The sequence below is a fragment of the Schistocerca gregaria genome, chromosome 2, assembly GCF_023897955.1.
Source record: "Schistocerca gregaria isolate iqSchGreg1 chromosome 2, iqSchGreg1.2, whole genome shotgun sequence".
Taxonomy (NCBI): domain Eukaryota; kingdom Metazoa; phylum Arthropoda; class Insecta; order Orthoptera; family Acrididae; genus Schistocerca; species Schistocerca gregaria.
In genome coordinates this window covers 954,453,326-954,597,504 of record NC_064921.1, presented here as the reverse complement: position 1 = coordinate 954,597,504, position 144,179 = coordinate 954,453,326, and the positions used below count along the sequence as shown (strand labels likewise).

The 144,179-nt window shown below is 43.3% G+C and overlaps 1 protein-coding gene across 1 annotated transcript; it reads right to left on the bottom strand.

Moving 5' to 3' along the window:
- Nucleotides 1-32,392: 32,392 nt before the first annotated feature.
- On the bottom strand, nt 32,393-91,792 carry LOC126336065 (uncharacterized). The gene is made up of 5 exons (XM_049999545.1): nt 91,755-91,792; nt 91,525-91,696; nt 54,133-54,294; nt 42,843-43,075; nt 32,393-32,810 (listed from the first exon to the last, which is right to left on the bottom strand). Exons 1-5 carry the CDS (start codon nt 91,790-91,792, stop codon nt 32,393-32,395), a joined length of 1,023 nt encoding a protein of 340 aa, XP_049855502.1.
- Nucleotides 91,793-144,179: the final 52,387 nt, after the last annotated feature.

Genomic DNA, 144,179 nt, shown 5'->3' with positions numbered 1-144,179 from the left:
TGGTGTGTGGTCTTGCATTGTCATGCAAAAGAAGAACATCTGCCATTGATTTTGTAGGGCGAACTCGCTGAAGACGTGCTTTAAGTTTTTTGAGGGTTGTGACGTATTGAACAGAATTTATTGTGCATCCCTGCTCCAAAAAATCAACCAGAATCACACCCTCTGTATCCCAGAAAACTGTTGCCATAACTTTCCCTGCCGATCGCACAGTTTTGAATTTTTTCTTCCTTGGCGAGCTTGTGTGACGCCACTCCATTGACTGCTTCTTTGATTCGGGTTCAAAAAAATGCACCCATGTTTCGTCCCCGGTCACAATTTTTTTCAGAAACTCATCTCCCTCCAAACGGAAGCGCTGCAAGTGTTGGGAGGCTATTGTTTTCCTTGCCTCTTTATTCTGATCGGTTAACATCCTTGGAACCCACCGAGCACAAACTTTTGAGTACCCCAATTGTTTAATAATCGTGATCACACTGCCTTTACTAAGAGAAATAATGCGACACACTTCATCTGCAGTCACCCAACGGTCACCACGAATGATGTCATCAACTTGCTGAATGTTGTGTGGAGTCACTGCACTCACCGGCCTGCCGCTCCGCTTTTCGTCAGTCAACGGTGTTTGCCCTTCAGCTTCCTTACAACGACGAACCCATCGTCTAACAGTGCTGACATCCACTGTCACAACACCATACACCTTCTTCAGTCTTTCATGAATGCGTATGGGCGTTTCACCTTCTGCATTCAAGAATTCAATCACACAACGCTGTCTCAAACGAACATCGATGTCGGCCATCTTACAAACTTCTGCTGTGCTGCCACCTGTTGACACAGAAAGTTACTATAGCAGTGGATTGCAGAAGGAGGTTTGAGGAATGGCGCCAAATTCAAATTTTTCACTTAACTTAATTTTTTTAAGTAGAAAAAAAAATGGGAGGCATTACTTTTTGACCGACCCTCGTAGAGGCCTCTCTCCCGCAATCTGACACGGAATGTCTACATGATGCTCCCACGCAGCCGAACGCTGCAGCGTCGGCACCGCGGAGCCGCAGTCGAATCCGTAAACAGCCACAGAGAGCCGCGTCACGGCCGAAGAAAAAGCAGTGGGAAGATGAGGGTTCTGTTTCGTAGTTTTTCTCTCTGTGGTTCAGCGCTTGTTTCTGGTATGATTACTTGTATGTTGCTCCGTCAGCTGACGGCTCTCTACCGATCTTTGTTCTTCTTTCTGGGTTGAAGTTCCATGCAAGCATATACATTTCTTATTCTGAATATTAACAGAATATGTTCTGAGCTTCGGCTCGCCGCTTTGCAACAGTTTATCTATCAGTCTGGGGCAGATGTTGTTTTTTTACAGGAAGTCCTATTCGACCAGTTTTCCATTCCTGGGTTCTCGACGTTTTTTAATGTCGCTTCCGAACTTTCTACGGGCACTGCCTTGTTTTATAGAGAAGGCATTCCGTTGATGAATTTCGAAGTACTCGACAGTGGAAGGGGGATCGGGTGCACGTTTTATGATCTCAGTTTACTCCTTCTTTATGCCCCTTCTGGTTCGGGTTGTACTACCGCACGTTCGAGTTTCTATAAAGAAGAAGTCATTTACCTGCTTCGTAAATCCCCGACAAAGATAATTTTAGGTGGGGACTTCAATTGTGTTCTACGGCCGGTAGATCAGTCTCCTAATTTTAATTTCAGTAAAGAACTCGACGACCTTGTGCGCTCCTTGCACCTGCGTGACGTGTAGGTTTCTCGCTATCCTACACTTGTGCGACATACCTACTTTACTCCCACGTCTAGCAGTCGCCTCGATCGCTTTTACCTTTCCGATTCCTTGTGTGGGCAACTTCTGGCTGTTGATGTGATACCAGCCTGTTTTACTGATCATTGCGCTGTAGCCGTTACGTTTAATTACGAGCGACAACCGGTAAAATTGTTTCGTCCTCCTTGGATGCTCAATATCGCGTATTTGCAAGATACCTCCCTTGGTATCGTCCTGGAGGACATTTGGACTCGTTGTTCTCGTACTATGGACCGGTACCCGTCTATCGTGGCATGGTGGACACTGTATGCGAAACCACACATCCGTAGGGCTCTCATGCGTTTTGGGGCTGCGAAGGTGGCAGAAGATCGACGAACGCAAGAATTTTACTATTCTGTCTTACGACAACTGTACGATAGTGCTACGCATGCTCCCCTACGGGTTACTGATATACAGCGCATCAAAGCCAGATTGCTGCAGCTCAAACGCATTCAAATGGAGGGCCTGCGGACGAGGTCTCAACCACGTTCCCTTCTACAAGAGGAACTGACGTCACTCTACCATCTAGTCCGTTTACGGTCGCGCCGGAAACGTGGGTGCCTTGCCTCCCTCACAACCGCTGACGGCCGCGCGTTCACCTCTCACCGTGACATTTCTGACTTCGTTTACACCTATTTTACTGATCTGTACGATACTCATGTCCCGGCGGAAACCTCTCTTGACGACTTTACCTCCTTGCTGCCTCGCGTCGTCACTCCTCAATTAAACGACGCCTTTCTGCGTCCCTTTCAGAAGGATGGCATATATGATGTTGTTGCAGGATCGCAGTCCCGCAAGTCGCCTGGATTAGATGGTATTCCTAAGGAGTTCTATGTTCAATTTTGGCTGCTCATTGGTGACACCTTAACGTCAATGGTAAATGAAGTGATGCGGGGAGCCTCACTTCCTGCTCCTTTTCAGGAAGGCAGAATGGTCCTCCTCCCGAAATCCACAGGTCGACCTGCAATTGATTCCCTCCGTCCTATTACTCTCCTTAACTTTGATTATAAACTTGTCGCTCGAGCAATTAATATCCGTCTCTCTAAGCTGCTCGATACCATTATTGCCGCCCACCAAAGCTGTGTGCCTGGACGCACGATACTGACTTCCGTTCTCGAATGTCGCGATGTAATCTCGGTGGCGGCTGCCGCTAATATCCCAGGGGCTTTGCTTTTTCTTGATTTCCAAAAAGCGTTCGATCGCGTCAGCCATGATTTTTTATCGAGAGTGCTCACCGCTGTCGGCTTTAATAATGATGCTCGACAAGTCTTAACTAATCTTTTTACCGGTATCAGTGTCTCGGTGATTGTGAACGGTCACCCTACCCCCCGGATATCGATCAGATGGGGGTTACCCCAGGGAAGCCCCTTATCCATGTCACTTTTTGTTCTATCCTTAGAGACCTTACTTTGCCATCTCACCATGCAATTACGTGGCTGGAATATATTGGGGGAAAATTTTGCAGTCCGTGCATACGCCGATGACGTCATGGTTTTAGTACGACATGCCGAGGACATACCGCGGCTTAAGGATACCTTGGATTCATTTTGTGGTCTTGCTGGTGCTCGCATTAATGATCGCAAATGCACGTTCCTGCCGTTGAGAGGCTTTGATCATGTCGTCATTCCTTGGGCGACGGTTGTCGATCGCCATAAGACCTTGGGGATCATAGTGGATCGTAATCCGATCAAAATGGCGGCACTAAATTGGCGTGAGGTTACGAGTCGTGTTCACGGGGCGATCCTTGAACATGACCGCCGCTCCCTTAGCCTCCTTCACAAGGCACGGGTTTTAGAGACCTATGTCTTCAGTAAAATATACTACGTTGCGCAGGTCTTCCCGCTTCCCGCGATGATGGCCCGCAGGCTGAAACAGCAGTCTAGTCGATTTCTGTGGCGCCGCCATGTCTTCCGTGTCCGGTATGAAGTTGTGGCCAGGCCTCGGAAGCTTGGAGGATTGGGTCTTTCAGATATCAAAGTGAAGACGTCCATCTTATTTGCCCGCCGCAATGTTTTAACCTGTACGCGGGCTCCGCATTCAGTCACCTCTCGTTTACTTTCCCGCCTCCGGCCGGCCAGTCTGACCCCTCCTGTTGATGTTGGACGGATTAATCCTAAATTGCGGCACATTCGTGAATACTTTGTACTTGTCGGTATTCTGGGTGCTGATATACTTTCTATGACGCATATTACTACCAACATGCTACAAATCCGTTGGGGTACAGCATGTTTCCCTTCTTCTGTTGAACTTGCTTCCCCGTCAACGTCATGGAAAACGGTCTGGTCTCATCTTAGTCTTCCCATTTTGCCGATGGAGATTGTTTCAACGTGGTATAAGGTCATTTACCGTCTGATACCTACTGGTGATCGTCTTTTTCGTATTGGCCTTCGTCCGACTGATCAGTGTGAGGAATGTCATCAAACTGACACCTTACTTCACAGGCTAGTTGCTTGCGGACGGGATCATTGGCTCTGGGTCCGCCGTCAATTAGCTTTTCTTACTAGAGGGCCTGAAACCGCATTCCCAGACGACATCTTCTTACATCCGGACATCTCTTATTTTCCTCAGACGAAAACGAACACGATTGTCTGGCTCTTGGGTTACTATGTCCACTACGTCATTGAAGGCGGTAATGACCCAGATCCCCGCGCTTTTCACCATTATTTGTCAACTGCGCATTGGAAATGGCAGCGGTTACCACAATACCGAACGCTTTTTGCGAATATGCTTTTTCTTGTGTTTAACCGTCAAGGTGTTGGTTAAGTTCCCCTGTGATTCCTGTTTCTTCCCTGAGCTTGAGTCTCCTCCCTTGTTGTATTTTTTCGTAATTTTTTTTCTCTTTTGCATGTATATATATACACCCAAAATTCATACGGGTGGGATAACGGGTTGGTCTTCCCCTTCAGAAGAAATGTTTTATTTGTGTTTCAACTAATTTGTTGATTTTCTTTTTGCAGCTAATATTAAATGATGATTTGACTATGGTTGTCTGAATTCTCGTGAAATATACCAAGTCAATCTGATAATAAAAAAAAAAGGCGCTGAAGTCATGGACTGTGCGGCTGGTCCCGGCGGAGGTTCGAGTTCTCCCTCGGGCATGGGTGTGTGTGTTTTTTCTTAAGGATAATTTAGGTTTAGTAGTGTGTAAGCTTGGGGACTGAAGACCTTAGCAGTTAAGTCCCATAACATTTCACGCACATTTTATTTGTGTTAAAATAAGCAGTCTTATAACGCAATCGATGACATGAAGAAGCATTAATAATGATATCAGTATTCGTCGGTGTCCTAAGTATGCTGAAGGCATGTCTAAATTTTTTTTTCTTAATGGTGGTATCCAAATAATTTATGGCATTATCTTTTTTCATGTGTAATATATACAGTACTTTCTAATGCATTCTGTTCAAAGTTATTATACTATTCCGAACATCAGCTTCACTATTCTTTATCAGGACTTTAATGTCATATACGCAGTGTATAAGGTTTTTCTTTGAGATTACTATTCCGACAAAAAAGTTATTTTCTAAGTTGTTGATAAAAATGTCTGCCGTGGTTCCATCCGGGCTGTTACCCAAAGCCAATCCCTCAATTTGGTGATGTTTACAACCTAAATTGTGGTCGGAGCACTGGCTTTTATGTAGGGAAGACGGGTAAGTCATTTTTCTGAGATTTAAGGAATACACTAGTACTGATAATAAAACCACTTTCAGACCATCTAAGGGACAGGAAGCATGACTTCACTGATATTCCTCGTAACATGACAGTCTTGCATAATGTTTCCAAAGGGAAAAGGTTAGATATCTCAAGAAATATAAAAATTTACAGTTATAATAAAAGATCTCCGATTAATTTATTGGATGGGCAATTAGAATATAATGAGAATTTTTTTTACTATTGTTGATGATCTTTTATGAAATTTCTCTTGCCACGATGATGTGATTCTATAATTTCACGGAAGTTGATGTCTCCTCGTTTTTTCGAAATTGATTTCCTTTTGCTCACACATTATAACTGTGGAAAGCCCACACTGGAAAGACATTGTTGTTCTGTTGTTCGTTTTGGTTTGACGATGTTCACCGCAATGCTTTGGCCTTTGTGACTATTCCATTCGTTCAGTTTGTCCCTGTCAGTTCCTATTTCTCACCAACACCTGAGCACAATGCTAGTACCTAAACATCGGATTACATCTTGATAGCGTAAATATTGTGACTGTATGAAGCCAGTTAAATGATTTCATTGTATGGTTTGTGTACTTGTAATGCCGCGATGTGGTAGTTGTGAATGAAACACTTGATGTTTCTTTGTAGTTCCTTCATGTTTGCTCAATCACACCGGGCTAGCGAACAGCAGTGTATAATTGTCGAGGATTTATCCTGCCTCCACATTACAACTTGTGTATTTTCATTGTATTTGTTTTAATAATACGAACATGCTAAATGACTGTCTTCATTACTTGTGTATTAAACGATACATTGAAGGTACAGTGCTTCCAGTTAGGCTTTATAAGGTGGTTTAAAATTTTATATGATATTAATTTATAATTATTAAAACAAAATATATGTAACGCTCTCTGATTTTGATTATTTATTTGTTTTACGTCTGCAGTGTAGCATTCTTGGATCGTTGGTTTGTTTTATACTTTGTACGACACGACGTATTTTTATTTGTAACTACTATTAATGGTTGGCTGTAGCGTCTATGATGTTTACTTGAGAATCTCTGTCTTCATTCTGCTAATATACGAACATAGGCCTGTATAATCATTGAGATATGTACGTTTCTACGTAATAGTTAGTCTATGCTTTACTTCCCGATATATTATTATTTTCATATTCATGAAATACTGTTCTGTGATATGATACAAAATAAGCTGTGTGTGGTCAAGATTCAGTGAAATGTACTGCAGAAAGCACTTTATATTCCAAGGCGTAGTCCACGTTTATGTTAAACTGTGTGACACCCCTTTACATGTGATCCCACTGTGCTTGAAGGTGATGATCTATGATTTACAGATCCGATGTTGGCAACCTAGTTTACAGAAACGCATCATCACAATAAATGCTGTACAACAGCGATCTTGGCAGTTTGTAGCTGTACTTCGGTTCCCAACAAAGAATGTTGTGATAACTGTAAATTTAAAGTCAGTACAATTTTAAGTCCCAGCAGGACAGTCTAGTTTCAAACGAAACACAGTCAAGTCTAGGGTAGCACTAATAAAACAAAGACCAGTTCATCACTGAATTGCAAATCGACATTGCCGTTGCAGCAATTTTGAAGTGAGTTCTTTATTGATGGAACGCTACTGAATTCTGCACCTGGCCCAGGAAGCCCACTCGCAGGGAACTTCTAGACGTGAATCCAGCACTGGTCTAAAAACAGCCCGGACACCAGCATACAATAAACACTACTTCCCGTCACATGGCCCGTGGATGGGAATATGTCAGTGGAGCCAGCGTCCTCTATTGGCGCTTGGGATTACGTCTAGTGGGTGGGTGGGTCGTGTCCCATTTCGTCCGTCTGCGGGAAGACTGGCGCCTGTGAGTTATGTGACCGCATTACTGTGATGTATTGTTGGTTGCCGACTAAGCAGGAGCTATGCCTACCACAGCAGTTCGTGTGTTGTGCCACACAGATCATTGATCAAACCACCATTATAGAAGCATGGAAAACGGCCAAAAAACCACGTTCAACCTGGCTGGTGTAGAAGACCACGATTTTTAGTTCGGCACGTAGATTAGGTTTGGTATGGCTCACCTACCTCTCTCGAAAGCTATCGTGCTATACGAGCAGTTCAGCAAATCTTAAGGAATTGAACAGCGGTAGAACAATGGTGGAGAAAGATCTTATTGTGGTTCTATCTTGACTGCACATAATGTTTTTTACGGTGTGCGACTCTCAGCAGCTCGGCACACTAAAAGGGGGTATCGAAGTTTAACAAAACATTTTTCACTCTGAAGTGTCCGCAATGGATGAATGATTGGACGAAGGATTTCATGAAACAAGCGAGAGCCTCTTTGTCTAGGACCGCACGCGTTAGGGTATACTCGCACATGGTATATGAAAGGAAACATATGATAATCGTATTAGGAGATCTGTGACAGCGTTACATAATTATTAGTGAGGCGAAGAGGTAATACACGAGAGCCTGCGATTGAAAGATGTCTGTTATTCCATTATAACATCTTTCCATTCAATGCTTGTTACAGTCGCTTGATGAAAGAGTGTCAGTGTCTCACGTGAGTCTCTATAAACATAAAAGCACGCGTGTCACCTTTGCTGGAATTTAACTTCCTCCACGTGCCTCTTGGGTCTACCCACATTCTTCTATGGAATGAGAAACGTGAGACGAGTTTTTCTTTGTGGTTCCCCTTGCACTACCGTCGAGTTGTTGGTTATGATTATTTTTTATTCGATCAGGCAGACATCAATTCTCGTATCTTCCGTATGACGTCAATTTTTATTGGTCAGATAAACCTATATGATCATTATCTGATAAGTCTATCGTCGTTCCGTTCGGTTTTGGTTTCCTGTTTCTGACCTGATGCTTCTTCTTCAGTTGCGAATACAATATGCTATTACGGACAGTTCTTTTTTTCTGGCAGTAATCTGGAGGAAGCATAGCCAACAATTCACTATCACAGCTGCATTATGGTGCTCTCTCCAGCAAAATGAGTGCTCGTTCAGGAATCAGTACTGAGAACTAAACTAATGGAAAAAATCGCAACATCTAAAAGTAATTAATGTATAGTAACAACTGAGCCGTGGTGCGCCTTTTGTGGCACACCAGCTCTTTGGCACGACTATCGATTACCCGGCTGTACTACGATCTTTGCCCATGTTGCGATCTGATGGCGGGTATTTGCGGTAGGCGAGTTGGTCGTCGGACACGCTACGAGGCACTAGGACGTGCTTCAGGGGACGAAGGAACAAACACGCGGGCTCGGGCAGCGGTGGCGCGGCCGGTCTACCTTGCAAGACGGTCGCGAGTTTGTGTTGGACCTGTCTGATGTCAACTTCTGGGGCTGCTCGTCGCTTTGCCTTGGGGCCTGTTCTCTCGGAGAGACCCATCCCTCGAGACCATCTCGAACAGCGCTCTCCATCGTACTTGTAAGTGGTTTCGGTGCCGTCTTTTCGTTAAACGATTTGCGTTACAACAAGTATATTTGTCGGTCGGTTGGTTCTAATGTACGTGTTGTCGAAGTAAGAGCAGCCGGCAGAGTTTGTGTAACTGTATGCAGACCAGCAGTTACTATTTGTTTTAAAATCCGCTGGTTGGATGACTATTAAATGGCAGATTAGCACGAAGGTGTGCGGGTGATTTAGGGTTATTGCCATCAAGCGACGTCCGTGGTATATTGCTGTAAAAAAATTTTGCAACCAGTCAATTTGTTATTAGGAAAACCTGTATTTGTAAAGTTAGTCATTTATATGTACTTCCTTATATACGTGCACATATAGAATGCACTCACTCAATAGTAATTGGTTTGTGTATTTTATCGGTTTATTAACGTACATTGATTGATGTTTGGTTGGTGTTCGCCGTGTCTTCTGCGATCTGTTTGTGTTCTAGGTTCAAATGGCTCTGAGCACTATGGGACTAAACAGCTATGGTCATAAGTCCCCTAGAACTTAGAACTACTTAAACCTCACTAACTTAAGGACAGCACACAACACCCAGTCATCACGAGGCAGAGAAAATCCCTGACCCCGCCGGGAATCGAACCCGGGGAACCAGGCGTTGGAAGCGAGAAGGCTACATCACGACCACAAGATGCGGACTGTGTTCCAGTTTTCTGCGAGTCGGGGTGTGTGGGAGCGGCGCCACGTCCCGCTTCGGTGCACAGAAGCTGTGACGTGTCGTCTAATGGGAAGTAACTCCTGGCTGGGCCCCGACGTTTAGGTGTTGTTTGGACGGCTGGTCGGCTGCTTCCGGCATTTAAGTTAGGTCACTTTTTTCCAGGGCAGCCTGGGGTCACTGCCCGTTTGATGAACGTAGCCAATTTCATGTAACTTTTTTTATTAAAAAGGTTTTAAATTTATTGAGTATGAATTGTAATTCTAGTCACGTGTTGTGCTGGTTGGGTTTTGGGGGGTTCTGAACGAACTGAGCCGGCCGCAGTGGTCTCGCGGTTCTAGGCGCGCAGTCCGGAACCGTGAGACTGCTACGGTCGCAGGTTCGAATCCTGCCTCGGGCATGGATGTGTGTGATGTCCTTAGGTTAGTTAGGTTTAATTAGTTCTAAGTTCTAGGGGACTGATGACCACAGCAGTTGAGTCCCATAGTGCTCAGAGCCATTTGAACCATTTTGAACGAACTGATGCCTTTCGAAAACCAGCTTCATATTGTAATTTTTTTTTAAAAAGAAAACATTTGTGCCCTTTCTTTAAATCAGCTTCAGACTGTAATTTATTTGAAATTTCTGTGGGTCATCTCTTTAAGTCTGTTGGTAATTGTTATCTGGTGTCTTGCATGAGAAGCAAGATGTGTAATATTTTATAAAAGATGCCCACGTTGATTTTGAATAAACAATGAATTTGGTAGTTGTTGTTTAAGGAGTGACATTACAGGAGCCTTGACCTTCCATCCTAAGTGTACCCTTCATCCCCACTTCCTAAGTTTCAACAACAATTCTGGAATACATTTGTCTAGGTAATATATGTAAGTGATTAACTTCGCAAGATCACAGGTTAATGCACGCGTGAAATAAGCCATTGTAAATGTGAAATTGTGGTACGTTGATAACCGGTGTAACTTCCAGAATGTCGAATGCAAGCATGCAGACGTCATTACATTGTCTTACAGACTTCCCGGATGACAGTTTGTGGGATGGAGTTCCATGCCTGTTGCACTTGATCGCTGAATACAGGAACGATTAATTCCGATTGCGGATGACGCTTAGCAGTATGTGGGCGAGTGTTATCCTGTTGGAAAACATCCCCTGGAATGCACTTCGTGAATGTCAGGACGATAGATCGAACACCAGATTGAGACACAAATTTGCAGTCAGGGTGCGTGAGCTGACCACAAGAGTGCTCCTGCTATCATACGAAATCTAAACCCATACCATAGCACAAGTTACAGGTTCAGTGTGTCTAGCACGCCGATAGGTTGTTTGCACGCCCTCAAATGGCCTCCTTCTAACAAACACACGGCCATCACTGGCACCGAAGCAGTACCAGCTTTCATCAGAAAACACAACACACCTCCGTTCTCTCCCTCGCTTGACACCACCGAAGTCGCAAATGGCGGAGGTTTGATGTCAGTGGAATACACGCTACAGAGCATCTGGCTCGGAGCTGCCCTTGAAATAAACGATTTTTAACACTTGGTTGTGTCGCTGTGGTATCAATTGCTGCTGCAACTGAGGCTGCAAATGCAGTGCGATGTGCCAGGGCCACACGCAGAATACAGTGGTCTCCCTCTCGGTATTGTCACGTGGCCGTCCGGAGCCCGGTCTTCTTACGACCGTACACTCTCGTGACCACCGCTGACAGCAATCACGTACAGCCGCTACTTTATTGCCAAGTCTTTCTGCAATATCTCAGAAGGAACATACAGCTTCTCGTAGCCCTATTACTTAAGCTCTTTCTAACCCTGTAAGGTATCGATAATGGTATCTTTGTCGCCTTAAATGCATTCTTTATTAACGTCAACTCATCACGTCCAATCTCAAAGGCAACTAACGCTCACGACCGTTACAGCGTGTATTTAAAGCAAAACTGATACACTCTCTCGTAATGGCGCTATGCGACTGGAGCGAAATATGGCTCAAGTGGCTCTGAGCACTATGCGACTTAACTTCTGAGGTCATCAGTCGCCTAGAACTTAGAACTAATTAAACCTAACTAGCCTAAGGACATCATACACACCCATGCCCGAGGCAGGATTCGAACCTGCGAGCGTAGCGGTCGCTCGGCTCCAGACTGTAGCACCCAGAACCGCACGGCCACTCCGGCCGGCAGCGAAATATGAATAGACATCATCTTGTAGGTGTATAAACAGGCCTACCAACTTTTGTTTATGTCGCGTAACTCCCCCTTGGTATTGGGATTTTTTTCCGTCAGTGTAGTAATCGTATTAGGGGCATATACTGCGACAGCAGCTACTTAATGATTACTGAGGCGAAGAAACCAACTTTCGTACCTTGTGTATGGTGTCATTCTTTTTTAGTGGTCAGATAAAATTAAAAAAATCATTATCTGATGGTTCTAACGTCGTTCCGTTCTGCTACCTGTTTTTGACCCGATGCTTCTTCTTCAGCTGTGAATACAAGGTGTTACTGTGATGTGATTTCCTTCTCTCTCAGTATTGTGGAGGAAGTAAGTCCCCTACTACAACTGCATTTCGTTATTATGTTCGTCAAAATGAGTACGACATCGAGAATTCCTTGTTTACTAATAGTTGCGAATAAAGAAGGGAAAAACTGGTGATTAATACTGCCTTCAATATCGTATCTGATTTCAGATGATACTTCTTTCGTGGCCTTAATTTCCGAGTCTTAGTTTCTTCCATTAAACCATGGATAGTTTCGACACCAAGTAGTATTAAAGATAGGGAAGATAACAAATATTATGGTGTTGAGAACGAATTACTGCTGCATATTAACTTGTCCAACAGGATGCAGTGATGCACGCGAAGACATGACATTTGAAGTATATTACTGCGTTTACTGTAGAACAGAGAACATATTTCCTCTTTGTGTTCATACTTGGTAAATCTGTGCAGTACCCTCGATGTAGGCCAGGTGTTGTTACTCTGATAATCATGTATTCTGAAGTAATATGACGTCACAGTTACGCAGTTTAGCGGAATACGCGTATCTTAGTAACTGATGTGTAATTCCTGCTTAGACATGACGGGTTGTTGACGTACCTACACAGATCTAAAGACATCTAATTTGATCGAAACCCGTCACATTATAAGAAAAGTGTGCGACTGAGACAAAACAACGATATATATTTATGTACACACGTTCGTGTTAAACCGTCTTTTGAAATAAACAAAAACTGATTTTTGTGCCATATTTGGTGTTCAAATTGTCTGTTTGTCAAACAAACACTTCACCACCTTTTTAAGTGGCAATACTTAACAATACAAAACGGAGGTCTGTTATTCAGGGTCGGTCTCAGAGACGCTACTCAAAACGATTACCCCACCGTGGGACACATCTTACTATTCACTGTATGAAACTTGGATTTAGTCTTAGAATAGCGACACGTAGATAACTAGTGTTCAGTAATATGGCCTCTTCACATTAACGGTGTCAAAAATAAACTTATTTGTCAGAAAGAGAATGCATTACTCCCTTCTCTAGCTGCCAATCTGACTGTGAGACGTCTCGTACACAAAAATTGGTTTTCAGTTTTACTGTGTTAGTCCCAGAGCAAAGTAAAGGTACGTGCTTTCTAACATCTTACGTGGACATCGTGCATCCAGATCTGGTGCCGAGAGAGACCTTTCAGACAGTGTGGGCAAAGAAACAGATTTTTGAAACTTCTTGGAAGATTAAAACTGTGTGCCCGACCGAGACTCAAACCGGGACCTTTGCCTTTCACGGGCAAGTGGTCTACCATCTGAGCTACCGAAGCACGACTCACGCCCGGTCCTCACAGCTTTACTTCTGCCAGTATCTCGTCTCCTACTTTCCGAACTTTACAGAAGTTCTCCTGCGAACCTTGCAGAACTAGCACTCCTCAAAGAAAGGATATTGCGGAGACATGGCTTAGCCACAGCCTGGGGGATGTTTCCAGAAAGGGATTTTCACTCTGCAGCGGAGTGTGCGCTCATATGAAACTTCCTGGCAGATTAAAACTGTGTGCCCGACCGAGACTCGAACTCGGGATCTTTGCCTTTTGCGGGCAAGTGCTCTACCATCTTTTTATTCTTTTTTTTGTAAGTGCTATCCCAACTTTTTTTGGCTCTGAGCACTATTTTTTTTTTTTTTACTAGACCTCTTCCATTTCAGGCGTTGGCCCCTATCAACCATATCACCCTCAAAATCCTATCTAACATAAAAAAAGAAAAATTCTGTTGCCACCGCCACTTTCACCCTAACTTAACCTACTTTCTTCTTATTTTTCTTTCATTTTAAAAAAAATAATATATAAAGAAACTGAATAAATCGTCTTTCCGTGACAAACCTTCCAATACCCGTAAAACAGAAGAACACGAAAGCAAGCAATCACTTCTGATTTGTTTTCTGTTACAGCTTCTGGCAAAATTAGTTTTTCTGAGACACTTTGATTGGCGTACTACAAAAATGAATAAATAAATAAATGCCAACTTAATTATAATGAAGCAAAATTAATATCGACTCGCTGTAGTGTTGTGCGTCAACCAAAAATTGCTGCTTCATTATGGCAAAGTGTGAAGTAAGAAATTTTGAAACAAAACTTTGTATTTTCGACTCGTTTTAAGGTTGTGGTGCTCTTCCATTATATACTGTATGTACTCGTCTATACTCGCAGGCGTATTCGTAACTGCAAAATATGCAAACTGGCCGATAATCCAAGTGTAGCTATTGTGCTTTGTTGCAGGAAAGAAATGCCATTCTGGTTGAAGTACATCTTTAAGTGTTATAGCAGAGTCTGTAATTCTACTAATTATTGCGAGTTTTTTTCTAGTCCAGTTCCATATGTAATATTGGTCTCTGCAAATGAGAACGTGTGTCAAGGTATCTACCGTATGGCAATGATCGCAGTATGGACTCTGCTTCATTTTGATATTGTGCAGCTTTTCACCTGTGGGAACCTTCTCGTTTACAATGTCATACCACGTGGACACTACTTTGGTGTGGAGGATGGGATTGTTAATGTTTTTCCAGACGTTACTCCAATTGACCGCTGGATATTTCGCTTCCATTGGGTTTTGCCTATGGTGTCTCGTGAGGTTGTAATAGGTCCTTCTGGTTTTAAGCAGCTGTGAAGTATCTTGAATGTAGCTCATTTCCAGGTAGTAAGTCCGGACGTGATCGAGTTGAGCGCTGATTCGACCAACATCGACTGGGGCCTTTGTGCTCGTTGGGGCTAACCTGGTGAATAACGTTTTTGTAATTGTCGGATGGGGTGTCTGCAGTATTTTGCGGATTCGGTCCATATATATGGCAGTACATTGGTTCTTGATGTCTTTGACGCCCAAACCACCACCGGTGCGGTTTAACACTATGGTTGGCATGGTGACTTTAAAGATGTTTCCGCTCCATATGAAGCAATACGCTGCAGCTAAAAGCTTTCGTACTGTATCCTGGGGTACTGGTAACACTGCTGCGATGTGATATATTTTGGTTAGCGCATAGCTGTTAATCAAGAGAGCTCTCTGTATCCGATTGAGCGTTCTGGTTTTGTGTTCACGGAGTGTAGCCCTGAAAATATTTAGTTTATGGTCCCAGTTAGCAACTGTCATCTCTCTTGGGTTGGCCATTAGAATCAGACCTAAGTGGTTCGTCTTCTCTGTCCTTGGTAGCCATGTTCTTTGAATTGTCTCCATATGGGGTCCGACAGGTAAAATTTTCGATTTGTGTTCATCGAGTTTGGCTCCGGAAGAAGTGGCGTAAGCATGAATTATTTGTTGAACGACTTCCATTTCTGAGTGCGTGTTAATTACTACACTGATGTCAGCAGCATAAGCGTGACACCTGTAGACCTTGTAACCTGTGATGTAGGGTTACCAGTAACGGTTCTACGGCGATTGCGTATAGTACCATAGAAAGGGGGCAGCCTTGTCTCACTGATTGCTTGATCGGGACTGGTGAACTTAGCTGACCATTAATTTTGATTCGAGAGGAAGTTCCGACTATACATTTGCGTATGATCTGAATAAAATGGGCACTAAATCCCATCCGTTGCATTACAGTTCGTAGAAAGTGGTGGCTGATGCGGTCAAAAGTCTTATCGAAGTCTAAAAACATGAGACCAACATTACATTTACATAGCCACGACAAATATATTATGTCCCTATACTCACATAATGCAGTCGACATTGATCTCCCTGGGACAGCACTCATTTGATAAGGGCCAAGTACTTTCGGCAGTACCGTCTTCAGTCTACAGTTGATGAGGCGGGTGAAGATTTTATAGTCGGAATTGAGCAGAGTTAGTGGTCGAAAATCCTTCAGCGTAGTACTACGTGGTTTTTTGGGAATCAGGACAATCAGTCCTTCGGTAAACTGAGATGGCATCTGCACGTCTCCCAATAATTCATTGCACATTTGGGTGAATTCCGGTCCTATGAGGTAACAAAAACAGGCATAAAATTCTATGAGTAGGCCATCTAAACCAGCAGATTTCTTTGTAGGCGAATCTTTGATTATGGCAAATACTTCTTCCTCAGTTATGTGGGCTACAAGGTCGGCGTTGTCAGTCGGATGGACCGTGGACTGAATGTCGGATAAAAGCGGCTCACTAGCCGTAACATCAGTCGCCGATGCGGAGTAAAACTCTGCATAGTGTTGCACCACGTAGTTTTTAACTGTGAATTGTTGATCGTATTCGTTCCCCTGTTCATCACTGAGAGTGTGGATCAACGTTTGTTTACCTCTCTTGGCTTCCCGTATCACGTGATATACGGACGTATTCTCCTGCGTCAGTTCAATAGGAGGACGCGATCGAACTTTTTTCCCCTCTAGTGATTGTCGTACCAACGCCGTTATTCTTGCTTTAGTGCGTTTTATTCTAGAGCTGTTTGCTACTAATCCCATGGGATCATCATATAGTTCTAGGAGGCAAAGAAAATGATACTCCGAGGTGCGTTTTCGCCAGTACGCTTTCATGCGACCATATAGTGCGTTGCATTTTGTTATCTGCGGTTTCGCAGACGGTAGCCACCTCATGAGGCCTGTTGGATATCTGGATTGCGTCCGAAGACAACGCTGCCATTTATCGTGGATCTCCTGTTGCAGTACTGCGTCTTCCAAAAGTGACTTCTGCCAGTATCTCGTCTCCTACCTTCCAAACTTTACAGAAGCTCTCCTGCGAACCTGGCAGAACTAGCACTCCTGAAAGAAAGGATATTGCGGAGACATGGCTTAGCCACAGCCTGCGGGATGTTTCCAGAATGAGATTTGCACTCTGCAGCGGAGTGTGCGCTGCTGTTTGAGCAGTCTTTTACTTGAGTGGTAGTTTTCATCATGTTAATTGTAATTAAACAAACGCTGGAATAACTACGCCTGCCAACATGGGACGAAAGATGATGCTTAGTGAAGGCCACGATAGTAACCTAACTCGCAGTTACCCTGTTTAGCAGGACCTTAATGTTCACGGTAGAATATACTGGAGTTTAGTGTCCAGAGCGAGCTCCCATTTTTCATCACGTTTGGAACAAAGAGAGAAAACATACTACTATCTGCGTGAGACTTGGTGACTTTGTGAGGGAATGTCGACAGTTTCTGAAGTGTAGGGCATACTACTTCTAGGACTCATTCTCCAGCTATAGTTTTCTTAATGCTAGGCTTGCATGTATGTGTTCAGCTACAGAGGGCCGTATTCAGCTTTAATTTACTTTCTGCACCTACACTCCTGGAAATTGAAATAAGAACACCGTGAATTCATTGTCCCAGGAAGGGGAAACTTTATTGACACATTCCTGGGGTCAGATACATCACATGATCACACTGACAGAACCACAGGCACATAGACACAGGCAACAGAGCATGCATAATGTCGGCACTAGTACAGTGTATATCCACCTTTCGCAGCAATGCAGGCTGCTATTCTCCCATGGAGACGATCGTAGAGATGCTGGATGTAGTCCTGTGGAACGGCTGGCCATGCCATTTCAACCTGGCGCCTCAGTTGGACCAGCGTTCGTGCTGGACGTGCAGACCGTGTGAGACGACGCTTCATCCAGTCCCAAACATGCTCAATGGGGCACAGATCCGGAGATCTTGCTGGCCAGGGTAGTTGACTTACACCTTCTAGAGCACGTTGGGTGGCACGGGATACATGCGGACGTGCATTGTCGTGTTGGAACAGCAAGTTCCCTTGCCGGTCTAGGAATGGTAGAACGATGGGTTCGATGACGGTTTGGATGTACCGTGTACTATTCAGTGTCCCCTCGACGATCACCAGATGTGTACGGCCAGTGTAGGAGATCGCTCCCCACATCATGATGCCGGGAGTTGGCCCTGTGTGCCTCGGTCATATGCAGTCCTGATTGTGGCGCTCACCTGCACGGCGCCAAACACGCATACGACCATCATTGGCACCAAGGCAGAAGCGACTCTCATCGCTGAAGACGACACGTCTCCATTCGTCCCTCCATTCACGCCTGTCGGGACACCACTGGAGGCGGGCTGCACGATGTTGGGGCGTGAGCAGAAGACGGCCTAACGGTGTGCGGGACCGTAGCCCAGCTTCATGGAGAGGTTTGCGAATGGTCCTCGCCGATACCCCAGGAGCAACAGTGTCCCTAATTTGCTGGGAAGTGGCGGTGCGGTCCCCTACGGCACTGTGTAGGATCCTACGGTCTTGGCGTGCATCCGTGCGTCGCTGCGGTCCGGTCCCAGTTCGACGGGCACGTGCACCTTCCGCCAACCACTGGCGACAACATCGATGTACTGTGGAGACCTCACGCCCCACGTGTTGAGCAATTCGGCGGTACGTACACCCGGCCTCCCGCATGCCCACTATATGCCCTCGCTCAAAGTCCGTCAACTGCACATACGGTTCACGTCCACGCTGTCGAGGCATGCTACCAGTGTTAAAGACTGCGATGGAGCTCCGTATGCCACGGCAAACTGGCTGACACTGACGGCGGCGGTGCACAAATGCTGCGCAGCTAACGTCATTCGACGGCCAACACCGCGGTTCCTGGTGTGTCCGCTGTGCCGTACGTGTGATCATTGCTTGTACAGCCCTCTCGCAGTGTCCGGAGCAAGTATGGTGGGTCTGACACACCGATGTCAATGTGTTCTTTTTTCTATTTCCAGGAGTGTATTTCTTCATTCGTCTGCCTGAAGCTAAATATTGGTATTTTGCAGTTCGTATCACTTTTCGTGTCACACTGAAGCTAATCGGGAAGGCACTTCAGTCAAACTACGTTAAATCGTTTTTAAGAGGTCATAACTCACCAGGGAAAACTATCGAACTTACACATGAACATGGAGCTGCAGCATCAAAATTATAGCCACGTCGTAAATATTTACCAATCGCCGTTCGCAACAAACAGCCAAAGAGTGAAACTACGGCCGCATTCCGAAGCTCTTACATTACTGACATAACAGAGGTTACTTCATGCTTAGTATAGTGGCGTAATACACGAGTAACGATAGGAACAAGTAACCACTTGTTTCATACAGTAATAAAAGTACATAGCACTAAATATCACTTGTTTGATGACTGGTCTGACCAATGTGAAAACTTCATTTTATAGCACAATCTCTGTTGCTTAACATAGTAGCAGACAGGATCTAGTGATAGCTGTCTAGGGCGATCAGCAGACCATAGGTATTCAACAGAGTAATGTGTAGAAAATTTATGTGATCTATTTCGGTTGATAACTATTTTATTTCCAATAGCAGGGTGCAACATTATTATGCTGTCTGCACTACCTGGTACAAATTATGTGGACACCTACGATTGGACACTGATGTGCGGTGTTCCAACCCTTTCACATTTACGACTGCTTGAACTCTGTTGGGGAAACTTTCAGTGAGGTGTGAATGTCTGTGGAGGAATGGCAACCCATTAATTGTCAAGAACCGGAACTGGAGAAGGTAGTTATACCGAGGTCTCAAGTGAAATCGTCGATCTTGGTCATTCTAAAGGCGTTGCGTTGGGCTGGGGTCGGGACTCTGGGCTAGTCTGTCTATTTCAGAAACCATGTTGTCCACAAATTCTTTCTTTACAGATATTGCGTTATTACGGGTGACGCTGTCATGATGATACAGACCACCATCGTCTCTGAACTGTTCCTCTGCCGTACGCAGCAGACAATGATTTAATATCATATCCTTCCGCATTTAGCGTCTTCATTCACCAATGCTTGAGAATGAGCTCACTAAATGACAAATCTCACAAAATAATGAAAAGAACAACTTTTAGCAACTTTTAGCTGTTCTTGCAATAAAACTTCAGAATCAGGTATTAAATTTTAATTTTTTAATTCTTTAGCGCTAAATCTACTTGCAAAAAATTTTTCTGAGAGTGTTAACGTAAACCATTGAATGTACTGGAGAATTATATCATTTTACGACACAAGTTTCAGGAGATAAGACGTCACAAATATTGAGATGTGTGAAAAACTAGGTTTCATTAAAACAGAGAACAAATTACTCAGTCTGTAATCCTCAAATATTAAGTCGTTTATAAAGTAATCAAATGAGATGTCTGTAGCTGTTTCATACGTTCGACCTCGATTCCTTACAGAAGAATGATCCGGTACAGGTACTATTTTATACGTCTTACGCATACTGATTTACTTACGAATGAAGACACCACTTCCTACGTTGCCTGCCAAGATAGCTAGATAGAGTCGAATAAAATCATCATAATAATTCTGCTGTATGAGACAAAATTTTCAGGTCGAACGTTACAGCGCCTCTTGAGGTGTAAAAGCTGACAATATGCAGGAATGTGCGTGCGTGCGTGCTTGTGTTGGTGTGTGTTAACTACCGAGTACGTTACTCGAGTATGTACAGGCTGGATACCAGTCTTCGGAAATCAGATGTTTGCAGTGAGAATTATAGCTGATGAGCTTATAAAAATGCATACTGCGTTGCCGTAGGAGCTACTCCAGCGTAGTAATGGTTGAAATGACTGACATTAATGCCAAGGTAAACGCTGTATCCTAGCACAGATCCATTACTATCTGGTGCTTGCATTGTAAGCTAATACTGGTGTCAAGGCAATCTTCAGGCAAATTAGCAACGTCCTGGTGTTAATCTACATGCGTAGCCTTGAGACTACAATGAACCCAACCTACATACTAATAATTCAGTAATAACGAAGCAACGAGTCTGTCTCTGTAAAAACACTGATGTCTGGATGATTCCACAGTTAGTCTTTAACACTACCTAACATATCCTAAATTTATTCTTGCCTCCATTCGAGTCTAAATGCGTATGCCTGAGTTTTAATTTTAGAGGTCCAGTATATTGCAGATGATCTTGGCTTATGACAACTTAGGTCTGAACAGACATCTCTGACCGTAATACAGCATGTTATCAGGAGCTCGAGCTTTGTAAAGAAGTCAGAATTTTACACAAATATCTCAGAAAGTAAGATTTTAACAGAAAAGTGAATTTGTGCATAATTAGAATTAAATTCTTAGTCGATTAAATACTAATTCATTTCAATTCGTTTAGGTAATGTTGTAGAAACACTATGTCAAAGAAAGATAATAGCGTTCAACTGCTTAGCTTACTGGTAGCTGCTAACCTCTAGCGTTGAAAGTTGATATTTTAGTTCTACAGGGGATCACACTTTACATTTCACAACCCACATTTTTTTTCAACTGTTGTTCACTTACTTTATAAATAGTTTGCGGGATTTAATTAGCTTATCATCAAACGGTGATATTTACAGGAATTGTAGCACAGCTTATCTCTAGAAGGTTGAAAAGCTGGCGATAATATAACGAGAGGATCCTTCTGCCCTGAACACCCTTCGGTTGTCCAGCGTGAACCCTTCTGGCTTTTTTGTTCCAAAGAGAACACTGAATTTTTCATAGCTCCATCGTTTATCTGTTTACAACGTTCAACATTAAATACAAAGTAAGATATTTATTTATTTCCTGTTTTCCATTAGTTTTCCATTAGTATCAACATACTAAAACACACCAACGTTGCACATAACTCTTACATACGAGTACAACATATACACATAAAAAAGAGTTTTGCATCACCCTGGTTCCCAGAACTCCTGCATCTTGCAAAGAAAATCAGTCTCATTACTTTATTGTCGCACCTCATACCTCTTCCGCTTATGATTCAAAAAAAGATAATAGCGTTCAACTGCTTAGAATACTGGTAGCTACCAACCTCTGGCGTTGAAAGTTGATATTTTAGTTCTAAAGGGGATCACTCTTAACATTTCACAACCCACATTTTTCGCTATCACTAACTGAAATTTATTACAGATCTCAATTAGTCTTTCTCCTCTCTCATTCCTTGTCCCAAGCCCATATTATCCTAGAAGCTGTCCTTATCCTACAACTGCATTCCAGTCCCCCATGACTATTAGATTTTCATACCCCTTTACATAATGTATTACCCTTTCCATATCCTCATATACTTTCTGTATCACTTCATCTTCAGCATGTATACTTAAATTATCGTTGTCGGTGGTGGATTACTGTCGATTCTAACAAGAACAAGCCTATGACTGAACTGTTCACAGTAACAAACTCTCTGCTCTACCTTCCTATTCATAATGAATCCTACTCCCGTTATACCATTTTCTGCTGCTGTGTATATTACCCTATACCCATTTGACCAGAGAACCTTGTGTAATTGAGGTGAAAGTATATCAGTGATACGATTCGCTGATGACATTGCTATCCTGAGTGAAAGTGAAAAAGAATTACATGATATGATGAATGGAATGAATTAGTACAGAATATGGATTGAGAGAAACTCGAAGAAAGACGAAAGTAATGAGAAGTAGCAGAAATGAGATCAGCGAGAAATTTAACATGAGGATTGATGATCACGACGGAGATGAAGTTAAATAATTCTGCTACCTGGGGACAAAATAACCCATGACAGACGGTGCAACGACATAGCAAGCAGACTGGCACTGCCAGAAAGGTGTTCTACTAAAGGTGTAAGATGTCAGGCAAATCCAACACCTTCCATGAAAACCCTGACATGATAAGCAAATCCAGTAGTATGTCACATAGCTCCGAATAAATCGTGACATTAAATTAACCAAAGTAATACAAGTAACGAGTGAGCAAATGGTATACCACAGACTAACACAAGAATGCCTAAATGCATGTCGTACCTTCCCACCGTGAGACCGACGCAGTTCGGAGGGGAGAAACGAGAACAGAAGCCGAGAGCAGAACCGTGTTAAGCTAGAAGGCCCTGCGATAAGGGACAGACTGGACACCCACATCGCAAGCCTACAGCTAAGACTACCACCCGCACTTTTAGCGTGAGACTTTTTCGCGTCTCTGTTACGTCAAGGACCACCGCCCAGCCCATGTTAAAAGCTAGAACCCTCCAGAAAAACAGTTTAGATCTTACGATAACACAAAAAGAACCACTACCACCCGCAAGTTTTAGCGTGAGACTTTTTCGGTTGTCTGTTACATTAGGACCACCCTCCAGCCCATGTTAAAAGGTAGAGCCCTCCAGAAGAACAGTATAGATCTCACGATAACGCTAAAAGGACCACACCAGCTGCAGGTTTTAGCGTGAGACTTTTTCGCGTCTCTGTTACGTTGCAAACTTTAAAAACATTGCCCCACCACGAAAAGTATAACGTTTCTCATTGGATAAACAGAATTTTTGTAGGCGGAGCTTAATGTTAACATTGAGACCCTGATTGGTCAGATGAAAACACAGACAGATAGTTTTTTTAAACCAACTTCGGTAAATTGTAGTAAGGAGAAGTTAGATAAAGAGTTGCTTCCGAGATGGCGAGGTGAGCGGAGCTGTGCTGCCCGCCGCCCTGACGCTGCGTAAACACCGACAAGGTAATAAACGCACGCGATGCCGCATTTTTGAGCGCATAAAGCTTCACTCAGAACTGCAGAAGTCTCATCTGTTACACCGCCTTTTTGCATAATACTAGTGTCGACCGTAAATTAAAGCTCATGGTGTTCACATTTGCCACTTGAAGTAAAAATCTGAAACGCGATGATTTCTCTGTTATATAGTTATTGAGAAGCCACATCAGCCACTGTAATTTATGACAAGTTAGATAAGTAATTAAAGATAATTGAGGGTCGCTGTCGACCATTTTGATAGTTTTTCTCTTTTGTGAAACTTAATTTAAACCTAGATTATAGATGTGATGTAGCATAGGTCATCCTTCGATCCATTGTAGAACTTGGAAACCCATTCAGGGAATATTCATCACATTTTTGTTGAACGCAGTAGGTTTTTACCATCCTGTATTAAAACAGTTCCTTTTATCAATAGTGCAATTTATAAACAATGTTTTGTGAGTAGAATAAAATTTCCAATGGTAAACGTAACTGCTTTTTCGACGTTATTTTACCAGCTAACTAAAAATAGGAAAGCCTTGAACCCCTTCCACTAAATTTAGTTAGTATTAAGAATCTTTTACAGGGAGTGCAGTGGAGCTGACGCTGAGATCATTTAGTATTTGGTTATATTATCGCTAGTCTCACTGAACTCTTCTGAATTCTACATGTCATGTGTGGCCTGGCGTCTCCTTACCAGCAACAGGTCCCAGGTTCAAACTAGTCAATTCCCTAAAAAAAAAAAAAAAAAAAAAAAAAAAAAAAAAAAAAAAAAAAAAAAAAAAAAAACGCTCAGAGCGTCGTTGCGCGAAAGTGGTAGGGAGACACGATATAGAACAATCAGACACCACCATGAATGTTTAGAAAATGGCGACCCTGCCAGGATGGTAAAATACCATAATTGAAGGTCGACCACATGCCTAACTAGGTCAGAAAAATACATGTTGAAAAAATTTTCGTAGTAAAAATTTTTTTCTGAAGTTATACATAGTCGAAAACAGTAGCTGCAGCGATAGATAGTAAGAAAGTATTCAATAAATAGAGACATTCTAGTAGAGAAAATAGAATAATTAAGTTATGAATTTTGAAAATTGTTAGAATTAAGTTTTCTCTTCAATGTAAGCGCACAGGTGGCGGATACATCGTTGACAAGTTGGTTCTGACCCAACAAGTAAGTGAATGGTTTGTCAAGTCGTGTGAACAAAAAGTTTAAGAAACGCGTGAGATCGTATGAGCGCATGTTGACGCGAAGTAGAGCGCGTGAATTGCTTTTAAAACAGAAAATAAGGGATTCGGAAAGATTAGTAATGGCAGATCGAGACCTTGACTGAATTGAGGTAGAGACCCAGCATGAAAATGGACAGAGTATAGAGGACAGTACAACAGACGATGCAGTATCGCGAGAAATAGGACATATAACGCACCATAACGAGGATAATGTACGTCAAGACACAGAAAACATAGGTCAGCATACGACAGAGGAGCAGGAAAGTATTGAGACAGGCGATGAGGATTATAACTTGCGTCTTGAATACGTAGAACCCATAGTACAAGTAATCAGAGCAACCTCACCACAGAGTACAAGGAAGGCGAGCAGAAACATGTCACAGCACAGTTTAATGCAATCGGTAGCGAACCAACACTTGGGCGAAAACACAGAGCGTAGGACGTCGGAAGAAAACGCAATAGGACCCACCAATCTGGCAGAATTAGTACTATTAATGACAGAAACCATGACAAGACGAAATAAATAAATTGCGAACGAAATTAAAATTCAGAATGCAGAAGTGCAATTTATAAACAATGTTTTGTGAGTAGAATAAAATTTCCAATGGTAAACGTAACTGCTTTTTCGACGTTATTTTACCAGCTAACTAAAAATAGGAATGCCTTGAACCCCTTCCACTAAATTTAGTTAGTATTAAGATTCTTTTACAGGTAGTGTAGCTGACGATGAGATCATTTAGTATTTGGTGATATCATCGCTAGTCTCACTGAACTCTTCTGAATTCTACATGTCATGTGTGGTCTGGCGTCTCCTTACCAGCAACAGGTCCCAGGTTCAAACTAGTCAATTCCCTTAAAAAAAAAAAAAAAAAAAAAAAGCTCAGAGCGTCGTTGCGCGAAAGTGGTAGGGAGACACGATATAGAACAATCAGACACCACCATGAATGTTTAAAAAGGCAGTCCAGTCTACTATTATCAAATATAGACCTTGTATTGCATTGTATTGTACTGAACCGGAGACCTAGAAATGACGGAGAGGCTTCGTTCGCCGTAGCCCTCAGTCGTTCACAATCCCACAACAGGCCACAGCACTCCATCCACCACACCGCCGCCTCACACTGAAACCTGGGTTATTGTGCGGTTTGTTTCCTGGTGGATCCGCCCACGGGGAAATTCTCATTTCAGACGAGTGTAACCCCAAATGTTTGCATGGTAGAGTAATTATGGTGTACGAGTACGTGGAAATGGTGTTTACGCAGCAATCGCCGAAACAGTGTAACTGAGGCAGAATAAGGGGAACCAGCCCGCATTCGCCGAGGCAGATGGAAAACCGCCTTAAAAACCATCCACAGACTGACCGGCACACCGGACCTCGACAATAAGCCGCCAGCGGATTCGTGCCGGGGGCCCGGCACGCTTTCCCTATCGGGAAGCAGCGTGTTAGACAGCGCGGCTAGCCGGGTGGGCTAATATAGACCTCACTTTGTGGAAGAAAATCTTGAGAATTTATGGCTTGAGCACAGCACCGTATGTCAGTGAAACATGGACTGTGGAAAAACCAGAACAGAAGAGAATTGAAGCATTTGAGATGCAGTGCTACTGATGAATGTTGAAAATTAGATGGACTGATAATATAAGGAGTGAGGCGGTTCTCCGCAGAGTCGGCGAGGAAACGAATCTATGGAAAACACTGACATAAATAGGGGACAGGTTGATAGGACATCCGTTAAGACATCAGGTAATAAGTTCCTTGGTGTTAGGGGTAACTGTAGAGGGTAAATACTGTAGGGGAAGATGGAGAGTGGAATACATACAGCACATAACTGAGGACGTAGGTTGCAATTGCTACTCTGAGATGATAAGGTTGTTAGAGGAGAGGAATTCGAGGTGAGTTGCAGCAAACGTCTGAAGACTGATGATTCGAGGTAGAAAAGGAAAGTAATGGTTGCCATTACATCTACATCTACGCGATTACTCTGCTATTCACAATAAAGTGCCTGCCTGAGGGTTCAATGAACCACCTTCAAACTCTCTCTCTACCGTTCTATCCCCGAACGGCACGCGGGAACAACGAGCACTTACATTTTTCTGTGCTAGCCTTGATTTCTCTTATTTTATCGTGATGATCATTTCTTCCTATGTAGGTAGATACCAACAGAATGTTTTAGCGATCGGAGGAGAAAACTGGTGATTGAAATTTCATGAGAAGATCCCGACGCAACGAAAAACGCCTTTGTTTTAATGATTGCCACTCCAATTCACGTATCATGTCTGTGACACAATCTCCCCTATTTCGCGATAATACAAAACAAACTGCCCTTCTTTGTACTTTTTCAGTGTCATCCGTCAGTCCCAGCTGATGCGGATCCCACACCGCACAGCAATACTACAGAATAGGTCGGACAAGCGTAGTGTAAGTAGTCTCTTTAGTAGATCTGTTACATTTTCTAAGTGTTCTGCCAATGAATCGCAGTCTTTGGTTTCCTCTACCCACAATATTATCCATGTGATCGTTCCAGGTTAGGTTATTTGTAATTGTAATCCCTAAGTATTTAGTTGAATTTACAGCCTTCAGATTTGTGTGACTTACCGCGTAAGTTATCTAAATTTAGCTGATTTCTTTTAACACTCATGTGAATAACTTCACACTTTTCCTTATTCAGGGTTAAATAATTACACATGAAACAATAGCTGTTTTCAAAAATATACAGTTCTTATGTTTGCAGATGGTAGATATTCATTCTTAACAGTTGAGTGCTTATAAACAAGCTGTAGACTGGAAGCTATGTATTTCGACTTCAGGAGTGAGAACAATAGCGCTCTCAAGAAAAACAAGTTTTATACAACTGATACATCATACTACCACAAAATATAAGGCGTATCCAGTGGTGATAAGATGTATTCCCATGACCGTAGAAAAAAATAAGTTTGTGGTAAGTATGCCTCTCGCAGTCCACAAAAAGAAATATTAATTTCCCAGTAAGTACACTTCTCGTAGAAATGTTACTTTGATGATAAGCATATTTCGCAATAATCGTTAAAACGACATAATTTGATTGTACGTTTACTTACCACGCTCGTTGAAAGATGCAAGAGACATATCACGATAAGTAAGTGCTTTAGTATATTTCACAACAAACAGCAAAATACCACTGGATGCAGGAACGTACAGAGGTGGTACAACGTATTTCCAAGAACACATTAAAAAAATTTAAAAATACGGTTAGTTATAAGTACACTTCACGTTGTCCACAAAAGACTTAAAAGTGCAGAGAGAACATCAGTTTGTGCATTGTGAAGCACAGTGCATTGCAAATGAATGAAACAGATACGGGGTGTTCGACTCGTCATGAGTAACAGTACGAACTGTTTTGCAGGGTACCACGAAAAGTGAACAGTCGCTTTGTTTCCCATTGGTTTCAGTCTGAAAGCACATACAATAAATATTATATCGTTAAACATACTTTTCTGGAAATACTAGTGTTTCTATTCATTTGAAATGAACTCGATTTATAAAAAACGGAAACTCCGCTCACAGACACTAGCGGGCCCAACTGTACCGACCGACCGCCATGTCAACCTTTGCCAACGACGTTATCGGATGTGGTGTGGAGGGACATTAGGTCAGCATAACGCTTTCGAAGCCGTTGACAGTTTTCGCGACCTGCCCCCACTTCTCGGTCAAATAGCTCCTCAGTTGGAATCATGAGGCTTAATGCAGCCCATTCCAGTTCACCCACCATGGAAAAATCTCTAGCAGTACCAAGAACCGAACACGGGTCCTCCGCATGATACTTAGCCACGCAGACCACTCAACTACGGGGGTGGACGTACTTGATTGTACCTGCCTCAGAAATAATAATTTGAACTAGTATGTATTACTGGTAAACCAACGATTAAAAGTGTAGTCTTTTAGAAATCATATATATCATTTCGCAGCACATACTAAACATACAGGGATGATTAAGGTATCGTTAGAAAGGTTTTTTTAACCCACGTATGACATTGCATACCGATTTTGCGCTAAGACTTATGTTTGTGGAAAATTTTAACTATAAAGTAACTTCTAATTATCATAAACAAAAGGGCATCAAGGATGCCCAGCTTCGTACCTATATTCTACAAAGCTAACTTATTAACAATGAATAGGAGACTCCCTTTTCATAGTATCATAGTATACATACCATTATATTTGTTTAAAAGTACTTATTAACAAGATATTTGTATACAGCATTGTTATTGAGAACAACCGCGAGCACTGTGCTACTCCATTGTCTCTTCCCGTAGTGCAAGCTGACTTTTGTAAATGAATATACTTTCCGAAACGAGAACCTATTTGTCATTGCGTCTTTATTTGTGGTTTGACTATTGCGACTACGGCCTCAAGAGCTTACATAAAGTAGGAAGTACAATTAAAGTCTCAAAATGAAGTTAGAGGTTGTTTTGGCTTAGTGGCATAATGTTAGGGGCCCTAATTCCGTCCATGCTAATTATATTGTCCCACTAGGAATTTCCGATTTCCACAGTTGGTAATTAATGTTCAGCTGCGTCCACATGCGTGTCTTCAATTTACTGTCTTGTTGAGAGAGTCTGTTATGTGTAGCACGTATAGCTTTCGTGTATGGGGGAAATCATCTTTTTACGCTGAGGTGAGTTAGTGCAGCAGTGAAATTAATAGTCTGTTACTCCTGGCCTGAGCACTAATTTGTGTTCAAATGTTGGGCTATATTTCAGTCGTGTATTATAGTTTCTGACTTATAATGACTATAGTCAAGGGTTTGGGGTATGTTAAGGCAGTGGCCACTATAATAAATATGGGGAGGTTCGTAATTTCGTCCCCCTTGCAGTTGCAAATTTTGTCCCCAGGAAAAAAATTGGAATTGTTATAAAAATTTCATTTTATGTGCCTTCAATAGAGATTATTTTCTATTCCCAGATGAGGAAACGCAAGCGGAGAGAAATGGATTCGTTGCAGGAGATCCTTGGTTTGGCATGAGGAAACATACTCTTCGACTACACAGACATACAAATTCATATGTGACACATGTTTATGAGACTGATAATAGCTTGAAAACATCGTTCATGCATGGACTGTAAGTGACTTATAACAGTTAAAGTGTTTGGTAATAAGAGAATAGAGAAATACATTTTAATTTTACTTCGGAGATTTTTTTATGGGTAATGAAATTACGAAGTCTGTTTTGGCAATTAATGTCTATGTCAACTACTGACTGCAATTTATTACAATAATTTAATTGTAACTTGCCTACAGGTGGAGAATAAATTCAAGAATATATGTACCAATTTTAGCCTTTTCGATAACCATTCCTGGCCTAGAGTCCCCAGCCTACTGCGGTGACGAAATTTGGGCTTCTTACCTTGGCGTGTAGCCATGTATGGAAGTGAAACATGGACGATAAATAGTTTGGAGAAGAAGAGATTAGAAACTTTCGAAATGTGGTGATACAGAAGAATGCTAAAGATTAGATGGGTAGATCATATAACTAATGAGGAGGTACTGAATAGGATTGGGGAGAAGAGAGGTTTGTGGCACACCTTGGCTAGAAGAAAGGATCGGTTGGTAGGACATGTTCTGAGGCATCAAGGGATCACCAATTTAGTATTGGAGGGCAGCGTGGAGGGTAAACATCGTAGAGGGAGACCAACAGATGAATACACTAAACAGATTCAGAAGGATAGAGTAGCATGGAGAGCAGCATCAAACCAGTCTCAGGACTGAATACCACAACAACAACTTTAGCAGGTAAGAATCAAACACTTCGTTATAACCTACACATTTCGCATTTATTTATTTATTTGTGTTTTACATTTGCATTCCAAATACTTTAACTATTTAAAATTATAAAAGTGCGAAAGTTTTACATGGATTATCTGATTAGACAGAAACTGGAAAAGTTCGAAAATTTTGGGTTTCTTCTAGATGGCGGTTGAAACTCCATTCGGGAGCAGGTTGAGATGAATTATTATAAAGGAGGCATGCTCGTGTAGGGCGGCCGCTGTGGCCGTGCGGTTCTAGGCGCTGCAGTCAGGAACCGCGGGACTGCTACAGTCGTAGGTTCAAATCCTGCCTCGAGCATGGGTGTGTGTGATGTCCTCAGGTTAGTTAGGTTTAAGTAGTTCTAAGTTCTAGGGGACGAATGACCCTAGATGTTAAGTTCCGTAGTGTTCAGAGCTATTTGAACCATTTTTTAGGTATGCTCGTGTAAAACAGTTTTCAGAATTCAACAATTTTTTGAACAGGTACCTTATTATGTATCTAGCAAGTGAAACTACCCAAGGGATAAATTTCGATTTGGATCGTCTTTGTAGTGCAGAGAAAAATTAGAGACAAATATCTTTTTATACCTGCCCATATGACCATTAAGAGGGTGAAGCACCCCCTTAAGAATACCTGAATGAATAATGCTGACACTGTAACAGCCAAAAAAAAAACCTTCAAATAAAATCTCTATGGTCTGTAAAGTACGTCACACACATTTCTGGAAAAACTCATTTTTTTCGAAATCCCCTCCCAACCATTATTTTGTTTCTCATTTCGACATTTGACTAATAGTAAAATATATAGCATCTTAAACACCAATTCATTGTTATATGATGAAATTTTCGAAAGATACGTTGGTCAGGAACAAGTTAAAAATATCATTACATCACTGTACGCGCACCCAATATGTGACTGCTTCAATGTCAAACGTAAGTCATGTTGGGTTGTTCAATAAATGTTGCCCAAATATATATATCCCAAATGTATATTCTTCATATATTGTTACCTATATTTTTTCTTTTAATTTTATGAAATATCAAATATCTTGTGCTGTATTTGTGTTTCCTTTTTATATTTGGTGTAATCCTTATTTTGTTTTTAATTTGTTACTTTTTCAGATTTAATTGTGTTATATTTGAAATTATTTGCACACTACTGTTGAAACATTATTGTAAATGGGTGCAATTATACACATTACAGAATTGTTCGGATGGGACAAGGATAGACATGCAGAAAGTGAACAAGTGTCTCACATTTGTCATGTATATTTAAAAAGGTTGACAAATCTTGGAGAAGGAAACTGATTGTGAATGAGGGACTGAATGTTTACAGTATTATTTCTTAAATGCATTCTAATATTGTAATTACGTAATATACTTACGTCTGAAAAATGTTTCAAGGATTTTTTCGATTACACAATTATACATGTATCTAAAGGATGAATCATACCAAGAGTTCGCCAGGAATCGTAGAAATAATCGCACTTTTTCCATGTTCATCAACGGTGTTAAACATTTTTCCGTTTTTCCCGTTGTTTCTATTAACGATGCTATATGTTTTGCTGTGAGTCAAATGAACAGATGAAAAACAAAACAGAGGGTGGAGGGAATTTCGAAAAACTATGACGTTTTCGACAAATCTAGGTGCACCATTGTAACGTAAACTAAGAACAACAGAACTTTTATTTGAAGCTTTCATTATATTTCTAACTGTTTCAATGGTATACTTTCAGAAATATTAAACATAGCTCTTTTCAAGGGGGTGTTTCATCAGTTTAATGGCCGTATAGGTACGTACAGAAAAAATGTGTCTCTTATTTTGCTCTACACTAGAACGTATTGAAACCAAATTTGAAGTGTATGAGTTGCGTATGTGTACTTGTAAGTTTACTGGCCTAGGGAGAAAGACACCGGTCTCGGACATAATTGTTAGGAAGCGTCTACTGCACGTCAGATTTTGAAGACTGCCGGTGTGAGGCGCCGCCTCTCGCGCCCGGCAGAGCGGCAGGCGGCGACTGCGAGTTCCCCGAGAAAGGCGACGGCGGCGGCGGCCCAGCCCATCGCGAGCAGGCCGAAGGCGACCTGGAGGTGCTGCGGCCGCAGCGGCGTGGGCGGCGGCTCCCTCACCGGCGCCACGGCCTCGCCGCGCACCAGCTCCGCGTACCGGCTGCCGGCGCGCCAGTGCTGCGGGATGCCGGCCTGCAGGGCGCGCGACAGCACGCGGTCGAGGCGCGGCAGCAGCGCGGAGCGGCGCGGCACCTCGTAGGCCACGTAGCTCTGGTAGGGGCAGCGGCGCAGCACGTGAAGCCGCGGCAGCCCCAGCGCCGTCGCGTGCTCCGAGGACCGCGCCAGCCGCTCCGCCTCCCACCTGCGCAGCGCGCACACCCACATCACACATTAGATTAGTTTTTCGTTCCATAAGTCCGTGCTGAGGAGATCCTCGTGGATGTGGAACATGTCAAATTTTTTTTAAGCTGAAATAACAATACTAATAGCATGAATATACACAATACATCATTTATTTCTATTAAAAAATTCGTCAATGGAGTAGAAGGAGTTGGTCACTAGTAAGTCTTTCCAGGCTCCTTTTAAACTGATACTTATTTGTAACTAAATTTTTTATGTTTGCTGGCAAATTATTGAAGATGAGTGTTCCTGAGTAGTGGACCCCTTTTTGAACTAAAGTAAGCGCTTTTAAGTCCTTGTGCAGATCGTTTTTGTTCCTGCTATTGTATGTATGAACTGAGGTGTTTGTTGGAAAAAGAGATATATTATTTAGGACAAATTTCATTAAGGAGTAAATATACTGAGAGGCAGTAGTTAGTATACCCAGTTCTGTGAAGAGGTTTCTACAGGACGTCCGTGAATTTACTCCACAAACAATACGCATTACACGCTTTTGGACTCTGAAAACTTTTGTTGGACTTGAACAGTTACCCCTAAATATTATACCATTTGACCACCTGTCTCCCGCATTTCTCGAATCCCCCCCCCCCCCCCCCCGTATTTTAACAATACCTTTTTAATTATTATTGTCCGCCTGTTTCTTCCATATATTACGTCAGGTATCACTGTTGTAAAGATTAATCCCATGCAGCACTGGCGATAGGTCAAGCTTTCTGTCTGATAGATCTGTTTCTTGTTTGTGCTTATATGGAAAGAATATAATAATTCCAATCCCAAAGAAAGCAAGTGCTGACAGGTGTGAATATTACCGAACTATCAGTTTACTAAGTCACGGCTGCAAAATACTAACACGAATTCTTTACAGACGAATGGACCTCGGGGAAGATCAGTTCGGTATACGTATAAATGTTGGAGCACGTGAGGCAATACTGATCCTACGACTTATCTTGGAAGATAGATTAAGGAAAGGCAAAATCTACGTTTCTAGCATTTATAGATTTAGAGAAAGCTTTTGACAATGTTGACTGGAAAACTGTCTTTCAAATTCTAAAGATGGTAGGGGTAAAACACAGGGAGCGAAAGGCTATTTACAATTTGTACAGAAACCAAATGACAGTTATAAGAGTCGAGGGGCATGAAAGGGAAGCAGTGGTTGGGAAGGGACTGAGACAGGGTTGTAGCCTCTCCCCGATGTTATTCAATCTGTATATTGAGCAAGCAATGAAGTAAACAAAAGAAAAATTTGGAGTAAGAATTAAAATCCATGGAGAAGAAATAAAAACTTTTAGGTTTGCCGACGACATTGTAATTCTGTCAGAGACAGCAAATTATCTGGAAGAGCAGATGAATGGAATGGACACTGTCTTAGAAAGAGGATATAAGATGAACATTAACAAAAGGAAAACGAGGAAAATGGAATGTAATCGAATTAAATCGTGTGATGCTGAGGGTATTACATTAGGAAATGAGACACCTAAAGTAGTAGATGAGTTTTGCTGTTTGCGGAGCAAAGTATCTGATGATTGTCGAAGTAAAGAGGATATAAAATGTAGACTGGCAATGGCAAGGAAAGTGTTTCTGAAGAAGTGAAATAGAATTTAGATTTAAGTGTCAGGAAGTCTTTTTTGAACGTGTTCGTGTGGAGTGTAGCCATGTATGGAAGTTGTTCAAATGGTTCTGAGCACTATGGGACTTAACATCTGAGCTCATCAGTTCCCTAGAAATTAGAACTACTTGAACCTAACTAACCTAAGGACATGACACTCAGCCATGCTCAAGGCAGGATTCGAACTTGCGATCGTAGCAGTCGCGCGGTTCCGCACTGAAGCGCCTAGAACCGCTCGGCCTATGGGTGTGGAACATGGACGATAAATACGAGGATTTGAACTTAAATAGTGGCAACTACTTATTCACAACCGATACAAAAGAGTTACATGTTTGCACCTGTTTCTGTCCTTTAAAGTAGTTACCAGCGTTGTATAGAACCCGTTGCTAGCAATAGGGAAGGCGTAGTATACTGTTACCAGAGCCTGTTCTGTTGATGGTGCGAATAGAGCGGTCTAGTGCCTGTCGAGTCTCTGGAAGAGTTCAGAAGCGAATGTCACGAAGTTGTCCCTTCGTCTTCGGAATCAGATCAAAGTCACAAAGACTTAAGTCGTGTCATTGTTCGTTTTTGGAGCATCACCTGCGACCAACTTTGAGAAAGAACCGGCGACACTTTCTGCGCGACCCACCCATCATTTTGCACGAAAATGCTCGGGCGCGTACAGTGCAAGCTGTGGCGACTCTGTTCGGTCGACGGGACTGGAAAGTATTGTACCATCCACCATACTGCCCGGACTTAAATCCTTGTGAAGTGGTGGCTTATCAGTGATAAATAATTCGCGTACATACTGCATTGTGATTGACTGACGACCTTAGGAGCGGTCGGATGGGGGTGGCATAGTTGTGTAAAATTTGGAAAAATTACAGAATACGTAAAATTGTGGAAAGTACGTAAAATAATGTAAATGGGTGAAAAATACGTAAAATTGGGGAAGAACGAGAATACTTACTTACCTGCTTGAGTGTGGTCTCTACTGGAGCCTAAAATAAAGTATTATTAAATTCTTATCAACACACAGACCTCAAGCGAAGCGACTTAACGTAATCTGTTAATAAATAGACATAGTTTGATCGTCTCCATATGATGTGCAACTGCCGATCTGATCTTACCTACTGAAGTGTCCAGTTATAAAAGTTGTTTATGAGGAGGGGGGGGCGGTTCTTAAATATCATTGGTTCAGGGGGTTAGGAAAGCTGGGGGAGAGGGGGACGAGTGGAGTGGCTTGTGGATTCCGTGAATTACTTTGATCAATTGCTGACGGTTCCCAGCAGAAGATGTGATCGGGTGGTGGGGGATGGGAAGGGGGGGGGGGGGAGCTTTACCATGAATTAAGTCGCCAGTCGCCCAAGCTTGCAACCTTATACCTAAAGTCCTTACCAGTGACCTTGAGATTCGTATCTGAGCCTGAACTGATAAGCTACTATCATCTGCTTGACAATTCTGTAATTCTCATTGGTTTCGGTAATAAAATCTTGGTTCGAACACCTTTAAATCACCATCACCTTCTGTTAAACATAAATAAATAAATAAAAAAATTAAAAAATCGGACAAGTGCGAGTTGAACTCGCGCCCTGAGAGTTCAAATTTTTTATGCATATAGAGAGTTCATCCATATGTTTTGATAAGTGATTTTACGAGTATCATAATATGTGGCGTAAATGGCCATGTATTATGATTATAGTGAATTAAAAGCTTATATTTTTACACTGCCAAGGGACCGTGACTTTATTATGTGACATAAATTTAAACTCGATACCTCTACCCGTTCCTGCGGAAAAAAAGAGTCTTAGCAGATGGACACACATACAGACGAAGACCAAACGGCAAATAAAAGTTTATATTTTATATAATGTAGACTGGCAATGGCAAGGAAAGCGTTTCTGAAGAAGAGAAATTTGTTAACTTCGAGTATACATTTAAGGGTCAGAAAGTCTTTTCTGAAAGTGTTTGTACGGAGTGCAGCCATGTATGGCAGTGAAACATGAATGATAAACAGTTTAGACAAGAAGAGAACAGAAGATTTCGAAATGTGGAGCTACGGAAGAATGCCGAAGATTAGATGGGTAGATCATTAACTAATGCGGAAGTACTGAATAGAATTGAGGGGAAGAGAATTTTTGTGGCACAACCTGAGTAGAAGAAGGGATCGATTGGTTGGACATATTCTGAGGCGTCAGGAGATCACCAATTTAGTACTGGAGGGAAGCGTGAGGGGAAAATCGTAGAGGGAGACCAAGAGATGAATGCGCTAAGGAGATGCAGAAGGATGTAGGTTCAGTAGTTACTCGAAGATGAATAGGCTTGCACTGGATAAGTAGCATGGATAGCTGCATCAAACCATTCACTCTTTGGACTGAAGAAGATAACAACACATAATTACACATTAAAAATTTTCGGATTTGTACCTTTACTTTGATGGAGAAATTCTGATTCTTGCCAAATTTCATGATTCTATGTGAAGGGGAAGTATCTTATAGTTTTGATGAGTGTGATTGCAGATATCAAAACATATGACATAGATGCCAGTGTCTTTTGACTATACTGACTTAGAGGCTTAAACATTTTACACCAGCAAGAGACCGCAAAGCTTAGTATTCGATATAGATTTCAACTTGGTACCTCTATCTATTCGTGTGATAAGGGGGTCTTGAAAGACGTATGACAAAGTGATCCAGTGAGAGTGCCTTTTTCCTGAATGAGGAACGGAACCAAAAAAAGAGAAACAGTACTGCTAATGCAAGAAAGGAACTCAGTGCAGGGTGGCAATGTTCCGTAAATAATGAAGTGGGGATTGTTTACTGTACCTCTTGTAGAGAAAGGGTATCCACTGTACAGGTTTTTCAGATGCGTTACATACATACAGCAGAACATGCACCTGTGACCCAAAACTCCACACAGCATGCATTTTGTAACGACACCACCGTTCGGAGAGCAGTTCGCGAGTGAGACAATGATTCCTGTACCGAGGAGACAAGTTTTGTAGTTCTTTGTACTTAGCCTAGTTTACCGCAGGAAGACATGCAACAGGATTTATGATCGGTAAAGGAATTAGAGGTTGTCACTGAATGTAACAGAATGTAACGTAGAGCACATAAATAGGTCGAGAAACACAGTGCTGTACTGACTTTGCTGAAACTGGCGAGGTTCTAATTTTTATACGCAGAGAATGTGATCCGATTGACTACATCATCTCATGAAAATGACACCCATGAAGCCCGCTCCACACCCAGGAGCCACGTTTATGCTCGCTTTCCAGCGTCGAATGTAGCGCCACTACTCATATCAGTCGGTTAAATAGGTGAAATCTTTCTTCATGAAGTGTTCGCTTTCATCCGATGCTAAGTGCAGAGCAGGTGTCTCCATTGAGGTAGTTATCAAATAGCATAATTTCAACTTTCTTAGTCACACAGTCACAATAGCGTGAGGCGTAGCGAGAATTCACGTATGCTGGTACGCAATCCTTTGTTTATTTAATACATTCCGTTTGGTCACAGCTGACTTTTCAAGACTCTCCTACTAAAGTGACATTGGTGATCAAATAGTCCATACAGACTGTCCCACACAAATGCTACCACAATTGGAAGGAATATTATAAATACTTGGTACTCCCAGGACAAGATTTTCCTTAACACATCGGAAAAATTCCTTAATTTTGTTTATAGCTTTTCATTGATGGATAGAGTTGTTGGATCTCAACCTGAGGTACATAGTTCCAAATTCTGCCCAACTGGCGCCTTAGAGCATGGTTGGTGGGCCCTGCCCATAATGCTCTAGATGTTCCCAATTGGGTAGAGACCTGGCGACCTTGTTGGCCAAGAAAGTGTTTCCACGCACGAAGAAAATGAGTATAAAATCTCGCCACGTGCGGGCCGCCGTGATCATGCTGAAATGTGAGCTCAGGTAATGAAGGGAATAAAAACTGGGCGTAGAATATCGTTGACGTACTGCTGTGCTGTAAGGGTGCCGCGGATGATGACCAAATGGATCCTTCAACGAAATGAGGTGACACCCTACTATTATTCGTAGTTGCCAGACGGTTCAGGGCCAGCCCACCACTGTCCAGGGCGCCTCCAGACACTCCTTTGGCCTGGTTCTCCTTGACTAGAGTAGAACGGTCTTCAGTGATGAGTCCCGCTTTGAACTGAGCCCAATGACCAGCCAAGACGTGTCTGAATACATCGGATCTCTCTCCACCTGAGAACGTTTGGAGCATCATGTGGGGGACGCTCCAAACATCTGGGGATTTGTCAACAGAATGTGGCACGATATCCCTCAGGGGGACATCGAAGAACTCTATCAATTAATGCCAAGCGGAATAACTTCTTGTAACGTCTAGAGGTAGACCAATGCATTACTGACTTGCTCAGTTTGTGAAGAACTTTCTCTTGAACAAACCATACCGTTTTCTGAAATTGTAACCATTTTTTTTCTGTGCATGTATATCACATCTACCAATTTCCGTCCCGTTTTGATATTTCCTTGGTGGTGTGTCTTTCTCTGTGTTTCGTGTGTGTATGAACTGTCAGCAGCGTACGTTTTCAGGCACTGTGGAGGCATATCAGGAACTTTCTGAACGTTTTTAGATAGCTACGTGGCATTAATCACTAGTTTTGTAAATGCAATCCGAAAACAAAGGAAGTAGGTTACAGTACGCTTGTTCGCCCACTGCTTGAATACTGCTCAGCAGTGTGGAATCCGTACCAGATAGGGTTGATAGAAGAGATAGAGAAGATCCAACGTAGAGCAGCGCGCTTCGTTACAGGATGATTTAGTACTCGCCAAAGCGTTACAGAGATGACAGATAAACTCCAGTGGAAGACTCTGCAGGAGAAACGCTCAGTAGCCCGGTACGGGCTTTTGTGGAAGTTTCGAAAACATACATTCACCGAGTAGTCAAGCAGTATATTGTTCCCTCCTACGTACATCTCGCGAAGAGACCATGAGGATAAACTCAGAGAGATTAGAGCCCACACAGAGGCATACCGACAATCCTTCTTTCCACGAACAATAAAATATTGACAAAAAATCACGAGAAACAGTAACACTCGGTCAATACCTGGAAGAAATCATGCTCAGAGACCCAAAGTGGAACGACTGCACAAAACAAATTGTATGCTAAAGCAGATTCCATGCTCAGATTCAATGGAAGAATCATAAGGAAATGTACATTATCTACGAAAGGAGTGGATTACAAAACACTCGTTCGCAAGATTGTTGTGTGTTGCTCTTCAGGCTTGGCACCTCCCAGGCCACGTTAATAGAAGTTATGGAAAAGATCTGATGCTGTGGGGCATGCGAAGGATGTTTTAGTCAGCCTGAGTGCGTTTTGGACATAGTAAACAAGCTCCAGGGGTAGGTGCTACAAGAGAGGCTTTGTGCATCACGAAGACGTAAGCTGTTGAAAATTCGAGAGAATTTCTCAGGGAGGAGTTGGGCGACATATTACTTCCTCCCACATACATCACTCGAAATGATGACAATGGAGAATTTTGAGGAATTAGAGCCAGTATGGAGGCTTGCCAACAATCGTTTTTCCCATGCATCATTCGCAAATGGAACAGGGACTAGACTAAATGATAGAGATATAAAACGGGTGAAAGTTCGTAGATACACTCTACCCAAGTGGTAGGAGTGATTTGCTATCCCCAGCCGAAAAAAAATGATTTGGAAGTCAATTCCACTCTCGAATAGCCGGTATGATTGTTAAATGGTGAAATTGCTCTCTGCCAACAACCATAAGGTCATATACCGATGTTATGCATCCTGGTGTTCGGTGCAGTCTTTATACATACTACTAGTATCACCAGGAGAAACTTTGTGGAGCGTACATTCAGTGTTATTTGTTGTAAACAACAAAGGGAGGGCAAGCGTAGATTAGGTATGGAAGGGGATGTAAATCGGCCGTGCCCTCCTCTAACGATCCCTCAGTCCTATCTGGTAAGGATCCCAAACGCACCCCAGTACTGTAATAGAGGACCTGCTGGCGTAGTGTAGGCAATCTCTTTTATATAGATTTGCTGCATCTTCTAAGTTTTCTTGTAAAAATACGTATTATTTGGCTCGTCCTTCGGCATGAACTTATCACTGTCGTACTGGGTAATCACTTCATATCGTCCCATTCCTGCGTGCGTACATACGTTATTTAAAACACGAAACACACTGAACAATGCCTAATTGTTACTAACTTCAATGAGGATGGTTACTATACACTAAGTTCAATGGGGACGGTTACTGTACAATACACTATTAACAAGAGGATACTCTCTTAATGGAATGGATAAAATCTGTTTTAGCCAATAGATATTCGTTACAGTTTCCCTATAGAACAGCATGTCTGGGAAAGCAGCATCGATCTTCTAGTGTTATAACTGGCGCATTTGTTTAGTTCATAACTGCCGCAAAGTATATGTTAAACACATTATGGCATGGCTGTGCAATATTAATTACACCTAAGTTGTATAAGTAATCCTTTTGTTTCACTTGTTTTATGTTACAGCAACTGTACAATGGATATATTTAGTTATTAGATTTTGTTATATAGGTGCCTTACATAATTCTAGACATATCAGCATTGTTTTAGCCAGAGCACTGAGCTCTACAAAATGATTTCCTCCCCAAACTGATGAATGCTGGGGGTAAAAGAGTATATGTTTAGTCATTGAGAGAAAACCAAAAGTCTGTATCGGACGAAGCGGTTAAAGCAACTACTCTTGTGAACTGGGAAGTCAGGCCACCAACCCGGTCCTGCACAAATTTTCACTTGTCACTATCCGACGGGAGGCCCTCGTCATACGCCATTGTTATTATTATTACCAATGAATTTATGTGAATACCGGACTACGGCTACAATCGGAATTACAATTTCGTCAACTATTTTTACGTGCGGATTCAGGCTACGGCCAGCAAAGGGTCTTCTTCGTGAAGCAATAAATTACGAATAGATCGAATGGTCACAATCTATGTCGGATTTATGGAAAGAATGACGAGTCCAGTATAGCTTTCTACACTGCTGGCCATTAAAATTCTACACCAATGCGAAATGTAGGTGATAAACGGGTATTCATTGGACAAATATATTATACTACAACTGACATGAGATTACATTTTCACGCAATTTGGGTGAATAGATCCTGAGAAATCAGTAGCCAGAACAACCACCTCTGGCCGTAATAGCGGGCTTGGTACGCCTGGGCATTGAGTCAAACAGAGCTTGGGTGGCGTGTACAGGTACAGCTGCCCATGCAGCTTCAACACGATACCACAATTCATCAAGAGTAGTGACTGGCATATTGTGACGAGCCAGTTGATCGGCCACCATTGACCAGACGTTTTCAGTTGGTGAGAGATTTGGAGAATGTGCTGGCCAGGGCAGCAGTCGAACATTTTCTGTATCCAGAAAGGCCCGTACAGAACCTGCAACATGCGGTGGTGCATTATCCTGGTGAAATGTAGGGTTTCGCAGGGATCGAATAAAGGGTAGAGCCACGGGTCGTAACAAATCTGAAACGTGACGTTCACTGTTCAAAGTGCGGTCAATGCCAACAAGAGGTGACCGAGACGTGTAACCAATGGCACCCTATACCATCACGCCGCGATTTCGCCAAACGCGGATGCGATCATTACGATGCTGTAAACAGAACCTCAATTCATCCGAAAAAATGACGTTCTGCCATTTGTTCACCTAGGTTCGTCGTTGAGTACACCATCGCAGGGGCTCCTGTCTGTGATGCAGCGTCAAGGGTAACCGCAGCCACGGTCTCCGAGCTGATAGTGCATGCTGCTGCAAACGTCGTCGAACTGTTCGTGCAGATGGTTGTTATTTCTAAACGTTCCCATCTGTTGATTAAGGGATTGAGACGTGGCTACACGATCCGTTACAACCATGGGGATAAGATGCCTGTCATCTCGAGTGCTAGTGATCCGAGGCCGTTGAGATCGAGCACGCCCTTCCGTATTACCCTCCTGAACCCACCGATTCCATATTCTGCTAACAGTCATTGGATCTCGACCAACGGGAGCAGCAATGTCGCGATACGATAAACCGCAATCGCGATAGGCTACAATCCGACGTTTATCAAAGTCGGAAATGTGATGGTACGCATTTCTCCTCCTTACACGAGGCATCGCAACAACGTTTCACCAAGCAACGCCGGTCAACTGCTGTTTGTGTATGAGTAATCGGTTGTGAAACTTTCCGCATGTCAGCACGTTGTAGGTGTCGCCAGCGGCGCCAACCATGTGTGCATGCTCTGAGAAGCTAATCATTTGCACATCACAGTATCTTCTTCCTGTCGGTTAAATTTCGCGTCTGTAGCACATCATATTCGTGGTGTAGCAATGTTAATGGCCAGTAGTGTACCTCTCGGCGCTGTGACTGGGTGTGGTTACCTGTCCAGCAGGATCACGCCCCTGCCCTCGCTGGCGATGCGCCGGGCCGCCCGGTGGACGTCGGAGACGGGCTGGGCGCGGCGCAGCAGGCGGCTGAGCGCGTCCTCCGGCTCCGCGGACAGGAGGGCCAGCAGGCTGCGCGACACATAGGCAGGGCCGGCCGCCGGCAGCTGCTCCAGCGACTCCGGGTCACGCTGCCACCGCACCACCGCCAGCGAGCCCGCCATCTCGCCCTGTCCCACACAGGCACAGGAGGCCCCGCCCCTCACTACTGCCGGGTTATCATTATTATTAATATTAGGGCCTGCAGCTGCCGTAGTACGACCAATGCCAGTATTAACTTTATTTGCTCACAGTATGATATACTCACACTGCCACTGCAGACACTCAGATAATTTTAGTACTAGTTGTCATAGTAAACTGTTACTTTCTTTGATAATTATGGTGTAATGTATCGTACAGGGTGTTTATGAATGAATATCAGGGTTTTAACGCTTTATAATATTTATTACATTAATCTTACAGTTATAAATGTGGAAGACGATTACGCTTAATGAAGTAATAATCCACGCAGTGGTCACCAAATGAAAAAGCTACTCCTTATGATCTAGACTGCCATAAAAATGCAAAGGAACTGTGAATCAGAACTCATGGAGAGGAGTCTAATTCACAATCGATTTATTTATCTTAAACAAGACAAAACAAGAAAATTATTAAAGAAAAACCATTGTTACTGAGGTCTCGAGTCCTGAGACTGGTTTGATGCAGCTCTCCATGCTACTCTATCCTGTGCAAGCTCCTTCATTTCCCAGTACTTGCTGCAACCTACACACTTCTGAATCTGCTTAGTGTATTCATCTCTTGGTCTCCCTCTACGATTTTTACCCTACACTCTGCCCACCAATGCTAAATTTGTGATCCCTCGATGCCTCAGAACATGTCCTACCAACCGGTCCCTTCTTCTTGTCGAGTTGTGCCACAAACTCCTCTTCTCCCCTATTCTATTCAATACCTCCTCATTAGTAACGTGATCTACCCATCTAATCTTCAGCATTCTTCTCTAGCACCACATTTCGAAAACTTCTATTCTCTTCTTGTCCAAACTATTTATCGTCCTCTTTTCACTTCCATACATGGCTTCACTCCATACAAATACTTTCAGAAATGACTTCCTGAATCTTAAATCTATACTTTATGTTAACAAATTTCTCTTCTTCAGAAACGCTTTCCTTCCCATTGCCAGTCTATATTTTATGTCTTCTCTACTTCGATCATCATCAGTTATTTTTCTCCCCAAATAGCAATACTAGTTTACTACTTTAAGTGTCTCATTTCCTAATCTAATTCCTTCAGCATCGCCCGATTTAATTCGGCTGCATTCCAGTATCCTCGTTTTGCGTTTGTTGATGTTCATCTTGTGTCCTCCTTTCAAGACACTGTCCATTCCGTTCAACTGCTCTTCCAAGTCCTTTGCTGTCTCTGACAGAATTACAATGCCATCGGCGAACCTCAAAGTTTTTATTTCTTCTCCATGGATTTTAATACCTACTCCAAATTTTTCTTTTGTTTCCTTTACTGCTTGCTCAATATACAGATTGAATAACATCGGGGAGAGGCAACAACCCTGTCTCACTCCCTTCCCAACCGCTGCTTCCTTTTCATGTCCCTCGACTCTTATAATTTCCATCTGGTTTCTGTACAAATTGTAAATAGCCTTTCACTGCCTGTATTTTACCCCTGCCACCTTTAGAATTTGAAAGAGAGTAAAGAAACACCAAACAAAAAATATTTATTTAACAAAAGCCTTACTAAGATGGGATCTATGGTGGACAGAGTGATCTGGGAACCGACATACGACTCTAACCAGAACACTACTCACTCTATCTCACTTCATACACGTGATCCAGGTAATGGCATCAAACTAAGCCACCACCAAGCATCTATATTCTAACGTCCAAAAAAAAAGAAAAGGAAAAATATGGTTTGAAAGAACAGGGTGCTGAGAAATAGATATTTAGCCCTACGTCGCAGCAGCGAATACTTTACCATCCTAGTGGTCTAAGCCGCATACTACAATGCGTTCGGCGACTGAAGTCATGGACGAGGAAACCTGTCATTAAATGTGCGTTCCAGAAAAATGCAAGTACGCGGTCTCGCGTTCGATTAATTCAGAATGCAGATACTTCCCTAAGAGCTTCTGAAACCCCGACGGATTCCAGTGTGCAGGTAGACCCATTTGCTGGTCAGTCAAACCAATTTGACTCCGTGACACGACTGTGCATGTCGGAACACTTTAAATGCTTAGACGGCCGACTGTAGACAAATAAGTACACCCACGCGTCACTTGTCGTGACCGTGATGATACAAGCAGTAGCTCTGACGGTTCAGAAGGCGACTGGCACAGGCTCCAAGTCGCGCCCTAGCAAAGGACACAAGTCTTGCCGTTTAGGTAGAGACCTACAGTTCGTTACTAGCAAAGCGCTAGTACAAGAGACTTGTACCAGAGTGTAGATCTCCCTTTCTCTGTGTTGCCCCCTCAGCTAGGTTCCAAAACACATTTCCCCTTTTTGACTTCCCCCAATTTCGCACAAGCCAATAAAGAGCTGAAGCCCGGCATTCTAAGCCCGGTGAATGGTCTTTGCACTGCAAACCGATTTGATCAATCAGAGACTTAAAGTTAATTGGCACAAAACAGAAAAAAAATCAGCTTTGCGGCCTCTTTCCCACACGTTTGCCGTGTCTTTTGCTAACACAGTATACGGTGGAAGCACAGCCCTCCATAAATAGCTTGTTATCTCCCCTGTTGCGTCCATTTCAAAGTTTGCAAATAACGGCCATAAACTCGCATTGACAAAACATGTTTTTAAACAGAGTCTGCACGTCTGGGTGCCAGTTATTCTGGCGCATGGACATTTGCAGGAACGTGTACATTTCTTTTTGCGGCTTGCTAGCTAACAAGGCCTACAATGCGCCGTCGGCGACTTTTCGGCGCTAGGCCACATACCTGGACATCTGGCGCCAAAGCTTAATGTGTTTCTGGACAATACGACCGTGGCAGGAGGCCGTCTGGAAATGTCTCTTCATCGTTCTCCAGAAAAAACACGCTTTGTCACCCCGCCAACGCCGTGCCTTTACTGCCGTCGTTTAAGTCGGCACCCTGTTCCTTCGAATGCAGTTTAAGCTTACCATATTTCTTTCCCTAGAGCATGCAAACAAGACCATAAACTGCTGCCCACCATTTCATCACAATGTATGAATTCAAATCGCCGTAGATTGTATTCCCTACACCAAATCTGAAGTGAGAGTACCCTGTAATCTCTCAAATGATATATTGAATGAAAGAGCAAGTCAAACAGTCTTACCAAAAACCTTATAAATGTTCAATGTCAGCACCATTTGTCACACGGCACACACCAAGTCTCTAGCCCAAGCGCTGGATAGGCCACAAGGGGCCCAATGACAGGGCTTACTTTGCATGGCCTCCACGTTCACCCGACCTAACGCCATACGATTTTTTTCCTTTGGGTCTCCATCAAGGATCGTGTGTACGTGCCTCCGCTACCAGCAGACCTCCCTGAGCTAAGAAACTGGATTGATGCAGGTGTTGCTACAATCACTGAAGACACACTTATCAAAGTTTGGGAAGAACTCGGTTATAGACTTGATGTGTGCCATGTGACAAATAGTGTTCACACTGAACATTTATAAGGTTCTTGGTAAAACTGTTTGAGTAGCTATTTCATTTGAAATATCATTTATAACTGTAAGTTTAATGTAATAAAGCCTTAAAACCCCTATATTCATTTATAAACATCCTGTATATGTGTGAAACCCTAGTCTGATGTAACAGATAACCTGGTGGTCCTAATGAGATTAGGTTAAATTAAAAACATAAATAAAAATAAAATAAAAATTACCTTACCGCGCAACGTCTTCTGACTTCTTTTCTATCCTCAGTCCTTATCATTAGTTCTTTGACTGTTTTCATGCATAAGTAGATGGATTTGAGATTAGGCTGCCTAACATCTGCATCATTAGGGCCCATTCTTTTTCTATCGTGCAAATATATTAAACAGTAGGCAGGTTGTATCGAAACACAGTCGAACAAACATTTTTTAAATTTGTAATTTTTCTTTATGGATTTCTATGATTATTTACACGTAATATGTTAAAAATAGCCTTAAAATAAATACTTAGCTCCATCTTTAGAAATACGAGTGTCCCAGAAGGAACGGTCATTCGAAGCAATAAATTGTACTGAACACTGGCTCTAAAAGGCATACCTTAAAGCCATGAGCACTTCATCTTCGATAATGTGAAACAAATCTCTTCTACTCCAAGTTCTTTGCTTTCCGTAAGTTAGGAGGAGGTAGTATGGACCAAAACAAGACTAAATTTCTACTAAACATGGGCTCTAAAATGTGTACCTTAACAGCTATGGGCATTTTTTCAGTACAAGAGATGTGTTTCACTGTAGGGGAAATGAGCAAGTGGTCATAGCTCTTAAGCATACATTTTAGAAGCAATGTTTACTAGACATTATAGCTGCGAATGCTCGTTCCTGCATACTGACTGGGACAGCCTCTATGTTTATTAAGATTTTCAGAATTTACTGAAACCAGTCTGTGGCTAAGCTCTGTCTCCGTAATAACCTTTTTTCCAAATGTGCTAGTACTGCAAGTTTACCGAGCGAGGTGGCGCAGTGGTTAGCACACTGGACTCGCATTAGGCATGACGGTGGTTCAAACCTGGGTCCGGCCATCCTGATGTAAGTTTTCCGTGATTTCCCTAAATCGCTTCAGGCAAAAGCTGGGCTGGTTCCTTTGAAATGTCATGGCCGACTTCCTTCTCCATCCTTCCCTAATCTGACGGGACCGATAACCTCACTGTTTGGTCCGGACCCCAAAATCAACCAATCAAACAACCTACAAGTTTTTCAGGAGAATTTAGTGAAGTTCGGAAGGTAGAAGAGAGGTACTGGCGGAAGTGAAGCTAAGGGTATGGGCCATGACTTGTGCTTGGGTAGCTCAGCTAGTACAGCACTTGCCTCCCGCCCCCCCTCCCAGCCCGTAAAAGGCAAAGGTCTCGAGCTCAAGTCTTGATACGGTATACAGTTGTAATCCACAAGGTAGTGTCACTACAATGATAATTCAACATCTAAAATCTTTGAAAAGATACGTCAGGAACGCAATGATTATATCAATGTTATTTTCAAATATTATCAAAAAATGTCAGAAACACACACAATGTTTATGTCAATTGTAACAAAAGTACTCCACTACTAAAATACGTAAAAGGTGTTGCCAGTTCAATTTGAGGCTATGTTACTCATAGAATTAATTGTCATTACCTGAAATTTTTGGAATTTATTCGGTAATTTTTAGTCTTTTCCCACCAATTTTATGGAGGAAGTAGATAATACATCAAGTTATGGATTAGAAAAATATAAACGTGATATTAATTGAGAGTTGTTGTTATAATTATAAATGATTTAGGCCTGCTAGAGTTTGAGCACAATAACAGCTTTCAAAGAAAGATGGAATATTTATAAATCAGAAAGATGATTCTAAGGCTCTCTATACGCATACAAACAATTTTCCCCGTATCTAGCTCCTAAATAATAACAAAAATCTGACCGTATTACTCCAAATCATTGAAACTGCATATTTTCCTAACACACATGTAGAACCTTTTAACACCAAATGTTTAGATAACACAACATTTCCATACATAGTGGTGGAAGAAGACACAGATGGAACATGGCCAGAGACAATGGTGGAACAAGACAGAGATGAAAGTTCGATAGCTCGAAAATACAATGTGCTTCCGTAATACGCTAACGATCATGTTCGTTAATATTCCCGGGTGCATTTTGTGTTATCACGTCTCGCCATATGAGGATTCATACCGCACTGTAAAACATGATCGTTCTGGTGGTCCAGCGAAGATGGTTCAAATGGCTCTGAGCACTATGGGACTTAACATCTGTGGTCATCAGTCCCCTAGAACTTAGAACTACTTAAACCTAACTAACCTAAGGACATCACACACATCCATGCCCGAGGCAGGATTCGAACCTGCGACCGTAGCGGGTCCAGCGAAGAAGCATTATGTTACATATGAGTACTGACCTCCAAATCTTAATAACTCTGTACGCTCATCGGTCACTGTTATTGGTCACCGTTGTTGTGACACTGTACTCTTTCCTCATGTACTTCTTTTCATGCACATATTCGGCACTGACTTCATTTCCTTGGGTAACAACGCGCGATCGCTTCAAATTGTGCAGGTAGAGGAGCTCCTGGGACTAGAGGATATTCAGTAAATGGACTGGCCTGCCAATACTCCCGACTAAAACCCCATGGACCATGTGTAGCATGCACTTGGAAGACGTCTTGCAGTAGATCCACAAACACCATCGACAATGCAGCAGTTGTCACACTGGTGGAGAAACTCTTTACCAACCCTGTAGCCAGCATGACAGCGCGTTCCAGAGCACACAGTGCCATGCGTGGTGGTCACACACCCTTTTAAGAACCATGTCCCATCTTGTGAATGTCCAGGTGACCATCATAAATCGCTGCGACGTAAGTGTAATTATTCTCTTGGAATAAAAGTGCCATTTCTTTTGGTCTCATTGCACATTTCTTTCAGTTATCTTCTGCATTACACTGCAGCAGTCCTTCCTATGTATTATCCAACTTTCATCACGACATATTACTTCGCAGTGACACAACTAGTGGAAGTCAGTATCATCCATTAAGTTTTGTACGCCAGCATACGTTGCTAACAGTCCCCTGCCACATAGGCCACCATCATGGCGCAGTTGGTAGCACTGTTGCATAAGTGGGATCCAAAGGCGAGCACGACAGACAGCATGATGTGGCTTCGTCATAATGGCGCCGTCATGAGGCACCCTAACTTACATGCATCATATCTCTATCGTAACAGCCCGGAAACTATGCTTCTTAAGCATAATGCTTACGGCAGGTTTAAGTATCAGGAATAGGCCGACAGTTGCAAATGGATCATGAGGCTGTCGTTAGATTCATCTCCAGAAGTAAATGAAAAGTACGTTCCCAATCGTGATGTAGCAGATGGAAGAGATTTTAATAGCTTCACAGTAACGACAGTGACTTACGAATCAAACTGATAAATGCAATACTTTGTTGTACTGAGACAACGGCGTCTGTGGGCTTCAATGTAGTCTTGCAAGCAGTCCACATCTCCTCTTTCGGACGGTAATGTCAGCTCTTGTTGTCAGAAGCCAACCACATACTTCCATGGAATTTATCATCAGTCCTTGGTTATGGCAGTAGTATTTATTTTAATCGTTAGGCATCTGGCTGGCTTGATGCGGACCACCACGAATTACTTTCCTATGGCAACCGCTTCATCTCAGATTAGCACTTGTACTCAACGTCTTAAATTATATGTTAAATGTATACGGCTCTCTGTATTCCTTTACAGTTTTCACCCTCAACTATTCCTTTCAATATCTTGGAAGCTATTACCTCTTATCTTAACGCGTGTCCTATCATCCAGTCTCTTTTCATTGTCAGTGTTTTCCACGTGTTTCATTCTTCGAAACTTCTGCGGAAAACCTCCTCACTTAGTCATGTTATCAGTCCACCTATTCTTGAACCTTGTTCTAGAATACAACACCTCAAACTGTTCGATTGATTTCTTTATCGATTTTCTCTCTGCCCATGAATCACATACAATGCTGTGCTCTAAATATACTTCTTCACCAAATTTAGGCACCCGTCTTATGTTAGTAGACGTTTTAAGACCAGGAATACCCATTTCTTAACTTCGTCTACTTTCTGGTCAAACGTTTTGATGTGGACTTTATCACTAATCTCATTACTGTTACTCTGCATTACACTCGTCTTGTTCGGTTCACCAACAGTCCATACTTTGGACTAGTTAAACTGTTCATTCTAAGCAAATAGTCCTGTCATTTTTCATCACTTTCAGAGTTCATGGCAAATGTCCTCTGCGAATCATATCATTGATTTTTTCACATTGTATTTTAATCTCATTCTGGAATCTTCCTTTTATTTACCTCATTGCTTCTTCGATGTATAGATCGAACAGTAGAGTTTAAAGGTTGCAACCCTGTCGTGCACTTCTTATTTCAAGCACTTCGCTCTTGGTCTTCCTGTTTCATTATTCCCTCATGGTTCTTCAACAGATTGTTTATTCCCAGTCTTTTCCTATAACTTACCCCTATGTTTCTCAGAATTTCTGAAATCTTGCAAGATTATAAATTTTCGAATGTTGTTCTTGGTCTACAAATCTCATGAAGGTAAGACACCTTCAATGACTGCTCTGTCTTATTTGATGTCAGATTCCCCAAAGCTCTTCTTACTCGATCCCCTTCGTCTTTCACTTCGACTCCCGCTTGTTCTATCACGTTATTAGACGAGTCCTCCCCCACGTAGACGAGTTCTATGAACTTTTCCCAACGGTTCCCTCTCTTCGCTGTGTTTAACAGTGGAATTCGCTTTGCACTTGTCTTTAATTTCAATGGAGGATGTTTTGCCTTTTCTGTACGGTGCATCAAACATTCTCACGACCCTTTTCATTTCAGTTTTTTCATATCTGCACTGCAGCCATTTCTCCTTGGCTTCCGTGCACTTTCTATTTCTTTTATTCCTTATAGATTCATACTGCTATAGTCCCGTCTTTCGCCGCATATATTTTACTTCCTTATTTCGTTGAGCAGTTGTAGTATGTCTTTCGTTTTATCGCAGTTCCCTTCCTTGTACTTATAACTGTCGGCGAAACTTCTTTGATAGCCCGTTATAGAGATGTTCATTCTTTTCCAACTGATGTCCCTACTATTAGATTCATCATCGCATATTTACAGACTCAGTAATTCCTCAGTAATTCGACATCCTCAGTCTACTCTCCACCATTACTAAAATGTGACCTGAATATACACTCCTGGAAATTGAAATAAGAACACCGTGAATTCATTGTCCCAGGAAGGGGAAACTTTATTGACACATTCCTGGGGTCAGATACATCACATGATCACACAGACAAAACCACAGGCACATAGACTCAGGCAACAGAGCATGCATAATGTCGGCACTAGTACAGTGTATATCCACCTTTCGCAGCAATGCAGGCTGCTATTCTCCCATGGAGACGATCGTAGAGATGCTGGATGTAGTCCTGTGGAACGGCTTGCCATGCCATTTCCACCTGGCGCCTCAGTTGGACCAGCGTTCGTGCTGGACGTGCAGACCGCGTGAGACGACGCTTCATCCAGTCCCAAACATGCTCAATGGGGGACAGATCCGGAGATCTTGCTGGCCAGGGTAGTTGACTTACACCTTCTAGAGCACGTTGGGTGGCACGGGATACATGCGGACGTGCATTGTCCTGTTGGAACAGCAAGTTCCCTTGCCGGTCTAGGAATGGTAGAACGGTGGGTTCGATGACGGTTTGGATGTACCGTGCACTATTCAGTGCCCCTCGACGATCACCAGAGGTGTACGGCCAGTGTAGGAGATCGCTCCCCACACCATGATGCCGGGTGTTGGCCCTGTGTGCCTCGGTCGTATGCAGTCCTGATTGTGGCGCTCACCTGCACGGCGCCAAACACGCATACGACCATCATTGGCACCAAGGCAGAAGCGACTCTCATCGCTGAAGACGATACGTCTCCATTCGTCCCTCCATTCACGCCTGTCGCGACACCACTGGAGGCGGGCTGCACGATGATAGGGCGTGAGCGGAAGATGGCCTAACGGTGTGCGGGACCGTAGCCCAGCTTCATGGAGACGGTTGCGAATGGTCCTCGCCGATACTCCAGGAGCAACAGTGTCCCTAATTTGCTGGGAAGTGGCGGTGCGGTCCCCTACGGCACTGCGTAGGATCCTACGGTCTTGGCGTGCATCCGTGTGTCGCTGCGGTCCAGTCCCAGGTCGACGGGCACGTGCACCTTCCGCCGACCACTGGCAACAACATCGATGTACTGTGGAGACCTCACGCCCCACGTGTTGAGCAATTCGGCGGTACGTCCACCCGGCCTCCCGCATGCCCACTATACGCCCTCGCTCAAAGTCCGTCAACTGCACATACGGTTCACGTCCACGCTGTCGCGGCATGCTACCAGTGTTAAAGACTGCGATGGAGCTCCGTATGCCCCGGCAAACTGGCTGACACTGATGGCGGCGGTGCACAAATGCTGCGCAACTAGCGCCATTCGACGGCCAACACCGCGGTTCCTGGTGTGTCCGCTGTGCCGTGCGTGTGATCATTGCTTGTACAGCCCTTTCGCAGTGTCCGGAGCAAGTATGGTGGGTCTGACACACCGTTGTCAATGTGTTTTCCATTTCCAGGAGTGTAGGAGAGGTGGACTGTATATATATTGTTGTAGTCTCCAGTCCTGAGACTGGTTTGATGCAGCTCTCCATGCTACTCTATCCTGTGCAACCTTCTTCATCTCCCAGTACCGACTGCAACCTACATCCTTCTGAATCTGCTTAGTGTATTCATCTCTTGGGCTCCTTGTACGATTTTTAACCCCCACGCTGCCCTCCAATACTAAATTGGTGATCCCTTGTGCGTCAGAACGAATCCCTTCTTCTAGTCAAGTTGTGCCACAAACTTCTCTTCCACCCAATTCTATTCAGTACCTCCTCATTAGTTATGTTATCTACCCATCTAATCTTCAGAATTCTTCTGTAGCAGCACATCTCGAAAGCTTCTATTCTCTTCTTGTCCAAACTATTTATCGTCCACGTTTCACTTCCATACAATGCTACACTCCATACAAATACTTTGAGAAACGACTTCCTGACGCTTAAACCTACACTCGATGTTAACAAATTTCTCTGAATGCTGCACCTTGAGAGCAGATCAATTAAGAGAAATCGATTCGTCAGGGATGACACTGACCTCCATATTCCAGCAGGATGTTCATGACCGGATCATAAAATAAACAATGTAGTTAGAAAAGAACTAAATGAAGAACCGTTAGAACTGTAATTGAGAAATAGAGACTTAACTGTAAGCACGCTGTCCAATGTACTATGTGTTAACTAAGTGGGAAAGATAAATGGTGGACGTCGCTTAAAGAAGTATCATGAACAGTTTTGAGGCGGAACAAGCCAAAGGCCTAATTCTTGAAGACGTTAACTATCATAATGATGATGACGGAGAAACAAGTTAAAAGAAAAGCATAAGCGGCCAAGATATCCGTAATGCAGAAGGTTTCAGGCAACATGCTTGGAATCAGTACGGCTTCGCTTATTCAGAGAGCAGTGCTGACCTGGAAGGCAGTGCTGAGTACGAGGGCGGCGGGCAGCCAGGCGGCCAGGAAGATCCTGGGGACGCAGCGCGGGGGCGGCCGGTGCAGCGACGCCCCCACGCAGGGGGCGCACGCCTCCAGCAGCGACAAGCAGCACGGATGCCGCGACCGCCTCCCAGGCACCTGAAACCCGCAGAAGGCAGCTTACACTGCGTCTGTCCCCTCGGTCGTTAGCCGCGTGCGGTTGCTGAGATCCTGCACGGCTTTCGTTAATCTCCCAGGCAATAACAAACCAGCGCACACTCCACTACAGAGCTTGGATGGCGTGTACAGTTCATCAAGACTAGTGACTGGCGTATTGTGACGACCCAGTTGCTCGACCACCATTGACCGGACGTTTTCAATTGGTGAGAGATCTGGAGCATGTGCTGGCCAGGGCAGCACTCGATCATTTTCTGTATCCAGAAAGGCCCGTACAGAACCTGGAACATGCGGTCGTGCATTATCCTGCTGAAATGTAGGGTTTCGCAGGTATCGAATGAAGGGTAAATCCACGGGTTGTAACACATCTGAAACGTGACGTTCACTGTTAAAAGTGCCGTCAATGAGAACAAGAGGTGACCGAGACGTGTAACCAATGGCACCACATACCATCACGCCGGGTGATTCGCCAGTTTGGCGATTACGAATACACGCTTCCAATGTGCGTTCACCGCGATGTGGCCAACCACGGATGCGAACATCATGATGATGTAAACAGAACCTGGGTTCATCCGAAAACGTGACGTTTTGCCATTCGTGCACCCAGGTTCGTCGTTGAGTACACCATCTCAGTCGCTCCTGTCTGTGATGCAGCGTCAAGGGTAATCGCAGCCATGGCCTCCGATCTGGTAGTTCATGCTGCTGTAAACGTCGTCGAAATGTTCGTGCAGATGGTTGTTGTCTTGCAAACATCCCTATCTGTTGACTCAAGGATCGAAACGTGGTTGCACGATCCGTTACAGACATGCGGATAAGATGCCTGTCATCTCGACTGCTAGTGATACGAGGCCGTTGGGATCCAGCAGGACGTTCCGTATTACCCTCCTTAACCCACCGATTCCATATTCTGCTAACAGTCATTCGATCTCGACGTACGCGAGCAGCAACATCGCGATACGGGTGGCAGGGACAAAGAATCCAGTGAAATATTTTTAAGTGCTTTATCTGAAAACTACCTTGAGCAGTTAAACAGAAAACCGACTCGTGGCGATAATATATTAGACCTTCTGGTGACAAACAGACCCGAACTATTTGAATCAGTTAATGCAGAACAGGGAATCAGCGATCATAAAGCGGTTACTGCGTCGATGATTTCAGCCGTAAATAGAAATATTAAAAAAGGTAGGAAGATTTTTCTGTTTAGCAAAAGTGACAAAAAGCAGATTACAGAGTACCTGACGGCTCAACACAAAAGTTTTGTCTCAAGTGCAGATAGTGTTGAGGATCAGTGGACAAAGTTCAAAACCATGGTACAATATGCGTTAGATGAGTATGTGCCAAGCAAGATCGTAAGAGATGGAAAAGAGCCACCGTGGTACAACAACCGAGTTAGAAAACTGCTGTGGAAGCAAAGGGAACTTCACAGCAAACATAAACATAGCCAAAGCCTTGCAGACAAACAAAAATTACGCGAAGCGAAATGTAGTGTGAGGAGGGCTATGCGAGAGGCTTTCAATGAATTCGAAAGTAACGTTCTATGTACTGACTTGGCAGAAAATCCTAAGAAATTTTGGTCGTATGTCAAAGCGGTAGGTGGATCAAAACAAAATGTCCAGACACTCTGTGACCAAAATGGTACTGAAACAGAGGATGACAGACTAAAGGCCGAATTACTAAATGTCTTCTTCCAAAGCTGTTTCACAGAGGAAGACTGCACTGTGCTTCCTTCTCTAGATTGTCGCACAGTTGACAAAATGGTAGATATCGAAGTAGACGACAGAGGGATAGAGAAACAATTAAAATCGCTCAAAAGAGGAAAGGCCGCTGGTCCTGATGGGATACCAGTTCGATTTTACACAGAGTACGCGAAGGAACTTGCCCCCCTTCTTGCAGCGGTGTACCGTAGGTCTCTAGAAGAGCGAAGCGTTCCAAAGGATTGGAAAAGGGCACAGGTCATCCCCGTTCTCAAGAAGGGACGTCGAACAGATGTGCAGAACTATAGACCTATATCTCTAACGTCGATCAGTTGTAGAATTTTGGAACACGTATTATGTTCGAGTATAATGTCTTTTCTGGAGACTAGAAATCTACTCTGTAGGAATCAGCATGGGTTTCGAAAAAGACGATCGTGTGAAACCCAGCTCGCGCTATTCGTCCACGAGACTCAGAGGGCCTTAGACACGGGTTCACAGGTAGATGCCGTGTTTCTTGACTTCCGCAAGGCGTTTGACACAGTTCCCCATAGTCGTTTAATGAACAAAGTAAGAGCATACGGACTATCAGATCAATTGTGTGATTGGATTGAGGAGTTCCTAGATAACAGAACGCAGCACGTCATTCTCAATGGAGAGAAGTCTTCCGAAGTAAGAGTGATTTCAGGTGTGCCGCAGGGGAGTGTCATTGCTATTCACAATATACATAAATGACCTGGTGGATGACATCGGAAGTTCACTGAGGCTTTTTGCAGATGATGCTGTGGTGTATCGAGAGGTTGCAACAATGGAAAATTGTACTGAAATGCAGGAGGATCTGCAGCGAATTGACGCATGGTGCACGGAATGGCAATTGAATCTCAATGTAGCGAAGTGTAATGTGATGCGAATACATAGAAAGATAGGTCCCTTATCATTTAGCTACAAAATAGCAGGTCAGCAACTGGAAGCAGTTAATTCCATAAATTATCTGGGAGTACGCATTAGGAGTGATTTAAAATGGAATGATCATATAAAGTTGATCGTCGGTAAAGCAGATGCCAGACTGAGATTTATTGGAAGAATCCTAAGGAAATGCAATCCGACAACAAAGGAAGTAGGTTACAGTACGCTTGTTCGCCCAATGCTTGAATACTGCTCAGCAGTGTGGGATCCGCACCAGGTAGGGTTGATAGAAGAGATAGAGAAGATCCAACGGAGAGCAGCGCGCTTCGTTACAGGATCATTTAGTAATTGCGAAAGCGTTACGGAGATGATAGATAAACTCCAGTGGAAGACTCTGCAGGAGAGACGCTCAGTAGCTCGGTACGGGCTTTTGTTGAAGTTTCGAGAACATACCTTCACCGAAGAGTCAAGCAGTATATTGCTCCCTCCTACGTATATCTCGCGAAGAGACCATGAGGATAAAATCAGAGAGATTAGAGCCCACACAGAAGCATACCGACAATTCTTCTTTCCACGTACAATAGGAGACTGGAATAGAAGGGAGAACCGATAGAGGTACTCAGGGTACCCTCCGCCACACACCGTCAGGTGGCTTGCGGAGTACGGATGTAGATGTAGATGTAGATGTAGATACGATAAACCGTAATCGCGATAGGCTATAATCCGACCTTTATCAAAGTCGGAAACGGGAGGCATCTCAACAACGTTTCACCAGGCAACGCCGGTCAACTGCTGTTTGTGTATGAGAAATCGGTTGGAAACTTTCCTCATGTCACCGCGTTGTAGGTGTCGCCACCGGCCCCAACCTTGTGTGAATGCTCTGAAAAGCTAATCATTTACATATCACAGAATCTTTTTCCTGTCGGTTAAATTTCATGTCTGTATCGTCATGTTCGTGGTGCAGAAAATTTAATGGCCAGTAGTGTATTACTAATAACATAATATCGAGAGATACTGAAATAACTTATATTTAATATTTTTTGAACAGAACATGAAAATAAAAAAATAGAAAAGGAAAGATCAAATTTTTGCGAAATAATTTGTCTAAAAGTAAGAAAAAAGTCAGAGGCACATTCGACGCACCGTTGATCATGAACATCAAATGAGATGCCTCTTGAGAATTCAGAGTTCAGTGTTTAACTTGCAATCAAAGAATTTTCAAGAGTATGAGAGCATGTTTTGTGGTTCATGCTGACCACACATTCTGCTGTTGTGTGGGTTTGACGTATTTGTTGTATCGTCTGTTCCTCAGTAGAGAATTCTTTAAATAACAGGAAAGCGAATACGTGAGGCGCAAGTTGTGATGCGTCCCTTACAAGTAATGTTGTTATTATCGTTCTTGCTCACTCAATGTTCCCAATTAAAAAAATGAAAGTCAGAAATAGAATAAATCTGAACCGTCAATCGGAGAGCAGCTTCAGTCGGATTGTGGATTATACTGAGGGATCTTTGTACGTAACTAGCATATAAGCAGTCCGGCTGCTACGTTTTTATGGTTTTCAATTTTGATATACCTGATCTTGCAAAGCAATGTTCAAATGGCTCAGATGGCTCTGAGCACTATGGGACTTAACATTTGAGGTCATCAGTCCGCTAGAACTTAGAACTACTTAAACCTAACAAACCTAAGGACATCACACACATCCATGACCGAGGCGGATTCAAACCTGCGACCGTAGCGGTCGCGCGGTTCCAGATGAAGCGCCTAGAACCAATCGACCATACCAGTCGGCTGCAAAGCAACGTCAACCGCAATGTTGCCTAAGTGTTCGAAATGCTGGACACGGTTTAGAGCACCATTCAAAGGCTTGTCAAAGGTTTTGGTAATATATTTCATTTTTTACTTTCGGACGAATCATTTCACAGTAGTTTTTTTTTCATTTTCAGCGTTCTGTACCTCAGTCGGTAAAAACGGAATTCTTATGAGATCAATTTGCTGTCCGTCTGTCTATCTATCCAACTGTTAAAAAAACCTTCTATCTCAGCAACGGGAAGACCTGTTAAGTTGAAATTTATGTGACATAATAAAATCTACCGTGAAATTACAATTAAATTAATACAATGAAATGAATACCCTTAGCTGCATACAGGCGTTGATATACGTCAACGAAGACAGTTGAAAATGTGTGCTAAACCGGGACTCGAACCCGGGATCTCCAGCTTACATGGTAGACACACTATCCTCCTGAGCCACCAACGACAAAGAGGACGATGCGACTGCTGGGACTTATCTCTGGCACGCCTCCCGTGAGCTCCACATTCCCAACCTATTGTCCCGCACTACATTCGTAGCGTCCGTGCCCATTACACTCATTACCAGCTGCTTTACGGATTCCCGTAAGACTTCGGTCATTGTTTGTGCATTCGCACAGAAGATGGTCAAGTGGCCAGTGAGCCTTAACTATATATATGAAGATGGTATCTGCTCTTTCGGACATGTTCTCGGTGGCTCAGATGGATAGAGCGTCTGCAATGTAAGCAGCACATCCCAGGTTCGAGTGCTGGTCGCAGCACACACTTTCAATGCCTGTATGCAGCTAAGGGTATTCATTTCGTTGTATTTATTTAATTGTAATTTCATTCTAACGAACTCCACGGTCACCAATGGTATCTGTTCTCTCGGACATGTTCGTAAGATCCATCTTTATATATAAAGATCTACCGTTCCTTGGCATTGTAAAAAAAAAAAAAAAAAAAAAAAAAAAAAAAAAAAAAAAAAAAAAAAAAGGAAGATTCTAGGTCAATGAAATCAGAAGATAGAGTTATTTATAACATTTAATTTGATACTCGAGAATTCACTCATCAAATCCTTTGGGGTACTTGCCATTGAACTAAGATAAGGAACTTTGGGAAGGAGCAAGATTTCACAATACAACCAAAGGAAAAAAATCCCAGAAAATTATTAATTTGTAATTATATGACACAAGAAAGAGATCTATCAAGTTCAAATATATGTCTCCTACCAAGTCTTACGGTCCCTTGGCTCTGTAATAAATGTAAGCTTCTAAGTCAGTGCAGTCAATAAATAGTCAATGCATAGATGTGCCTATTTTTATCACATACTCTGGATATCCTTCGACTTGAACCATGAATTTTAGCAAGAAGTAAGACTTCACAGTATCCTTAAACGAAAAAATCCGAAAAGTATTCATTTGTAATTATATCATACGAAAAAACTGCCATTTACTAATCGACTTCTAACTTAAAGTATTTTCAAAAGTCTTGCCAGTATCAGTATCGATTAGAGGCAATATTCGTCGGGATTCTATACTTCCGAAATCCACAAACTGTCTGTATACGTAATTACGATTGTGTGGAACCCTCAGACCGCGAGAGCACCTCGCACCTGGACATTATTAGTAATATTTCCATCTTAAGCTTACAACATAATATTTTTCACCAGCTACGTTTTGCTTTTATTTATAAAGTATTTTCTGTGGTTGTTACGGAAATACTGTATGAATACGTATATGACCCCAGTTTCGGTATTTGTAGATTAAAAACAGTATTTCCTTATTTTTACGTAAAATATATGTAAACAAGAGTAACGTAAAATAATTATGTTTATGTCAGTTTTTTAAATCAGAATCTCGGAAGCCCTGTTACAGCCTCTGCTATTATATTGATGGAGAGCCCAAATGATTTGCCTGCTGCCATTAGGGTTGCTACGCAACTGGCGGAAATTGACATTACTATACGAAGATTGGGTGATCGTAGTGGCTTTCCTTCTGAAGTGAAGCGTTTTAATTGTGGGCACGCGGGCCAGATCAGGAAATAATGTCGTCAGCGGGAATGTTATCAATGTGGGCAGGTGGGCCATAAAGTGAGCGACTGCCGGAAGAAAGCACGGTACAAGCAATGTCCTAATAATCGACCGTTAAAAGGGAACTGCGGTGCTTCAACCGATGGACGGCGTTCCCGGTAGAACACGATGGTGCAGAAATGTATGCGGTGCAGAAGTATTTGTCAGGCAAAGAAAATGGTTGTTGTTGTTGTGGTGGTGGTCTTCAGTCCTGAGACTGGTTTGATGCAGCTCTCCGTGCTACTCTATCCTGTGCAAGCTTCGTCATCTCTGAATAATTACTGCAACCTACATCCTTCTCAATCTGCTTAGTGTATTCATCTCTTTGTCTCCCTCTACGATTTTTGCCCTCCACGCTGCCCTCCAATACTAAATTTTTTGATCCCTTGATGGCCTCAGAACATGTCCTACCAACCGGTTCCTTCTTCTAGTTAAGATGTGCCACAAACTTCTCTTCTCCCCAATCCTATTCAGCACTTCCTCATTAGTTACGTGATCTACCCATCTAATCTTCAGCATTCTTGTGTAGCACCACAATCCGAAAGCTTCCTCTCTCTTCTTGTCCAAACTATTTATCGTTCATGTTTCACTTCCATACATGGCTACACTCCATATAAATACTTTCAGAAAAGACTTCTGACACTTAAACCTATACTCGATGTTAACAAATTTCTCTTCTTCAGAAACGCCTCCCTTGCCATTGCCAGTCTACATTTTATATCCTCTCTACTTCGACAATCTTCAGTTATTTTGCTCCCCAAATACCAAAACTCCTTTACTACCTTAAGTCTCTCGTTTCCTAATCTAATTGCCTCAGCGTCACCCGACTTAATTCGACTACATTCTGTTACCCTCTTTTTGCTTTTGTTGGTGTTCATCTTACATCCTCCTTTCAAGACACTGTCCATTCCGTTCAACTGCTCTTCCAAGTCCTTTGCTGTCTCTGACAGAATTAGAATGTCATAGGCGAACCTCAAAGTTTTTATTTATTCTCCATGGATTTTAATACGTACTCCGAATTTTTGTTTTGTTTCCTTTACTGCTTGCTCAATAAACAGATTGAATAAAATTGGGGAGAGGCTACAACCCTGTCTCACTCCCTTCCCAACCACTGCTGATCTTTCATGCCCCTCGACTCTTATAACTGTCATTTGGTTTCTGTACAAATTGTAAAAGGCCTTTCGCTCCCTGTATTTTACCCCTGCGAACTTTAGAATTTGAAAGAGAGTATTCCAGTCAACATTGTCAAAAGCTTTCTCTAAGTCTACAAATGCTAGGAACGTAGGTTTGCCTCTCCTCTAATATAAATAGTGGTATAAATAGTGGGGTCAATATTGACTCACGTGTTCCAATATTTCTACGGAATCCAAACTTATCTTCCCTGAGGTCGGCTTCTACCAGTTTTTCCATTCGTCTGTAAAGAATTCGCGTTAGTATTTTGCAGCCGTGACTTCTTAAACTGATAGTTCGGTAATTTTCATATTTGTCAACACCTGCTTTCTATGGGATTGGAATTATTATATTCTTCTTGAAGTCTGATGGTATTTCGCGGGTCTCAAGGTATGGAACATCGCCTGTCTCAAGGTATGGAACATAAATTTCTGGTGGACACAGGGGCTCACCTGTCAGTAGTCAATCTGGATCTCTTGGGCAGAAAGAGACTGTAGGTGCCACGGTAGAAGTTCCGCGGAGTAGGCGATAATGACTGAAGTCTCTGTGGATAACACTGTTTAGTTTTAATGTGGCAAATAACTGTTTTCGACAGCATGAAGAAGTATTGTCGCGTGTTGGTAAGGAGTACTGTGAGATCCTGAGACTCAATTTTCTTGCTAAACATCACGCAAAAATTGACCTTTTGGAGCATACTATTGAACTTGGTGGGACATTTTTCTCTAGGTCAACAGTTAGAAGAGTTACAGTGTCGCAAGGTTCATAAAGAAGGTGGTACCAAATAAACTGTAGACAGGCACTAAAGATCAATTCGCATGATAGCATACCACAAAGTCCGGACACTGTGGCCGAGCGGTTCTAGGCACTTCAGTTTGGAACCGCTCGGCCGCTACGTCGCAGGTTCGAATCCTCCCTCGGGCATGGATGTGTGTGATGTCCTTAGGTTAGTTAGGTGTAAGTAGTTGTAAGTTCTAGGGGACTGATGACCTTAGGTGTCAGGTCCCATAGCGCTCAGACCCATTTGAACTACATGAACTGTACTCTCGAGAAACAGTCAATTATAGTTAATATGTATTTATTCACTGCTGGTATTTCATTAAATGGGCCTAAAACGTCCAACTCAAGCATTTCAAATGTGAGATATGTTAAAGGTTCCTTTCTCTCTTGCCGCATAACAGAACGGGGACCCTGGGGAGCGGCATGGTCATGTTGATGCTGTACCACGCCAGGAGGAGAGTAACAACTGTGTTTTAGACCCAGCCTCTGGAATCTAGAGTACTGTTCTCCAGACAACCAGACGTCATCATCAGCTTCAACTTACTTTCAATGCAGGGGAAGTTAGGAATGAAGTGTGTAGATTGCAAGATACATGTGAGTAATCACATTAAGAAGCACAGTAATTAGGAATTTTAACCAAAGTAAGAGGCGTATACTGAGCTTTACAGCTCTCATATGAAAAAAATGAGGGACCAACTTTCGCAGGTAATGCACATTGTACCACAAACCCTGGTGTGTAAGAAGGGTGGTTGGTTAGTTGCTGGGGAAACAGTGAGTGGCACACTGACACTGAAGACATCCGGAATGTGAATGACGTGATGGAGCGAATACAGAAGTAGTGGAGCTCCTTGATCCAGAGTGAAATGGCATACCATTCATTTGTCAAACCTGGACAACTGTGTGGTAAACAATACCGGGTAGAGCGAGAGTTAACTGCCAAGCTAGTACGAGATACAGTGCAGGGCTTAAACAGTGACTTACAGATACTGAAAAATCGACTGAAAGCATTGGATGGGAGAGTGCCTGTAGCTGGGTTTCTACGAGCACTAATTGACAGTCTGAATGATGCAAGGATGGGAGTAACTGTGCTACAAGAAGCAGCACATCACGCAATCAGTGGGCAGCTGAGTTGTGCGTTAACGCCACCACAGCAATTCCTAACCAGCCTACACAAAACACATAAACAATTTACAGCAGAATTGCGGTGCATAGTGGAAGGAGCAGAACATAATTTGGCACTGTTCTGTCACATGTTCATTGTTAAGATGAGTTCGGATGGTGCAAGGTTACATGTGTTAATACGATTCCCATTAGCAAGTGTCAATACGTAATATCAGTGCTTTACCGAACACTCCTGTCCAGTAAAGAGGGAAACTGCGGGACAACAGGTGCAGTTACGGACCAATGATGTATTAATAAATTCAGAGCAAGGAGATGGCTAGCTGTAATGTTATTGGAAGACCTGCAGAGATACCAGGAGGAAAGTGTTACGACCTACACAAGTAGTGTGATATAAACTGGAGTACATGCATGCGAGGTCCAGTTGTTACTGGGATAGGCCAACGCAACTGAATGTCAAAGAGAAATGTTAACGCCGTATACACATTTATAGAGAGTAGGCACCCACTGGGTCTACTCAGTTTTTTCACCAGAAGTAGTCATAAACCGTTAAGAACACGTGAAATTGACAGGTATGGATAGAGTGAAATTATGGGATAGCGGAATAGTAATAAAAGATATGACTTATGACTTAGCAAGAGCGACATTCCGGCTACCACCTATGATCACTGGTACGACCACACGTAAGTTGGAACAACCTATTTTGTGATGGCCCAAGAAGGCGTCAGAGCTACCACCTACACAGAACTTAATCTTCCTAAATAATACTCTGAATCTTACGCTCACTAGACGAAATAGTGGCAGCGCCTAAAAGGGAGAATAACATTCGAACAAACGTTCCAGCAGATTTAGGAATATCACGATAGACAACATCATAGTGTCACGACTCTAAGCGTGATATCTACCACCACTGTAGTGGTTATGACTGCGATTTGTGTAATCTAATTCTGTGTCAAACGGAAGTAGTGCATCACACATAATCATATGTGTATCAGATACCCGTTAATGGTTTGTAAATGAAGCTCCAGTATACTAAGGAAATTGCATGTAAAATAATATTTGAATCAGTAAGCATGTGAATAATTGTGTTAGTGTAAGAAAAGACTCTTGAAAAGACCAACGTTATCGCTTCCCTATTATAACCATCGACAATCTTATAAATTAGCTGAATGGTAATGGAAAAATAGCTGACGTTGTACAATGTGCAACTACTCGTGTGAAATATGTAGGATGGGTTTATTGCCGGTACGAGCGGCGTTTGGAAAGTCCGTGCAGAGTCCGAGAGATGGCACCACCGGCGTGTATCGAGGTCATGTTTGGTTAGTAGCATCTTTGGAAAGAAAGAACACTAAGTTTCAGCCATATTGGTCTATTTCTTTGTGTTTGGCATTCGTGTGCATCACGGAAGTCGAGTGATGTCAAAAAATGGACGAAAAAGAATTACGTGTGGTGTTTAAACATTACTTTATGAAAGGCAAAACGCCTCAGGAGACTAAAGAGAACCTTGATAAACATTATGATGTCTCTTCACCTTCGAGTAGAACATTTTGTAAAAAAAATAGCTCAAATGGCTCTAAGCACTATGGGACTTAACATCTGTGGGCGTCTCAAATGAACGGGTACATAATGTTTTGCATAAACATTTGGACAGAAGAAAGCTATCCGCAAGATGGGTTCCACAACTGCTCGTGCTCGGCCGAAAACGGACTCGTGTGAAGTGTTGCAAGGATAGTTTGCAGCTGTTCAGGAAGAATCCGCAGGACATTAAGCGTCATTTCGTCAGTTTGGATAAAACATCGATATATTACTATACTCCTGAGACCAAACAACAATCTAAACAATTGGTTACCAAGGAAAAATCTACACCAAAAAGGCGAAGACCATTCCTTCGGCCGGAAAGCTTATGGCGACTGTCTTGTGGCGACTGATAATCCTCACCGACTATGTGGAAAAGGGCAAACCTATTACAGGTGCATATTATTCATCGTTACTGAACCGTTTGTAAACCGAGCTGCAAGACAAACGCCGGCGATTGGATCGCAAAAGAGTCATTTTCCATCACGACAATGTACCGTCCCACACCTCAGCAGTTGTGATCGCAAAATTATTGGAAATAGGGTTCCGACTCGTTTCACATCCTCCCTGTTCTACAGACTTTGCTCCCTCGGACTACTATTTGTTCCCCAATTTGAAGAAATGGCTGGCGGGACAAAGATTTTATTGAAACGAGGAGGTGATTGCAGTAACTAATAGCTATTTTGCACACTTGGACAATTCCTATTATTCGGAAAGGATCAACAAATTAAAACAGCGTTGGAAGAAGTCTATAGTCTAAAAGGAGACTACGCCAAAAAATAAAAATGGTTTATCCCAAACATGTAAGCTGCTTTTATTTTTGCATGGACTTTTCAAACGCCCCGCGTTCACCAAAGTGAAAAGTAAGAGAGGAATTTTCTGAAGGAAGAGGAAGATTTTACGCCCCGGGATACTATCCTCGGCGGGCACTAAAAATTCATCGGAGTTCTACCTTGGCAGCCCAGGTAGCCTGATCGCCTGTGTAAGTTACCAGTAGACTACGAATTAGGGGAAAATGCTGAGCTAACGCAGGACATAGGCACAGTAAGCGCTTAAGTCTGCAAACGAAGCATAATGACATCGTGGAAGGCGAGACATACTGTCATACTTGTGACCAAGCAGAGTTTCGTAAGAAAGGCTAGGTACAACACAACCTTAAACATTCAGGTGTCAAGCCGGCAGCACAGTGCCTCTGAAAGGTGACACTGCCGAAGTCTGAAGTCGCAGGGAAAGCAGACGGAGAGGTGAAACCAGGAGACGTCATAGCCATCCCCAAGGCCGCAGAACGCATGGGAAGCGCCAACATAAATACCCACCCTTCCTAACAAATATCTTATTACTCCCTGCGGGTTACTGATTTATGAGTGTTGATTCCCGATTGCCCAGTGTATAATTTCAGCATTTGTGTCAGTTGCAGCTAACCACTGTGAGGGGAGAATACAGAGATGGACCATTGGTACACCTGATGGAACGCGGAGGCCGCCACCGCCCTCTAGGTCTACAATTACATCTACATGGTTACTCTGCAATTCACACTTAAGTGCCTGGCAGAGGGTCCATCGAACCATTTTCATACTGCTTCTCTACCATTCCAATCTCGAATGCCGCGAGGGAAAAAGGAACACCTAAATTTTTACTTTCGAGCTCTGATTTCTCTTATTTTATTATGATAATCATTTCTCCCTACCTAGGTGGGTGTCAACAAAACATTTTCGCATTCGGAAGAGAAAGTTGGTGATTGAAATATCGTAAATAGATGTCGCCACAAAGAAAACCGCCTTTGTTTCAGTGACTGCCACCCCAACTCGCGTATCATATGAGTGACAATCTCACCTCTATTGCACGATAACACGAAACAGGCTGTCCTTTACACGTTTTCGATGTCCTCCGTCAATTCTACCTGCTAAGGATCCCACACCGCGCAGCAATATTCCAGCAGAGGACGGACAACTGTAATGTAGGCTGTCTCTTTAGTGGGTTTGTCGCATCTTCTAAGTGTTCTGCGAACAAAGCGCTGTCTTTATTTCGCCGTCCCCGCAATATTATCTATATGGTCGTTCTAGTTTAAGTTGCTCGTAATTTCAATTCCTAGGTATTTAGTCGAATTGACGGCCCTTAGATTTATGAAATTTATCGTATACCCAAAATTTATCGGATTTAGTACCCATGAGGATGACCCCGCACTTTTCTTTCTTTAGTGCCAATTGCCACTTTTGGCACCATACACACATTCTCCCTAGATCATTTTGTAATTGGAATTGATCGTCTGATGATTTTAATAGACGGTAAATTTCAGCATTTTCTGCAAACAATCTAAGAGAGCTGCTCAGATTATCACCTAGATCATTTATGTAAATCAGGAACAGCAGAAGGCCTGTGACCTCTGTGAGAGGAAATCACGAATCCAGTCACACAACATATGCACGCAATTTGATTAATCGTCGCTTGTGAGAAACGGTATCAAAAGCCTTATGTAAATCTAGGACTATGGATTCGATCTGAGATCCCTGGTCGACAGCACTCATTACTTCGTGGGAATAAAGAGCTAGCTGTGTTGCACAAGAACGATATTTTCTGAATCCGTGTTGGTTATGTATCAATAAGTCATTTTCTTCGAGGTGATTCATAGTGTTCGAGTACAGTATATGCTCCAAAAGCCTACTGCAAATTGAGGTCGGTGATATGGGCCTGTAATTCAATTGGCTACTCCTATTTCCTTTCCTGAATATTGGTGTGACCTGTGCTACTTTCCAGTATTTAGGAATAGACGTTTCCTCAAGTGAGCGGATGCATATGATTGCTAAGAGAGGCGCTATTGTGTCTGCATACTCTGAAAGGAACCTGTTTCGTATACCATCTGGAATCGATGTCGACCGGTAGACTTGCCTTTCTTAAGCGATTTGAGATGTTTCGCAACACCTAAGGTATCTACTTTTATGTCACTCATGCTAACAGCTGTTCTGGTTTCGAATTCTGGAATATTTACGGTATTTACGGTATTGACTGCTTTTTGCCACTGGAGGCTAGAGCCGCGTGACCTGGACGCTGCCCATCATCGGCCTTCGAGTGGGTGGCTACCACTGCTGCTCATCCCATTCCTGTGGCAGATACCGATGCTGCCGGTTGCTGTTTCTTAACGGCGGCTGACAGACCAGCGAGTACTTCAGGTAGACGTCCACGACAGCACCTTGGAGATCGTTATGCAGAGCTAGAGGCTTCCACATACCAAGAGTCGACGACCATCCTGTGATGACACAGTCGCTACCGGACGCTTCGCTGCGCTGACAGTATTGCTGCGAGTGAAGCGCGTGCTGCCTTTCCTCTGCTGATGAGGCACTCTTTCACTGTGTATGTAAATTGAAGGTGGTGAGGGGAAGAAAGGAAAGGAAAGGGAGTTAATCATTGCTGTCAACTGCATCGGGATATTAAGCGGAATCAACGGCGGTGAGTGAAAATGTGTACCAGATGGGGATTCGAACCTGGGATCTCCTGCTTACTAGGCAGGTGCGGTAACCACTGCGCCATCCGGGACACAGGGCTATCGCAACTGCACGGACTATCTCGTCGCGGCGCACAGCCGAACCGCACTCCCATCTAGCGCCCTGTCCATTTCCCTCATTTCGGTCTCTGAGGTTCCCTGAGGAGGTCAGACGTATTTGTACATTCGCACTGGAAGAAGGTGGATCCATTGCCCGGCTAGGCCAATCGAATTATATTAATGCATGGTGTCTGTTCTCTTCGACATGTCCGAAAGAACACACCGTGCATTTATATCATTCATATAAACTCTCCCACTGGCCTGACTGAGGTGCGGTGCTTTGGATGACAGTCGTGTATTACTGTTCAATAAATGTGTTGCTGTCAATTATGTTTTTGGCGTTCTCGAGAGTCACTAGGACCTTCCCTCCAGCTCTCTCCTGACGACATTTCTGCTTGGTTAATAATGGCATAATTAAAAGCTGTGGAAAAAGTTCAGTTTTAGCAAAACGTTCGTGGAATCACGACGATTTATAAATCTTAATAAGATTTGATTGGAATCCTCCGTATACGATGCGCAGTACAACACAGACAGAGTGTTATGGGACTGACCCGATGATGGCTGAAACTTGGACAATGGGAAGAGAAGAGAGAAGACGGCTAGAGGCCCTGCAGATGTGGTGCTATAGAAGAATGATGAAGATCAACTGGAGATACAGAGCAACAAATGATGAGGTGCTGCCGGCCTCGGTGGCTGAGCGGTTCTAGGCGCTTCAGTCTGGAACCGCGCGACCGCTACTGTCGCAGGTTCGAATCCTGCCTCGGGCATGGATGTGTGTGATGTCTTTAGGTTAATTAGGTTTAAGTAGTTCTAAGTTCTAGGGGACTGATGACCACACATGTTCAGTCCCATAGCGCTCAGAGCCATTTGAATTTTGATGAAGTGCTTAGAAGGGTACAGGAAACCAGATCTCTGTGGAGTCACATCTAAACAAGGAGAGACAAACTTGTAGGGCACTTCCTAAGGCACAACAACATCATTGGAACAATAGCATAAGGAGTTATTCAGGGAAGAAATCGGCAGGCGCAACCAAGGGCTGGATGTAACACGTACGTGGAAATGAAAGAAGAGAGGAATGGCGTCCTGCTGCAAACCAATCTCAGCGTTGAACACTAAAAGAAGAAAAACATTCTCAATATTTCTACAGAATATTACTAATGCAAGCTACAAAATCAAAACCCAAAGTGTTATTTTAACATTGTAAAGTAGATCAAAATTTATGTTTCTTTCTCTGAGTACACCAGGTGCAAAATAATTCCGCAGTTTATTCCCAAATCCTAAACAATGTCTGTCCTAAAATAAAGGTTCGTACAACAGCCACTTTTCCCTATAAATTAATACATTTTCGAACAAAGTTCAACCATTTCAGGCGTTGGCGTCTCACTGTATTGATTTTGCCTCAAATATATCACATCAATAAGTGTAAACTCAATCCGAACCTTGAATTTGGTGCATAATAACGATGTTCCTATTAATTTACTGGCTTTACAGTGATTTTACACAGAGTACGCGAAGGAACTTGCCCCCCTTCTTGCTGCGCTGTACCGTAGGTCCCTAGAAGAGCGTAGCCTTCCTAAAGACTGGAAACTGGCAAAGGTCATCCCCGTTTTCAAGAAGGGACGTCGAACCGATGTGCACAACTATAGGCCTATATCTCTAACGTCAATCAGTTGTAGAATTTTAGAACACGTATTATGATAGACTATAATGACTTTTCTGGAAATTAGAAATCTACTCTGTAGGAATCAGCATGGGTTTCGAAAAAGACGGTCGTGTGAATCCCAGTTTGCGCTATTCGTCCACGAGACTCAGAGAGCCATAGACACGGGTTCACCGGTAGATGCCGTGTTCCTTCCGCAAGGCGTTCGATTCCCCACAGTCGTTTAATGAACAAAGTAAGAGCATATGGACTATCAGATCAATTGTGTGATTGGATTGAAGAGTTCCTAGATAACAGAACGCAGCATGTCATTCTCAATGGAGAGAAGTCTTCCGAAATAAGAGTGATTTCAGGTGTGCCGCAGGGGAGGACCGTTGCTATTCAGAATATACATAAATGACCTTGTGGATGACATCGTAAGTTCACTGAGGCTTTTTGCAGATAATGCTATGGTGTATCGAGAGGTTGTAACGATGGAAAATTGTACTGAAATGCAGGAGGATCTGCAGCGACTTGACGCGTGGTGCAGGGAATGGCAATTCAATCTCAATGTAGACAAGTGTAATGTGCTGCGAATACATAGAAAGATGTATCCCTTATCATTTATCTACAAAATGGCAGGTCAGCAACTGGTAGCTGTTAATTCCATAAATTATCAGGGAGTACGCATTAGGAGTGATTTAAAATGGAATATTCACAGCAATCTCCGCAAGACAGATTTTGTACACCTAAGTAAAAACAACATTTTTATAGGCGTCATGTGAACTGACTTACACCAGTGCAAGTATGTGACTCGTCGCTGCATGGTAGTATAGCTCGTTTCCTGAAAGTGTCGACTTGTTTGTAGCAATGATGATCATGGTACTTAAAATTTGTAACGTTGTGACGACGCTCGTACGGCTACTTATTACGACTGTACCACTTATTAATGTACTAATACGATATTTGTAGAATATTGCTTGTACCAAGGCATGGAAACGCTATATATTTGATTAAAATGACTCATGATTCTGTATTTGTGTCTATAAATCTGAAAGAGTACGGAAGGTTGGAGATCTCTTCTGAACAGCACGTTGCAACGCATCCCAGAAATGTTCAATAATTTTCATGTGTGGGGACTTTGGAGCCATCGGAAGTGTTTAAACTCGGAAGAGTGTTCCTCGAGCCACTCTGTACCAATTCTGGACGTACGGGGTGTCGTATTGTCCTGCTGTAATTGCCCAAGTCCGTCGGAATGCACAATGGACATGAATGGATACAGGTGATCAGACAGGATGTCAGAGTCGTATCTAGGAGTACCAGGGGTAACATACCAATCCAACTGCGCATGAGGTTATCTCCATATACGTACACGTCCATCCGCTCCATAAAATTTGAAACGAGACTCGTCCGATCGGGCAACATGTTTCCAGTCATCGATTGTCCAATTTCGGTGTTGACTGGCCCAGGCGAGGCGTGAAGCTTTGTGTCGTGCACTCATCAAGGCTACATGAGTGGAAACTCGGCCCCGAAAGCCCATGTCGATGATGTTTCGTTGAATGGTTCGCACACTGACACTTGTTGATGGGCCAGCATTGAAATCTGCAGCAATTCGCGGAAGGATTGCTCTTCTGTAACGTTGAACGATTCTCTTCAGTCATCGTTGGTCCCGTTCTTGCAGGATATTTCTCCGGCCGCAGCGATGTCGGACATTTGATGTTTTACCGGATTCCTGATATTCACGGCACACTCGTGAAATGGTCATACGGAAAAATTCTCACTTTATCGCTATTCGGAGACACTGTGTCTCATCGCTCGTGCACCGACTGTAACACCACGTTAAATGTCACTTAAATCTTGATAACTTCCCACTTTAGCAGCAGTAACCGATCTAGCAACTACCGACCGTAGCACCATATTCTGCCTGTTTACATATCTCCGTATTTGAATACGCATACCTATACCAGTTTCTTTCTCGCTTCAGTGTACTTCTGTGTGCTTATTTTTAGATCTGGAGGTGGTCATCGTTGACTGAAATCAGTAACCTGCATCAGAAACATTTGAGGCCCTTCGCTAGATTTATAATGAAATGAATGTTCCCTGGATAACTGGCTTACCTAACTGTGACTGTGTGGCATCTTACGGAATAAATATTTTAATGCAGTGAAGAGACGCCTAAATTATGATAGCCAACGTAACGTACAAGGCTTGCGGGCAGCATAACAAGCCTGGCGCTTCGTATGTTGGACAAGGCTGCAAAACACGCAGTTATCTTCTTATTTCCTATTTTTCCCCTTATCATCTGGTAATCAGATTCCTTAAAATTTCATCTTAGAGTGTATCATTCATATTAAGTAGTAATAGGCTACATGAGGCGTAACCGAAACTGACATTATCCATATTACTATAGTATTATCAAAGAAAATTGCATGTATGATTGTTAGTGACTATAATAATTGTTCATAATTTTATTATTGTAACTATGTCCGTTGGTTGTGTCATTAGGGGACTGTACGATACGTCATAGGATCTAGACGGCGGGAATAGAGTTTTTGCAGCAAATTAATACCATGAGAATAACGTACACAATATGTGCACTACAGTACAGATCTGATTCCATTCGATCTAGAGACGTCATCCATCTGAATATTACGTGCATGCCTTACTTTCTCCACTATCGCCAACTTTAATAACTGGAAAACTCTTTGGATTAAACTATACAACTCTGCATGCTAAACTTGGTTCCATTATTTTTCAAGCATATGCAACAGTTGTTACAAGGTATTTAGGTGGACCGATTTAGCATAAATATAAACGATGGTAACACCAGAACTGTGGCACAGTGTTCCACAAATACCAGTTCTTTAAATTTATTCAGCGAGTTTTCCCGCTGACTTTCTGTGTGAGCTCCCTATCGAGTTACAGGAGCATCTCTGTCACTCTTCTGTATGGGCTGTACCGACTAGTTACGACCCAAACAAGATGTCACTCAATTCTTTCCATGTCTGCTGCCATGTCTACGCCAGACAGTGCACAAAAAATCTAGAACTGGTCGCACTAATTTCCTTCATACATTCGGCTACTTTTCAACGTCACCGAACTATCCTTTTTCCCCATCTGAAATACATATTCATAGAGCATTATAAATATGAAAATTCTCAGGATTTTGTTAGGCTAACGAATAAGTCAAGCATGTATTCTCGTACAAAATCTTCATTAATTTCTTTGTTTTTTAAGTTTCCTTTTAATATTATCCAGCTTAGTTTTTAACTTGTAATTTAAATCTACATGGGGATGCTCTAATTGTTTCTCCATCCAGTAATTTCACGGGTACAAAAAAGGTATCCAGAATGAGATTTTCACTCTGCAGCGGAGTTGCGCTGATATGAAACTTTTTGATAGATTAAAACCGTGTGCCAGACCGAGACTCGAACTCGGGACCCTTGCCTTTCGCGGGGAGGTGCTCTACAATCTGAGCTACCCAAGCACGACTTACGCCCCTTCCTCACAGCTTTACTTCGGGCAGTACTTCGTCTTCTACCTTCCAAACTTTACAGAAGCTCTCCGTTGCTGTTACTGTTATATTTTATATTCCCCAGTTCTAGTCCGATTTCGCCACACACAGTGTTTAAAGCGATATGTAAATCCCGCTTGTGCATCTGCAATAGATTGTTCTCTCTCCAGTTGCAGTCTATATTCTTCTATTATGGCAGATGTTTTCGTCATACTCTCCAATTCCGTTTCTTGACTTCGATGTCCTTGATTAAAAGTTTTATTTTACGTGCACATACCAATTTAACTGTGCTTAGGGGAGTAATTTCCGTAGTAGGGAGTGGTTTGAGTCTGTTCGGCACATTGCTTCTTTTCCTGACTTGTGGAATAACATTGTTTGTGGGAACTAGGCCTAATTCAGCAATATCTATGTTTGATGGTGTAGTGGAGAGCTGTGTCCTAGACTGAGAAAATATATTCGTCCTGCTTTAATATAACACTTCCATAAAACACGCTGGTGTCCAAAATTAAAGCAGCAAACCACTATTTCCCTGTCCTGTGTCTAATTCACGATATAATCATACAAACTGTCAATCAGTTGTCCGTACGATAGTGTTCTCCACGGAAGATGGCGTTCCGGTCAACGGACAATCATGCCAACGATGACGTCAGGGCACCTATGAAATGAGGTTGTATTTTCTGAGTCGCAAAGTGGTTTAGCCTGATGCCTTGATGTGAATCGTTCGGTTGTTTCTTGAATGTGGCGACAGTTTATAGAGACCGAAACTGCATTCCGAAGAGCACGGCATGGCCGAAGAGAGGACTGTTATTTGGCTGTAAGGTCACGACAGTACCGCCTTAGCACTGCACAGTAGCTGACATGTGAGCTCACAGCATCCATTGGAGGTGGTGCATCGACGGAAATGGTGTGCAGAAAATGCTTCGGCAGAGTGGCCTTTCTTGTCGGACACCTGTTGTATATCTACCTGTGACGCGTCTTTACAGAAGTGAACGTCTAGAGTGGAATCATCAATATGTGACATGGAAGATTGAACAATTTTTCCCAAAGACGAGTGCCGATTTAGTCTGGAGAGTGATTCTCGATAGTTTCGCATCTGGAAGGAACGTGGAACACGATTTCGCGACCCAGACATTGTGGAAAGAGACCGATATCGAGGAGGGTCCCTAATAGTGTCTGCAGGGACTGTGTTTACCATTGGAGCCCCTCTTCATGGAATTGCCCGGGTGAATCGGCAAGGCTTAACTGCTGTCAGGTACCGTGAGGAGATGTTGGGACCTCATCTACATCTACATCTACATCCATACTTCGCAAGCCACCTGACGGTGTGTGGCGGAGGGTACTCTGAATACCTCTATCGGTTCTCCCTTCTATTTCAGTCTCTCATTGTTCGTGGAAAGAAAGATTGTCGGTATGCTTCTGTGTGGGCTCTAATCTCTCTGATTTTATCCTCATGCTCTCTTCGCGAGATGTACGTAGGAGGGAGCAACATACTGTTTGACTCTTCGGTGAAGGTGTGTTCTCGAGACTTCAACAAAAGCCCGTACCGAGATACTGAGCGTCTCTCTTGCAAAGTCTTCCACTGTAGTTTATCATCTCCGTAACGCTTTCACCATTATTAATGATCCTGTAACGGAGCGCGCTGTTCTCCGTTGAATCTTCTCTATCTCTTCTATCAACCCTATCTGGTACGGATCCCACACTGGTGAGCAATATTCAAGCAGCGGTAAACAAGTGTACTGTAATCTACTTCCTTTGTATTCGGTTTGCATTACCTTAGGATTCTTCCAATGAATCTCAGTCTGGCATCTGCTTTACCGACGATCAACTTTATATGATCATTCCATTTTAAATCACTCCTAATGCCTACTCCCAGATAATTTACGGAATTAACTGCTTCCAGTTGCTGACCTTCTACATTGTAGCTCAATGATACAGGATCTTTCTTTCTATGTATCCGCAGCACATTACACATGTCTACATTGAGATTCAATTGCCATTCCCTGCACCATGCGTTAATTTCTTTGCAGATCCTCCTGCATTTCAGTACAATCTTTCATTGTCACAACCTCTCTATATAACGCATCATCATCCGCAAAAAGCCTCAGTGAACTTCCGATGTTATCCACAAGGTCATTTATGTATATTTTGAATAGCAACGGTCCTACGAGACTCCCTTGCGGCACACCTGAAGTCACTCTTACTTCGGAAGACTTCTCTCCATTCAGAATGACATGCTGCGTTCTGTTATCTAGGAACTCTTCAATCCAATCACACAATTGGTCTGATAGTCCATATGCTCTTACTTTGTTCATTTAATTGTGGGGAACTGTATCGCGGTTGTTACTAGATGCTGTGGGCCCAGACTTCGCATTGATGGACGATAATGCTCGACGTCGTAGAGAACAGGTGGTTGATGTTTTTTGGGAAACGGAAGATATTGCAGGCCTGGCGTGGCCTGCTCGCTCTCCCGATTTGAATCCCATATAGCACGTCTGGGATGCACTAGGGAGATGGCATGCATTCTATCAACATCCACCAACAACTCTCCAAGACTACGAGCAGCTCCGCAAGAAGAATGGGCGTTATTGCCTCAACATGAGATTGATGACATCATTCACAGCATGCCTCGGCGTTGTCAGGCCTATGTTGCTGCCAGAGGTGGTCACATTCCATACTGAGTGCATTAACCAGTTGTTGGAAAGTGTGTGGAAACCCGTTAAATTTAGGAAAATCTATGACATTTTTGTCTACCGTTATGCATGTTCCAGTTGCTTACGTTCTGTATTTTTTACACTCTTTCTAGTTTACTATTGCCTGTTTGTACTGGTTTGTGACAAAATAAAGGCAACCTTGCAAAATTTCCGTTCGGTGCTTTAATTTCGGACACCGGTGAATATAGTCTTTGTTGGAGTCAGTGTTAAGAATCTCCACATAATTGACAGGGAGATAATTAAAAGTGTATATAAACAGAACAAAGCTTATAAAGTTTTCTCTGTCTTGACAGTCTGGTAAATTTACTTGTACACCAGTCAATTTTCGGATATTGTTATTACTCCAGTAGACAAACAGCAGAACGCTTTTCAACACCACACAACAGCTGTTCAGTGAGTTATTAGTTAGCTAACACCACATGGCTGTGATTGCCGCCGAGTACCATGAAGCACATTGTAGATACTATTTCTTAGAGTTAATACATTTAAACAGTCTTGCAGAAGGTGAAACACAAGATCCATTCTGTACCTGTATATAGTAGCCTCCAGTTTGGTAATTCCATGCTCCTTACCCAAGGAAGACGTAAAAGATACTTTTTGTCGCATGCTCAAAAATGGTTCAAATCGCTCTGAGCACTATGGGACTTAACTTCTGAGATCATCAGTCCCCTAGAACTTAGAACTACTTAAACCTAACTAACCTAAGGACATCACACACATCCATGCCCGAGGCAGGATTCGAACCTGCGACCGTAGCGGTCGCGCGGTTCCAGACTATAGCGCCTAGAACCTCTCGGCCATCCCGGCCGGCTTTTCGCATGTCTGAACATTTTATAGTTGCAGCTAACAAAGGTAACTTACAGAACGACACTGTCAGACAAAAGAAGTGAAGCTCTCAGAAAATACGATCAGAGGTAAACGTGACTTCGTATACATACACGCAAGTGCCGGGTGTGTAAATGATTCGGTTGCAATCCTCTGTAACACGTAGGATGAACACTAGTGTGCGTTAGTGTTTTCGTGTTTAGTGTTGTTACGAGGCCTGATAGGACATATGAGGGGCGTGAACAGGGTCAAATGCTGAGCGATTGGTTTGAAGAACAAGGAGATACCGCGCACCTACGTAAGACAGCGTTAGCCGCACGTGAGAGAGTTTTAGGGAGGCCTCAGTGTGGGTCTCCATTGAATCCGCTATTCTAATCGTACAGTTTCCAGATCTGTAGGGCATTCGGATATGATAGTGCCTCGATGTCGCACTGCACGAGAACGTGACGGCGTGGCAAAGTCCCTGCTGATTGCCGTATTGTGCATCAAGCACGTCGTAAGCTTTTCACATCTGCGCCTGCCAGCCGAGTACAAGTAAACAATATGGAGCGGTCCGCGGTTAGCGTGTAGCGAGCCGTTTTCGCAAGGGTTTTGCTGCGCGTTCTACCAGCACATTGGTTGGTTGTATTGTTCTCTTGGAACTTCCCGTCAGATGGTTTCTTGTGCAGAGAACAGGAGGCTATTCAGGTGAGTACGTGTCTCCGCTGGACAGACTCGCATTGCAGCGCCTGGGTTGTGCGGCAGCTACCCACGAGGTTACAGGGGCAGTTCACTGTGGTGTGTTCAATATCGCTGTCATCTGAGTAACAGCGCAGGCCGCTTTGCGGTTGTAAGAGACACTTGTGTCTCTAAGGGCTCTGTCAGCATCCTGAAGAACGTGTCAAGGAGCTGGGTGGTATTCTGAGATTCTCTGGCACAGTCTTGTGGAACCCGCCATAAGTTGGTGACTGTGGTGTCACCTCTAGACACCACACTTGCTAGGTGGTAGCCTTTAAATGGGCCGCGGTCCGTTAGTATACGTCGGACCCGCGTGTCGCCACTATCAGTGAATTGCAGACCGAGCGCCGCCACATGGCAGGTCTAGTCTAGAGAGACTCCCTAGCACTCGCCCAATTGGACAGCCGACTTTGCTAGCGATGGTTCACTGTATACATACGCTCTCATTTGCAGAGACGACAGTTTGGCATAGCCTTCAGCTACGTCATTTGCTACGACCTAGCAAAGGCGCCATATTCAGTTACTATTCTGAACAGATAATATTGTGAATCATGTACCTCAAGAGCGACGTTAATCATTAATGGATTAAAGTTAAGTATCAAACTAATTACCTCCGCTTTCTGAATTCTAAATCATTGTCATGTTCCAGACCTCACGCCAGTATAGTCCTTCCCTCCTGGCGCCAACCTGCGTGAGCTAAAACGCGTGCATTTCGGCCTCCACTACTAACACGGTGTTGGCTCTTCTGCCAAACACAACAGTGAGCATGTGGCGAACTATTATGGGAGTCTTATCAATCCTTCTTCACTTTGGTAGCCTGTGGCCACGATGTTATTTGTAGTAGAGCTAAGCTAGGTGCTATGCACTTCCGCGTTCTCCAGGTACCGGTGAGAATTATTGAACCTATTATACTGTTCCCTCGCTCTTTTTCCATCTGAAATCAGAGTAACGTGTTTACTCTCCTGTCAAGTTTTGTACAATGTTCAAAAAATGTTCAGATGTGTCTAAATTCCTAAGGGGCGAATCTGCTGAGGTCGTCAGTCCCTAGACTTACACACTACTAAAAACTAACTTATACTATGGACAACACACACACCCACGCCCGAGGGAGAACTCGAACCTCCGGCGGGAGGGGCCGCACAATCCGTGACATGGCGCCTCAAACCGCTCGGCCACTCCGCGCGGCTTTTCACAGTGTCGTGACTTCAAATTGAACGTCTTTTGTTAAGCTTTAAGTCAATAGCTTTTGTGTGTAACAGATACCACTGATTCGGTCCTTCTTTAGCGTTTAAGTGCCTTCCCTTACGTTTTATGTATGTGGGTTGCTTGTGGTAACAAATTTATGTTTCAGACCTATAACTTAAGTAATTTGGTGTCTTAATTTGTCTCCCTGCTGTAAATTAGTCAGTTATAATTGTTACTTCACTACTCAAGTTCAGTGTACTTTGAGCACTGTTAATTACAGAAATTTGCTATTTAGGTCCAAGCTGTCATGATTTTTTTTTAACTGTCTGACTGAACTGTGTGAATTATAATACTGTATATCGGCCCCTATTGGTAGAGTTTGAAAACGCTGTGCCCTTTGATTGATGTCATTTCGTATTTGAGTACTCAATTGTAGAAGTTCTTCACTAAGTGACGTAATGAAATTACTGTTGTGTTTTTTTTTAATCTGCTCACTGCAATGAATTTCAGCATAACGCCGTTTGCAAAGTTTAATAATTTATGTTCTAATCGCAAGTTCGTGTTACCTTGATCAGGAGAAAATATTGTAATTGGATTACGTCAACATTTCGTGAGTACAGTTATGTTAACTTGTATATCAAATGGATCGGTCGTTTTAAAGACGTTATCTAAGGTCTTCGACACTCATTAGAGTTTTGACACCCTCGATTATCCTGCGCTTCAACGCTACGTTTTTCTGAGCGCGGACGGTCATTATAGAAGCGCGTATCACGATGCCAGTCTTGACAGTTCCGCAGACGAAAATCTTCAATTTCTTTGAGATTTACAGGAAACTATTGTGGTTACAGCTTGGATTCATACGGATCCACATCGGACGGTTAAGCTGTTATATCTTGCAGCATGATGTCATCAGGAATTGTAACATGAAATACAGTGTATGTGCATTCATCCTGTGGAAGATAAAACAAGGTTTTTGGGTTTTAATATTGAAGTTTGTGTTTCTATATAATAAATTATTTTTGGAAAATGCGTAAGGTAATTTCAGTACAGGATCACATTACCACTTCCTCCCCGCTAAAACCACTTGAAAAATTCTGGATGATCCCGCACCAGTAGTAAGAAATCAGCTGCACCCGGAGCAGGGCATTACCACCCCATGCGTAGGCTCTTGTTTACACCAAAAGTTAAACAGGTACTTTTGGAGCGGTACTGCGACCTGGAAGGAAGGAGAGCTGATGAATAGTGTCGCACTGCTCTGGGCGACAAATCAAATTCTCTACGACACCGGATGACGATCGTCGGCGACTATGACGGCTACCTGGCAGGCGGCCCAAATACACTACTGGCCATTAAAATTACTACACCAAGAGGAAATGCAGATGACAAACGGGTATTCATTGGACAAATATGTTATGCTAGAACTGAAATGTGATTATATTTTCACGCAATTTGGGTACATAGATCCTGAGAAATCAGTACCCAGAACAACCACCTCTGGCCGTAATAACGGCCTTGATGCGCCTGGGCATTGAGTCAAATAGAGCTTGGATGGCGTGTACAGGTACAGCCGCCCGTGCAGCTTCAACACGATACCACAATTCATCAAGAGTAGTGACTGGCGTATTGTGTCGAGCCAGTTGCTCGGCCACCATAGACCAGACGTTTTCAGTTGGTGAGAGATCTGGAGAATGTGCTGGCCAGGGCACGAGTCGAACACTTTCTGTAACCAGAAAGGCCGGTTCAGAACCTGCAACATGAGGTCGTGCATTATCCTGCTGAAATGTAGGGTATCGCAGGGATCGAATGAAGGGTAGAGCCACGGGTCGAAACACATCTGAACTGTAACGTCCACTGTTCAAAGTGCCGTCAATGCAAACAAGAGGTGACCGAGACGTGTACCAATGGCACCACATACCATCACGCCGGATGAGACGCCTGTATGACGATGACGAATACACGCTTCCAATGTGCGTTCACCGCGATGTCGCCAAACACGGATGCTACCATCATGATGCTGTAAACAGAACCGGGATTCATCCGAATAAATGACCTTTTACTATTCGTGCACCCAGGTTCGTCGTTGAGTACACCATTGCAGGCGCTCCTGTCTGTGATGCAGCGTCAAGGGTAACCGCAGCCATGGTCTCCGAGTTGATAGTCCATGTTGCTGCAAACGTCGTCGAACTGTTCGTGCAGATGGTTGTTGTCTTGCAAACGTCCCCATCTGTTGACTCAGGGATCGAGACGTGGCTGCACGATCCGTTACAGCCATGCGTTTTGTATTTCCCTCCTGAACCCAGAGATTCCATATTCTGCCACCAGTCATTGGATCTCGAACAACGCGAGCAGCAATGTCGCGATACGATGAACCGCAATCGCGATGGGCTACAATCCGACCTTTATCAAAGTCGGAAACGTGATGGTCGCGTTTCTCCTCCTTCCACGAGGCATCACAACAACCTTTCACCAGGCAACGCCGATCAACTGCTGATTGTGAATGAGAAATAAGTTGGAAACTTTCCTCATGTCAGCAAGTTGTAGGTGTCGTGACCGGGGCCAACTTTGTGTGAATCCTCTGAAAAGCTAATCGTATGAATATCACAGCATCTTGTTCCTGTCGGTTAAATTTCGAGTCTGTAGCACGTCATCTTCGTGGTGTATCAATTTTAATGGCCAGTAGTGTATTTTGGAGGAGCGCAGCTGCTGATGTCAAACTATGGGTGGCCATCGGGCATGACTTCAGGCCACGGCGGGTAGTAGTTGCAGGAACTCTGATGACACAGTGATACGTCACGGACATCCTGCTACCCCGTGTGTTAATCCTCGTGCGAGAGCATCTTGGTAATATTTTTCAATACGTCAGTGGTCATCCACACACGGTACATGTGCCTGTGGACTGTTCGTGTGATTCTGAGGTTCTCCCATGGCCAGCGAGGTGCACAGATTTGTCCCCGATAGAAGTGTAGGAACAATTCGTACCTCAACTCCGTCCAGTTACAATTGTCGAGCGCCAGCTTTCCTCAGAAGAATATATACTCATATTGATATCCATATACCATATACCTATATAGTTCTCGCAATACCGGCCATGACCTTCTTCTCTGTGGATGCACACATATTACCCGAACTCTCACGCGACTTGGTAAGAATGTCTTCCACGAGTGATGAGTGTAGTGTGTGGACATATAAGGTAAGAATGTGGGTCTCGCGAGATAGCCTCTGCAGTCGCACTGTCCTCTGTGCCCTCGGTGGCTCAGATGGATAGAGCGCCTGCCACGTGAGCAGGAGATCATGGGTTCGAGTTCCGGTCGGGGCACACATTTTCACTTGTCCCCGTTGATATATATCAACGCCCGTCAGCGGGTGTAGGTAGTAATATATAAGGCACTATGACACCATTCTCAACCGAATCAGTGCAGACAAGAGGGAATGCAACGTCCAATTCATTGGTGAGCTCATTTTGCCAAGTTCGTTATAAATTTCACTCGATTTCGTATTCGCTGAAGTATCATCAAACACTCTCTCAACCCGTAAAGTTTCATTTCGTTTCCTCCTCCTCTTCTGGGTTCTTACATTTTGCCACACAGTGTACATAAAATAGCAAAACATCACAATCTAAGTGTATCGACAAATGAAACCAAGTCTATGGCATTCCAAGGCTTACAACATTTAAAATGCGAATACATATTAGAAAACGAAACTAATGGACAACATTTTCAAATTTCTTCAGCTGTGAAACATCACATTCCGGCGGTGTTGATAGTGAAGAAAAGATTGATAAATTAAAAGAAAATGTGGCACCATCAAAAGAATGCTGAAGGGGAATGAAAAGATAAAATGCTAAAATTTTATAAACTTCTTACAGTTCCCTATATACTGCAGTATCCTCCATAAGTTTGGAAACCCCACGATGCGTAATCCATTAAATTTCGGGCATGCAGCCGCGCAAATAAAATTTCCTCCACCGATATTTCGGCCGCGTAGCATCTGGCCATCCTCAGAGTGAGTCACAAGACTGACGACAAGATGCCAAGCGCTGCCTTATATGCTCCACCGTGGCGGCACAGATGCTGGTCGGCGGCAGAGACATACGCTTACACATGCGCCGTCTGTGGCGAAGGCGTACAGACATTCGATTTGCTTATCGAAGTTTGACCGGCGGCGGTGAAACGAGGACGACTTCTGTGCAATTTAATTACTCCAAGAGCCGTATTCCATGCTTTGTCCAAATTAAAACCATTATCCCCGTTTATTAAATTGTTGTCTAATCGAATTTCTATAGCTTCCTTGAATACAGTTTCCCAAAAGGAAGAGGTGGATGTTACAATCTTCACTTCACTGTAATTCATGGAATGACCCGTATCAATACAATGTTCGGCCACAGCTGACTTGTCTGTCTGTAATAAGCGTGTGTATCTTCGATGCTCGACACACCTCTAATAAACGGTGCGTGTTGTTTGACCTATGTATGACTGCTCACAATTTCCACAAGGAATCTGGCACACACCCGCCTTAGGAAGCAGTAAATCGTCCTTCACAGAGCCGAGTAAAGCCGTAATCTTCGTGGGGGGGGGGGGGGGGGCGGAAGATCACCTTTACACAATGTTTCTCAAGAGTACGGCCTATCTTTGAAGAAAGAGCACCCACATAAGGCAAAAACGCACTAGATCTGAAGAACTTACTATCTTCTTCCCCATCACATACCTGCTTTTTAGGTTTTGCATCGAATGCTCTACGAATTTGTTGCGGAGAATATCCATTCGATTTAAAAGTGCTCTTGAGGTGTGTTAGTTCTCTTTGCAAATTGTCCTTATCCGATATACAGTGCGCCCGATGCACAAAGGTCTTAAGAACACCCATGGTCTGTGAAGGGTGATGGCAGCTACTGGCATGAAGATATAGGTTTGTGTGCGTTGGTTTCAGATATACGGCATGTCCTAATGTGCCATCACTTTTACGGTGAACCACAACATCCAAAAAGGGGAGGCAGTCGTCGTTTTCTATTTCCATAGTAAATTTAATGAATTTCTCTGCCGCCGACCAGCATCTGTGCCGCCGCGGTGGAGCATATAAGGCCGCGCTTGGCACCTTGTCGTCAGCCTTGTGACTCACTCTGAGGATGGCCGGACGATACAGGGACGAAATATCAGTATAGGAAATTTTATTTGCGCGGCTGCATGCCCGAAATTTAATGGATTATTCATTACGCCGCGTCAAGTTGAAAATGCACACCACGATGCGTATTTCAAAGGAGCAAGATGGCAGTTATCTATGTGCGTTATTGCTTAGAATACACAATAGTATGCTCAAATAACGGTTAATAATGACACTTAAGTAATGTCCAGATAATTATTCTACATATACATCCGTATTGATGTTGTTCAGTCTTAAATATACTGACTTTACCTGTCCAAGTAATTCTGCTAAACACAATAGCTGGCGCTAGTAGATGGCACTACCGGCTACAGGTACGTTGTTTATCAGTTCTGTTCACTTGTAGTTTCGTTTGTATGGAGGCGGGCACTCTTCGAAAGAAGGTAGTGCACGCAGCAAAAGTAACTGAATATCACCCCAGAATGCCAGAGTCCTTGCGATGCACAGGTGAAGAATATCACTTTGCACCAAGAAGGCAATAGGTAATAGTGCCAGATAAATCTCAAAGAATTTGAATATTTTATCAGCGGAGCTGTCAACACAATACACCGGCATCAACATGCAGGCCTCTATGGTAATAGTGCTAGTTCAAGAGCCTCCAGGAAAATTCCAGGGCCGGCCGCGGTGGTCTAGCGGTTCTAGGCGCTCAGTCCGGAACCGCAAAACTGCTACGGTCGCAGGTTCGAATCCTGCCACGGGCATGGATGTGTGTGATGTCCTTAGGTTAGTTAGGTTTACTTAGTTCTAAGTTATAGGCGACTGATGACCACAGATGTTAAGTCGCATAGTGCTCAGAGCCATTTGAACCAAAATTCCAGGGGGAGAATTTGGCAGCAACCAGTAAACGTAACAGATTCAAAACTGTCCATGAATTGACTGCTGAACTAAATACTACTAGGGATGCACCAGTCAATGAGTCAACAGTGAGGCGGCGACTAGTGGTAAACAACCTCCGTGGTTATGTAGCAGCAAGAAAACCATTGTTACGCATTGTTAACAGGAAGAAAATGCTTCAGTGGGCTACAACACACCACCTTTCGACAGCAGAGGACTGGGAAATAGCCTTATTCCTGAAGAATCCAAGTTCTAAATATTTGGAAATAAACGCCGCCATTTCGTTCACCATTTACCCCATGAACGTCTGAATTCCCACTGCATAATTCCAACTGTGAAACATGGATGGGATTCTGTGATGATTGGAGGATAAAATGTCGGAGGTTTGGTGAAAGTAGATGGAGAAATCAACCAGAAGAATTATCGTGCCATTCTCCAGCCACATGCTAAGGCATGTATTGCGTCTGATTGGGAAAAGGTTTGTCTTGCAGCGAGACGACTCGAAATACACAATGTGTAAGAACTATGTGAAGTCCCTGTAGGTACAGAAAATTTTGAAAAACTTGTAGTGGCCTCCCCAGTCTCTTGATTCTAACCCAATCGAGCGACTGTGGGATGAGGTGCACGAGAAGATTTTAAAAGAGGAGGATCAGGAGTAGGACACATCTGTGGGAGGTTACACAGCAAGAATGGCGGCTAATACCAAATGAAACACTAGAAAAATTGACCCACCGAATGACCAGGTTGAGGAAGACATGATTGCAGCAAAGGGTGGCTACTTGGAGGAATCTAAAACTTAATAGTGGCGTTTTCCTATGTATTGTTTCAACTAAAATCATTTAGAAAACAATAAAATGCAATTTTATAATAAGTTTCCTTTCATTGTCGATAGTCAGCTTGTGTTTCCGAACTTATGGAGGGTAGAGCATATGAGCGGTTCTAGACGCTTCAGTCTGGTACCGCGCGACCGCTACGGTCACAGGTTAGAATCCTGCCTCGGGCATGGATGCTTGTGATGTCCTTAGGTTAGTTAGGTTTAAGTAGTTCTAAGTCTAGGGGACTGATGACCTCAGATGTTAAGTCCCATAGTGCTCAGAGCCATTTGCACCGACTTTTTGGTAGTACATATGGCAGCTGAAGGTGGACTACGAACTCTAGTCCACTCCAAGCAGCCGATTCTTTTTGGGAACAGTCGTACGTTAGACAAGAAGAACAAATTAATAAATGAGATGATTTGGAAGAATTCCAGAAATTTCAACCTGAATGGAAAGATTGAGGAGTACAGAAATGAATATGTAGAATATTCTTAAAGAATTAGTGGTGAACTTATTCGAAAAAGGAAAACTGTACCAGCACATCACTACAGTAAAACGGAACACTGACAGACCCCAGAGAATAAGAATTGATTAAAAAGTCGCAAAACACCAACTGATCTCATTCATCAACTTACATCGTCAACTTTCGTAGAGGTGTCGTTCTTAACTGCGTATAATATTACGGTATGTTGGTAGTTTTTACTTTTGGACCGTCTAATTACAACTGAATGTAACACATTCTTAGTACCAAAACCGATCCGCCATTATACACTACTGGCCATTAAAATCGCTACAACACGAAGCTGACGGGCTACAGGCAAGAAATTAAACCGTCGGGAAGTAGATGCTGTGATATGCAAATGATTAGCTTTTCAGAGCATTCACACAAGATTGGCGCCGGTGGCGACACCTATAACGTGCTGACATGAGGAAAGTTTCCTACCGATTTCTCATGCAGAAACAGCAGCTGACCGGCGTCGTCTGGTGAAAAGTTGTTGTGATGCCTCGTGTAAGGAGTAGAAATGCGTACCATCACGTTTCCGACTTTGATAAAGGTCGGATTGTAGCCTATCACGATTGCGGTTTATCGTGCCGCCTCATTGCTGCTCGCGCTGGTCGAGATCCAATGACTGTTAGCAGAATATGGAATCGGAGGGTTCTGATGGGTAATACGGAACGCCGTGTTGGATTACAAGGGCCTCGTATCACTAGCAGTCGAGATGACAGGAATCTTATCCGCATAGCTGTAACGCATCATGCAGCCACGTCTCGATCCCTGAGTCAAAAGATGGGGACGTTTGCCAGACAACAACCATCTGCACGAACAGCTCGATGACGTTTGCAGCAGCATGGACTATCAGCTCGGAGACCATGGCTGCGGTTACCCTTGACGCTGCATCACAGACAGGAGCGCCTGCGATGGTGTACTCAAAGACGAACCTGGGTGCACGAATGGCAAAACGTCATTTTTTCAGATGAATCCAGTTGCTGTTTACAGCATCATGATGGTCGCATCCGTGTTTGGCGACATCGTGGTGAACGCACATTGGAATTGTGTATTCATCATCGCCATACTGGCGTATCATCCGGCGTGATGATATGGGGCGCCATTGGTTACACGTCTCAGTCACCTCTTTCACGCATTGACGGCACTTTGAACAGTGGACGTTACATTTCAGATGTGTTACGACACGTTTCTCTACCCTTCATTCGATCCCTGCGAAAACCTACGTTTCAGCAGGTAAATGCACGACCGCACGTTACAGGTCCTGTACGGGCTTTTCTGGATACAGAAAATGTTCGACTGCTGCCCTGGCCAGAACATTCTCCAGATCTCTCACCAATTGAAAACGTCTTGTCAATGGTGGCCGAGCAACTGGCTCCTCACAATACGCCAGTCAATAGCTTGATGAACTGTGGTATCGTGTTGAAGCTACATGGGCAGCTGTACCTGTACACGCAATCCAAGCTCTGTTTGACTCAATGTCCAGGCGTATCAAGGCCGTTATTACGGCCAGAGGTGGTTGTTCTGGGTACTGATTTCTCAGGATCTATGCACCCAAATTGCGTGAAAATGTAGTCACATGTCAGTTGTAGTATAATATATTTGTCCAATGAATACCTGTTTATCATCTGTATTTCTTCTTGGTGTAGCAATTTTAATGGCCAGTAGTGTATTTTGCAAGGCATGTTCAGTGACTGGCCTCGTGGTTGTTGTTCTACATGTGTTTTTTTTTTGTTTCACTTTTGGCGCTGTTCTTTAAGTAATCACCATTTGAAACTTTGTTTTTTCAGATTTCACAGCATTAGGAGCTGAAGACTTGTTTTGATGTTATGATTAAAATCCAGCAGTCCTGCCACTGCTGATATCTTGGAAAGAATAAAGGCAAAACGCGTATTGCACGAAAACTATGTTCCATTCAGTTTTACCTAGAGGGTCTAAATGTTAAAATTATCGAAGTAGCGCTTCAGGCTGTATTTCCTTGTAAGTTGCGGCGTGCCCCGCCAGTGTCCAGCAATGTTCATTTGTCTAGCTAAGAGCTGTAGTAGAAAATACTAGACCACTACTGTCTACTGCAGGTCACAACATACATAGAATTGTCCGGTAAATGGGATGTGGCTCACTAATGAAATATAAGTTTTAACTTGTTGTTGTTGTGGTTTTCGGTCCTGAGACTGGTTTGATGCAGCTCTCCATGCTACTCTATCCTGTGCAAGCTTCTTCATCTCCCACTACCTACTGCAACCTACGTCCTTCTGAATCTGCTTACTGTATTCATCTCTTGGTCTCCCTCTACGATTTTTACCCTCCACGGTGCCCTCCAACACTAAATTGGTGATCCCTTGATGCCTCAGAACATGTCCTACCAACCGATCCCTTCTTCTGGTCAAGTTGTGGCACAAACTTCTCTTCTCCCCAATCCTATTCAGTACTTCCTCATTAGTTATGTGATCTACCCATTTAATCTTCAGCATTCTTCTGTAGCACCACATTTCGAAAGCTTCTATTCTCTTCTTGTCCAAACTATTTATCGTCCATGTTTCACTTCCATACATGGCTACACTCCATACAAATACTTTCAGAAATGACTTCCTGACACTTAAATCTATACTCGATGTTAACAAATTTCTCTTTTTCAGAAACGCTTTCCTTGCCATTGCCAGTCTACATTTTATATCCTCTCTACTTCGACCATCATCAGTTATTTTGATCCACAAATAGCAAAACTCCTTTACTACTTTAAGTGTCTCATTTCCTAATCTAATACCCTCAACATCACCCGACTTAATTCGACTACATTCCATTATCCTCGTTTTGCTCTTGTTGATGTTCATTTTATATCCTCCTTTCAAGACACTAACCATTCCGTTCAACTGCTCTTCCAAGTCCTTTGCTGTCTCTGACAGAATTACAATGTCATCGGCGAACCTCAAAGTTTTTATTTCTTATCCATGGATTTTAATACCTACTCCAAATTTTTCTTTTGTTTCCTTTACTGCTTGCTCAATATACAGATTGAATAACATCGGGGAGAGACAACAACCCTGTCTCACTCCCTTCCCAACCACTGCTTCCCTTTCATGCCTCTCGACTCTTATAACTGCCATCTGGTTTCTGTACAAATTGTAAATAGCCTTTCGCTCCCTGTATTTTACCCATGCCACCTCAAGAATTTGAAGGAGAGTATTCCAGTCAACATTGTCAAAAGCTTTGTCTAAGTCTACAAATTCTAGAAATTTAGGTTTGCCTTTCCTTAATCTTTCTTCTAAGATAAGTCGTAGGGTCAGTATTGCCTCACGTGTTCCAACATTTCTACGGAAGCCAAACTGATCTTCCCAGAGGTCAGCTTCTACTAGTTTTTCCATTCGTCTGTAAAGAATTCGTGTTAGTATTTTGCAGCTGTGACTTATTAAACTGATAGTTCGGTAATTTTCACATCTGACGGGCTTTAACATGGCAATGTAAATTTTCAGGTGCAGTTTTATTATAAAGACCACAGTTAATACTGCCAAATCCGTACTAAGTGGCAACACAATGTAAAGTTCACTCGCACACCAAAATCACACACGTAGCCAGTTTATGGTATTTACACCCGTTACCGAAGTTAATAGAGTTCACTGGATCGTTTAGTTATGAAAATGCTCGCTCAAATGTTGTGCACTCTGCTCTACACGTAGTACCTGTCCCAGTCTTAGATCGCACAACACGCCACGCGGTTTTAAGTAACAGTCAAAAGCAATAATTTTGATATTCCGTCCGATATTCCACACGACTTCCACTATACCGTTCACTTAAATACACTTTGTACTACTTTGCGAACTGGTAGTTAGCATTTTTTTTGCGATTTTACGGTACTTTCGTCGGAGCTGCTTTCAATGAGATGTTACTAGTTCGAACCCTCAGCCCCGACCCCTCTAAATCACACCAAAGGCTTTGTTCCCAGCATAGACTGGCGCGAGCCTGCATTTTTCTGATTGGCTGATATCACAACAGCAAATCAGGTTGCAGTATTATCCCGCGCTAACCCGCGATTTACTTCAATGACCAATCATAGTAAAACATTTCTTTCTATGGCAATTGCTAAATAAATAAATTTAGAAACGTATCAGATATAAAATTACTCCTTCTGAAATTCCAGATTAATTTGTGTTCTACTCACGATTTATTAGTACCATAAACTGACTTCATATTTAATTATAGTAAATCCCCTGAATAGTTTAACTGGTACTTCGTGAATAAACAAAACAATTTTCTTTTACTTCTGTTCTCCTTCACTCATACAACACTCACACTGCTAATTACTACACATATAAAACAACTATAATTATGAAAATACATTAAATATTAATCAGACATAGCTTTACAACATTGTTTTGACTACGACTGCCAGCACTGTCCGCCAACTGCTGACCTCTGCCACCTACTAGTACAACTACGTGCAGCTCTGTACCTCAGGTCCATGTCAGCTGGTGACATCTGTCGATGACTCAGGCCTAAAACGATATCGTCCTAACAAGTGACAGGAGCGATGCAAAGGCGCTACGTCTCAAAGTGACACAGCTGTCCACCAGTGCTACTCAGCTCTAAACCAGCCCAGCCTACAGCGCCTTGATTGGCACTGTTCAGCAGTAAGACGATCCGGCCAGCTGATGCAGCGCGCCATCGAGAGCGGACGCACCTGCGGCTGCTTGCTGAGGAGCCGCCAGACGAGTCCCCCGGCGAGCAGCGTGGCGGAGGCGGCGGCCCACGTGGAGGCGCAGAACGGCCGCACCAGCTGCAGGTGCGCCGGCAGCGGGCCCGCCTTGGCCACCACCGCGCACAGGTCGTCTTTCGAGAACGTGCGCGTGTACCTGTCGGGCACAACGCATCGTCACTCTTCAGCAGGCATCTAAGTATCTCCGTACTTACCGCTTGAAGGTACCTGAGCCGTGCGTGTGTAACACCATAACTCTAGTGCTCTACTGGTTTATTTTGCTTTTGTTTCATTTAATATTACACCGTTAAGCTTCTGTAAATGTGTTTGATTGAATAGATATCACAAAATTGTACACTCCTTTGTTTGTACAAACTTTGATTTCATGGTTTGGTTCTATGCAATGTAGTATATCTGTCTTTTAAATTCTTTGTCCTATTTGGGGGTAACAAATCTTACTATAGATGATTGTAATTTCTGCGTGAATATTTTTTGTAGAAATGTCAGTATGTGCAAATGTTCTGTTTTATTTAATGTATTTGTTTGCTGTTATGTAAACTGCTGATCCTCACTTAGGGCTCTTAGTTATCCTGTACGTAAAAGATGTAGTGGTTCCCCGCGGGAGCGGAACTGTGTCGCGCGCGCAAATTGTGGTTGGCTAGGTACAAAAGGTGGGAATTTAAAGAGATGGGACGTGGATAAACTGAAAGAACCAGAGGTTGTACAGAGTTTCAGGGAGAGCATAAGGGAACAATTGACAGGAATGGGGGAAAGAAGTACAGTAGAAGAAGAATGGGTAGCTCTGAGGGATGAAGTAGTGAAGGCAACAGAGGATCAAGTAGGTAAAAAGACGAGGGCTAGTAGAACTCCTTGGGTAACAGAAGAAATATTGAACTTAATCGATGAAAGGAGAAAATATAAAAATGCAGTAAATGAAGTAGGCAAAAAGGAATACAGGCGTCTCAAAAATGAGATCGACAAGAAGTGCAAAATGGCTAAGCAGGGATGGCTAGAGGACAAATGCAAGGATCTAGAGGCTTATCTCACTAGGGGTAAGATAGATACTGCCTACAGGAAAATTAGAGAGACCTTTGGAGAAAAGAGAACCACTTGTATGAATATCAAGAGCTCAGATGGAAACCCAGTTATAAGCAAAGAAGGGAAAGCCCAAACGTGGAAGGAGTATATAGAATGTCTATACAAGGGCGATGTACTTGAGGACAATATTATGGAAATGAAAGAGGATGTAGATGAAGATCAAATGGGAGGTACGATACTGCGTGAAGAGTTTGACAGAGCACTGAAAGACCTGAGTCGAAACAAGGCCCCGGGAGCAGATAACATTCCATTAGAACTACTGACTGCCTTGGGAGAGCCAGTCCTGACAAAACTCTACCATCTGGTAGTTTAATAAATCACAGCTGGAAAATACAACGCGAATTCTTTACAGACGAATGGAAAAAGTGGTAGAAGCCGACCTTGGGGAAGATCAGTTTGTGTTCCGCAGAAATGTTGGAACACGTGAGGCAATACTGACCTTACGACTTATCTTAGAAGAAAGATTAAGGAAAGGCAAACCTACGTTTCTAGCATTTGTAGACTTAGAGAAAGCTTTTGACAATGTTGACTGGAATACTCTCTTTCAAATTCTAAAGGTGGCAGGGGTAATATACAGGGAGCGAAAGGCTATTTACAATTTGTACAGAAACCAGATGGTAGTTATAAGAGTCGAGGGGCAATAAAGGGAAGCAGCGGTTGGGAAGGGAGTGAGACAGGGTTGTAGCCTATTCCCGATGTTATTCAATCTGTATATTGAGCAAGCAGTAAAGGAAACAAAAGAAAAATTCGGTGTAGGTATTAAAATCCATGGAGAAGAAATAAAAACGTTGAGGTACGCCGATGACATTGTAATTCTGTCAGAGACAGCAAAGGACTTGGAAGAGCAGTTGAACGGAATGGACAGTGTCTTGAAAGGAGGATATAAGCTAAACATCAACAAAACCGAAACGAGGATAATAGAATGTAATCGAATTAGTGTAACTACATTACGAAATGATACACTGAAAGTACTAAAGTAGTTTTGCTATTTGGGAAGCAAAATAACTGATGATGGTCGAAGTAGAGAGGATATAAAATGTAGACTGACAATGGAAAGGCAAGCGTTTCTGAAGAAGAGAAATTTATTAACATCGAGTATAGAGTTAAGTGTCAGGAAGTCGTTTCTGAAAGTATTTGTATGGAGTGTAGCCATGTATGGAAGTGAAACATGGACTATAAATAGTTTGGACAAGAAGAGAATAGAAGCTTTCGAAATGTGGTGCTACAGAAGAATGCTGAAGATTAGATGGGTACATCACATAACTAATGAGGAGGTATTGCATAGAATTGGGGAGGAGTTTCTGGCACAACTTGACAAGAAGAAGGGATCGGTTGGTAGGACATGTTCTGAGGCATCAAGGGACCACAAATTTAGTATTGGAGGGCAGCGTGGAGGGTAAACATCGTAGATGGAGACCAAGAGATGAATACACTAAGCAGATTCACAAGGATGTAGGTTGCAGTAAGTACTGGGAGATGAAGAGGCTTGCACAGGTTATAGTAGCATGGAGAGCTGCATCAAGCCAGTCTCAGGACTCGAGACAACAACAACAACGAGGATTATTTAAACCGGTGGAGCCCGTATTACGCTCTTGAGTTGTTAGAGGCCGCATTACGCCTTTCAGTTATAGACAACTACTGTCCTCCAGTGTAGTAGTGCTTTGTCTCTGTTTACTAATAAAGTGATAAACCTCGAAGGAGTACACTGATATGGTTGGTGCGTACTACGTAGCGCACCACAACCGACGAGATGCACAGCGGGTTTACCAACAACAATATCCTAATCGCCGTATCCAGCATTATACGACCTTTACTGCTCTGTACCAAAGTCTACGTGAGACAGGGTCATTTAGCCGTCGCACGGTAAGAACGCTGCAATTTGACGAAGCTGTCTTGCAGCATGTAGAGCGGGTTCCTTCAATCAGCACTCGTGCAATTTCACTTAACATGGGGACGAATCAGACGAATATGAGAACAGTCCTTCGCGAGCAATTGTTACGTCCATTTCACTTACAGCGCGTCCACAACCTGGAACCAGTTGATTTTCCACCCAGAGCACAGTTTTCGCAGTAGTACCTGGAGCAGTGTGAAATGCATCCTACATTTCTATCCTCTGTGTTCTTTACCGATGAAGCAATGTTCGGGCATGATGGAGTCTTCAACATGCACAATGCCCATGTCTGGAGTGAGGATAACCCACATGCCACAGTTACTAGCGCTCATCAAGTGCGGTTCTTCGTTATTGTGTGGGTCGGGATTGTTGAGGACTGTTTAATTGGGCTGTATCTGCTATCTACGCCATTAAATCGCAGGCACTATTACAATTTTCTTGCGAGAGCATTGCCAGAATTGCTGGAAGACGTCCCGCTCCCTACAAGACAGCGCAAGTGGTTCCAACACGACGGGGCGCCGGCACATTTCAGTTGTTGTGTGTCGATTCTTGGACCGACTGTTCCCAGAAACGTGGATTATCATAGGTTGTCCTGTACCATGGCCTGCTCGATCCCCAGATATGTCCCCTCTGGACTTTTTTGTCTGGGGAGAGACGCGAAACCTTGTTTCCGTAACTCCTGTTGCATCAGAGGAAGATCTGGTTGCTTGGATAGTAGTAGCAGCAGCAGGAACAATTCGGGATACACCTGGAGTTTTTGCCCGTGTCAGCCAGAACATGATCTGACGGTGTAACCTTTGGTCGGCCGGTGTGGCCGAGCGGTACTCGGTGGTTCAGGCAGGAACATCGCGACCGCTACGGTCGTAGGAACGGATCCTGCCTTGGACATGGCGTGAGTACTGTCCTTAGGTTAGTTAGGTTGAAGTAGTTCTAAGTTCTAGGTGACTGATGACCTCAAATGTTAAGTCCCATAGTGCTCAAAGCCATTTCATTATTTGGTGTAACCATTGTTTACGTGTCAATAGAGGCATTTTTGAAAATCTACTGTAATTGAAATTGGGTTGCGTTAATGTGTTGTCTCTTGGCCATAAAAAACTGGAAAAGTGCTTGTTGGTTTAATTAATTTGCTGCCAGAGAAATTTTCCTCTGCCGGTTTAAATACTCCTTGTAGGAAAAAATGATATTAGGGAAAAATATTTGTTTTGATGTCCCCTACAACCTCCCAGAGTTTGTTGGTTAAAATACTTTTCACCCTGTATAACCCCTCTCGTGGTATCTTTGCTCGACTGCTATTACCTCCCAGTCGTTGTCTTTGGTAAGCCAGTTCGGATCGCGATTTTGGGCTGCCAGACTGTTGGAACGTGTCTGGAGCGCAGTCCGGACCTGCCAGTCGGGGAGTTGCAATGCGGCACTAGTGCAGTCGGGTTGGAGCAGCAATGAAGTCTGCGTGGACATGGCTCGCCCGACCAAAGCCGCCATGGATCACTTGAGCCGGGCCACGGTCTTGGTGGATCGTCGGTCGATCGTCCTACTGGACGACGCGTTTTGGCTCGCATATAGTTCATGAGCCGGCTGTGTGTGTGTGCATCGACTCCCGGTTTGTCTTCGTGCGTGCTTAGTTACTGTTGGGTGTTGTTCAGGTCTTCATGCATGTGTTTGTCAGGTTGTGTGTGTACTGGAATGGACTGGATTGTTTGGGGGAAGAGACCAAACAGCGAGGTCATCGGCCTCATCGGATTAGGTAAGGAAGTCGGCCGTGCCCTTTCAAAAACCATCCCGGCATTTGCCTGGACAGATATAGGGAAATCACGGAAAACGTAAATCAGGATGGACAGGCACGGGATTGAACCGTCGTCCTCACGAATGCTAGTCTAGTGTGCTAACCACTGCGCCACCTCGCTCGATTTGTGTGTGTAGTTGGCCTTATTTCTACTGACGACTATTTTTGATGTTGTCGGCATTCTGAGGGTGGTTGGTCGGTTGTTGAGGACCACGGAGATTACCTCCGTGCGGAGAAGTCGGCTGGGTCCGCTGGCGGTCCCTGCGAAGTGTCAGAGCATGTCTGATGTCTGGAGATGTCCGATCGCTACGAGCTTCGTGGTTCACCGACCCATGACGTCAAAGTTGAGTGGTGTGTTAAGTACCCAAGCCACGTCCGTTCGTGTTATGTCGTTCGTTTCGGTGCTTCTCCTGTGAGGAATACCAAGTGTTTGTAGTGGTGAAATCGAGCCACCGTGCGGTGGAATTAACTACCGGGTGATCAAAAAGTCAGTATAAATTTGAAAACTTCATAAACCACGGAATAATGTAGATAGGCAGGTAAAAATTGACACACATGCTTGGAATGACATGGGGTTTTATTAGAACCGAAAAAACACCCCATATTGTTAGACGCGTGAATGATCTCTAGCGCGCGTCGTTTGGTGATGATCGTGTGCTCAGCCGCCACTTTGTCGTGCTTGGCCTCGCACGTCCCCAGACCTCGGTCCGTGCGATTATTGGCTTTGGCGCTACCTGAAGTCGCAAGTGTGTCGTGATCAACCGACATCTCAAAGGGTGCTGAAAGACAACACCCGACGCCAATGCCTCGCCATAACTCCGGACATGCTTTACAGTGCTGTTCACAACATTATTCATCGACTACAGATAATGTTGAGGGATTATGGTGGACATATTGAGCATTTCCTGTAAAGAAAATCATCTTTCCTTTGTCTTACTTTGTTATGCTCATTATTGCTATTCTGATAAGATGAAGCGCCATCTGTAGGATATTTTTTGAACTTTTGTATTTTTTTTGTTCTAATAAAACCCCATGTCATTCCAAGCATGTGTGTCAATTTGTACCTCTCTATCTACATTATTCCGTGATTTATCCAGTTTCCAAATTTGTACTGACTTTTTGATCACCCGGTACGTCTCCGCAACGCATCCCAAATGTGCTCCATGAAATTTAGGCCATGGGAATGGGCAAGTCAAATATCCTCTGCTGCGCTCTTCGAAGCGCAAACGCATTGTCATCCATAAAAATGAAATCAGGGCCGAATGCATTCCCGAAACGATATACTGTAGATTGGGAAGGAGTACAGTGTTACAATAATGTAGACCGGCGAATGTACGATGTTCAAACATTTGGATGACACAACGCCCACACAACTACCTCCCCATACCAAAATATATCCACCACCGAAACGATGATGTTCTACAATACTGTCGTACCCTTATGATGCCAGGTGGGAAAACTTAACACACCACAACAACGTTTTAGCAACCTTGTAGTCAGCATGGGAGAAAGTTGCAGAGCACACTTTGCCGCCCGTTTTTGTCACACATGCTACTAAGAACCATGTCCCGCCTTTGGTAATTCCCGGGGGACCATCATAAGTCACAGTGAATTCAATGTAATTATTGTCTTTGGATAAAAGTTGTCATTGCTGTTCGTCTTATTGAGTATTTCTTTCATTTACCTTCTGTACTATAATGTAGCAGTTCTTTCTATGTATGGTCCAAATTTCGTCAAGCTGTGTTACTTGGCAGTGACACATGACGCAAGCGTTACTTTCATCCTTAAGTTCTGCATTCCAGCGTATGTATTGTTTTCTGTACCGTATTTAGTTGGCATTTGGAGGAGTAACACCGTGTGGGAATGTTGGGAGCTGGCAACTGGTCTTTCACAGCGGAGGCGGTATCTGGCGAGAAAAGCGACAAAGTAAACAGCCACCGCAACTTCAGACAGCAGCGAAGTGTAGGTAGAAACTACTGGGAGGCTGGTGGTCCTGTGAAAACAGCGCTTGGCTGGTTGCCCGCCTTTGCACAACGCGCGGTACAGACCGCATGTTCGGGCCAGTGTTAATGATGCCGTTCGGTGCTTGTGGAGGAGGCGAGCAACATGTGTGCGCGATGTTTAGTGCTGAAGCGTAATAAACTGTAAGTAAAATTTCGGCATTCAGTGTAGGTTTGACTACAATGCTTTTCATTTGCAATCTACGGCGTTCTAAATTTATGGTTGTTACTTTGATAAGTAAAATTTTGCCTGAAGAAGTTGTTGACGTCTTCTGGTTAGACTTTGTTCGGACTCACTGGTCCGCCCCGATAGCAGAATGGTCAGCGCGGCGGTCAGAGTTCGATTCTCGGCTCGGTCGGAGATTTTTCTCCGCTCAGGGACTGGGTGTTGTGTTGTCCACATTATCATTTCGTCATTGTCAGTGGAAGGCAACGGGAAACCACCGCTGTAATCACTTCCCTAGACGCTCATGCGCTGGACCTCTCTGACAAGGCTTCCCTAATGACAAGACCTGCAGTAAGGCAGAACACGAATTTTTTTTTATATCCACTGTCTGCGAAATTCACTAACAGTGAATTGTGCGAGAAAACTCTAGAGGCAAATCGCGGTGCAAGGAAATCTTAACATAGTGACAGGAGAGTGACCGACATAGAGATTGTGCACTCACGTTATGGCACTTGGAATGTTACAGTGTTTAACATATCACCTGAATGACAAAATGAACTGATTGCTCGTCGAAACACGGTGTGATTTCGTCGATAGCAAACGAGAAGTACTCAACTGCTTACATGTATCCTTTCAGGAGAATGAGTGTGAAGTGTTGACATCAACTTGAAGCATTCCCTCTTCCGTTATCATTGACGGATGCTGCACTCAAGTCACTTAGCTTGGGCAACCACAGATCTGCTAAATTTATCGACTTCTGGTACCGAGCGCCGCGGGTTTCGAATCCGTACCAGACGGCATGGAACTCGATGACCACTAGAAGTCAGTGCAGCAGTCGCGCCGTAAGCCGTGGCTGCGCGCGCTCCTGGCTGGCCCCGAGACTAACGTGAGGGCGCCACTGTGGAGCACGTGGTCCCAGCGGCCAATAGCGATACACCCTGTCGTGTATTTAGGCAGCTGCATCTCAGTCAGCGAGATCCGGCCCCCCTCCCCAAAATTCTATAAGTGCCTCCAAATCCTCAAGCACTATGCACTACACCTCACCTTCTGTATATGCCTACCGCCCCCCACACAGATCCTCTATGACCTCATTCCTTTCCCCCATCTGCTCCTATTGCTCGAACATAACCACATACTCTACACCTCCCGCCGCCTTGATCCCCCTTAACCCCTGGTTGCTCCTCTCCTCTCCCATCCCCACCCTCTGCAACGCCTTCACTGTTGTGTCCCCCCTATCTTCCATCTCTACACGCTTCATCTCCTTTCCCAAGGTGGCTTCCGTCAACACCCCCTCCCAGATGATGCCCTCTCTCTCTCCATTTATCCATCCCATCAACGCTGATCTCACCCCCCCTCCTTTCCTCTGTCCTTTTCCTGGGCTCCCTCTTCCCCCCTTCCATCCTGTTTTCTCCCCGCCAAACCTCTTCCTCCCTCCCTTCTCCCCCCTGAGTCCTTTTCTATTCCCCTCCTCTGCCTTTCGCCACTTCCTGTCACGTCTGCCCCACACCACCCCCCTCTTGTGTGTCCTCGTCCTCCATCGGCTCCTTTCACCCCTCCCCCCTCCGTTTTTCCTCTCCTCGCCCCTTTTCCCCCTCTTTTCTTTCCCATCATCTGTCCAGGTTCCCCCAGTCTGCCCTCAGCTATAGAATGTCATATTTGCCAACTTTTTAGTGCAGTGTTCAAGTGAATGTTCAGTGATATCCGTCTTTCCAAAGTGTTGCGAACAGAAATCATGCTGTCGCTGGGTGAGAATTTTATGTCTCTTGCGAACAGAAACCAGACTGTCGCCGTGTTTTTTAATTGTCTGTCTACTATTTTACATGTTTGCTTCATATGTATTTTATTAGCATCATCTTCCATTTGTACTATGTGTTAAATTCCACGATTTTCCTCCATGTTACCATTTAAATCTCAGATTTTATCGCCTGTTATTATTATTTATTATCTTCATCTTCTTAAAACAAATTCTCTAGGCTGAAGGGCGGCATACTAAGCTGCTGCCAGCCCTCCCCCTTCGAGAGGAAATCGAAACTCAATAAAGAAAAAAAAACAGTGAGACAGCCTGGTATTCGCATTGATCCAGTTGACATCTCGCTTACAGACATCGTGTTTACGTTGCGTGTGCTTACTCCCCATTTACGAGTTGGCGTTCTTTTGATTTCGTGAGGTTGTCTCTTGTGATTCCGTTGCTTAATACTTTGTTGTTGATCTTGGTGTCTTGCTCGGTTGTCTGTCGCCGTGCTTGTCCTTACATTCCCGTTCGTCCGACTTGTTTGTTCGTGGACCGCTCTCGCCAGTCCCGCCGCATTTTCGTTAGCGGCATCCCCATCTGTGCCCACAAACATTCGCTCTAGCTTCCTCCTGAGAGTGCAGTAACCGATGAGGGGAACTCTGTACCGTTATTAATCGAGGTAGCGGCGGGAACAGTGTCACCACTCATGTCCCAAGTTCACAACGTGGAAGCGTCAGCTCCGATTATACTGAGATAGAGAACCAATGGTCGAAAATGCATATTAATTATGTTATGGACATACACAACATACACCAGGTAATTACAACTAGCTGTAGTAACCGTTCAAAGTGACGACCGCCAGTCTCATTGTATGCATGGCAACCGCACATGAAGCTCTGCTGTACTCTCTCAAAGATCATTGGCGTCTGTTGTACGAGGAGACAGGGAGCTTGGACCCTAGCAAACAGGTCAAAAATGTTCATATGTGTGTGAAATCTTATGAGACTTAACTGATAAGGTCATCAGTCCCTAAGCTTACACACTATGTAACCTAAATTATCCTAAGGACAAACACACACACCCATGCCCGAGGCAGGCTAATCTTGCGTGGCCAAACAGGTCATCATCCAGGGGTTTTATACAACAACGTCTTAACGTAACTCCAGAGGAAAAAATCCAAAGGTGTGAGATCCAGCGATAGTGGTGGGCAAGGCAGAGGCCCTCCCTTTCCAGTCAGACGATGAGGGTACCTGTTGCTCAGGTGCTCGCAGACATTAACATCGAAGTGGGTTGGTCCGTCGTCGGGTTGAAGCCATGTCCTTTCGTGGGCAACAAGGGGTACAGTCTCCAAGAATTATGGCAGCACATCTCGCAGGATCACCATGGAACAAGGACCAGTCAAATGTGTATGCGGCAAATAAGATCCTATTAGGTGATCTTGGACAATACCCTCCCGTAAGTTGACAGATAATCGTTGTCGATGGCCATTGATGTGAGCGGCGTGGGTATTGTCCTCATTCCAAAGATAACTGTTGCCACTGTTGGAAATACCATCACAGGTGGATGAGGCTTCACTCGTGAACAAGGCAAACTGTTCGAAGTTAGGTACTACAGCTCTGCGGTGGATAATTCATTGACAGAAGTGAATGCGGGGCACAAAATCCGCTGTTTCCAGTGCTTGTTTACTTTCTTTATGGTAAGTTTGTAATACCTACTCCAACATTAGTTGTAAGGCGGCAGAATAAATGGTCAGATTCGCACCTTACATGAGACCTTTAGAAATCGCAATTAGAAGGTGAAGAACGTAAGTCGACAGTTATGAGAACATTTGCCTATCAATGTGTAATGAAAAAAGGGATGGCAGTCAATCGACGGTAATTAACACACCTTTCCTATACAATGCATGTCTTTGAGCGGAAAGTAGACAGAGAACTCGAGTCGAGTTGCTGTTAATTTTGAAAAGCCAGCTCCACAATGGCTTGTGGGAGTTACTCCAGCGACCACTTAAAGGGATGGCAGGAAAGAGGACAGCGACCCCAGGCCAGGTGATTCAAGCTGAAGGACCGCCTTTAGCGAGGGCATCGGTACAAGGGCAGAGAAGAAGAGAGGAGACGAACAAAGGCAAGTGACGCGTTTTCGTCCAGCGAGTGCAACACACAGAAAGGTCAATGTACTTTAGGCATCTAGAATGGCCACAAAACATCAGATTGGCGGAAGGAGAAAACTACTGAAGTTTCGACGCAGTTTAATAGAAGGGACGTTGCGACTGGTAGAGGGTGTTTCTACAAAATGAGAGGAACGCTGCTATTGGTCGGAAAAATCCGTGACGTGAAAAAGGAACCCAAGTGGAGGGAGGCAATCCTGCCATGAGAGGACAAGAGAGAAATTTTGTTGGACGCTTCTCTGAACTGTGGTCAAGTGCAGAATGGAGCGCTTAACACTCCGTATGACGCAGAAAAGAAGTTAGTGTGGACACAGCGTTCACAGCTGCTGCACTTTAGCTAAAATTAGCTGTACCAACGTTTAGCTCCAACTGTGGAGAAACGAACCAGCCAAATTAGTTAATTGTTCTTGCGAGAACTGAGAGGGCACTCTAATATGCATGCTGCTCTAACCATGCACATGTATATCGCCACATAATAAGAGTAGGGCCGAGTACATGTTTTCTCGCATAATGAGAAACACAGGAAAAGTTTCTGCTGGAAAGTGCAGCAAAGGCCAGATTAGTGTTGTAGGAATATCAGTGGGAGAGAGCTGCCTTGCAGACAACAGCACGTCGCAGCTTAAGGTAAATACCGTGTACAAAGGCATAAACTTTGTTGGTTCACCAGCTTGCGTCCACTGTAAACTCGAGCGACCTTGGGTAATCTTGCACTCATATTTTTCACTTGACTAACAATCCACCGTAGACTTGATTGTCATCCTAAATAGTACCGAACTTTGAACCGGAATCGGGCGATTTTTGTAGCACTGACCAACATCATAACGTATGTGTAAGAGCAATTTTGTAAAGAAACGTCCAATTAAACTTCCATATTATTGTGCTTAGGATTAATGTAAAGAATCTTCCAATTAAACTTTCATAATATTGTGCTTAAGATTAATATTCTTTCAAAGAGTTAATATTTAACATTGTTGTGTATATGCGTATTTCACTTTTTGATATTAGCAAGATGCGTTATCCATTTGCTGTTTTTATGTTGGTGAGTTGAAAACTGTGTGCAAATCTGTCATGTGGTAAGAAATATTGCGACGATAAAGTTGTCATATCATGGGTACTTATCGCTGGGTGATCAATCACACAATCCAACACCATCTCCTCAGAATCTGATATTTGGACATGTCTTTGGCGTGAACCTTGGCCGGCTCTCTGTGGAGTGAACGACCCCGTCTTTCGTAAGGATGACGCCTCTTCGGAAGGCTCCGTACATTCGTGCTGCTTTACAGGCACTATATCCTCCCACATCGAAAGTAGAATGCATGTTTTACAACATGCATGACGAGCAGGTTCCATGTTTCACAACGCATCATGCACTGTACTCAATAACCCACGTCACCAGGAGCACATCAGAAGCTGTCTGATGCAGTGGAGAGCGGACACCAGGGATGGTGGTGGGCCTGCGGCACAGGTGATTGCGTCGGTGCGATGTACGCGGTCGTCACTTGGCACATGTCCAGTGAGCTAAGCAGTGTACAGTATGTTTTATGGTAGGGGATGTACGCTGTTTGTCATCCGCTGTTTGTAGCCGTGTACAAAAGATGCCCAGGACTTTTGCAAGAGTTTATTTATCTATTTTTATTTATCGTATGGTATCTACAGACTAAAATTGCACACATACTATTAATTAATATAATAAACGAATTACAAATATATTATTAAATGATTGATTGCAAACAACAATATGCGAAAGATTAGGGAGACAGCCACATCAGCTATTACAAGTCCACATCTATGCAGATCACCCACTGAGCAGCACGTGGAGTAGCATTCATGATATCCCTCCATTCTCCTTCAAACCTCCTCGCAGGACATTCGAAGATGAAGTGAGGAATTGTTTGTTCTTCTGCACCACAGTCGCATCGTGGGTCATCAGTGAGTTTCCATTTGTGGAGAATGGTCTTACAGCTGCCGTGGTTAGTCCTCACACGATTAAGCCTGCACCAAGTTCTTCTGGGCATTTGCATTCCTTCCACCGGTGTCGAAGGATCAAAATCAGTGATAAGAGGATGGTGATTACTCAGCGATCAGTGTTGTCTGCATTCCCTTGCTATTTCGTACCTTTTTGGGAATTTGAAGACTTCGTCTTCCCATATAGGTTTCCTGGATTTTAGGCGGGTAGTTGGTAGATGGTCCATTATTTTTCGGCTAGGTATATCTTCACACATAGAGGGGTCATTAATTTTCTTCCATTCTCAGATAGCTGCTTGTTGCCTTCTGAGGGAGGGAGGAGCTATATTCCAAAGGGCATGAAGCCAGGGAAGCGGAGTTGATTGCAGAGTTCGTGAGACAATCCTCTTGGTGGTATTAAGCTGGACAACTATTTGTGCTGCGGTGCGTAGGGTGTTAGCTTCAGCTCTCCAGGAGGTTCCAGTTAGCTTTCTTAATATGTTATTTCGACTTTTTATCTTTTTACTGGTTATTTCTAGGTGCTTTTTATAGGTTAATAACCGGTCAAGAGTGACTCCTAGATGTTTTGGATGGCTGTTGTGCGTCAATCGCTCACTTCAGAATTTTACTTGTAACTCGTCTTGCCTCATGATTGTTCAGGTGGAATACGCTTACCTCAGTTTTATTTGGATTAGGGGAGAACCTCCATTTCGTATAATACTGATTAAGAAGTGGAAGGTCCGTTGACAGAGTAGCTTCCCCCTCTTCGAATGTTTTGCTCTGAGCGAATATTGCAATGTCATCTGCATAGCAGAATTTTTGCGATTTAGTTGCTGGCATCTCACTCTTGTTTGGTTGAAGTGAAGGGGAGCCAACACTGATCCCTGTGGGAGACCATTCTTTATTGAGTACGATTTACTCTTAGATTGACCTACGTTCACTCTGAAGTAGCGATTTTTCAGCATGTTTTCCAGAAGCTTAGTTGTCTAGCGGCAAGAGATCGCTTTTTTCAGCTTGAGTATGAGTCTGTCGAGCCAGATGGCATCATAGGCGGCCGAGAGGTCCACAAAAGCTACACAGGTTTCTTGGGCCCTTTGAAAGCCTGAGTCAATGTATGAGGTTAAGGCAAGGACTTGTTCACATCAACTCCGTTTGTTCCTAAATCCTGCCTGGTCTGCGGGAATCAGTCTATCTATGGAGTCATATATTCTGTTGTATTTGCGAAAGTGCGGAAGAACTACTGCCGCTGTAGTACCTGTATTGAGGCTGGCGGTCGTCGTTTCGAACAATTACTATGAGGTACATTGTTATGTGGTGTACGCTGTGTGTGTCTATAACACAATAAACTTGCATTTCCGACCACTGGTTCCCTGTCTGAATATAATCGATCGTGGAATCACTATCACCTGTTTCAGTTTGAACAAAACGTTTAAGGCATGCTGCATATAGTCAGAATAGATGGTGTCAGACAACAAGACGGCACATAGACGAAAACCAAAGGAAACAATGGGAAAGAAAAGAAACATGCTACTTTTACGAACAAACCTATTACGGAACGTGGCAGTGAAATTTAATCTACATCTGTACGCCGCAAGCTACCTGACGTTGTGTGGCGGAGGGTACTTTGAGTGCCTCTATCGATTCTCCCTTCTATTCCAGTCTCGTATAGTTCGTGGAAAGAAAGATTTTCGGTATGCCTCTGTGTGGGCTTTGGTCTCTCTGTTTTTATGCTCATGGTGTCTTCGCGAGATATACGTAGGGGGGAGCAATATACTGCTTGACTCCTCGGTGAAGGTATGTTTTCGAAACTTCAACAAAAGCCTGTACCGAGCTACTGAGCGTCTCTCTTGCAGAGTCTTCCACTGGAGTCTGTCTATCATCTCCTTAACGCTTTCGCGATTACTATATGATCCTGTAACGAAGCGCGCTGCTCTCGGTTGGATCTTCTCTGTTTCTTCTATCAACCCTATCTGGTACAGATCCCACACCGGTAAGCAGTATTCAAGCAGTGGGCGAACAAGTGTACTGTAACCTGTTTCCTTTGTTTTCGGACTGCATTTCCTTAGGATTCTTCCAATTAATGTCTGGCATCTGCTTTACCGACGATTAATTTTATATGGTCATTCCATTTTAAATCACTCCTAATGCGTACTCCCAGATAATTTATGGAATTAACTGCTTCCAGTTTGCTGACCTGCTATATTGTAGCTAAACGATAAAGGATCTGTCTTTCTATGTATTCGCAGCACATTACACTTGTCTACATTGAGATTCAATTGCCATTCCCTGTACCATGCGTCAATTCGTTGCAGATCCTCCTGCATTTCAGTACATTTTTCCATTGTTACAACCTCTCTATATACTGCAGCATCATCCGCAAAAAGCCTCAGTGAACTTCCGAAGTTATCCACAAGTTCACTTATATATATCGTGAATAGCAACGGTCTTACGACACTCCCCTGTGGCACACCTGAAATCACTCTTACTTCGGAAGACTTCTCTCCATTGAGAATGACACGCTGCGTTCTGTTATTTAGAAACTAGCCTTCGTCAAGCTCTCGTACGTGGGAAACCGAAACATCTTAAAGTATTGCTGCATATAGTGAGAGAATTGGGAGCGTTCCTGCAGAGTGGAAAAACGAGCAGAGCAGCGAGCATCTCTCACAGCACCGTCGTCGGCACTCCACGACCGCACACCTTTGCGGTTGCCAGGCAGACACAGCCACGGCCACCGGCTCGGCTACCGGTGGTGGGCGGATATGCGCGCAGGCACTGCACACCAGCAAACAGGGGCCTCGGTGGGAGCAGAACGGGGAAGACCTTCGTGCTGAAGTGTTGGCTGCACTGCGCTAAACGACGATCGAAAATGACTGTCCGATTATATTGATGGACGATTCGTTTATGTCAATGCCGTACGACACAGTTTTATTATCGTTCTTGCAGAGATGTCTATCAAAGGGATACCGTTTCCTGTTATGCCACACTCACCAAAATGAAATGCTTTAAAGCAAAAATAGCTGACTGTCGAAGGAAGCTGTTTTACATTATTCCAGTGAATTATGACATCTTTGTGCATTCCAAACAGAAAGATGTTGCGCCTAGCGGTCTAAGGCGCTGCAGTCATGGACTGTGCGGCTGGTGACGGCGGAGGTTCGAGTCCTCCCTTGGGCATGGGTGTGTGCGTTTGTCCTTAGGCTAATTTAGGTTAAGTAGTGTGTAAGATTAGGTCCCATAAGATTTCACGCACATTTGAACATTTTTTTGAAAGATATTGCCTCTGTAATGCCACTTCCTCGGACAAGAAATGAAAATCAAAAATTAGCTCCAAAATTCCCAAATATTTCCCCAAAAGAAGATCCATATTCCATGAAAAATGAACAAGCAAACAAAATTCCAATTAACACTATTAATTGGATATTAATCAGTAACTGAAGCAAAAGTCTAATACTTAGTAATTTATTAACATAAATCAAAATTCAAAATCATATTAAATCGCAAAATCATTATAATTAAAATTCGCAAAGCAGAACCACCGTTCCCAAAGAATACTCTTTGAGATTCATGAGTAATAGCTAAGGATAATTCAATCCACTGTCGCTACGTTACGAGAGTTAGCCAAAGCAAGTCATACTTTTGAATGCTCGTACATGTAGGCGCAATTAGATTGCTTTTCAGAATTGATTATTGCGATCTACTATGACGCAGTGAAACGATACTTCAACTTCAAATATTACGTTATTTACAATTCAGCTAGAGGATTTGCATATATTAGACATGAGGCGTAGCGCCTTTGCATCGCTCCTGTCACTTGTTAGGACGATATGGTTATAGGCATGAGTCATCGACAGATGTCACCAGCTGACATGGACCTGAGTTACAGAGCTGCACGTAGTTGTACTAGTAGGTGGCAGAGGTCAGCAGTTGGCGGACAGTGCTAGCAGTCGTAGTCAAAACAATGTTCTAAAGCTATGTCTGATTAATATTTAATGTATTTTCATAATTATAATTCTCTTATATGTGTAGTAATTAGCAGTATAAGTGCTGTATGAGTGAAGGAGAACAGAAGTAAATGAAAATTGTTTTGTTTATTCACGAAGTACCAGTTAAACTATTCAGGGGATTTACTATAATTAAATATGAAGTCAGTTTATGGTACTAATAAATCGCGAGTAGAATACAAATTAATCGGTAATTTCAGAAGGAGTAATTTTATATCTGATACTTTTCTAAATTTATTTATTTAGCAATTGCCATAGAAAGAAATGTTTTACTATGATTGGTCATTGAAGTAAATCGCGGGTTAGCGCGGGATAATACTGCAACCTGATTTGCTGTTTGTGATCTCAGCCAATCAGAAAAATGCAGGCTCGCGCCAGTCTATGCTGGGAACAAAACCTTTGGTGTGATCTAGGTCAGTCGGTGCTGAGGGTTCGAACTAGTAACATGTCATTGAAAGCAGCTCCGACGGATGTACTATGAAATCCGGAAAAATGCTAATTACAAGGTCGTGAAGTAGTACAAAGTGTATTTAAGTGAACGGTATAGTGGAAGTTGTGTGGAATTTCGGACGGAATATCAAAATTATTGCTTTTGACTGTTACTTAAAACCGCGTGACGTGTTGTGCGATCTAAGACTGGAACAGGTATTACGTGTAGAGCAGAATGCACAACATTGAGCGAGCATTTTCATAACTAAACCATCCGGTGAACTCTATTAACTTCGGTAACGGGTGTAAATACCATAAACTGGCTACGTGTGTGATTTTGGTGTGCGTGGGAACTTTACATTGTGTAGCCACTTAGTACGGACTTGGCAGTATTATCGTAAAAATACACTTGAAAATTTACATTGCCAAGTTAAAAGTTTTATTTCAGTAGCTAGCCGCATCCCGTTTACCGGACAATTCTATGTATGTTACGACCTGCAATAGACAGTAGTGGTCTAGTATTTTCTACTACAGCTTTTAGCTAGACAAATGAACATTGCTGGACACTGGCACGGCGGTAAATAGGTAATGTGCCGCGCCACAAAGTCATCACTGGTCAGTAAGACAGAGATACTTCTACTGGCACTGCGTAACGCTCCTGTTGGTCTCCAATTCAGATATACTCAATGCACACGTAATCGGAGAGACACAGTCAATAATGTTCGTATAATAAACACACACGCCATCCTGTAGCTCCACTAACAGGCGAGAACAGTCTGTGTTCTTCAAAAATGAAATCCCTAAGATCTATGGAAACAATAATACCACTGATTATTATGGGTGGTGTCTTTAACCGAGTCCTCCATACCAAGGACCAACGGCAGTTTAAAGCATGCCCACATGCGATGACCTTAGTATCTGGTCTCCAGCTTCATGACACAGGGAAACTAGTAAAAGGAAATATTGTCGCTATCCGCACTGCTGGTTGCATAGATCGTATGTATTATAACGTCGCAGTCTTGTTAACTAGTGGTAGAGCTATATATATTGACGTTATATAAAAAATCCTTTTGGGCTGCGCTGTAATCCCATCGAGTGCGTAACATTTGTCTCGAACAAGCGAAGCAGTTACGTGCTCCCCAACGTATTTGAACATAGCTACTTGTGGGGATATATCAGTTCTTATTCCTGAATCAATCGTAGCTTCATTACAATAACTCCACTAAAGTTTTTCAGTTTACTAGAGCTTAATAGTTCGTAACAGAGCGATAATTTGTTAATGCGGCAAAGAGTACTTATGTACGCCGCGTTCCTTGGACGATCAATGTCGTCGCACAGATAATTACTTACTGAGTGCACGATATTGAATGGATTGAAAGATGTTATTAAAGCAGTAATAACACTGAATGCTGGATTATTGCACTATTTTCACATCCCAAAATTGCGTAAGGAAGTAGCTTCTCCTATCTGGGTGGAATTAATGACGTATACTTCAGTCCAAGATATTATGCAAGTTGCAGAGTCCATTAATTGAGTTTACGAAAGTTAATTCTTTCCTCTTAATTCGGTTTCAAAGTTTAGTCTCTACATCGGTCCATCATTAATAGTTACTAGCTTTGGGTAATGTCCAGTCTATTATTGAAAATATTCAATTTAAGACAATTTCGAATCTTTCAGTATATATATTCTACGTGATATCCTATTTGAAGTTACTGATTTACTTCTTACAAGTTCAGTGCGTCGTAGTAGATCGCAAATCTTTAGCGTTAAAACACAATTTCGTCGCTCCCACGTATACGACCACACGCTGAAGTACGACTTGCTCCGGCAAACTCTCGTAACACAGTAGCAGTGCGTGGCTCTTTCTTAGGCATTACACACGATTCTCAAAGAGTACTCATAAGGAGTATTCTTTCAGATCGTTCGTCCTACTCCGTGATTTCTAATCACGGTACTTTGCGATCTACTATGATTTTATATTGAAACTGATGGGATTCTATCTTTTTTATTTCTTTCTTTCTCAAAAGACTAAGCTACTTGGTACTGAATTTCTTTTCTATCTACGTGCTACTATTCAAGAAACATTATTCCAAAAGGGACTTTGTTTTCTTTTCTCTTTTTTATGAAATTTGGAACTTGAATTTTGGGGCTTTTGGCCTTTGGGGTACTGTTTTTATATTCTTCATGTTTCGTCCAAAGGAAGCGGCGTTACAGTATGTCTCCGGCACTACTAGAGCTTCTGCAGTAAACTGTGACATTAATCACTCTCTTGCTATTTCAACCTACAGTTGCAAAGTTACACGCGTCTTTTGCAGAATAGTGAACTCGCCGGAGACGTATGTCGACAACGGACGCAAGAACAAGGAAAGGTACCCCAGGTCGCTGAAGTGGTGCATTACGCTAAACGACGATCGAAAATGATTGTCAGACGATATTCAAGGAACATTCGTTTATGTCAATGCCGTACGACACAGTTTTATTATCGTTGTTGCAGAGATGTCTATGAAAGGGATGCCGTTTCCTGTTATGCCACACTCACCAAAATGAAATGCTTTAAAGCGAAAATAAATAAATAAATTGCGTGCTTATGGAATATCGTCTGAGCTATGTGACTGGATCTGTGATTTCCTGTCGGAGAGGTCACAGTTCATTGTAATTGACGGAAAGTCATCGAGTAAAACAGAAGTGATTTCTGGCGTTCCCCAAGGTAGTGTTATACGCCCTTTGCTGTTCCTTATCCATATAAACGATTTGGAAGACAATCTGAGCAGCCGTCTTGGGTTGTTTGCAGATGACGCTGTCCTTTATCGACTAATAAAGTCATCACAAGATAAAAACAAACTGCAAAACTATTTAGAAGCAATATCGGAATGGTGCGAAAAGTGGCAGTTAACCTTAAGTAACGAAAAGTGTGAGGTCATCTACAAGAGTGCTAAAAGGAACGCGTTTAAGTTCGGTTACACGATAAATGAGTCTAATCTAAAAGCCGTAAAGTCAACTAAATGCCTAGGTATTACATTTACGAACAATTTAAGTTGGAAGGAGCATATAGAAAATGTTGTGGGGAAGGTTAACCAAAGACTGCGTTTTATTGGCAGGACACTTAGAAAATGTAACAGATCTACTAAGGAGACTGCCTACACTACGTTTGTGCGTCCTCTTTTAGAATACTGCTGCGCGGTGTGCGATCCTTACCAGATAGGACTGACTGAGTACATCAGAAAAAGTTCAAAGAAAGTCAGCACGTTTTGTATTATCGCGAAATATGGGAGAGAGTGTCACAGAAATGATACAGGATTTGGGATGGACATAATTAAAAGAAAGGCGTTTTTCGTTGCGACGGAATCTTCTTACGAAATTCCAATCACCAACTTTCTCCTGCGAATGCGAAAATATTTTGTTGACACCGAATTACATAGGGAGGAACGATCACCAAGATAAAATGAAGGAAATTAGAGCTCGTACGGCAAGATATAGGTGTTCATTATCCCCGCGCGCTGTAAAAGATTGGAATAATAGAGAATTGTGAAGGTGGCTCGATGAACCCTCTGCCAGGCACTTAAACGTGATTTGCAGTGTACCCATGTTGATGTAGATGTAGATGAGTTTCGAAGGAAGCAGTTTTACACTATCCCAATGCATTATGCCATCCTAGTGCAATCCAAACAGAAAGATGTTGCCTCGTGCGAACTTTCTGCACCTTTTGTGTCTTACACTCCGCAGAAAATCGATAACGCTTACGGAAATTTCTGATGCAATGGGTAGACCACTCTATCACATGTTCATGACTACTTAAGTGAGCTCCATAAACTGCAGAAGCCCATAACTTCTCAGACTTGATTGGTAACTTGGATATAAAAGCACAGGAGCAGAATAGGCGCTCAGTCGGAATACCATTCACTGACGAAGAATTAAAAACGGCAGCTTTAAAGGCAATGAAAGGGAAATCTCCACTCTCTGATGGACTTAACGCCAAGTTTCGTCAAACGTATTGACCTACACTGACGGAAAAGTTTTCCCAACACCGAGAAGGAGATGTGCGAGATAATGAAAGTTAGCAAGCGCTTTTCTACTTCCGAAATCTGAGGTCTATTCAAATGTAGCGCCAGTAGCATAAGAGTCGAGCTACTCGCACGACCAACTAGGTTACAGTAATTTTTGAGAACATTTCTCTTGGAGTACAGCGGTTTTTTTGTTACTTAAAAAAAGAACGCGAAGAGTCATAACGGCAAGAAACTTCTTATCTTATCGGGTTACCGGTTTCTGTGTGTTTTATACCATCTGCAGACCTCACGCCATGCTGGTAGACGATGGCAGTGAACGGAGCAGGCGTTTCGACTCCACGAACGCTGACTGCTCGAGCAGCACCACTGTCTTTTGTTATTTCGCTGGTGTCAAGCGAGAGCTGACTGGAGGCCCGAATGGAGGTCTGTTGTGTTTTCTGATGAAAGCTGATTCTGCTCCTGTGCCAGTCATGGCCGTGTCTTGTTGGAAGGAGGTCAGTTGAGGTCCTGCAACCAGACTGTCTTTATGCCAGACACACTGGACCTACACGTGGAGTTACGATCTGTGGAGCGATTTCGTATGACAGCAGGAGAACTCTCGTGGTTATCCTGCGCACCCTGACTGCAAATTTGTACATCGGTCTGGTGTTCCACATGTTTTTTCTGCCATTCATGAACAATATTACAGGAGGTGTTTTCCAACAGGGTAACGCGCACATACCGCTGTTCTAACGCTGCTGTTGAGTGTCGACATGTAGTCTCGCAATTCGATCACCAGATCTGTCACCAACGGAGCACCCTTGAAAACACAACTACACCGTCATCCACAACCAGCACTTACATTCCCTATATTGACTGTCCAAGTGCAACAGACTTGGAACTCCATCGCACAAACTGATAGCCGGAACCTGTGCGACACAGTGCATGCACATTTGCATGATTGTGCTCGACATTCTTGGTGTTGCACCGTTATTAATGTTCCACCATGTCTCATTTACAATTGCTTTCCTCTCGCTTACATTAAATTGTGATCTTCTAATGTTAATCACTTAAATATGTTTCCTAGACAAATATATTTCCGAAATTTAGTTACATTAATCGTTTCCTGGTGTTGCGATTCTTATTCTCGTCCTAGTATTTTCAGATGGTTCAAATGGCTCTAAGCACTACGGGACTTAATATCTGAGGTCATCAGTTCGCTAGACTTAGAACTACTTACACCTAACCAACCTAAGGACATCACACACATCCGTGCCCGAGGCAGGATTCGAACTTGCGACCGAAGCAGCAGCGCGGGTACGGTCTTAAACGCCTAGAACCACTTTGCCATAGCGGCCGACTCCGAGTACTGTGCTAGGCACTTTGTAGGAGATAGCGAATGAAATACAGAACGGAGCTATCGTGCCATCAGAACTCGAAGAGTGACCAGGGTCGTTATCCTGAAGAAGGCAGGGGACCATCATTTTCTTTTATTTTGCTTGTGCCTTTGTCTCGCAACTTTCTCAGGGTCGGCATTGTTACAATCAGAGTTGGCTTGATTAATTAAAAGGGTTGGTCGGATGCCCGGGACGGAATCAGTGTACTCCAGCTGTCTGCGTCTAGTGTGAACCATGAAAGAGTGCAAACGTGTTTCAAACGTCTCCGACTCGTGTAACTGAGCCGGGATGCGCGGACTAGCTCGGTATTCACCTGGTGGGATGTGGAAAAACACCTAAAAACCACATGCAGGCTGGCCGGCACATGTGCTCACGAAGTTAATCCGCCGGGCGGATTCGATCCGAAGCCGGTGCGCCTACCCCAGTCCAGGAAGCAGCGCATTAGCGCTCTCTACTAACCTGGTTGGTAAAGGAGAGCACCATATAGCTGCAAAATTGCGCCTACCGCATTCCATAACATGGACCTCAAGTTAGTTACGAGAGTGCTCAATACCCGTGCAGAGCCTGTGTTAGAGATTTACACCGCTTCTCATCATAGTCTTGATATCCTGCCGCATGTAACCTCAGCGACCATATCTACACTTCTGCAGCCAATGACTGAGGCAGCACACTTGTTTACATTGACTTGTCCAAGTTCTCAGATAGGTTAAAAATGAAAATGAACAGCCACAACCGGAAGTAAGTTCTTTTTCGTGAGGTTACCGTTTTCGGTCGGTTTCAGACCATGTTCAGACCTCACACCATGATGGCAGATGGTGGCTGTAAACGGAGCAGGCGCTACGAGTCCACGAACGCTAAAGTAGAGCGTCGTAGCGCCTGCTCCATTCACAGCCCAGTCTGCCATCATGGTGTGAGGTTTGAAGATGTTATGAAACCGACCGTAACCGGTAGCCTCATGAAAAAAGAACATTCTTGCGGTTGTGGCTGTTTACGTTCGTTTTTAAATAATAAAAAAACCGCTGTACTCCAATAAAAATGTTCTCAAAACTTACTTAGATAGGGTAGATAAATAACACCTGCTGCAAACGCTACGTCATATGGCCTTTGCTTAACATTTTATGAACATTCCGGAAACTCTTACTGTGAGAACATCATCCGGAGATTATTAAACGGTTATCTTACGAAAGAGCATCCTTTTTACCGATTTATAAGACTTTTTTCCCATTATCAATGGCCTTGAAATCAACTGTCACCAAACTGGTTAAAAACTGGATAAATCGAACAATCGCTGACAGATAAATTAATGGCAAGTGTCAGACTGTTGCACTGCATCGGCCGGTTTCAAACACTCAGGATCTCAGAATCTCAGGAAGCTAGGGAACAAATTAAGGAAATGCACCAGTGATACCGGTGCTCAAATCAACAAGGAAGAAAAGCTACGCCACACAGCACACTGGAATAACCATAGGAGACACATGTGAGATCAGTTGGTGGCAGAGTGGACATTTCCATCGCTCTCATGGCAGTGAGTGGGAGGTTAATCCCTACCGCGTGATTACTAAGAACTGGACCGACTTACGGCGTGGGATTCGAGTCAAACTGCAAACATGAAACGCAAAATATCTAAACCTACCAGTAAAGGTTCAAGTTATACGAATTTGAATCACTAGGAGGAAACAATACCAACCTCATATCCCACCAATACCTGAACCTCTAGCAATGAGCATTCATAGGGCACTCACCTGGTTCGTCAATCGTAATCGTCACGAATCACAGAGACTGGGCCCCTGCTATGCCCAGCGTTTAATTGAAAGACTGAAACCGCGAAAGAAAGACTGCGACGATCAATATTGCTGGACTCCCACTGGTATCCAGACATATGCGCCACTACTTTTGCCTTCAGTTTCGTCCTCCAAAACTCAGAGCGGTCGAGTCAACATATTTGTGTGCTCATGATGGCAACAACTATAGGTAATCTCACTGAGATCAAGAAACCGCAAGTTGAATGCAGCGCACTATAGCGGCAATATCCATAGACTTTTTTTCTACCGACGTTCGTATGCTGTCTGTGATATTTTCTCGTCAGTGACAACATGTCGACGAATGACAAACTACGTAAGATTCACCTGCGGTCGCAGCGTGTGTGATAAACTCTGATTTCGACCAGCAAAAAACAGCACAGCCATATGGATGTGTGGACACATCGCAACGCATATAAAAGAAACTAGACAAGCGAAGTATCATATACGAATTGTGAAAGATCACAGAGGACCCAAATCAGACGAAGGCCTTTGGTACCAGGCTCAGAATAATGGTACTAAATATGTCGTACACACCTGATAATCGTGGATAACGCACATTGGAAAATGAAATAGACATATAAAAGACTGACCTGCCGAATATTATGGAGTAATACACACTAGAAATATTAGGAGCGTCGGCCAGACGGAAATACTTAGACAGTGAATGCTATATTATTTGCTTTCTTCGAAAAGAACTTCTTTTCGTTTCTGAAGAAACTCTTTAATATTTAAATAGCACATACTGTTTTACGGACTCTAGAATCTGAATTTATAGAAGATGTTTTTGGAAGTAAAGTTATTTTCAGGAAAGAAGAATTTCACATTTCGGTTTTCTTTGCTGGAGAGCACATTCACGACCGCAGTGATGACAGAATTGTTGGTTGGTGTGGAACAAAATTTTAATTTTAGTACGAAAACCTATTTTTTAGCATATAAATTTATCTTTGTTTTAATTTAATGAAAGAAAACGTTTAATTTCAAGACAGTTTTATAAAAACAAAGAAACAATAAAAAAGTTTAAAAAATCATTCAAAAAATAAAGTAGTAAAGTGTGTACCTGGAAATAGATAGGTGTTGTGATCCAATCCTGGTCGGATCACGCATTTTTCAGTCTGCCACTTAACTTACATTCACAGCTCAATGATGGCGATTTACCACAAACAAAACCTGGTTAGGATTCCACATTAAAAAATAGGCCCCATTTCCTCAGTTGGATAAATGAGGTACGTTAAGGATATGACAGTCACCGAATCGGCGACCAAATGAAAGATTTTCACCATGCCATTGAGCCACACTACTCATTATCACCAGATTGTATACACCTATGTATACCCTCTTCACCTCCACATACACTCTAACATAAAAAAGGTGACGCACCACGAAGAAATTATACGAATGGGAGGGAAAACGGCACATGTGATGTACATGTACAGAAAAAAAGTGATTACATTGTCAGAAAAATTGGATTATTTGTTCACGAGAAATATCTTCAGAAACCGAGGAAATCACTGACGTGTTGGTCCACATCTACCGCTTATGCGAGCAGTTATCCGGCTTGGCATTGATTGATAGACTTGTTCGATGTCCTTCTGAGGGATGTCATGCCAAATTCTGTCCAATTGGCGCGTTAGATGGTCAAAATCTCGAGCGGGTTTGACGCTCCTGTCGATAATGCTCCAAATGTTATCAACTGTGAAGAGATACGGCGACCTTGCTGGCCAAGATAGGGTTTGGCAAGCGCGAAGACAAGCAATAGAAACTGTCGCCGTTAGCGAGAGGACAATATCTGAGATATAAGCCCAGGATGGCTTGCCATGGCCAACGAAACGGGGCGTAGAATATCGTCGACGTATCGCTGAATTGTAAGACAAGAAACAGCATCCCAGACCATCACCACTGCTTGTCGGACCGTTTGCTGGCAGACGACAAGGTACATATCCTCTCCTCCGTCAGGGACGTCTCCGGAAACGCCGCTGGTCGTAGGGGCTGAATTCAAAGCAGGACTCATTCCTGAAGACGACACTACTACAGTCAAAGAGATTCTAGCAGAAGACGTGTCCAGATACGCCCCAGATAGTGGTGGGACACCAACCTGGCTGTCACCCGCCAGACGGCTCGACAACCAGGTGTGATGGTCCGGAGGGTCCGCCAACTAGCTCGGGATCTGAGGATCTAACGCGCCACTTACACAGAATTTGGCACGATATCCCTGAGGAGGACACCGAATAAATGCGTGAATCAATAACAAGCCGAAACATTGCATGCATAAGGGCCAAAGATATACCGATGTGTTCTGCCGAGATTTTGTACAGTTGTCTCTAACAGATTGATTCACGAGTAAGGTTTATACACAGAATTTATTATCGCTACTCCAGACAAGTGTTAGGGCAGTACATACTTACAGTGCTACCCTTGTGAATTCAGGGCGACTCGCTAGCCTACAACACAAATTGGGTTGTCTTAAAGAAATTAATTTTCTTTTATTTAAATTTAACGAAACCTATAAAAAAACAATTACAGAAATTCTCTTAAGGGTTTGCATTGTTTTATGCCAACCCCTTTAATTGTGATTCCGACGGACGAAGTACTTCTCTGTATAATTCACTCTTCTCCGGTGTAAACAGTGAGTCCAGAAATACGATGAAACAAGATAATAACTGTTTTAGAGCGTATATTACTGCCAGATAAAACAGTGTGCCGGACCGAAACTCGAACTCGGGACATTTGTCTTTCGCGAGCAAGTACTCTACCACTAGCACTTGCCTGCGAAAGGCATAGGTCCCGAGTTCGAGTCTCGGTCCGGCACACAAATTTAATCTGCCAGGAAGTTTCATATTAGCGCAGACTCCGCTGCAGAGTGAAAATCTCATTCTGGAAACATCCCCCAGGCTGTGGCTAAGCCATGTCTCCGCAACATCCTTTCTTCCAGGAGTTCTAGTTCTGCAAGGTTCGCAGGAGAGCTTGTGTGAAGTTTGGAAGGTAGGAGACGAGGTAGTGGCGGACGTAAAGCTGTGAGGACGGGACATGAGTCGTTCTTGAGTAGCTCAGATGGCAGAGCAAGTGCCCTTGAAAGGCAAAGGTCCCGGATTCGAGTCTCAGTGCGGCACGCAATTTTAATCTGGCAGGAAGTGTCATATCAGCGCACACTCCGCTGTAGAGTGAAAATCTCATTCTATCTTAGAGAGAATTGCATCAACTTTATTTGAGCAAAAGAATATACAATGTCTTTTGAATACCGAAAGAGGAAGGATCATGTTTTCAGTTGGGTTTAACATTAACAAATATAAATAACTTCAAGGCACAATAATATGTGTCTCCTGTTAAACTGCGGTAAATGGACGAATAGCGTTTTGGTATAAATACTCAGGCCTCTGAGCCCACGTCGGTTGTTTCAATAATTTATAATTTAAAGTATTTCACAGGGTGAAGTGGCAATGCACAGAATTCTTCTGTCCAAAGAAGAGCGAATTAAAGCAAACAAAATAAAAAATACGGCAGGGGAAATTCCAGCAGTAGATAGACATATGCCCAAATTCAATGAGCTGTCCCTGATAATGAAACTAGAACTGATGGAAAGACAATAATAATCCCTCAATGAGATACTGAGGTGAAGTAATGAAATGCAGAAATAAAATTGGGTGCATATTATGCGAAAGATAAGATAGCTAAAGTACCAGCGTTGTCACTTAGTAGATGAGCAGTTTTCTCTGCACAGAACTTCAGACCAACGTTTAAGCACAAATGAGCGACCTCTCCTGCATCACTCATCACGAGGCAACAAACGCCATCAGTATTCACATTTCAGGAAAGAGTGCAGATGTTGCCTTCTGAGAGGAAGCACCTAGCAGGCACACTCTTTCTCGTAAAAGAAAAAGAATCTCATACCACCATTGACAGAGTAATAAAATGTCACAAACCCTACAAATCTCGTAATTTGACCACAATTATAAGAAAGTACTCGCAATGTCGTAGTGAAGCATACAATACTTTTGAAACTTCGCATATCTGAGACAACATCAGATGTAAAAATTGAGTGATTAAAAAATCGAGTCAGAACTTGGCCGCACTATCCCACTTCTCAGTATGACGTTGCGCACCCTCTGGGAATGGCGTCATAAAGGCTTTGTATCATCTCCTGTGCAAGCTGGCCCACAACTGTCGTAACTTGTCCTTCTTATTGTGCTGTCCCTGTGTAAGTCTTGTGTGTGCCAAGGCGATAAAATAGGAAACTGTCGTGTTGTGAAAATATGGTGAAGTGTGAAATGAAGGCCGATGCAGTGCGTCCACAACATACAAAATGTATAAAGAATACCAGATGTCAATGTTTGCTTTGGATAAACTCATCAACCCCTCTGGCGTAGTAAACATATAAAGCGCCTCCAGAAAGAAAATTGACTAACTCTCTTTTGTCTCGTTGTACAAGAAGAAAGTTGTTGTGTAAGAACACCTCTGACGCTTACTGCTTGTAAAACGAAAACGTATGTATTGTGAATTTATCACTTCGTGTTTAATTTCAGAATATAATTCAATAGTTAAAGTACTAACATATTTTGTTCCTTTCTGAAAAGCTCCTGTCCTTGAATTATTGAGTAAATACGTAAGAGTTTTCTAACGGCCACAAGACATTAGAGAACGTGCGGGTTTCACCTGCCTTCTTGAATAATATTACAGGAATAAAAATCAGTAGAATATTTAGTCTTGTAATGATACCATAGCATATGAGTGCTCATGATTTTTTTTGTTTTGCTTTCGTAATAAAATGCTCTGACTTGATGGAAATCTGATAGCAGTGAATCTTTTATTAAAGCATTAACTCGAAGACAAATACTGAACAGAAAACAGGAGTCGAAATTTTTTTAGATGTTTCAGATGGTTCGAAGGACTATGGGACTTAACATTTGAGGTCGTCAGTCCCCTATATTTAGAACTACTTAAACCTAACTAACCTAAGGACATCACTCATATCCATGCCTGAGGCAGGATTCGAACCTGCGACAGAAGCAGCAGCGTGGCTCCGGACTGAAATGCCTAGAAGCGCTCGGCCACAGCGGCCGGCGAATTTTTTTTTCATTCTGGATGGTCAAATAATAAGAATTACTTCATTACAATAATATCTCGTTGCGTGAGGGTTTGTATCGGTAATTCCTCTCGATAGTGTACGTAGTATGTCGTGCAAACCGAAACAATTTCATACGAATGAAGTTATATAAGCGAAGCTTTGTCAGACATATTGGTTCGCGTGATTAATTTTAACTACATTTCAAAACCTTTTGCTCACGTAGTGCCAAATTATGAACAGTGAGAAACGCAAGACAATTTTCTGTGCTTTGTCGCTGTACTCATTTAATTCTTTTCACATGCCGACCACCTGCTGCGCGCATGTATATAAATCATTCCAGTCAATTCCGATCGCATAACCACTGACCAAGTAAGATAAATACGATCATTCATTCTTAAACAATATATACAAAATAAATTCAAATAAAAATAAGCACTAAGAGAGGGAAGGTCGCTAAAATAAAGTGGATACTGACAATGGTACAAAATAGACGTCTCCCCAGTTTCACGCCAAATTCACCGACGATGGTCGTTTTAGCTGGACACAGTACGGTGACGTTTCATGAGCAGGCCGTGCTTGCAGGTCACTGCGCCTCTCCTAACGCAGCCGTGTGCCTTGTGGTGTAAACGGCAGTTTACGCCTTGAACGGAACTCCCCTAGAAAAAAAATGGTTCAAATGGCTCTGAGAACTATGGGACTTAACATCTATGGTCATCAGTCCCCTAGAACTTAGAACTACTTAAACCTAACTAACCTAAGGACATCACACACATCCATGCCCGAGGCAGGATTCGAACCTGCGACCGTAGCAGTCCCGTGGTTCCGGACTGAGCGCCTAGAACCGCGAGACCACCGCGGCCGGCGAACTCCCCTAGAGCGGCCGCTGATAATCTCTTACTAATTGTGTGGGATGTCACTGAGTATTTCACGGACCTCATGAAAAATATCTAAGAACAAAACCTTGACAGAGAAATGAGTCGAGAATATTTAAAAAGGAAATTTACTCATAAATATAAGAAAAGTTCCAGGGGAAAAGATATGTTACGTCATGTGCCAGAAATTTCTCGTGCCCTGATAACGAGATTGGTAGAACAATTGAGGAGGTTGTACATTTGTTTCTCTGTTAAACATTACTCGACGCTAACTTGATTTCACACATGCTTTAATTACGGACACGTACATAATTTCTGTGATTCATGTAAGTTAATATCTGGGCATTGTGGGAGAAAAGTTCATGCAAGAACTAGCTGTCCCAGTAAAATAAGTCACCACTTCAAAAATGAATACTCTAGCAGATATTGAAAATAAGTCTCTCCAACCCAGCAAGCGTAAATCTCCTCTAAAACAGTTAAGAGATAAAGAGCATGCTGTAAAATTTAAAGCAGCCCTGCTCGTGCTTAGCGAAAGATAACTGTCTGATTTTGTTATTTAAACAACTCAGTTGAAACGCCGTTCCCCTCTTTCTACGGAAGGCAGACGTTGGATGCTAACACTCGAAGTGATAATAGTGTTCCATTCCTGAATTATAAAACACCTGTACAGCATCCACAGTTGTACGACAGCTCTGAGGATATGCTGAGGTTGTCTACACTTGAGAGACACACAGTGAAGTAACAAAGAATCGTGGGGTAGTGATATACACTTATACAGATGGTGCAGTATCGCGAACACAATGTGTAAAAGGACAGTGCATTGGCAGAGCTGTCACTTGTACTCTGATAATTCATGTGGAAAGGTTCCGGAGGTGATTCGTGTGGAAAGGTTTCCGACGTGATTACTCAGCCGACGGGAATTAACAGACTTTGAACGCGGAATGATAACTGGAGCTTGACACATGGAACACTCCACTTCGGAAATCGTTGGGGAGTTCAGTAGTCCGAGATGTAAAGTGTCAAGTGTGTGCCGAGAATGCCAAATTTCAGCATTACCTCTCACCACGGACAACGCAGTGGCCGACGGTCTTCACTTAACGACCGAGAGCAGCCGCCTTTGCTTGGAGTTGTCAGTGCTAACAGACAAGCAATTCCGCGTGAAATAATGGCAGAAATCAATGTGAGACATACGACGAACGTATCCATTAAGACAGTGCTGCGAAATTTGGCGTTATTAGGCTGTGGCAGCAGACGACCGACGAGAGTGCCTTTGCCGTGGCCGACGAGAAAGACAGGCCGCGGCGCGTACGTCACGAAGGTAGTCCTGCACTCGCTCCAGTGAGCAGACAAACTACGTTTCTACAAGTGTTAACTCGTAACTAGGCGTGTCCGTACAAACGAAAACTGAATCTTCTACTGGAATCCACTATTATGGAATCTTACTGTTATTATTCCTATAATGATGGGAAGTCCATGGGACTGCTTATAATTTGTTGCGGCTGCACGGGCGCACAATAAAATAAAATCATGCTAAAATGATTATCAGTTGCATAAGGCACCACTTCCAGTATGTAATGAGTACTGTTACGCAGAATAGACTAAATGCTATAAACAAGGTGTTGTACCATTTATATCGAGTATTGATCTTAAATCTTGCTGTAGTACTTTTAATCAGTAAGACTTCACAATAGGAGATTCAAGCTGAAGATGCAATTCTCGTTAGTACTTACACGCCCAGCTGCGAGTTAACAGGTTTAGAAACGCATTTTGTCTGCTCATTTGAGCGAACGCAGGACTACCTTCGTGACGTACGCGCCGCGGCCTGTCTTTCTTGTGGGCCTCGGCCTTTGCTAACACACGACATCGACATCAGCCCTTTCTCTGGGCTTGTGACCATGTCGGTTGGGTCCTAGACGACTCGAATACCGTGGTCTGGTAAGATGAGTCCTGTTTTCGGTTGGTTAGAGCTGATGGTGGGATTCGAGTGTGGCTCAGGCGCAGTTAGCTTATCGTCAGCATATATTCCCTATACAGTGATGAAGTGCCTATAAAGATCGAAAAGTTAAAGCACATTTGTCAGACTCTTAATGGTAAGTTTCTTGCAATTAGTATCGACGCAAACGCTAAATCTGTCCTGTAGCACAGTGAAACACCAGGTGATAGAGGTCAGACATTGGTAGAAGCGATTTTGGAACTGCAGTTGTATGTGCATAGCCTTGCTGGTAACCCTCCTACCTACAGAAACAGGACGGTAGCAACCTTCAATATAGACGTTTCACTTACAAGTACGTCGGCCTATAGGAACGTTCAATATTGGGAAGTCACCACAGGACAGACATACTCTGATGAAATACTGCCTCACTAGCGGGCCTCAGGGAGCAACATAGAGTTCTCTCGTTAAGATTCAGAGAAGCGAACTGGGTGTTTATATGCACAGAGTACATTTACCCATTCTTAAAGGAGCTGGGAGACAATCTTGACGAAAAAGCCTTCGAATTATGAAATACTATCCACAAAGCTGTAGAAAAAGTTGTAGGACATGCCTAACACAAATTATGACTTAAATGCGATTTATTTACCTACCGGTTTCAGACCAGGACCATGTTCACGGTAGTGAAATACGCAGTTATAAAACTGACATTAAATATCATACATTTTTAGAAATCCGAGGTTGATAATGTAAGTTAAGCAGAAGGCGGGAAAATTTTCACATACTTATTACGTTCAGAATTCTTCTACTTGAATTAATTTATGTACGTTGGATTTAGAAAAATGTATATATGATGCTGGTTTCGTAATTGCACATTTGACTACCGTGAGCACAGACCTGGAGAGAAACCGGCAGGTAAATAAATTGCATTAAAGTGAGAATTTGTTTTACGCATGTTTTATGATATCTACCTCGACAAGACTTTTATAGAAAAGCCTATGCCCCTGAACAAGCACGTCGATGCAGCACAAGTGACATCTTGAAGCGAAGGACTTACTATGCCTAGAAGAAAAATTTGGAAGGCATGAAGAATATATGAAAAACGTTTGTATTACAGAGAATGTAGACTGGTGCAATATACACAGGTCTGTCCAACGAGCTAGCTGGGAAAGATTTGTTCTTCAAAACCTGGCAGTAGATACGAGGGGAACGTCCTATAAAATTGCAACTGAGAAAACAAGACTCCCCACTGAAGCTCTCCTTTGCGTTCTTCTGACAGAAGACGACGAAAAGGACACTGAATATCTCTAAAAACTGAGACAGAAGCTGGAAGATCCTTATGACGGTACAGCCGCCATATACCCGTGTACTGGTACATGCGATAAGAAATAAAGGAGCACCTGGTCCCGGTGCGGTAATGCAATCATTAAGTCCCTATGTAGATCTTTACGTGAGCGCATTAATTAATGTATTACCCAGGGCCCTTTTTCAAAATGTTGGAAAATGGCAGAAGCAGTCATTATAAAAAAAGGGGTGAATGTAAATATCCCATACTTCCAAATTTTACTGACCTATTTGCCTGTCAAGTATACAGCGTAATATTCTAGAAAAAGTGCTAACCAATAGATAAAAATCCCACAGGATACTGACGGGATTAAACACCGTTCAGTATCGATTCAAGGAGAGTCATGCTGAGAGCAGCCACGGGTTATGACTTCGGTTCACGTCTGGTTGTGACTGAGGGAACTGTGAAGGCACAACTGTATCCCAGGGGCGGCCTGCGCCATCTTGTGTTATTCCTCATGTGACAGAACCATCTACTAGACAATCCTCATTAACACATTGTACGTTTTTCTAGAACCGTCTATGTGATGCTGCGGTAGCCTAGTGGCCAACGACATCCCCACGTAGGTTGCCGAGCCCCAGATCAACCTCCGATAGAACAACTGTGGAACCTGCTCGCATGTGAATCCCCGTTGCAGTGCCAGTAACCGGGGTATCAAGTTCCAGTTACAATATTTTTGGACCAACTTGGCTCAGGAGAGCAATCAAAGGCTCTACGTTTCCCTTCAAAACCGAACCATTGCATGCACCCACTCCAGAGAGGATATGACGTCATACTGTTTGGTGAGCTCTTACTGCAATGTTCTCTCCAAATTTGACTCAGTATTGTAAGCATATACGCTCTCAACCAGTAAAGTTTCAATTCATTCTCTCCTCCCCTTCTGGGTGCTTAACTATTTTTGTCAGTCAATGCAGTTCGTAGAAGCTATTCCCCACAAAACCTATTGTCTCATTGTGAATAAGAGGAGGTGGTTCTGCTGCTCAACAAGTGTTAATGCAGTTGGAGATAGTTTTTGTAACGGAAACCAAATGTGAAAACGCAAACTACAGAAAAAAAGAGCTTATAAAGCGATTGTAAGCAGAAAGGCTGATACGAAATTACTTGGGCGACTTCAAACAGGTATATGTGGTAACAAAAAGCGTGTTAAGAGTGTTACCTTACACCAGACTCAGCTTTTGCTACATGAAAATTAGTTTATGATAAGATGGACTCGATGTGTAGCAACAGAGTGTTTCAAGTCGATCTTAGATACACAAGGTGCTATAAGATAATCGTGAAAACAAACAGTAAACAATCTGACAAGTTTACAGAACTGAAGATAGTGTCCAATTATCCAATCTCAGTCTTCCATTAAACATTAACAAATCAACGCTATAGTTGCCTCTTGTCAACTGGAAAGCAATCTGATTATCTGCCACAAACCTTATCTGAAATGCCAGATCAAATAACAACGAACAAGCAGATACTTAGACGACTCCTTTTTCATTTTCAAAAAGTAATTCGGAGATACTCTGTAGCCATAGAATGAATTTCGAGCTGTCTTTGATAATGTTCACACAGCACTCTTATTTATACGAGAGGAAACAAAGTAACATAACATGAAGTAAAGCTCAAAATAAAAAGGTATATCCATTTCAGTTTTACCATGTAGACGAATAGCTCCTAAGGTTTGATAGCTCTTACTACCGAGCAGTTCTGCGGGCAGCATATATGTCTGGCGCAAAGACGTCTTACACCAGTCCACTTCACGGTCGAGAACACAAACTACATTTCTTTCCTAAGATGCCAGCTGCGTAGCTAGTCATTCGTGGGACCTCGACCTGCAATTACTACGGTGTTTAATCTTCGGAAAAGGCTTTGCACGAGCATCAGATAAACGGAAGGAGGATCGTTACACCTACTATCCTTTCATTTTGCATGGATGATAGCCGATAAATTCGATATAATGAGCATACCAGATGATTCAGACATAGGTTAGCTATATTCGTATTTTAAAAGTATCTCTTGAGTATCGCCGCATCCTTGGGCTCCACTTTGATGTACTATTTTTCCCAGAGAAAAAGGTGGCACTAGCAAGCGTCAACTACCGGAGTTCCAAACAAGCTGATTTCCAAGTTATACGATAGAAAGATACGTGATTTGCTACAGAAATTTAAAGCAGTGTCTCAACTATAATTTTATTCTAAGCAAGATTCGATTCATATTATCATTCTGTAAAGATCCCTGGATGAAATCCATATCAATGTTGACGTTTAGAAACGAATGAATACGAAAATAATTGTTTCAAAGTTGTGAACAACAGTGTTTTTGTCAAAACGTTGCAGAAAGTGTGAAAAAAAAGAGTGTTGTGAAGCTAATAACGCGTTGCTCTGATTGCGAATGCAATTTTCAAGCACGGTGTAGCATTTAAGGAAACTTAGTAGGTATTGAATTAAAAAAAAATTAACATTCTTTCGACAAACCCATAGGTGTAAGAAAGGGTATTTTAGTTATTTCTACGAAGTTTTTTCCTGGTTTCCATTGAGGATATATTTCGAAGAAAACTGAGGCCAAGAAAGTTAAAATCCGCTAAAAAGACGCGGATAGCTACCTTAACAAAGCGTGTACCTCTCTCAGACGTTTGTGATTCTGTTAAAAATAATGTATACATATGGTTTGACACTTCCGTTTACTTCGACAGTAACGTTTATAACATCCTACGTGTCACTAAAAGGAGAGTGGATTTAATGTAAGCTTCATTGCAGGGAGACATTGTTACAGAATTTTCAGGACTGAGAGCAAACATGCACGCTCTCGAAACTAAAACACAATGTCTAACGCGTAGAGCGAAACGTTTGAAATCTTCATCCGCTAAAGAGTTAAGAACAAATTTCTTTAATTTCCGCCATTGATCACAAAAAGCGTGGTCTTTAGACTGCCTCTTTCGGTAACAGCGATTACTTTTATAGCTGCAGTAAAATATGGGACATGAAATACCAATTATAGACAGATTACAATTCAAACAATAAAATTTGCCATAATGAAGAATTATTACTTTCATAGATGTGGAAAATATGCTCTTAAAATATGACAATGCGTATCTGTTTTATAACATTCGTAATATAATAAAGCCATAGAGACATCTTCATAATAGACAAAATCAGCTTAGTATCGTCGCACATACGTATGTAAAATGTGGTGTGGACTAAGTCAAAGTACCGGGAGAGTCAAGCTTTCAATAGCGTTTCTGTTCATTAGGAGCTGCAGTACAATAGCTACAACATACGTTTGTTCCGCAACCTCGTTAGATGTCGCTAGTGTAAGTTTACATATATTCGTGCGTTATAAAATTTTATTGAATGCAATAAATGAAGAGCACAGTAGGTTATGTCCGTAGTGGGTTTGTCAAACGTATAAGTTATTATAGTGGTAAAATGTGATAATTAAAACAAGAATTAAGTTAAATTTTTAATTGTTAAAAGAAAAATAGTCAAGTGACGCTCTTGTGGTCATATTAGATAAAAATAGTAACATACATAAGAACAAGCTAAGGATTTACTAAAATAATATAAAGTTGATACAATAACTAGGGAAAGAAAAGAAAGAGGTTCAAACAAAAGACTAAAGTTAGTAGTCAGTAACATGTGTTGGCGTAGGCGACAGAATGCAGCATATGCGAGATGTAGGAGGAACTTAAACACCAGAGGGCCTCACATAGCCTGATTCGCCGTTCCGAGGAAAGCATAACAAAATTTTGTAACGGTCACTTAAGATTATCTTGTTAATGAAATGCAATACATAAACAGAGAAAAACAATCAAACGCGAGAGTAAAACGAATAGCGTAAGGAAATATAGCAAATATGTGATATACTCCATACTACATAACGACATGACAAGGTATACACTCGAGAGACGATCCAAAATCAATGTGAAACATTAAATAATAAAGCAAAGTAGGCATCAGGCACAAAATCGCGTTGTTCTCCGCTTTGTAAATTTATGCACTTCCAATAAATCAAGAACGGGCCTTTTAAAGCTCTGTGGAGTATACTCTTACTTTACTCTATGTTCCCCACAATGTGATCGGTTTCTGGCGGGAGTACCTCACAAGCAGTTTTGTTGCTTGACTGTAAATGCTTCTTTATCGTTACATTAAAAAACGGCTCATTTGGCAGATATAATATTAATCATGATTTATGATATTAGGATATGTCACATAGCAGGTATGCCTCGTCATATTTTAAGCGCGTTTCCACATCAATGAAACTAATAATATTTTATTAAGGCATATTTTATTGTGTTAAGTTGTAATCTGCCCGACACTGATATTTATTGTCCACATTTTCGTGCAAGTCTGAAGATGGTCATTCCTGATGGAAAGTCTAAAAACGAAATGTTTTGTGGTCATTGTCGAAAATAAAAGAAATTTATTCTACGTTTCCTTGATCAGAGTTTTAATCAGCGACCGTGGTGCAGCTTTTGTAAGGAGTTAAGCATTGATGATTACCGAGAAAATGTTTTAAATTACTCAATTGATTCCTCCTTGTTCCCTCTATAAAGCAATATACAATGACATTAACGACAAAAGAAGATAAACACCCCATACTCGATAATAAAGCGAGCACCATAGCCTGAAGTCATTTTCAAGAACAACATAGCTACTGATCAACCCTGTGGGGAACAGGAGGCGATTCATAACTGATTCAGTAGTAACTTACTGTATGCAAATGTAATGTTCGGAAATTTTACCCTGCATGTTGTAGATGTAGGAAACATGTAAAATGTAATTGTAGCCAACATGTAGTGGTAGCGTAATGTACTGAAATTGTGACCTATATGTTGTAGATGTAATGTAGATTATATTATATATATTATTAGGGTAATGAAAATGTAAAAAAAGTGCTTGTAGATGAAGAAGAGATGAAATTAATGTGCTATTAAAATGTAACCTAAACTTCCATAACGTGTTACAAGGTGCGCGTCTCAGTCTTTTTCTAATGATCTATACATACCATGCCGTTTTGAACATGCTCTGCAGACAGAATTTCGCATCTCCTACATTCATTGCCTAGGTTATGTCGCGAGATAGCGTTTGTGAATAGGCTTACTTTCTAAGAGAACTCATGTGTAAGGACTTGGCTGTGTGCAAGCAAGCAAAATATATGCATGGTGGACTATTCTTGAACAGATATTATGCGACTGCCAAGTAATAACCTTTGCCATTGGATAGGATGACGTCATATTAAAATAAACTGGCTTATTTTCTGCATTTCCTCCCTATCCTTGTCGTAGGAAGCTTTCCGATTCTCTGTTTCATTCTTCAGCCTATTTCGAAGAAGTTAAATAGAAAAGGGGTTGGGCGAGGGAGGGTAACGAGAGTTCATGGTGGAGAGGGGAAGACGGCGAGGTGAAGGACAAGGTCAGAGGTCAGATTTGGTCCAAAATGTCTTGTCATTATCACCCAAGGCCCAAAATAAGAGCCGAATACCTACTAAAGCCATTTCCGAATCTGCAACGGACTTGATTGGAGGCCTTCATATTACGTGAATCTGTGATATGAACTGACGTGTGGCTGTGGCAAAGGCGAAACTGGGACGGCAGGAAATAACACGCTAAGAGTACGAACGCCACACGCGTTCGCGACAAGGTGCAAAATCTGTGGTAGCCGAATATAATGAAGAATTCGATCAGATTATAGACTTCAATAACATCCGAGAGCTAAGGACAGAAAGACCGTTAGGTAGTTCAAATTTCGAAGAATGAGTTCAATTTCAAGTACAGAACATGGATATAGGATTTCCGGTTTCGTAGCCACCAACCATAATACTTGTCGTTTTAGATTTTTATTTTTGTGGGGATCCACAGCCTCAACATCTTTTGAGAATGAAAACATAGTCCAAGTAGATGTTCTTCTTTTTATTATCGTTTGCAGTTGATTAATTTCGAACGTGGATCATTTTAAAGTTTAAGATATTTGCTTGAAAATGATTCACTCTTGAAACTGGCCAGTTGCATGGATAATAAAACGAATACAGAGTTTGTTTTCATTCTCATGACACTTGTCCATAGTTAAGGCGCGTGAGGAACATATGAAACTATCACGAACTCACCTCATCACTACGATATCAATGTTTTCATAACAGTCCCCCTCTCTTTCACTCTCTTCTATGACATTCACCCAATGAGGACAGCCCACCAATGGCAGCCTGGAGATTTTTTAACCAGTAACACTTCTCCGGCAAAAGCACGGCAAAACTGTCGCTTATAAGAGGTTGCAACACTGTTTTTCGACAGTGTTCAGCCTCACGGGATGACTAGTAGAATTCTGAATGAAATCCCAGCAAAAGCATCGAATGTCGAGCGTTCGAGAAATTTCAAAAGGAATATCACCACGCGGCGTAACAACTCAGGTTTTACTGCGTACACGCAGGCTGAACCGACGAATGAAAATTTGTAGCACAGCCGAGATTCGAAAAATTGGTACCAATATTCAATGGGAACCACCGTTTTTTTATTGCAGATTACGATTCTACAGCAAAATCCGCATAGGTTTCCTCTGAAACATTTTTTTGTCACCACAGACGGCGTTGTAATCGGAGGAACAGAAATTGGTACTCAATCGTCATTTGTGACATGCTATTCAATGCTCGTGAACATCCAATGGCACATGCTACGCCATTCACGATTACGTTTGTAATAAGCTCATGCTATGTCTTAACGTTTAAATAAAGGTACTAACAGGAAGAAATTGAATCTCGATGTAGACAAGTGTAATATGCTGCGAATACATAGAAAGAAAGATCCTTTGTCATTTAGCTACAATACAGCAGGTCAGCACCTGGAAGCTGCTAATTCCATAAATTATCTGGGATTAGGCATTAGGCCTGATTTAGAATGGAATGATCATATGAAGTTGATCGTCGGTAAAGCAGATGCCAGACTGAGATTCATTGGAAGAATCCGAAGGAAATGCAATCCGAAAACAAAGGAAGTAGGTTACAGTTCACTTGTTCGCCCACTGCTTGAATATTGCTCACCAATGTTGGATCCGTACCAGATAGGGTTGATAGAAGAGATAGAGAAGATCCAAAGGAGAGCAGTGCGCTTCGTTACAGGATCATTTAGTAATCGCGAAAGCGTTACGAAGATGACAGATAAACTCCAGTGGAAGACTACAGGAGGAAGGCTCAGTAGCTCGGAAGGGCTTTTGTTGAAGTTTCGAGAACATACCTTCACCGAGGTGTCAAGCAGTATATTGCTCCCTCCTACGTATATTTCGCGAAGAGACCGTGAGGATGAAATCAGAAAGATTAGAGCTCACACAGAGCCATACCGACAATCTTTCTTTCCACGAACAATACGAGACTGGAATATAAGGGAGAACAAAGTACCCTCCCCCACACACATCAGGTCGCTTGCTGAGTATGGATGTAGATGTAGAAGCTACCGCGTTGTGGAAGTGTAAGTTAGATACAATTTGATGCTGTAAAAAAAAAAAAAAAACGTCATCGCGAACCTGATTCAGACAGTGGCGAGTCTACGTATACTTTCCCCCCGGCATTGCCACCTCTCACTGAGCTAATGGGACAGTTCCTGCACAGCGAAGCTACCTATTCTTGGCCACGCTGCTCCCAGTTACAGCGTTGACTCTGAATCTTTTCTTTTTTTAAATCGCATTCCTATTACACGTAATGGCAGAACTGTCTTTTGCTAGGCACAGTATTGCTTCGTAGTCGGATGAAGTATCGTATGCCGGCCACCAACTGCGGTAGTATCGTCCACTTGAAATTGTCGTGCTCTCATAGCAGCCTCTTTCCATTTGAATTCTTCTTCTTTCCGCTTCCTTTGTTCTTGCAATGTCTTTTGTTAAGTAACTGTTCCTTCCTCTATGCCTTGGAAGGCCCAGCCGCACAGACCGACCGTCGTGTGATCCTCAGTCTATAGGCACCACTGGATTCGGGATCACGTGGTCGGCATACCACGCTCCCCTCTCGCCGCTACTTCTCGGTCCAGTAGCTCCTCAGTTTGACTCACAAGGGCTGAGAGCAGCCCGTTTGCCAACAGCGCGCAGCAGACGTGGACGGCCACCTATCCAAGAGCTAGTAAAATAAATTCTCGTAAGCTACAGTCCCAAATTCTCGCAGTTTATAGTTCTGATTTCTCTCCTGATGGATCTGCTTATTGTTAGCTTTCAATTTACTCCACTGGCCATTAAAATTGCTACACCAAGAATAAATGCAGATGATAAATGGGTATTCATTGGACAAATACATTTATACAAGAACTGACATGTGATTACATTTTCACGCAATTTGGGTGCATAGATCCAGAGAAATCGGTACCCATAACAAACACCTCTGGCAGTAATAACGGCCTTGATACGCCTGGCCATTGAGTCAAACAGAGCTTGGATGGCGTGTACAGGTACAGCTGCCCATGCAGCTTCAACACGATTCCACAGTTCATCAAGAGTAGTGACTGGCGTATTGTGACAAGCCAGTTGCTCGGCCACCATTGACCAGACGTTTTCAATTGGTGAGAGATCTGGAGAATGTGCTGGCCAGGCCAGCAGTCGAACAATTTTCTGTATCCAGAAAGCCCCGTACAGTATCTGCAGCATGCAGTCGTGGATTATCCTGCTGAAATGCCGCGTTTCGCAGGGATCGAATGAAGGGTAGAGCCACGGGTCATAACAAATCTTAAAAGTAACGTTCACTGTTCAAAGTGCCGTCAGTACGAAAAAGAGGTGACCGAGGCGTGTAACCAATGGCACCTCATACCATCACGCCAGGTGATACGCCAGTATGACGATGACGAATACACACTTCCAATGTGCGTTCACCGCGAAGCCGCCAAAGACGGATGCGACCATCGTGATGCTATAAACAGACCATGGATTCACCCGAAAAAATGACGTTTTGTCTTTCGTGCACCCAGGTTCGTCGTTGAGTACACCATCGCAGGCGCTCCTGTCTGTTTTGCAGCGTCAAGAGTAACGGCAGCCATGGTCTCCGAGTTGATAGTCCATGTTGCTGCAAACGTCGTCGAACTGTTCGCGCAGATGGTTGTTGTCTTGCAAACGTCCCCATCTGTTAACTCAGGGATCGAGACGTGGGTGCACGATCCGTTACAGCCATTAGGATAAGATGCCTGTCATCTCGACTGCTAGTGATACGAAGCCGTCTGGATCCAGCACGTAGTTCCGTATTACACTCCTGAACCCACCGATTCCATATTGGATCTCGACCAACGCGAGCAACAATGTCGCGATACGATAAACTGCAATCGTGATAGGCTACGATTCGACCTTTATCAAAGTCGGAAATGTGATGGTACGCATTTCTCATCCTTACACGAGGCATCACAACAACGTTTCACCAGGCAACGCCGGTCAACTGCTGTTTGTGAATGAGAAATCGGTTGGAAACTTCCCTCGTGTCAGCACGTTGTAGGTGTCACCACCGGCGCCAACCTTGTCTGAATGCTCTGATAAGCTAATCATTTGCATATCACAGCATCTTCGTCCTGTGGTTTAAATTTCGCGTCTTTAGCACGTCATCTTCGTGGTATAGCTATTTTAATGGGCAGTAGTGTATTTGCGCTATTTAGCCAAAGAATCTGTAGTCTTGTCCAATTCGAAAGGGGTTTACTCAGTATAATTTCTTCATGGTTAAGTAGAATGTTGGCTACATTTTGAGCTCACTAATTCGATTTTATAATTGCTATAGCTTTTAAAATTTTTTGAAAATAAACTTTCTTTTTTATCCTGAGGTTTTTTATTTGATTTTATTTTATTTTCTTACATGATCCTAAAATACGCTCTCTCGTCATGAAATTAGTTTAGATGTCTTCCTGTTTCCACGATGTGTTACAGCACAGTATGAGAAAGGAAGTAGTGTACAAGATAACTTTACGTGTTGTCAAAATATGCTTTCGAGTGTTTTCGTACCCTATGTGTTTGTGTGTAGGTTAGGCCATTGGAAGTGGCGGAGCACTATGATGTTTGTCCAGGGAGGCGTATAAAAGCAGATGTATAAAAACCGTCTAAAAGTCACCCTCTGGTTGGTGAGGGTGGTAGATGATTGTAGACTGCTACTAGGCGTGGCTGACCAGCATCTGTCACAAGCTATTTACGTTACAAGTGCAGACATAGTAGAACCTCTCCGTGAGTTAAATGACGTGAGTCACGAGACAGCTTAATAACACATTTCCTCACCATCGCCAACTGTTGGTGCAAGCAGTACGAGGTACATTCAAGTTCTAAGGCCTCCGATTTTTTTTCTCCGCACTGGAAAGAGATAGAAACATGCGCATTGTTTTAAAATGAGGCCGCGGTCATTGTCAATACGTCCCAGAGATGGCAGCACCGTACGGCAGATGGAATTTTACCGCCAGCGGCGAGAATGAGAACTGTTTTAAATACTTAAAATGGCCCTCGAAATAAAGAAATGGTTCAAATGGCTCTAAGCACTACAGGACTTAACATCTGAGGTCATCAGTCCCCTAGCCTTAGAAACTACTTAAACCTAAATAACCTAAGGACATCACACACATCCATGCCCGAGGCAGGATTCGAACCTGCGACCGTAGCAGGCGCACGGTTCCAGACTGAAGCGCCTAGAACTGCTCGGCCACAGGGCCGGCCGAAATCAACGAACATCTAGTCCACAGTCTTTTTTTTTTATCTACTTCTACACGATTACTGGGCAATTCACAATTAAGTACCTGGTAGATAGCTCATCGCAACACCTCCAAGCTATTTCTCTGTCGTTCCACTCTCGAACGGCTAGCGGGAAAATCGAGCATTAAATCTTTCTGTGCGATCTCTGATTTATTTTCTCATGATCAGGTTCGTGATTGAAATTTCACGGTAAGATACTACCACATTGAAAAACGCCTTTGTTATAATGATTGCCACCCCAACTCAAGTATCATGTCCATGCCACTCTCTTCCCTATTTCGCGATAATACAGAAAGAGCTGTCCTTTAAGGTTTGTAATGTTCGAATGCAGTATATGTTCCAAAACCCTGCTGAAAATCGACGTTAGTGATATAGGCTTGTAATTCAGCGGATTACTCCTACTTCCCTTTTTGGGTATTGGTGTGACTTGAGCAATTTTCCAGTCTCTAGGTACGGATCATTCTGTGAGCGAGTGCTTGTATATAATTACTAAATATGGAGCTACTTTATCAGCATAATCTGAGAGGAACCTGACTGATATACAATCTGGACCAGAGGCTTTGCCTTTGTTAAGTGATCGAAGCTGCTTCGTTACTCCGAGGATATCTACTTCTATGTTTATCAACTTGGCAGTTGTTCTTGATTGGAATTCAGGAATAATTACTTCGTCTTCTTTGGTGAAGGAGTTTCGGAAAACCGTGTTCAATAACTTTGCTTTATTGGCACTGTCATCAGTAACATCACCGTTGTAATCGCACAGTGATGGTACTGATTGCGTCTTGCCACTGGTGTGCTTCATGTACGACCAGAATCTCTTTGGGTTTTCTGCCATACTGAGAGACAGAATTTCGTTGTGGAAATTATTAAACGCGTCTCGCATTGACGTACGCGCCATATTTCGAACTTCTGTAAAACTTTGCCAATCTTGAGGATTTTGCGTTCTTTTAAATTTGGTATGCTTTTTTCGTAGCTTCTTGCAACAACGATCTTACCCGGTTTGTGTACCATGGGGGATCAATACCATCACTTATTAATTTATGTGGTATATATCTCTCAATTGCTGTCGATACTATCTCTTTGGAAACATTACACAACCCTTCTACACTTACATGATCAGACCGGTAGGAGTGAAGGCAGTCTCTTAAAAGAGCGTTAAGAGCATTTTTATTAGCGTTTTTTTTATATAGATATACTTTGCGTTTATTTTTGATAGTTGTAGATGTTACGGTATTCAGCCTAGCAGCAACTGTCTTGTGGTCGCTAATCCCTGTATTCGTCACAATACTCACTATTTGTCCAGGATTATTGGTTGCTAACAGGTCCAGTATGCTTTCGCAACCATTTACGCTTCGAGCGGACTCATGAACTAATTGTACAAAATAATTTCGCTCTAAATTTCGAGATTCTGTAAAACTTTGCCAATCTTGAGGATTTTGTGTTCTTTTAAAGTTGGCATGCTTTATTCGCTGCTTCTGCAACAGTATTCTGGTTGGTTTTGTGTACCAAGGGGGATCAGTACCATCTCTTATTAATTTATGTAGTACATAGCTCTCAACTGCTGTCGATACTATTTCTTTGAATTTAAACCACAGATGGTCTACGCTCACATAGTCAGATCGGAAGGAGTGGAAACACTGTTAGAAAGGACTGTGATTGGATGTTGTATGTTTTCGAAACTATTTACGCTTCGAGTGAGCTTTTGAACTTATTGTTCAAAATAAGTGTCTGAGAAAGCATTCAGTGCAATTTTGGACGACATTTTATGCCTGCCGCCGGCCTTGAACGTGTAGTTTTGCCAACATATCGAGGGTAGATTGAGGTCACCATCAACTGTAGTTGTACGAGTTACTTATTTGAAATAAGGCCCAAGTATTCTTTGAACTATTGAGCAATCATATCACGCGAGTCACGGGTCGGAAAAGGAACTAGTTACACTCCTGGAAATTGAAATAAGAACACCGTGAATTCATTGTCCCAGGAAAGGGAAACTTTATTGACACATTCCTGGGGTCAGATACATCACATGATCACACTGACAGAACCACAGGCACATAGACACAGGCAACAGAGCATGCACAATGTCGGCACTAGTACAGTGTATATCCACCTTTCGCAGCAATGCAGGCTGCTATTCTCCCATGGAAACGATAGTAGAGATGCTGGATGTAGTCCTGTGGAACGGCTTGCCATGCCATTTCCACCTGGCGCCTCAGTTGGACCAGCATTCGTGCTGGACGTGAGGACCGCGTGAGACGACGCTTCATCCAGTCCCAAACATGCTCAATGGGGGACAGATCCGGAGATCTTGCTGGCCAGGGTAGTTGACTTACACCTACTAGAGCACGTTGGGTGGCACGGGATACATGCGGACGTGCATTGTCCTGTTGGAACAGCAAGTTCCCTTGCCGGTCTAGGAATGGTAGAACGATGGGTTCGATGACGGTTTGGATGTACCGTGCACTATTCAGTGTCCCCTCGACGATCACCAGAGGTGTACGGCCAGTGTAGGAGATCGCTCCCCACACCATGATGCCTGGTGTTGGCCCTGTGTGCCTCGGTCGTATGCAGTCGTGATTGTGGCGCTCACCTGCACGGCGCCAAACACGCATACGACCATCATTGGCACCAAGGCAGAAGCGACTTTCATCGCTGAAGACGACACGTCTCCATTCGTCCCTCCATTCACTCCTGTCGCGACACCACTGGAGGCGGGCTGCACGATGTTGGGGCGTGAACGGAAGACGGCCTAACGGTGTGCGGGACCGTAGCCCAGCTTCATGGAGACGGTTGCGAATGGTCCTCGCCGATACCCCAGGAGCAACAGTGTCCCTAATTTGCTGGGAAGTGGCGGTGCGGTCCCCTACTGCACTGAGTAGGATCCTACAGTCTTGGCGTGCATCCGTGCGTCGCTGCGGTTCGGTCCCAGGTCGACGGGCACGTGCACCTTCCGCCGACCACTGGCGACAACAGCGATGTACTGTGGAGACCTCACGCCCCACGTATTGAGCAATTCGGCGGTACGTCCACCCGGCCTCCCGCATGCCCACTATACGCCCTCGCTCAAAGTCCGTCAACTGCACATACGGTTCACGTCCACGCTGTCGCGGCATGCTACCAGTGTTAAAGACTGCGATGGAGCTCCGTATGCCACGGCAAACTGGCTGACACTGACGGCGGCGGTGCACAAATGCTGCGCAGCTAGCGCCATTCGACGGCCAACACCGCGGTTCCTGGTGTGTCCGCTGTGCCGTGCGTGTGATCATTGCTTGTACAGTCCTCTCGCAGTGTCGGGAGCAAGTATGGTGGGTCTGACACACCGGTGTCAATGTGTTCTTTTTTCCATTTCCAGGAGTGTATTAATTTATTCCGGTTGCCAAGTATAGCTTCTACTCATAATAACACACAGGAACTACACTCCTGGAAATTGAAATAAGAACACCGTGAATTCACTGTCCCAGGAAGGGGAAACTTTATTGACACATTCCTGGGGTCAGATACATCACATGATCACACTGACAGAACCGCAGGCACATAGACACAGGCAACAGAGCATGCACAATGTCGGCACTAGTACAGTGTATATCCACCTTTCGCACCAATGCAGGCTGCTATTCTCCCATGGAGACGATCGTAGAGATGCTGGATGTAGTCCTGTGGAACGGCTTGCCATGCCATTTCCACCTGGCGCCTCAGTTGGACCAGCGTTCGTGCTGGACGTGCAGACCGCGTGAGACGACGCTTCATCCAGTCCCAAACATGCTCAATGGGGGACAAATCCGGAGATCTTGCTCGCCAGGGTAGTTGACTTACACCTTCTAGAGCACGTTGGGTGGCATGGGATACATGCGGACGTGCATTGTCCTGTTGGAACAGCAAGTTCCCTTGCCGGTCTAGGAATGGTAGAACGATGGGTTCGATGACGGTTTGGGTGTACCGCGCACTATTCAGTGTCCCCTCGACGATCACCAGAAGTGTACGGCCAGTGTAGGAGATCGCTCCCCACACCATGATGCCGGGTGTTGGCCCTGTGTGCCTCGGTCGTATGTAGTCCTGATTGTGGTGCTCACCTGCACGGCACCAAACACGCATACGACCATCATTGGCACCAAGGCAGAAGCGACTCTCATCGCTGAAGACGACAGGTCTCCATTCGTCCCTCCATTCACGCCTGTCGCGACACCACTGGAGGCGGGCTGCACGATGTTGGGGCGTGAGCGGAAGACGGCCTAACGGTGTGCGGGACCGTAGCCCAGCTTCATGGAGACGGTTGCGAATGGTCCTCGCCGATACCCCAGGAGCAACAGTGTCCCTAATTTGCTGGGAAGTGGCGGTGCGGTCCCCTACGGCACTGCGTAGGATCCTACAGTCTTGGCGTGCATCCGTGCGTCGCTGCGGTCCGGTCCCAGGTCGACGGGCACGTGCACCTTCCGCCGACCACTGGCGACAACATCGATGTACTGTGGAGACCTCACGCCCCACGTGTTGAGCAATTCGGCGGTACGTCCACCCGGCCTCCCGCATGCCCACTATACGCCCTCGCTCAAAGTCCGTCAACTGCACGTACAGTTCACGTCCACGCTGTCGCGGCATGCCACCATTGTTAAAGACTGCGATGGAGCTCCGTATGCCACGGCAAACTGGCTGACACTGACGGCGGCGGTGCACAAATGCTGCGCAGCTAGCGCCATTCGACGGCCAACACTGTGGTTCCTGGCTTGTCCGCTGTGCCGTGCATGTGATCGTTGCTTGTACAGTCCTCTCGCAGTGTCCGGAGCAAGTATGGTGGGTGTGACACACCGGTGTCAATGTGTTCTTTTTTCCATTTCCAGGAGTGTATTTACTTCAATTTTACTGCAGGGTAAACTACTTCTGACAGCAATAAACACTCCACCGCCAATTGTATTTAATCTATGCTTTATGAACACATTTCGGTCTTTGAAGAAATTCGGCTGAACTTATTTCCAGTTTTAACCAGCTTTCCCCACTTACAATGATGTGTGCTACAGAGCTTTCTATTCGTGCTTGGGACAGTGATTCTTTGCCAGCAGAGCTACTACAGTTAACAACTACAATTCCGATTGTTGCTAGGTCTACTCACTGTACCGTTTTAGACTGACGATCTCCCCTCCTTGGAAGCCATTTCCCTAAGAGATCGAATTAAGCATCTAACGTTGGAGTTCCTAACTACCAGTAAACCCAAGTGTTGTGAATGCCCAGACATTGCGAGGCAAAGGGATTTCTCTGGAAAAGGGCGAGCAAGTGCATCTGGCATAGATAGCGCCCCAAAGAGGCTCATCAAACGAACCAGGGAGTCCCTCTGATATGCTTCTCGGAAATTCTGTCACTGCCTGCCATTCCTTGGAACGATCTCCCACTCGACCACAGGTGAGTGGACAGTCTCCGAGCACGCAGTGAAGGGGGCACCCACAGCAGTGGACCTGATAGGGGACTCATGGGCTGTGCTAGATGCCCCTCGGATCCCCATGCCCAGGTCCCCCAGTGATGCCCATTGGAAGCAGCTTCAAGCTGTGTGACCGAAGCCAACACTGCCTGGAGCTGTGAGTTAAGGATCTCCAACTCAGCTCCCATCTGAACACAGCAACCTTAGTTCCCATCCATACTAAAGACATCAAAAATATAGACAACTAACAAACTCGGAACTGTGCTTAATAAATAAACCAACACACACAAAATTGACTAATTTAAACTAAAGAACAAGAGTAAATTTAAATACGTAGCTTCTTATGAATAGCTGTGTCAAACGCACAGAATAAAATGGAATCCAAAGATGTGACGATGCAGTAGCGAAACCTAACACTAGACTTAAATGATAAAACACACGTTAATACTTACTCTCCATTAAACTTCACATAATCCTCTCAGTTTTCCTCTATTTCCAATACTTTCCTTCCAATACCTCCTGTATTTAGTCATTTCTCCTTATATTATTTTGGTTGGCTATGTACCCCATATAATCTGTTCTTACAACTGCTAATTCTTTCTTTTAATTGGTCTCTGTATCTTTTTTCATGTGTAATACCTCTTGCAGTTGTATTGTCAAGTAATAAATTTATTTTATTTTATTGGATTTTTTGTTTAATGTGAACTGTTTTCACAGACAAATATTGATGTTTTACCCGGTTTTCTCCGTTATATATATATATATATATATATATATATATATATATATATATATATATAGACATTTTTGCCTTTAAATTCCATTACCCACTCTGTCAGAGATGACATTTTCTGTGTGTTTGCGCTTCAGCCTTGATGAGTAAAAACTTTTCCATTGTAGTTTACCAACATAGTAGGTTCTTTGACGAGAGTCAGTTAAAGTCTGATCATTGCCTTGTAACCAGAAACGGAATAACTAAATAAATTAATCCTGTGGAACACATGTAATAAAGTGCTCTTTATTTATTTATTTATTAAATGGCTACATGACAAACCCAGCATTATGTGTGTGTTAATTTTACCAGTTTTCAATTAGGAAGGAAAGCAGAACTGTGTTCGTAATGAAGTAATGTAAAAATTTAACTTCCATATATTCGTGAAAACTCCATTGAAATTGTGAAACAGTCGTACAAAGAAATACTACAGTGAGGTGAAAAAAGTCATGGGATAACTCCTAATACCACATCGGACCTACTTTTGCTGGGCATAGTGCAGCAACTCGACGTAACAGGGAATCAACTAATCGTTGGAAGTCCACTGCAGAAATATTGAGCTATGCTGCCTCTGTAGCAGTCAATGATTGTAAAAGTGATGCCGGTCCATGACTTCGGGCACGAACTGATCTCTCAGTTCATGCTGGGCTCTCTGCGTGGCCGTGACATTCGATCGAATTGCTCAGAATGTTCTTCAAAGCAATTGCAAACATTTGTGCCTGGTGACCTGACATCGTTGTTTGGGAACATGAATTCTAAAGATGGAAATTTGGAAATTTGTGGTAAGTTACTATGGGATCAAACTGCTGAAATCATCGGTCCCTAAGCCGGCCACTGTGGCCGAGCGTTTCTTGGCGTTTCAGTCTGGAACCGCGCTGCTTCTACGGTCGCAGGTTCGAATCCTGCCTAGGGCTTGGATGTATGTGGTGTCCTTAGGTGAGTTTGGTTTAAGTAGCTCTAAGTCTAGGGGACTGATGACCTCAGATGTTAAGTCCCATAGTGCTTAGAGCTATTTGACCATCACTCCCTACCGAGCAAGGTGGCGCAGTGGTTAGACACTGGACTCGCATTCGGGAGGACGACGGTTCAATCCCGCGTCCGACCATACTGATTTAGGTTTTCCGTGATTTCCCTAAATCGCTCCAGGCAAATGCCGGGATGGTTCCTTTCAAAGGGCACGGCAGACTTCCTTCCCCGTCCTTCTGTAATCCGATGACCTCACTGTCTGGTCTCCTTCCCCAAACCAACCAACCAACCATCGGTCACTAGGCATACACACTACTTAATCTACCTTAATCTGAATTACGCTAAGGACAACACATACACTCATGATGGGGGGAGGACTCGGGACTCCGACAGGAGGAGCCGCATGAATGGTGGCAAGGCGCCGAGACCGCGAGGCTGCCCCTCGCGGCTCTAAGGATGGCTGCAAATGGTCTCCAAGTAGACGAGATAACCATTTACAGCCAATGATCGGTTCATCTGGACCAGAGGATCCATTCCATTCCACAAAAACACATCGCAAACCATTATGGAGCCACCACCAGCTTGCACAGTGCCTTGTTAACAACTTGGGTCCGTGGCTACTTGGGGTCTGCGCCACACTCAGACCTTACAAGCAGATCTTATCAAGTGAAATAAGAACTCATATGACAAGGCCATGGTTTTCCAGGAGAGTTGCTGTTAGCAAAGGCAATCGCGTCGGTCCTTTGCTGCCATAGCCCATTAACGTCAGCTTTCACCACACTTCCTAACTGATGAGTTTGCCGTACGTCCCACAAAGATTTCCCCTGTTATTTCACGCAATGTTGCTTGTCTGTTAGTACCGACAACTCTACGCAAACGCCGATGCTCTCGGTCGTTAAGTGAAGGCCATCAGCTACTGCGTTTTCCTTGGTGAGAGGTAATGCCAGAAATTTAGTATTCTCAGCACACTCTTGACGCTGTAGGTCTCGGAATATTGAATTCCCCAACGATTTCTGAAATGGAGTGCGCCATGTGTCTAGCTCCAACTACCATACCATGTTCAAAGTCTGTTAATTCCTGCGTAATCACTTCGGAAAGCTTTTCACATTAATCACCTGAGAAAAAATGACAGCTCCGTCGATGCACTCTCCTGTTATACCTTCTGTACTCGATACTACCACCATCTGTATATGTGCATATAGCTGTCCCATGATTTGTGTCACCTCAGTGTCAAGTATAAATACGCTGTC

Excerpts from the sequence above, each read along its gene's own strand:
- LOC126336065 (XM_049999545.1), bottom strand. The coding sequence starts at position 91,792 with ATGGTGTTACACACGCACGGCTCAGGTACCTTCAAGCG. Across the intron at positions 54,295-91,524 it reads TCCTCAGCAAGCAGCCGCAG|GTGCCTGGGAGGCGGTCGCG; the intron begins GTGCGTCCGCTC and ends TGCGGGTTTCAG. Across the intron at positions 32,811-42,842 it reads GGCGTGATCCTGCTGGACAG|GTGGGAGGCGGAGCGGCTGG; the intron begins GTAACCACACCC and ends CGCGCTGCGCAG.